Source organism: Natrix helvetica (genome assembly GCF_964273705.1).
Source record: "Natrix helvetica genome assembly, chromosome: 4".
Lineage (NCBI taxonomy): Eukaryota > Metazoa > Chordata > Lepidosauria > Squamata > Natricidae > Natrix > Natrix helvetica.
The window spans coordinates 71,738,719-71,854,976 of NC_138550.1; the positions used below are offsets into that span (position 1 = coordinate 71,738,719).

The 116,258-nt window shown below is 45.5% G+C and overlaps 1 protein-coding gene across 1 annotated transcript; it reads left to right on the forward strand.

Moving 5' to 3' along the window:
- Positions 1-27,210: 27,210 nt before the first annotated feature.
- On the forward strand, positions 27,211-105,395 carry PFDN1 (prefoldin subunit 1). The gene is made up of 4 exons (XM_081951373.1): positions 27,211-27,366; positions 29,356-29,522; positions 64,830-64,914; positions 105,148-105,395. The coding sequence occupies exons 1-4, from the start codon at positions 27,274-27,276 to the stop codon at positions 105,229-105,231; spliced, it is 429 nt and encodes a 142-aa protein (XP_081807499.1). The 5' UTR covers positions 27,211-27,273; the 3' UTR covers positions 105,232-105,395.
- The last annotated feature ends 10,863 nt before the right edge of the window (positions 105,396-116,258 follow it).

Consider the following 116,258-nt stretch of genomic DNA (forward strand, 5'->3'; position numbering starts at 1 on the left):
CACTACTCCCACGTAAGGAACTAAAAGTAAATTCGCCAGCCAGATCACCTAGGGTACTCCCATTAAGAATTATCTTGTTGTGTTGGGCTGCTAGAAGGGCTAACTGGATGCCAGCAAAATTTGTTAATTCGTCCTTAGAATGTCTGGCTGAAGTCAGATGGCCTATGGCCTGGAGGGTTTCTTGGGGGTAGAGTGCCTCTATCGCTGGAGGGACTTGAGCTCCCAGTATTCAGGGGAGGGTAAGGGTTCGACCTTCTTCAGATCATCAGCTTTGAGCCCCAGTAACTTAAATAGGTGACCCCTCACCAGCTGTATTGAACTCCAGTAAGGTAATTTGCCATTAATGGGGTTAATGATGAGGGCCACCTGTTTTGGCTGTAAGACCAGGCGGCTAATCGCGTCATAGGATGCAGAATTCAGACTGTTAATAGAATTTTGTTGACCAAGATTTTGTTGGCCAGTGCTTTTATTAAAGCTTTCCCTGGGATTTGGTAGGGAACACCTTGTCGCCGCCACCGACTGCTGAGCGATCCTCCCAGAACACCCACTGGTAATCCAGGAGACTAAGTAGTTTAAAGTACTTACTATTCTATCAAGCTGGAGCTGAATGCTCGCTGTAGTTTCTGCAACCAGAAAACATTGCTGAGCCAGAAGCTCTACAAGCGTAGGCTCATGCAAGGGATGGTTAGGGGCTGCAGTTTCAGGTAAGTCTTCATTCTCAGCTCGGGGGGTGGCACCTTCAGAAGCTCCCCAACCAGAAGGCTGAGTCAAAACAAAGTCCTCAATCTACAATGTTTTGCCTATCAATGACTTCTTCAGCTTCAACTACAATAGCACACAGGCAAACAATCAATACAAACTCAAGGTAAACAGCTTCAAACTCGATTGCAGAAAATATGACCGGCAACAGAGTGGCCAATGCCTGGAATGCTCTACCCAACTTCATTGTTACAGTCTCAAACCCTCAATTTCAATCTCAATCTCAAACTGTCTACCGTGGCCCTCACCCCATTCTTGTAAAGGGGGCATGCATAAGTGCACCAGCGTACCTACTGTCCCTGTCTTACTGTCCCCATTTATCTGTATTTACCTCCATGTTTATGGTCATACCTATACTTGTTATCTTGTACATGTTTGACAAACAAACAAACAAATAAATATGCTGACTCGCCCAACTGTCCAACAACCAGGTGTTTCTAGTGTTTTCAGAAACTGTTCAGCTGTTGCTGCCAGGGAAAAAGATGATGATGAAGAACCACTCCTCATGTGCTGAGTAGCCCTATACCCTTGTCTCGCTGCTCCTCTGTTTCTCCTCTCAGGGCATTGTCTCTGGAGATACTCTGTAGAACCACCCTTGAAGCATCGTTTCACTGTGTAAACAGTCTCAGCTGCTCTGCTTGCATCTTGAGATGTTGCAGATATTGGCCTGTGCTGAGCATTATCTCCTTCTTCTCCTAGTCCTTTTCAAGCTGTTTTTGTTCTTCCTCCAACAATCAGCCAGTCAAATACACCATGGTTAAGTCCCTCTCTTGCATAGACTCTAGGCTAGTCACAAGAACGTCCCATGAAGTGCCTAAGGAACTGAGCTATACCTTGTGTGCCTCAGTAAATGTCATTCCTCTTTCCTCTAACTCCAGGAATGTTTTTCTCATAGCCTGAAAATGTATGGACATGCTCTCCCCCGGCTTCAGTTGTGCTTTATACAATCTCCTTGTCCGCAACACTTTACTGCACACAGTCTCTCTAACATACACACTATGCAACACCTCCCAGCACTCTTTCACAGAGTGGAGACCCCTCACGTGTGTCAGTGACTGTTGTCTAAAGCCAGAATTATGCTGGCTAATCCTTTTCATTTCTTCACCAGTCCCCGTCATTAGGATTACTAGTGGATTAGTAACTATCATCCACAACTCCTTCCTTTGCAGGTATATCTCTATCTTTACACTCCATGAGAGGTAGTTCTCATTCAGCCAGACACCACAAAACCTCCTCTCATTATACTGATGGAAGCCATGGTGCTTGTTTCCATTACAAGCACTAACAACTAACAAACCATGATGCACAAACCCTCTGACTTTAGTGCAAGCTATCAATGGATTTATCTTCTCTCTGATTTCTCTAGTCACTTTGGCCTTCACTCTGGACTGGGCCCATAACCTGTCAGAGTGCACGCAGTGTGACTATGTGAGACAACCGAGGAGCAAATACAGTAAAAAGTGCTGTATTTAAATAGTGGTTTTATCTACAAAAATATATACATACATGTACTTTAGTTAGACTTCAAACCAACAGCAATCAGCAATTACAGCATGGAAGCACACATGAAGAGAGAGATATGCCCCAACATGGTCTCTTCTTATTACAGGCTCTTAAAGTGATATCAGCCCAAAAATCTTGCTGATTCATTCCTAGCATTACATCATTGTAATTGCTGGTCAGCTCTTAAATCACTACCCTGACATAATGCTATATGGCTCAGAACAGGAATCTATCAAGTTGGAGTGGTTTTAATACATCCACATAATCCTCATGGTGTTGTTGAGTCTGGCATCTAACTTACTAGTATGGCAACTGTAAAGCCATACAAGGGCATAGTATTCTGCTGCGAAGTAGACCAATCCTAGGGCTGATGTCCTGAAGGTAGCAGCTGAAACTCCCGAATTGGTTCCACATAATTTCTGGAGTATGTTGTTCTACTTCGCTTCTGGGTAGACCGATTCAGAAGTGTACATAAATTGAAGATCTGAGTTGAAGTTATTCCCTCCCAACATCTGAGGAACGGATGATGAAGCTAGAGGAGAAAAGCTATCCCCCCCCCACCGTCCTCTGGGCCAGGAACAGCCAACAGCCACCTGCCCAACCATGTGTTCCCTCACAAACATGGGCAGTGATCCCTGAGGCGGTCCTTAGCATGGCAGCTCCTTCCCTTCCCCGGTCACCTCATGGAGGCTCAGTCCTTCCTGCCCCGTCAACGCGACTCCAGCAACCAGGTCTGGGGTGGGGCATGCAGTGCATCTCGGCATAGTGGTGGGATCGGCAATGTGGGTAGAGCACCACCCCCAGCTTGGCATGGACATGACTCATCCCCTTAATTGCGGTGCCATGGATTGGCTGATCCAGTAAGAGCTGGGAGCTGCCTCTTGTTCAATCTCTCTGGGGGTGTTTCTGGTGCCAGGCAACCTCACAGCCAAGGGCCCCTATCTTCTGTGGCTCGCCTTGTTGCTCTGGAGCAAGCGGAAACTATGTTTTGGGCTCTGCCAGGCCTGGAGCTCGGATCTTGCTCAGACTGCTGCTACTGTACTGTTGGCAGAAATGTCCTTCTGGGTTCAGCTCCAAGTGGGGAAGAAGACACTGGAGAGAAGGAGGCTGCTTGGAAAGATGGTTTAATGGTGGACAGGATCACATGGCTTGAGTCCTGAACAGAAAAGGTGATCACGTGCTTCAATGTTGGGTGGAGAGAGGACGAGATGATGAAAGTTCCTGGCTTTATGCTCTCTGTTCAGTCCCACCTCTCTGTTTCCTGTTCCTGTGTAAGAAATGTATTCTGATTGGTTGTCAGACTCCCATGGGGCAAAGTCTGAGTTTCCAGATGCCATGTGGTGAGTTTCTCTGGAAGGCTAATCCTTCCTTTATTTATGTAAAGTACACTAGCTCAGGCTTTAATGGCTCATTGTCAAAGGGGGAGGGGATGCTGCAGGGAACTACTCTGTTCCCTTTTCACATCCATGGAAATATAATATTCCGGAACTGGAATGCTCTAGATGGTTCCGCCCCAGGCGCTTGATGGAACCTGATAGGTTCCAGATGGAGCTTGGGCCATTCCCTGTAGCCCTGACCCGCACCCGGACGGAGGACCTAGTGGCCGCATGGAACAGTGCGGCCGCCGGTGCCTTGGACCGGGTTGCGCCTTTGCCGCCTCTCTTGCGGCATCGAATCACCCAGGCCCCTTGGTTTACCGAGGAGCTGGGGGTGATGAAGTGTCGCAAGAGACGCCTAGAGAGCAGATGGAGATCATCACGCTCCGAGTCTGACCGAGCACAGGTAAGAGCCTATTTACGGACTTACCTTGTGGCATTAAGAGTGGCCAAACAGCAATATTGTGCCACTCTTATTGCGTCCGCAGATAACCGCCCTGCCGCCCTGTTTAGGGTGACCCGCTCCCTCCTTTCCCAGAGGCCGCGGGAAGCACCCTTGCAGGGTAGAGCAGAGGAGTTTGGGGAATATCTGCAGGACAAAATCGCTCAGATTCGCAGCGAATGGGTCTCCGCTAGCGGTCTAGAAGAGACGTCGGAGGCGGGTCTTGAGGTGCCATTCTGGGAGGAGTTTGACTCTGTTACTTCCGACGATATGGATGGGTTACGTGGACGACTGCGAGCCACCACATGTTTACTGGACCTGTGTCCCTCCTGGCTTATACTGGCATCCTGGGAGGTCACACGAGGTTGGCTCCAGGAATTAGTGAACGCTTCACTGAGGGAGGGGTCCTTGCCGGCCGTCTTGAAAGAGGCGGTGGTGAGGCCCCTACTCAAGAAGCCTTCCCTGGACACAGCTCCCGTCTCCAACCTTCCCTTTCTGGCGAACACATACATGAAGCCACTGGGCGAGATCATCCATGGGTTCGGGGTAGATTACCATCTGTACGCTGACGATACGCAGCTGTACATCTCTACCCCGGACCACCCCAACGATGCCGTCGAAGTGATGTCCCGATGTTTGGAAGCAGTTCGGATCTGGATGGGAAGTAACAGACTCAAACTCAACCCGTCCAAGACGGAGTGGCTGTGGCTACCGGCACCCCGGTTCAACCAGTTACGTCCATCACTGGCCATTGGGGGCGAACAGCTGGCCCCCGTGGAGCGGGTACGCAATTTGGGTGTCCTCCTGGATGCCCGGCTGTCAATGGATGACCATGTGACAGCCGTGGCAAGGGGGGCATTCCACCAGGTTCGCCTGGTGCGCCAATTGCGTCCCCTATTGGACCGGAACGCCCTATGTACAGTCACTCATGCGCTTGTGACGTCTCGACTGGACTACTGTAATGCTCTCTACATGGGGCTCCCCTTGAGATGCACCCGAAGGCTGCAGCTGGTTCAGAATGCGGCCGCACGGACAATTGTGGGAGCTACTAGATACTCCCACATAACACCTTTGCTGCGCGGGCTGCACTGGCTACCTGTGGCTTTTCGGGTGCGTTTCAAGGTGTTGGTCATCATCTTCAAAGCGCTCCATGGCACAGGACCTAGTTATCTGCGGGATCGTATCCTGCCCCATTCATCCCTTCGGCCGATTCGCTCTCACAGAGAGGGACTCCTCCGGGTGCCGTCCACTAGGCAATGCCAGCGGGCGACGCCCAGGAGTAGGGCCTTCTCTGTGATGGGCCCGACCCTTTGGAATGACCTCCCCCCAGATATCAGGACTACCACCGACCTCCGCTCCTTCCGTAAGAAACTAAAGACCCACCTGTTCAATTTAGCCGGCCTGGCCTAATTCCTAATTCCCAATTTTAGTTCCTCAAGCCTGCATTTTTAAAATTTTTTAGGGGTATACTTTTAGTTGTTTTTAATTTAATTTTTAATTTTTACTTTTTGTACAGTTGTATGAGGTTTAATTCGTTTTTAAGGGTATAGGATATTCGTCTTTTGTATTCGTTTTAATGACACACCTGTACACCGCCCCGAGTCCCTTCGGGGAGAGGGGGCGGTCTATAAATACTGAAAAATAAATATTCTGCCTTTTCAATATTTCCTAGAATATTCCATTTTTCTAGGAAAGGGCTGGGTGCTAACTTCCAACAAACCCTACTTTTAAAAAAATATGCAAGTGGGACACACACATTCTTGGCAAAAGATTAAACTAGGTCAGATTAGGGAGATTTATTTTTTTCTGATGCAAAAGAATTGAAAGAGGCAGCAGAAGGATTCATTCAGGGGCTCCCAAAAGGAGCACTTTCAACAATGAAGGTCTAGCAGCCAGGGCAAAAGTTCTGGAAATTAATTTACAGTATCCAATTTTCCATGCCAATTATTTTCAGATGTTTGATATCACTTTCTATGAGCTTTCAGACAGGTTACAAGCAACTACAATTCCCAAAAATCCTTCACAGCCATGTTTTTGCCTTTTAAATAACTACAGGCTGCTCCATTTCCCAGGGATGGTTGTTGAATCTGCCCTAGCTCTTATTTTAGTGAGACCAAATTGAGTTTAGCCAGTGTGCAATCCAGGCTATTTAGTATTTTAAAATTACACACAATGAGCCCTGGGACTCCTACTCATGAGACCATCAGTGAACATATCCTGCTTTACTGGGTAACTGGGCAGCCTCATTTGTGAGTCAGTCTGGGCTTGGGTTTTCAAGATCCTTTCTGCTAGCTCTTCAAGTGGGGGAATTGCCTGAGGGGAATTGACCCTTCACCATGGGATTAACAGGGAGATATGACTGCTTGGACTTTAGTGCCACAGAGTAGAAATCAATCTAGGAGAAGCTGTGTGGAGGTAGGTGAAGGAAATAAAATTCAATCTGAATCGGAATGGGGTCTGTGTGTGTGTGTGTGTGTGTGTGTGTGTGTGTGTGCGCGTGCGCGCGCTCGCAGCATATTATATTTCCCTGGATGTGAAAAGGGAGAAACATGTTTTAAAGACAAAGTAGCCCTCTGCAGCTTCCTCCCCATCCCCCTTTGTCAATGGGCCATTAAGATGCCCAAGCCAGTCTATTCTACATAACAAAGAGTTCTCCCCTTCAGCTCCAGGGTGATGGGATTAAGGCATGATAGTATTAGCCCATTACCCAACTCACCACATGGCATCTGAGAACTCAGCCAAACTTGGGACTCAAAACACAGTCTAGAGAGTTACCCCTGCATGGCCCCATGGGAGTCTGACAACCAATCAGAATACATTTTCTTACACAGGAACAAGAAACAGAGAGGTGGGGGCCGAACAGAGAGTATAAAGCCAGGAACTTTCAGCATCTCGTCCTCTTTTTCTTCACCCAACATTGAAGCATGTGATCACCTTTTCTGTTCAGCACTCAAGCCATGTGGTCCTGTCCACCATTAAACCATCTTTCCAAGCAGCCTCCTTGTCTCCAGTGTCTTCTTCCCCACTTGGAGCTGAACCCAGAAGGACATTTCTGCCAACAGTACAGTAGCAGCAGTCTGAGCAAGATCCGAGCTCAACTCAGAAGGACATTTTTTCCAACAATTTGGCACTCAAAAATGGGACTCCAAGCTAATCTAACCAATGGATATGGCCCAGGTAAGCCTCCCATGCCGGCACAGACTCCATTGAGTCTGTGGGTGGATTGTTCCTGGACCTTAGCCATTTGGAACTAGGTTTTAAAGGGGTTTTAAGTTTGAGCTCAAAGACTGCTTGGAAAGAAGGTGAGTACCTCTAAATTTTAATTCTCTAGAATTTAATTTTAAAGCATGGCAAAGCATGGTAAATATGTGTATGTCTGCATATATGTGAGTGATGATGGGATCCTTCTCCCAATCACAGCTGGATCTTGGTTCCTCTGTGTGTTTTACCGAAAGAGCCTGGAAAGTATTGGGGTCAGGCCAGAGCACAGGACCTTCTGTTAGGGAAAGGAGAGTGTGTGTGAAAATGGGATGAAAAGTTGAATGAGAGAAAGTAACCAGCTGGGAAGAAAATTTGTTGGTTTTTTTGCTTTTGTCCTGTGAAAGCAAAAAAGCAAAGGCCCATTGTGTGGAAAGAGTGTAGAAGGTGCTCATACTCACTGCCAACAAAAACCCCTCCTGTGCAAAGGCAGCAGGTCCTCCCAGACCCCGGACAGCGTTGAGGAGATGCTCATACTCACTGCCAACAGAACTACCTCCTGAGGAACTGTGTGAAGGCAGCAGGTCCTCCCAAATCTCTCTTTTGACTCGAAAACTGATGGCCAAGATTCCCTGCAAACGAGGGGCGGATACTCTAAAAGGGAACAGAGTCCTTGCAGACCCTTTTTGTCTGAAAACTGCTAGCGGCAGGCCCAGCTGAGCCAAAGTGAGCCCCACATCTGAGCGGGATCATGGTGAGCAGTAGCTCGAGGGTAGCATCTGAAACCTCCCTTGGGAAACTGTTAGAATAGGAAAAAGCTAAAAGAAGTGTGTGGAAAATAGGCTTTGCTGAGGGATGACACAGGAAAACTGATTTGGCTAAATAAAGGTACTTCAAAGAAAGGGAAAATATTGGAGTTTCTGTTTTTGTCTTTTTGTCTCTTTCTCTGTCTTCTATGCAACCACATGGTTTGTTTGTTAAGATTTGTGCCTTCCCTAATTTAGCTGAGATTTGTGCTGGGAATGACTAGGGTGTGTAAACCTGAGAGTTCTTTTTCCCCCTCTTATTTTCTCCTTGTCTTTGTGTATATATGTGTCTAAGTCTTTGTGCACCCTCAAGGAAATTGCAACTATAAAATGTCTCTAATCCAAAAAGACAAGAATTTTAAATTGTCCAAAGAAAGAAAAGAGTAAACTGACAGAAATTGCCTTCGTTTGATTTGTTGAGCCCAGAAAATTGAGTGAAGGGAATAGGGAGGAGCCTTTGCTCTGTATGTTTGGCCAACATCTCAGCCTCTCTCTTCTTCTTCACCCAACATTGAAGCATGTGATCACCTTTTCTCAAGCCATGTGGTCCTGTCCATCATTAAACCCAGAAGGACATTTCTTCCAACACCTCTTCACTCAGTTTTCTGGGCCCAACAAATTGAACAGTTTCTGCCAGTTTACTCCTTTCTTTCATTGGACAATTTAAAATTCTTGTCTTTTTGGATTTGAGACCTTTTATAGTTGCAATTTCCTTGAGGGTGCACAAAAACCTAGACACACATATACATGACAAGGAGAAAATAAGGGGGAGAGTGAACTCTCAGGTTTATACACCTAGTCATTCCCAGCACAAATCTCAGTTAAATTAGGGAAGGCACAAATTTTAACAAACAAACCACGTGGTTGCATAGAAGACAGAGAAAGAGACAGACAAGAAAAAAAAAAACGCAACATTTTCCCTTTTCTTTTAAGTAACTTTATTTAGCCAAATCGGTTCCTGTGTCATCCCTCAGCAAAGCCCACTTTCTACACACTTCTTAGCTTTTTTCCTATTCTAACAGTTCCCCAAGGGGGGTTTCCGAGGCCACCTTCGAACTGTTGCTCCCCATGATCCCGCTCAGATGTGGAGCTCATTTTGGCTCAGCCTGGCCTGTTGCTTCCAGTTCCCTTTTAGAGTATGTGCCCCTCGTTCACAGGGAATCTCGGTTGTCAGTTTTCCAGTAAAAAAAAAAAGAGAGACTCGGGAGGACCTGCTGCCTTCGTACAGTTTCCCAGAAGGGGGTTCTGTTGGTAGTGAATATGAGCACCTCCTACACAATGGGCCTTTGCTTTTTTGCTTTCACAGGACAAAAGCAAAAACAACCACAACTTTTTTTTTATTCCTAGCTGGTTACTTTCTCTCATTCACTTTTCCATCCCATTTTCACACTCTCCTTTCCCTAACAGAAGGTCCTGTGCTTTGGCCTGACCCTAATACTTTCCAGGCTCTCTTGGTAAAACACACAGAGGAACCAAGATCCAGCTGTGATTGGGAGAAGGATCCACACATGCAGGCATACACACATTTCCCACGCTTTGCCATGCTTTAAAATTAAATTCTAGAGAATTAAAATTTAGAGGTACTCACCAGTAGATATAGTTCATACCTTTTTAAAATGAAAATTATCAGTACTTTTGATCAGTGACGTCATCAAAGTAAACAAACCCACGTGCTGATTACGTCACCAGATCATGCCCCTAAGCGGAAGTGACGTGCACAGCCCCCACCCTCCAGATGTGACGTGCATAGCCCTCCTCCCTGGCTGGGATGTGCATAATTGACCCCCCCGGGGTACAGGGTTCACAAGGTCATAGCCCTAGCCGGATATGTTGTATTGGCCTAAGCCCATCATGATGAGTAGCCCTAACAGATAAGGCATTGTGCAATATCCTAGCCCTATTTTTTCAGATAAGACGTGTTGAAACTTACCCCATCAAGAAAGATGGCAAGATTCTGTGTACATGATTAGTTTAACCCTAGATTAATTTTATGGACATTCAAGGGGGAGGGGGGTTGTGAAATGAAAAAAATGTTTTTTATTTGTAATCATTCTCCTAAGGGTTGCATTTAAACCCACATTTTTCCCTAGAAGGTATTTATTTCTAGGCAATGTTGGTTTTAATTTTTGTGGAGACAGGGGTCTGCATTTAACCCACCTTTTTTTCTAAAAGGTATTTATTTCTAGGTGGATTTAAAAACATTTCCTTGAAGCCTGGGGTAAAAAAACACAGCCCTTTTAAACCCTGCAGCTGGTTTTTACCTTTGTAAAATCTAAATACACATATTTTGCCAATTGCACACTCAAATACTCATGTAACCGTTTTGAAGCCTGCCTACAGGAAAAGACAAGGAATATTAACAGGAATTAAAATGTTCACAAGAGGAAACCCGCCAGGTTGCATGCAGTGGATAAGTCTTGTTCAGGCATGCCTGGGAAATGCCTTGGCATGTCACACCCACCCGCCAACCTGACCCCTTGTGATTCTGGGCATGCGCAAGAGACATGTGTGGGACATGCCCGGGCATGCCTTACTTACCCACCCACCCAGCCCACTCCCCTGTGATTCTGGGCATGCACAAGAGCCATGCCAGGGACATGCCTGGGCATGCCATACCTCCCATGATTCCGGGCATGTGCAAGGCTCACTTGTCATTACAAGAGCTGGGAAGTTTGCCTTAATTTCAGCAGTCTCTTGAAGATGGCAACCTCAGATGGAGATTTGTTTGATATAAATTTGACCCCCAAACCTCCCAAGCGTGGGCGTAGAATAAGAAAAAGACCTGCCTTCATTGAAGAGAATGAACTTATAAAGCCTTGTTATTGCAGGTTCTGCAAAATATCAAATGGTAAATCAATATAAAAATTAAGAAAACAGTATTTTGCTTAGTTGAAACATCCCAATCTAATTCTACCTTATTTCCTGTTTTAGAAACATTGGAGCCTCAAAATGTCAGCATGCCACAAGTTCTGAAAGCATGTGTTATTAAAATAATACATCATTGTTTAATGGGCTGTTTAAAATCAGAAGATAATGTGGATGGAAACAGTGAAACAGAACTTATTAACAGCTTATGTATTCGGCTTTCTATGCCGCATGTTCTCTGGGTCATCATCAGTATTACTGACAAAGTGAATAAATTATATTTCACCCGGGATACACTTGGTGATCTCAAGACATTCATACAGTGTATCGAGAAGAGTCATAAACTGCTGTCATTAATGTCAAAGATTGAAGCTGAATTGCCATTGGCTCTGAAGAGGATCATATGTCAGAATGTAACATAAATTAATTACAAGAAACTGTTAAAGCTATGAAATTTATAATAAAATGTGCTTTACAAAACACATGAAAGGTGTATTATGTTTTTTTCTTTTGCGGACCCTACTGTCTCACCAACTCTGACATGATTAATTTGCAACATTATCTTCTATTCAAATGCATCTTCCGGATAGGCAGGGAGGACAGTTTTGCAAAAGGTGTGAAGAACTCCCCTTTTCTGATGTGATTAATTTGTGATGTCACCAGGGTGTATAAAAGTAGGACCGATACTTGTCTAGTCATGTTTACTGGTTTCAGGCATAACCATACCTCTGGAGCAATTTGAGCTGCTAAGAAGACCCCTATTCAGAATGGAAGCTACTATTGTAAGTAAGTTTATGCCTAATTTTGAAACACTTAGATGCAAAATGGTTTTTATAGAGTTCTTGTCTGCCTGCTTGCTTGTTTGTTTGATTGAATATTTTCTTTCACTAGAATGAATTGACAGATTCAGAATGTTTGATGGGAGCTACAATTGTAAGTAGTTTTATGGCTATTTTTTTTTGAAATACTGACCCCTCTTAGATGTAAAATGTGTTTATAACATTCTTGCTTTCTTGCTTGTTTGTTTGACTGTTTGTTTGTTTGTTTTTCACTAGAATGAATTGACAGACTCAGAATGTTTGAGGGCATATGAAGGTATTTATCTTTCATACTTTCATATATTTTGATGCTTATAAACATACTGCAACAATTCTGACTATTGGGGGTGTTTTCTTTTCCTCCAGAATGGGAGGACAATCAGCCATTCATGGATCTCATTATTCCCGCAGAACCTCAGGGGTCCCCGCATAACATGACCCCTCAGCCTTCCACAAGCTACACAACACGAATGATGTTAGGAGGTATAATATCTAGCATTTTACCCAACTACAACTCTATTAGTATTATTTTTTTGAAACTAAAGGTGTGTGTGTGTGTGTGTGTGTGTGTGCATTACTTTATTAGGAATGTTGGTGATAACTTTTTGTTTGTTTGCTTGTTTGTTTAACCAGAGCCGTCCTGCAAAAAAGGAAAAATGCATGGCGCCGGACTTCCTGCATCCCCAACAGACAGTGTTAGTTATGATTCTATGATTGTCTCTCAACCAGAAGAAGATACATGCCATTCTATGTCCCAGCTACAATCCTCTAGCTCTGCAAACTCTCAGAATATGAACAATGTTTATCTGGATATGGTGCAGGCATGGGAAAATCCTATCCGAAATTTCAGAGCTGTGGAATACTATCAGCGATACAGATTTGTTAATCTTGACCAAATCCGGTCCTTTGTAGTTGCTATAGATGCTATTCATAATGTGTTACAGATTCTTTTGAATAATGTAGCTATGAACATAGGCCCAAATGATTTTGTTCAACTCTGGTTGGATGCAGAGGGGTTAAACCATCCTCTCTTTTCTCTTAGGAGGTGTGTGAATGACTTAAATGCTGATGATTTTCTGACCAGTGTTGAAAATCTGCTTCAAAGTAAGGCTGAGATATTGTGGGGGGTGGTAATTTGCAATTAGGTGTTACCATCGTGAAGAACAAGGAGGGAGGAGGGCTTAGGAAGTTAAACACTTTGCTACTCACCAGAGTACTGGAGAAAAAAAGACAGCACCTAGTAGATTTCAATGTGGAAGGCAAATTTCTTTGTTTTGCTAGCTGTTTGCTCTGTCTGATAGGTGCTGATGTTAGAAATCAAGAAATTATTACCAGGGCCAGAGAACTTCACAGCAGACTGGGTATTTCCACAGAAAACAGGATTGACTTTTCCCAGATACACATCTTTGAAAAACATTTACGGGTCACTATAAAGATCTTGTTTTATATGCAGGACGGGTGGTGGTTTTTTGTTACAGGTTGTCCACAGCAAGAAAAAATAGTATTTATATTATTACACAACAAGCATTACTATGGCATAAAAAATATCAAGGGCTTTCTGTGTGAACGCTATTTCTGTAAATTCTGCCACACACCCTACCACCACAAATTTAGTCATGGCTGTCAATATATTTGCAGAGCTTGCCTAAAGCAAGAATGTCAGCAGGTTGAGGTGGAGAAGATGCGCTGCTGTAGGTGCAAAGTGCATTGGTCTAAGGAATGTGTTGAAAGGCACACACAACTCGCTAAGGAGGGAAAAGTAGACTGTAAGAATAAGGAATATTGTGAAACATGTGGGGTTTATGTCTTTACCTCCCACAAAAAGTGCAAGGAAGTCAAGTGTGGGCAGTGCTCTGAGAAGGTTGGAAGCTTGGAAGCTTGGAAGGTCATTTATGCTTTCTAAAATCGTTGGACCGACCACTAATTGGCGAAAGATACATCATTTATGACTTTGAATGCTGCCAAGAAACAGGCACACATATACCTAATTATACATGCGCCAGGGATATGTTGAAGGATGAGGATGATAAAGATGTTGTGAGGTGGGATTGTTATGGTATTAGATGCCTAGAACAGTTTGTAAAGAAATTTATAAATCATAAGTTTAAAGGATGTACTTTTATCGCACACAACTCCAAAGGTTATGACGGGTACCTAGTACTGAGGCAGCTGATCCGTGAAAAGGTTAGGGTTCAATTTATAAATCAGGGGGGGAAACTTCTGTGTATTACCCTTCCAGATTATAAGATTCGGTTTATCGAAAGCCTCTCATTTTTACCACTTAAATTATCCAAATTACCCAAAGCTATGGGGTTTCAAGGCTGCAAAGGATATTTCCCCCACTTGTTCAATACAATGGCCAATCAAGACTACGTGGGACCACTCCCTGAAACCAAGTATTACAGCCCAGAAACCATGATGCCCGGGGAGAGAGAAGAATTCCTGAAATGGCACACTGCTAATAGAGGTACTGTGTTTAAACTAAAGCAGGCTCTGGCTTACTATTGCAGACAGGATGTAGATATATTAAGAGAGGCCTGTATTCGATTTAGGGATCAGGTGATGAAAATGACTGAGCGTGAGTACCACTGTGGGGTCGGGGAGGATATTGTTGAGGAGATTCAATGCATTGACCCTTTCCAATATATCACATTGGCATCTGTCTGCATGGCGCAGTACCGGTTCATGTATTTGAAAAGCAATACCATTGCTTTAGATCCTTTGGACAATTATCACAATACACAGAAAAGTTATTCAGCTCCAGCTATTCAATGGTTGTTGCATATAGAACACACTGAGAAGCTCAATATTCAACATGCTCTGAAGGGCAGTGAAAAGAAAGTGGGCAAATATTTTTTGGATGGTTTTGCTGTCATAAATGGAACCCCCACGGCTTTTGAATTTCATGGCTGTTTTTTTCATGGGTGCCCTGTCTGCTACTCTGAAAAAGACTTCAACAAATTACTTGATTCAACATATGGCAGCCTGCACAGCCGTACTAGGATTAAAGAAGAGTACCTCAGGGCACAGGGTTATGCTGTGCGCTGCATCTGGGAACATGAATGGCGGGCCATGGTGGAGGATGACACCTCTTTGAAGCAGTTTCTAGTCGAGAATAAGCTCCCAACTCCTTTGAATCCTCGAGATGCTTTTTTTGGTGGTAGAACAAATGCTACATGTCTGTACTACAAACCAAAACCTGGTGAACAAATCTTATACTACGATTTCACCAGTTTGTACCCTTTTGTGAATAAGACCAAGGAGTATGCAGTTGGGCACCCTCAAATCATCTATCAAAACTTTGGGGACATAAAGCAATATTTTGGGTTAGTCAAAGTCAAAGTGTACCTGCCAAGGAATCTCTATTTCCCAGTCCTACCTCACAAATCAGGGGGCAAATTAATGTTTAGTTTGTGCACAACCTGCACAGAAAAGCTGCAAACCTCCCCCTGTAAACACAGTGATGAGGAAAGAGCTCTGACGGGGACATGGTGTACTGTTGAATTGAATGTAGCCTTAGAAAAAGGTTACAGAATTGTTGAAATCTATGAGGTCTGGCATTTTGAAAGAACTTCAAATGAGCTATTTTCAGGATATATGAACATGCATCTTAGACAGAAACAGGAGGCCAGTGGTTACCCTAAATGGTGCAAAACAGAACAGGATAAAGAGCAATATATTCAGGATTACGAAAAGATGGAAGGTGTCTGTTTATGACATAACCACATTGAAGTAAATCCTGCTAAAAGACAGATTGCCAAACTCTTTTTAAATTCGCTGTGGGGCAAGTTTGGCCAGAGCACCAATCACCTGACAACATCAGTGGTGACAAACCCTGAGGATTTATTCAAATATCTTTTTGTACCCTATTATGATGTTTCCTCATGTGAGTTTGTGGATACAGAGACAGCTGTCGTGACGTGGAAAACAGCCAAGAACCACCCCACCAAATCCTCATGCACTAATGTATTTATTGCCAGCTTTACGACCGCCTATGCACGGCTGGAATTATACAGACTACTAGAGGGGCTGGGTGATAGGTGTCTGTACCATGACACCGATTCAGTCATCTTTGTAAGTAGAGAGGGGGCGTGGACACCCCCTTTGGGTGATTATTTAGGACAACTGACAAGCGAAATTCCACCAAACACTACGATAACAGAGTTTGTTGCGGCCGGGCCCAAAACGTATGCTTATGCTTTGTCCAACGGTGAAGCGGTGGTAAAGGTGAAGGGAATCACACTAAATTGTGGTAATAGCAGTAAAGTTAACTTTGACAGTTTGAAAGATTTGGTAGACGATTATTGTCTGTCTGATGCAGAGAGAAAAAAAGAGATCAGGGTAGAACAGTTGGGGATTGTCAGGGTTAAGAAACAGTGGACCCTAGAAACGAGGGTCCTCCGAAAAACTCTAAAAGTAGTGTATAATAAAAAGTTATTAAAGAGCGAGGATTACTGTACACTGCCTTACGGTTGTTAAGGATTATGGAAAGCATTGCACAATTTGTACACCCTTTTTCCTGTATTATAAGTGGCCCGTCCAATCCTGGCAAATCTTTTTTTATCAAACAAATGTTAGAACATGGCGATATGGTATTGTCTCAAAGTCCTCAAAATATTGTATGATTTTATAGCTGTTGGCAACCTCTGTACAAAGATCTGCTTAATAAATTCCCTTATATTAAGTTTATGGAAGGTCTACCATCTTCTTTTGAAGATGATGTCTTGTTTCTGCCAAATCAGATAACTCTAGCTGTGATAGATGATCTCATGGCATCTGCCGGTGACAGTGACCAAATAGAGAAGACTTTTACACAGTACGTTCATCACAGAAACCTGAGCATTATTCTCATACTACAAAACCTGTTTTTTCAAGGTAAGAAAATAAGGACAATCGCTCTGAATTCCAAATATTTGGTATTATTCAGAAGCCCCCGTGATCAGATACAAAGTGTTACACTGGCCAGGCAGATGTACCCCACTAACACAAAGTATTTTTTAGAAGTATTCCAAGATGCCACTCACAAACCACATGGGTACCTATTAGTAGATTTGTCAGCCACCACTCCAGAATCCTATAGGCTAAGAACAGGTCTCTTCCCCCCTGATTGGCCTACTGTTTACACAATGAAAAAGAAGAGTAAAAAGTTGTAGCCCCGGTTACCTTAGCACTAGTTCATTTAAGATGTCAGAGAGGTTACGTAGAAATTGGGGGCTTTTAAAAATCTTAGTAAAGGCCGGACCAAGACAGAGAAAAGCCATCTTATGCAATGCTAATAATGACCTTGTGGGGTCAATAGCAAAAATAGCACTGAATACCCTAAAAGAAAATCTTCCTCTGAAACCTTCACAATTCCAGTCTCTAAAGAGTAAGAAGGGTGTCATTAAAAAGTTGAGTGATAGAAAGGTTTCACTCAAAAAGAAGAAGCAGATCATACTTCAGTCGGGTGGTTTTATAGGGCCCTTACTTGGGACGGCTATTCCTCTGTTGACTAGCCTGTTAGCAGGATAAACCATGGACCATGCCGAGAAAATGTATCTGGTGTCGCGTCATCAGATGGAGCAGCTACAGGGCAGGACGCCTACTATGGGGACTACAGCCACTAACAGGTTGGATGATGAGATGCGCAACATCCTTCAGAGGCATGATTTGAGTGAGGATGACAAGATTAAGCTTTACAATTCTGTACTGCAGAGGTATCTAAGACTGACCAGGCAAAATGAGTCTGAAAAGGACAAACTGAATGTCATTTATCCACCGGGAGAACCTCAGCCACTTCCAACATTACCAGAACAGCCGCCACATCCAACTCCACAGGGCACAGCTATGGATGGGTGCCCAACGCATCACCCCCAAAGTTGAGAATCAGTTCAATTATGGCCCTATACGAATAGCAATGATGGCTCTGTGTAATGAGCCGATCTCCCAAGGTAACATCCAGCTGGTTAAACAGTGATGCTATGGGGAAGTTGCCCAGGGCCACCCTTGCCCCATCATCAATATCCGACCCGTCAGCTTTTACAATCTTGCAACTCACATACAGAAGGGTGTTGTTTAAATCTGTGTAATGCTCACCATGCCCTGTGATGAAAAATTCCAGGGGGCCGTTGGGCGGTAGCGCTGATAAAGGAGGGATCTCGATATAGGTACTATTTTCAATACTGGTCTGTATAGGCGCCAGTTGAAAAAGATCCAGTTCAGATTTAACACATTCCTCTGAAGCAGAATGAATAAATGCCATAATGTATTAGAATATGTCTTCCTTGTCACAGGGTTTCCTCTTCTGTGCACGTTTCCTCTTGGTATGATGGGGCTTTTTCACAAGTCTTCTCTTTTTAAACGGAATAGGCAGGCCCAATGTGTTATTCTTCCTGGCTATGACCAGCCCTGATCCATCCTGCCCGCTCTCAACAACACAGGATACAAGATGGCCCGCAACATCTCTGGCGATGTTTTTGGCAGCAGATTTCACATGCGGCTTTATGATTTCTAATCCCCGCCTCAAAAAAGGCATTGGTTTTCGAAAAAGTCCACGGAACAGCCCTCCTAAACCGGTCCCGTACATAATGGGGGCTCCTCGGAAGCCTGGAAGGCCTCCCCCAGCTTGTGCCCTGTAGTAAGCTATGTAGTCTTGAGGTCTCCCGTGCTCCTTGTTTACAACCATCCTTCACTTTTCCGAGGCCTAAAATGAAGCTTGACAATCACCTTCCCGTGATAAAAATGCACTTTTGTCCTGGTCGGTTTTGATTTCTATAGTAACGGTATCAATGTGATGTTTGCTGACTGGCACATAATGTGGACGGTCATAGGTCATAGTTATGAAATCATTGTCTTGCCCCCGCACAGGCACACAGCCTAGTAATGGCACATAGAAGTCACCTACTATCTGGAGCTCTACAATGTCTGTGTAAACATATAAGGTGCTGAATCCTGGGAACATACCTAACAGATGTCCAAGTTCTCCGCTAACTAGAATGGTATGCGGTTCATCTCCTTTAAGATTCATTTTTCGACCCACTGAATCATAATGTAGGGTTGTCTTAGGTCTATCCTTGGCATTTGATATAAGCTTGTTCATATTTTCTAACAGTTGTCGGATGCCAAGAAAAATGCCATTTCTTTCTCTCGTTAGCAATTTCAAAATATCCAGGAGAGGTTAATGTGTGCCAACTATGCGGATACTGTATCTCTGCTAGACCTACTTCCCATGACCCTGGAAGATCCAACGATCTCGCTAATTGAATAGTAAAATTAGAATTTTTGTTTTGGGGGAAAATTTCTGCTGATGCATTGCTGGGGAGGGTGATGTAAAAATCTGACATTTCAAAGATGTTGTACTTCAGTAGCCTTAACCCAACTGTTGAACTTCTCTGGCCCGCCATTCCATTTGAAACTCTCTGCGTCTCCCCCGCCCTCTTTTTTGGATAATTTTCTCTATTCTGTATATACGCTGTTGGTCAGCAGGAACCTTTTGGAGCTCCTCAAAGTAAAAAGCTCCCTCTACAGGGTCACCTGTGTAATCATTTAATCTATACACCACTCTTTCCCCCCTTGTCCCCAGTTCTTTGACGATGAATATCTCATTCGTATAGGTTTGCTGATAGCCCTTTTCAAACTTCCCCTTCAGTCTAGATACCCTGACATGATCCCCCACCTTAAGACATTTTTCCTTTCTTTTACTTTTTAAACTTACCCCATAAAGTCTCAGCCACACATCCCTTTAGTTAGATAAATTTACGGTTCTGGAGCAGTCCCAATGCTACGATCGTAAGTGCTATTGTACCCCTGAAGAGTGTCTGCCAAAATGTCCACATACTGATGGGTATTCCTAGCTGTGAAATATCTCCAGAGTTTGTTTTTTAGGGTTCTATTAAACCTCTCTATAACTGCTGCTTTAGTTTCACTATGGGTGACAAAATGATGAATGCCATAACGTGTTAAAAGTTTCTTCAGTGGCGTATTCAAGAACTCTTTACCAGCATCTGTCTGTATTTTTCGGGGTGCACGTCCTGTTTCAAAGATATTCTGGAAGGCGGATGTAACTTCCCTCCCTGATTTATCAGATAAAGGGGAGGCCCAGGCATATTTAGATAACACATCGATAACTGCTAAGATGTATTTTTTTCCCTGGTTCTCTTTAGAAATTTTGGAGACATCTATGAGGTCGGCCTGCCATTGATGATCTAAGCCAGACACTACTGTTTTATTTCTAGGAAAGTTAATTCTTGCAGGCTTATGAAGCGTATAAGCATCTTGCCCTGACAGCCACGTCTTGACTTGCTCCATGGTCAGGTTTTTATCATGTTCTCTAATATCCTGAAAAAGGGTATTTACTCCTCCATAACTCCCTACATATCCTGGAGTATAATAAATATGGCTTAGAATTTTTTCATGCATCATTATATTAAAAGAACACTGACAAATGGGTCATGCGTTGACATTAATACAATCTTTTATTGGTTATACAGAGTTCAAAGGGTCATGCCCCCTCCATCAGAAAAATAGCCCTCATCACTACTATCAGAAGCAGAATATAGAGGTCCATAACACGCTATTTTACAATTCGTTGTGTCTGTATTCCACAAATCATGTCCGCAGCCGCAAGCAAACCAGTCTTTACACAAATTGCAGCTCTTTAGCTCACTGGGTAGATAGTGTGGTCTCTGGGATAGCTCAGAATCCCAGTTATAGTCTAGATCATAAAAATCTGCAGAAGCTTTATGGCCGTGGTAATTACCACTGGAATATAAAATCGGGGTGTCTTGAAGAGTTTGTTGTCTAGGAATTATTATTTTGGAGTCTGCAAAATATAAATCGCATCTTGTTAGTGAGTTATCCACTCCAGTGTCATTTACAATATAAAAAAAAAACATATTTACTTACCATTGCTAGGAGATACTGAAGCATCATTCGCTGTTTCACATACTGTCCGGTAAGTACTCTGCACATCATCGTTAAAATTACAACACACCATGCTGTAGCTGTGCAAAACAGGTCTGAATAAAAAAAATTCTTTATCATAACCCTTGCAACAGGGTTAGTTGCATTCTGGCGGTTGGGGTCTTGTGTTAGAGCATGCGATGCTGGCTTTTGCTGCTGTTTTAAAAACATCTTTGGAATCTGAGGTTGCCATCTTCAAGAGACTGCTGAAATTAAGGCAAACTACCCAGCTCTTGTAATGACAAGTGAGCCTTGCGCATGCCCGGAATCATGGGAGGTATGACATGACCAGGCATGTCCCTGGAATGGCTCTTGCGCATGCCCAGAATCACAGGGTAGTGGGCTGGGTGGGTGGGTGGGTAAGGCATGCCCGGGCATGTCCCACACATGTCTCTTGCGCATGCCCAGAATCACAGGGGGTCAGGTTGGCGGGTGGTTGTGACATGCCAGGGCATTTTCCAGGCATGCCTGAACAAGACTTATCCCCTGCATGCAACCTGGTGAATTTCCTCTTGTGAACATTTCAATTCCTGTTAATATTCCTTGTCTTTTCCTGTAGGCGGGCTTCAAAACGATTACATGAGTATTTGAGTGTGCAATTGGCAAAATATGTGTCTTTAGATTTTACAAAGGTAAAAACCAGCTGCAGGGTTTAAAGGGGCTGTGTTTTTTCCCCCAGGCTTCAAGGAAATGTTTTTAAATCCACCTAGAAATAAATACCTTTTAGAAAAAAAGGTGGATTAAATGCCCTGTCTCCACAAAAATTAAAACCAACATTGCCTAGAAATAAATACCTTCTAGGAAAAAAAATGTGGGTTTAAATGCAGCCCTTAGGAGAATGATTACAAATAAAAAAACATTTTTTTATTTCACAATCCCCCCCTCCCCTTTGAATGACCATAGAATTAATCTAGGGTTAAACTAATCATGTACACAGAATCTTGCCATCTTTCTTGATGGGGCAAGTTTCAACACGTCTTATCTGAAAAAATAGGGCTAGGATATTGCACAATGCCTTATCTGTTAGGGCTACTCATCATGATGGGCTTAAGCCAATACAACATATCCGGCTAGAGCTATGACCTTGTGAACCCTGTACCACGGGGGGGTCAATTATGCACATCCCAGCCGGGGAGGAGGGCTATGCACGTCACATCCGGAGGGTGGGGCTGTGCACGTCACTTCCGCTTAGGGGCATGATCTAGTGATGTAATCAGCACGTGGGTTTGTTTACTTTGATGACGTCACTCATCAAAAGTACTGATAATTTTCATTTAAAAAAAGGTATGAACTATATCTACTCTCACCTTCTTTCCAAGCAGCCTTTGAGCTTCAAACTCAAAACCCCTTTAAAACCTAGTACCAAATGGCTAAGGTCCAGGAAAAATCCACCCAGACTCAATGCAGTCTGTACCAGCATGGGAGGCTTACCTGGCCCATATCCATTGGTTAGATTAGCTTGGAGTCCCATCTGGGGTGCCAATTGTTGGAAGAAATGTTCTTCTGGGTTCAGCTCCAAGTGGGGAAAAAGATACTGGAGACATGGAGGCTGCTTGGAAAGATGGTTTAATGGTGACAGGTTTAATGGTTTAATGGTGACATCCCCTGTCACGGTCAGACCACTCACTTCTCCGACTTGACTTCCCTGGTGCTATCCCCCGCCGCGGGGAGGCGGAACCGGAATATCCTAGATGGTTCCGCCCCAGGCGCCTGATGGAACCGGATAGGTTCCAGACGGAGCTTGGGCCACCTCCTGTAGACCTGACCCGCCCCCGGATAGAGGACCTAGTAGCCGCCTGGAATAATGCGGCAGCCAGGGCCTTAGACCGGGTGGCGCCTTTGCGGCCTCTCCTGCGGCAACGAACCACCCTGGCCCCTTGGTTTACTGAGGAGCTAAGGGTGATGAAATGCCACAAGAGACGCCTAGAGAGCCGATGGACATCCTCCCGTTCCGAACTTGACCGAACACAGGTACGAACCTATTTAAGGACATACCTTGTGGCAATAAGAGCAGCCAAACGTTGACATTGTGCCGCCCTTATTGCGTCCGCAGATAACCGCCCTGCCGCCCTGTTTCGGGTGACCCGCTCCCTTCTATCGCAGAGGCCGCGGGAAGCCCCTCTACAGGGCAGGGCAGAGGAATTTGGGAAATATCTGCAGGATAAAATCGCTCAAATCCAGAGGGAACCCCCTCAGCGGGCTAGGAGGGACGCCCGAGGCGAGTCTTGAGAGACCATCCTGGGAAGAGTTTGACTCTGTTGCCATCGAAGATTTGGACAGGTTGCATGGGCGACTACGAGCTACCACATGTTCATTGGACCCGTGTCCCTCCTGGCTTGTACTGGCATCCTGGGAGGTTACACGAGACTGGCTCTTGGGACTAGTGAACGCTTCATTGGGTGAGGGGTCCTTACCGGCCGCCTTGAAAGAGGCGGTTGTGAGACCCTTACTCAAGAAGCCTTCCCTGGACCCAACGGAGCTAGCCAATTATCGTCCTGTCTCCAACCTTCCCTTTTTAGCGAAGGTTGTAGAGAGTGTGGTGGCCCAACAGTTCCCACGTCACCTGGAGGAAAATGATTATCTAGACCCGTGCCAGTCCGGCTTCCGACCCGGGCACAGCACAGAGACGGCCTTGGTTGCGTTGGTAGATGATCTCTGGAGGGCCAGGGATAGGGGTTGTTCCTCTATCCTGGTCCTATTAGATCTCTCAGCGGCTTTTGGTACCATCGACCATGGTATTCTACTGCACCGGCTGGAGGGGCTGGGAATAAGGGCCACCGTTTTATGGTGGTTCTGCTCCTACCTCTCCGACCGGACGCAACGTGTGTTGGCAGGGGAGCAGAGGTCGACCCTAAGGCCTCTCACTTGTGGAGTGCCGCAGGGGTCGGTCCTCTCGCCTCTCCTGTTCAACACATATATGAAGCCGCTGGGTGAGATCATTCGTGGTTTTGGGGTGGGATATCATCTGTACGCTGATGATACGCAGCTGTACATCTCCACCCCGAACCACCCCAATGAGGTCGTTGAAATGATGTCCCGGTGTTTGGAAGCCGTACGGGTCTGGATGGGTGACAACAGACTCAGGCTCAACCCCTCCAAGACGGAGTGGCTGTGGCTTCCGGCCCCCCGGTTCAACCAGATGATCCCATCTCTGGCCATTGGGGGCGAGCAACTGGCCCCCATGGAACGGGCGCGCAATTTGGGAGTCCTCCTGGATGCTCGGCTGTCCATGGATGACCATGTGGCAGCCGTGGCAAGGGGGGCGTTCCACCAGGTTCACCTGGTGCGCCAAATGTGCCCCCTATTGGACCGGGATGCCCTTCGCACAGTCACTCACGCGCTGGTGACGTCCCGCCTAGACTACTGCAATGCTCTCTACATGGGGCTCCCCTTGAGATGCACCCGAAGACTACAGTTGGTCCAGAATGCGGCCGCGCGGGTGATTATGGGGAGTACTAGATACTCCCATATAACACCTCTCCTGCGCGAGCTGCACTGGCTCCCTGTGGTCTATCGGGTGCATTTCAAGGTGTTGATTACCATCTTCAAAGCGCTCCATGGCACAGGACCTAGCTACCTGCGGGATCGCATCCTGCCCCATACATCCCTACGACCAATTCGCTCTCACAGAGAGGGACTTCTCTGGGTGCCGTCCACTAAGCAGTGCCAGAGGGCGGCGCCCAGGAGCAGGGCCTTCTCTGTGATGGGCCCAGCCCTCTGGAATGACCTCCCCCCCGACATTAGGATTACTACCGACCTCCGCGCCTTCCGTTCAAAACTCAAGACCCACCTTTTTCAACTAGCCGGCCTGGCTCAATGATAGTTCCATCTTTATCCTCCTGGCAATCTTTTAAATTTGTAATTTTATATTGGGGTATTTTAATTTTAATTTTATTAAGACTATTACTATGTATTGTACTATGCGATTTTGACACCTCCTCTGTGAAATGTTTTAATTGTATAATATGTGTTTTTATTTATTGTACGCCGCCCCGAGTCCCTTCGTGGAGAGGGAGCGGCTAACAAATATAATAAATTCAAATTCAATTCAATTCACATGGCTTGAGTCCTGAACAGAAAAGGTGATCACATGCTTCAATGTTGGGTGAAGAAGAAGAGAGAGGACAAGATGCTGAAAGTTCCTGGCTTTATACTCTCTGTTCAACCACACCTCTCTGTTTTCTGTTCCTGCATAAGAAATGTATTCTGATTGGTTGTCAGACTTCCATGGGGCCAAGTTTGAGTTTGCAGATGCCATGTGGTGAGTTTTTCTGGAAGGCTAATCCTTCCTTTATTATGTAAAGTACACTAGCTCAGGCTTTAATGGCTCATTGTCAAAGGTGGGGGGGGGGCAGGAAGCTGCAGGGAGCTACTCTGTCTTTAGAACATGTTTCTCCTTTTTCACATCCATGGAAATATAATATTCTGCCTTTTCAATGTTTCCTAGGATATTTCATTTTTCTAGGAGAGGGCTAGGTGCTAACTTCCTATAGTACAATGAGGCAGGAGGCCATGCAGAGTATCGGGATCGCCTGTTACCCCTCATGCCTCGGCCAACTGCTGAGTCTGCTGTCAACCCTGAAGCTGACTTGACCGAAGCCATCTTGGAAGCTTCAGTGGACACACGTGCATGCGCAGGTGTTGGGGTGAGTGCGAGGGACCATATGTGCATGCGTGGGGGGTGGGGCGCATGCAGGGGCAGGGTCCGTGCGTGCATTGCATTTTGGGGGTTTGCTTTGGGCACGCAGTCCAGAAAAAGTTAGCCATCATTATGCTATGTCAACTATCAGCAATTGGCAATTTTGGCAAGATGTATTTTGGAGAACGTAGAAGCTAGCTAGCCTTAAATTTAGTGGGATGGAATGGAGTGAAAATTAAAAGTAAGCATCTTTTTAAAACAGAAAGATAGGTATATTATTTAATATCTGTATGTATACATGTGCACCTAGCAAGTAGTTCTGCTATAAGTGCCAGTTCTTCCAAAACAAATTGGAAGAATTAGGCCCTGCATTTGGGGAAGGTGTTTGTTTGAGAGGAAGGAAACATTCTTTTGAACAATTAAAAGAGGAGTGATTTGAAAAGCAAGGGGACAAGAACAGGAAACTAATCCTTCTTTTTCTCAAGCCATCACACTGAGTCAAATTTGAAAGTAAAGATGCTACAGCAGTTATCTCGAAGGAAGACAAGAAAATCAAGGAGCACTACGACTTCTACATGGAATCTTATAATCCTTTACCTTAAATCTGTTCATTTGTTCTTCTCACAGCAATTGCATCCAGAGTGGCTTCTTCTATGATTCATGTTCCTTGAATGACTGCTACTGTTTTGCTCCAAAATTCCATAATGCTAAGTGACAGTTACATAAAAGTGACCAGTCTTTTCTGTTGTTTGGCTCAGGTAATTAACATTCTGAAAAAGCAACTTCCAATCAAAGCAAGTAAAACAGAACACCTAGAACCCCTTTTACCCAGAACAACAGAATTTGGAATAGTATACAAAACAAAGAAACCCTATTTTGATTTGAATCCTTGAAATCATGCTTTGGTTAAAGCATGGACAATATAAGCAATCTGTTTCATGTACCATTTTACAAATCCCTGAATTTATTACAATATTCAGTTTGTTTTTTTAATAAAAGTCTTGCCAAAACAGATACAAATGGTGTGATATAGCTCAAGAACATGACAAAATATATTAGCAAAACTGCATTGAAAAATATGTTAAATATGTTTATATCAGCATTACCAGAAGGCTGATATAAAGGCTGTTTCCCCTGACATAGTTAGGGAAAATTAGGACAAAAGCATATTTAAATTTAAGGAAAAATTACTGTAATGAAAATGGTTGTCTTTGATACTTTGCAGATCAAACAAGCTCTGAATAAACATCCAGCTATATATGACATACAAACAATGCACATTACTGTAATCCAAAATGTGATTTATGTGGCTTAGTATGTTGTTTGAGTTCAATTACTGTAATTTATTAAATAAACAATGGTTAAGTATGCTATTGTAAACCATGTGATTTTTTGAAGTATTGGCTTAGTAAAGTGACCCAAACCATTGTGACTTAACAATGGTTTATAGCTTGATGTGTCTTATTTAATAAAACTTGCCTGAATAGTTTTAACACAATGCATAAACCAAGACCCAGCATACCACAACCCAAATTAGCATAAATATGAGGTGAACCAGTCTGAACTTCCAAGACTGCATTCATTTACTGCCCATATAACTTGTTAGCTGCAAAACGCAAGGAAAGCTGAGTGGAACGGGTGCGATTGCAGCACACGCTTCGCTGTATTATATACCAATATTGGGGGGCGACTGTCTAGCTGAATATACAATCTGTTTTTTTTAGATGGGAATCAATGAAGGAGCTGTTGTTTTGACAGAAAAGAAAAAATGTATTTTTATTGACATTAAAACTGTCAGCTGAATGATATAAGGTGAATTTGCGGGTAAACAGAAGACACAAAACCCAAACGCGCTACTCTCTAAACTAGCCCTCAGCTATCGATCCCTACTACGCATGTCTCGATTGAACAGGAACAAAGGACCGTTATGCCGTCCGTTAAAGCTGTTGCCTTATGCGCATGCGTAACTGGTTTTGTTCTGGTTAAAATGGCGGCGCCCGTGGATCTTGAGTTGAAAAAGGTAAAGAAAATGAAAATAGGGCTGGGAGTTGCCTTAAAGTAAGGGGGATTTGGAAGTTAGGGTGGTTGTCCATTATCAGAAGAGTTTATTTGGGTTTTGGTGGTTGGTGTCGCCTCTAGAGAGGGTCTTCTAGGGATTTTAGGCACTTGTGCATTAAGAATATCAGACTTGTTAATATTTAACAGATTATTCTTGGTTGATCCTTCGAGTCGAGTGCGATGCCTGGTGATTTCATCACCAAATTATGCTTGGTGGGTTCATGTGGTCTCATCTTCCCAAGTTGGCGAGTGGTCTCTACGAACTTTTCATATCTGTTTCCCTTCCTCCAGCAATATATCTCTGGAAACATTTTATCTATTTACGGAATTATGGCAACAATTTGTTTCTTATATGATTCATTTTCTATTTAAGCTAGTGTCATTGCCTGTTGTTTGAGAATGTTTAAGAAAAATGTTTTGGAAGGAAATTATTTAAATCTTTTGACTTTAAATTTCATTTTGTATCAAATTCTGAAAATAAAAGGAGGAAAGCATTTTTAATTCCATTTCAAAACTAGTCAGGTGCCAGTCAAATTTAAACGAGGATACTTTTTGTTTTGCATCTACACCAAATTTATAGCTGTAGACGTTTTGAGGAGGTGTTGAGATATGTTTTAAAATTCATATATAAATCAAACCAAACTAACTTGTCCCAAAATGTAATTCTAACAGTTTCAATATCAAATCAGGATACATTTATGATACTGGTCACCTAATGACTCTTTCAACCTGGATCAAACTCTCAAATTATTGTAATAAATTATAATACTTATCACCTTTCTGCAGGAAAAATATAATGTGATTATACTTCTGATTTCATCTGTCATTTAGGCTGCATGAAAGGCAAACACATTAGTTAACTGTATTTGACTGACAAAACTTTCCATATCTTTAAATTTTAATATATCACCCAATTTGAATCTTCAGGATCTGCTTTTTTATAAGAAATAAATTAAACCATCAAAGCAAGTAAAAATCTGCACAGATTGATAAAGCTCATTGAGTCTATACATAACAGAGTCTATATGTCCGTTATAAAGGAGTTTGTAGAATGTAGAGCAAATGTACAGCAGAATGAGTATTACTCACTACTAATATGCATAATTGTTTTTACAATTTTATAATGCATGGTAAATATTCTTACTAGTGAACTATATCCTAAAAGCTGTAATGCAGGTGCTAGTGGGAAATTCCCATTTTTTCACAACATTATCTGAATTATTTAATCTGATTTAAAAAGTGCTATGCCAGTTTACTATTTCATGATTGGAATATATTTGTGTTTCACTGCTAAGTATTATTAAAAATACATGCATATTCGTTTTCACCCAGTGTTGTTTCTGGTTTTATTTAATTTTTTATTTTTGGTGCATATTTTGCATGTTTCTTTAATTCATCTGTTGTTTAAATATACAGTACATGCTCTTGGTGAGAGATTGCAGTAGTTGGGAGAGGAGGTCTTACAGGTGGTCCTCGACTTACAACAGTTCATTTAGTGACCGTTCAAAGTTACAAAGGCACTGGAAAAAAGTGACTTATGACCATTTTTCATACTTAGAACTATTGCAGTCTGGTGGCACCTGGTCACGTGATCATAATTCAGATGCTTGGCAAGTGACTCATATTTATAACAGTTGCAATGTCCCGGGATCATGTGATCACCTTTTGCGATTTTCTGACAAGCAAAGTAAATGAGGAAGCCAGATTCACTTTACTAATTTAATTTAACAACTGCAGTGAGTCACTTAACAACTGTGGCAAGCATGGTCATTAAAAAGGGGCAAAATTTATTTAACAAAGTGAGTTTTTCATTTAGCAACAGAAATTTTGGGCTCAATTGTGGTTGTAGGTCAAGGACAACCTGTATAAAGAGCCTAAGAGATTTTTGTGAAGAGTGAAAACTGTCACAGATTTTTTTTTAAATTAGCTACATTTGTATTCTCCATGTCAGGCATTTTCTGAACTTCAAGCTAAGGTCATTGAAACCCAGCAAAAGGTGAAACTGGCAGATATACAAATAGATCAGCTGAACAGAACAAAAAAGCATGCACATCTTACAGACACAGAGATCATGACTTTGGCTGAAGAAACGAGGATGTATGAAGGTATAGGACGAATGTAAGTAATGGTTCTTGTTTGTCATTTATCTTATTTACATTCAATTTTCTTGTTTTCTCATTTTTTTCTGCAGCATTTATACCAAATTTGTATGATACAGCCATCCATATTAGAGTTGAGTTTAGCATATCTTCTGTACCAAAACTAGGGTTTAAACAAAGATTACCCATAGTTTGTAGAATCATTTATTCTTGTTTTATTTAGTATAATCATGTTTTTGTGTATCATAGCATGTTTGTCACATGGTTAAACAGTTCTTGGTCTGAACTGAAAATGAGGTGGAATATTAGATTATCTTGAGTGCTTCAAAAATGATAAGGGGTTTGTTTTCTTGTCTACCAGGTGTGATTACTTTGATCTTGATCAGTTACCATGCTCTTGTACATAAAAAAAAGGAACAGCTGACCATTTGAAAAGATATCTTGAGTCTTTTAGAGGGGCAAAGGCTGCTAAAAAATAGGGACTCTTAGATGGTTCCAGACAGCGATCAACAGTACCTTCTGCAATGCATTTTATGGATAAGAGTTTTTCCCATGGTTAATGTTAAACGTGTTTAATGTAGGCAGCATCTTTCTGATTTCTATAAGGAGACATATCTATTAACTGTTAAGACAAAGTTTGTTTGCTTTAACTCATTTATTAAATTTCTTTTATTTCATTTCATTTATTAAATTTATAGACCGCTCCCTCTCCCCAACTGTTTCTAATCTGGAAATTACTGTTTTGCTTTTGTACACCTTCACATTACTTTTCATCCACTGTGATAGTACTACCGTATCTGTCAGCAATGCCCCTTGAATTCTACATAGGACAAATTTTATACAAAAGAATGGATGCAAATATGACATACCTTGCAAATATGGCATACCAGCCCTCACCCATATCACCAAGTTGGCCTTCATGAATGCCAAGGAGCAGTAGAATTATTTTGTTCTAGGGACAACATAGACCCGTGATGCCACAGGTGGCACATGGAGCCATTTGTGAGGGCACGCAAGGCATTGCCCTGTCAGCTCCAGTGCTCCAGCTGATTTTTGGCCATTTTTTGCCCTCCGGAGGGTCTAGAGAAGCCTTCTGAAGCCTGCGGAGGGAGAAAAACGGCTCAACGGGCAACCCGGAAGTCTGTTCCTGAACTTCCGGTTTGCGTGTTGGGCCGTTTTTCACCCTCCCCCCCACCAGGCTCCTACAAAGCCTCTGGAGCCTGGGGAGGGTGAAAGTCAGACTTACTGGGCCAATCGGAAGTCAGAAAACAGGCCATTTCTGGCCTCCGGGGGGACGAAGTAGGCCATTTTTGCCCTCCCCAGACTCCAAGAAAGCCGTTTGTGCATGTGCATGTGCGGGGCAGCAGGGGGGGGTGTCACGTGTGCATGCCCAGGGGGTACGGCATGGGGGGCATTAAATTATGGGGGTGGGGAAGCGAGTGCGCACAATAGCGCGTGTGTATGTGCTTTTGGCACCGGAGGTGAAAACAAGGATCTAAGTTTTCACAATTTTATGATTTCCTGTAATTGTCAAATCAGTGATAAACCCATTTAGCAAAGCAAGTACTCTAAATATTTTCATATTCATTTCCAATCATCTAGTTTCTGAAGTAACCAAATAAGTAATCTCTTCTCAAGAGCACAAGAAGTTACTTGTGAGCATACAAGATGTGCAAACTACAAAAGCAATAATGCTTGTAGTCCCTGTAGCCATCAGATAATTCAAACTGAATGCCTTACATTTGCTGCTATGTGGTGTGCAATTCTGTGCACATAACGACACTTCTACCCTGTAAGTAATTTAATCAAACTTTTTGAATTTTTGACACATTCTCTGATCCCAGGATCATCCAGAAAGGTACTCTTTGGGAGGAGGAGGATTAACCAGTGGAATAGCTTGCCTTCAGTCGTTGTGGATGCTTCATCAGTGGAGATTTTTAAGAAGAGACTGGTTAATCACTTGTCTGAAATGGTATAGGACAGTGATGGCGAACCTTTTTTGGCTCGCGTGCCACAAGTGGGGGGAGCGCAGGGGGGGGTCGAGTGTGGGCGTGCCGCACCCATAATGCAACGTGTGACCCCCCCAGTGCGCATGCGCGCACAACGTGCGACCCCCCCCATTTTTACATGCTTTTTTCGCCCTCCCCAGGCTCCAGGGGCTTTATAGGAGCCTGGGGAGGGCGAAAGGAGCCTCCCCCGACCCCCCGGAGGCCCTCCGGAGGCTTCAGGGACCGTCCGGAGGCTTCTCTGAAGCCTTCGGAGCGCTTAAAACCACCCTCCGAGCAAACCGGAAGTGACTTCCGGGTTGCTCGGAGGGTGGTTTTAAGCGCTCCGAAGGCATCAGGGAAGCCTCGGACGGTCCCTGAAGCCTTCGGAATGCTTAAAACCATCCTCTGAGCAAACCGGAAGTGACTTCCGGATTGCTCGGAGGGTCGTTTTAAGCGCTCCGAAGGCGTCAGGGAAGCCTCGGACGGTCCCTGAAGCCTTTGGAACACTTAAAACGACCCTCCGAGCAACCCGGAAGTCACTTCCGGTTTGCTCGGAGGGTGGTTTTAAGCGTTCCGAAGGCTTCAGGGACGGTCCCTGAAGCCTCCGGGGGGGGGGGAGACTCTTTTCGCCCTCCCCAGGCTCCTATAAAGCCTCTGGAGCCTAGGGAAGGTGAAAAATAGCTTTTAAAAAGGTGAATTCAGCTGGCCAGCGCAGCGCCTCGCGTGCCCTGACAAATGGCTCCGCATGCCACTTGTGGCACGCGTGCCATAGGTTCGCCATCACTGGTATAGGATCTCCTGTTTGAGCAGAAAACTGGACTAGAAGTCCTCCAAGGTCCCTTCCAGCTCTATTCTAATTCTGAAATTGGCTGTTTCTTTTGAGGCTTGGCTGAGATTTTGCTACCTTACACATGTACTGTATGGTGTTTACTAAATATAGATAAATTAAAACTCAACCAAGATAACTTGTGAACTTAATCAGTGGTGGGATGCTGCCCGTTTAACAACTGGTTCGGTGAGCGTGCACTTTGCACACGTGTGTTTTGCTTGTGCATGCAGCTCTGAAAATGGAGCATTTGGAAGTTCAGCTGCTTACCTTCCAAGTCAGCAATGGTAAGTAAAACAGCTGGGGGGGGGAATCAACTGTGCCGCGCAATTGAGATGAGCTAGAAAGCAGGTTTGGTTTGGGTTTTCTGTCAGTAAACATTTTAAGTATATATTTTTGCTCTGTAGTTACTTAGGAATTACAGAATCATAGAAATGGACTGGACTCAAACTTTGTTCTGTGCAGGAATTTATAAATAACTCATTTCTAATACAACCCTGTATGGTAAATTGGGCTGAGAGGGAGTGGCTGCTCCAAAGTCATCCAGCCAGCTTTCAGGCTTAAAGTAGGACTAGAACTCACAATCTTCTGATTTCTAGCCTCAGACCTTAACCACCAGACCAAACTAGTTCTATTAAAGCATCTCTCATTTGGCCTCTTCTCCCCAAGCAAGGGAAACCTGCATTTCTCCAGGTGATGGTGCAGGACGTTCCAGAAGTGGGTTCAATCCTTATTTGCTCAAGAGACTGAGTCATAGTTGAAGCCACGCCTCCAACTCCTTCTTGCTTGGCTCCATTCTGATTCAGTCTTGCCTGAATAGAGATGTAAATTTTACTACCTTGTGTGTTGGTTCCCTTTTTTACAACTTTAAAATTTTCCTTTTTATTTATTTTTGGTATTGGTTTTTGTCTTGCCCTTTGGGGCTTTGGATAGCTCCCTGTGGAGATTCCTGTGCTCAAATTGTTCCTGGGCATAGTCCAAAAGCAGTGGGCCAAATCAGGTACCTTTCCTACATCAGGTGGGAACGATAGGTGTTTCTATAATATGGAGCCTGATTTCTCTCAAGCTCTGCAGGTTCCAATGGTGGATGCTCCTGTGGCAGCCTTGGCCTCCCCAGCTTCCCTGGTCATGAACGATGTGGAGAACAAATTGAAGGCAGAAAATAAGAGGACTGAACTGGCATTACGTAAGACATTTATGGCTGCCACATGGGCGATTACAGCTGCTTCCTCAGCGTCCTTCTTCAATCATGCAACGTTGATATGGCTGGAACAAATACAGGAGCGGGTACCATCACACGATGTGAGGTTGCTGCAGGACATCAGCAAAGTCATCGCTGCAACACAATTTTTGGCAGACACCACCTTGAACGTCACTAAGTTTGCCTCCAGGGCTCTTTCTTCCTTTGTTTCAGCTAGGAGGATGGTATGGCTCCGAAATTGGCAGGGAGACGCTAAGGCGAAGTGGAAGCTGGCGGCAGCCCCATACATGGGGAAGAAGCTGTTTGGCGAGGTCTTGGACCTGATTCTTATTGAGGATAAGAACAAATATAAGATTTTGCCTCCCACTGCTAAGAAGCAGGAACACCGTTTTACACCTTATACATGTATGCCTACCTGCAGGGGTTCAGATAATGATTATCAGTAGCAGCCCAGGGGTGTTCAACCGCGCCAGGACAGGGGGCAGAATATATCTTCCTACAGGGACAGGTCCCGGTTTCAGCCTCAGAATAAGCGGCCCTTTCAGGGAGTGAGCAGACGCCCTTTCCGCAGAAACAAATAAATTGGTGGTGGCTCCCATAGGCAGTGGGTTGGCATTGTTTGCTGACCATTGGGGGGATATTACTTCTGACCTCTTGGTCCTGAATATGGTTAGATTTGGCCTGCAATTGGAATTCCTTTCCACACCTCCGAATTTCTTCCGAACTTTCAAATCCTCCAAGTGTAAAACAAAGAGAGACCTTGTGCGTCAGGTGATTGTGCACCTGGTGGAGATCCAAGCTGTTGAGATGGTTACACAGGAAGAAAGGGGCAGGAGGTTCTACTCCAACTTCTTTGTGGTTCCGAAGTATTTGGGGGTGGGGTGGGGTGGAGAGCGATTCTAGACTTTAAAAGATTGAATTGCTATCTGGCATATAAAAGGTTCAAGATGGTTTCTCTTTGTTCTATCCTGGAAGGTCTCAGGGATGATGATTTCTTGGCCTCCTTTGATTTAACGGAAGCCTATTTGCATATTCTGATATTTCACCAACATAGAAGGTTCCTTAGATTTTCCTATGCTGATATCCACTACCAGTATAGGGTTCTGCCCTTTGGACTCATGTCGGCGCCCAGGACCTTTGCAAAGGTGCTGGTGGCCCTGGCAGCTCACCTCAGGCCCATCCCAATCAGAATACAATGCTATCTGGATGACATCCTTCTCCAGGCAGAGTCACCAGATTGGTCCCTACAGAGGTATGGGTTCTCTGTTAATTTTCAAAAAAGTCACCTGAGCCCCACCACCAGATTGCTACATCTGGGGGCGGTCATAGATACTGCTGCGAGGATGGTTTTCCTGTCCCAGGATCACAGGACCAGCCTGGTGAAACTGGTTCACCAGGTGCAGAAGGAGAAGCGCATGCCCATTGTCATCTTGTCTCAGTTGTTAGGTAAGATGATCTCATGTATAGATCTTGTTCCCTGGGTGAGGCTTCATGCTAGGACCCTTCAATGGTTCTTGCTCCCATACGAGAGAAGCAAGCGTAGTGCTTCTCATTTTCCTGTTAGGGTTTCCCCTCAAATGCGGCTCTCTGAAGTGGTGGACCTCCCCAGCCTTGTCTAAGGAGTGCGTGTTCAAGGAACCGCAGAGGCTCACGCTAACCACTGATGCAAGCCTTTATGGCTGGGGGGCTTTGCTGGGGATCCAGCTGGCCGAGGGCTGCTGGTCACCCTTGGCTCTTACACATAACATTAACTGACTGGAATTGTGGGCAGCTCATCTGGTCCATCGCCACTTTCAGGCCCTTGTAGCACACAGTCATGTCCTGCTGCTGACAGACAACGTGGCCGCGAAGGCACATGTGAACAGACAGGGAGGGATGCATTCTAAGGCCCTCTGGGAGAAGTCTCAGAGATTGGGCCATTGGGCGGAGAGGTACCTGTTCATCAACGTGGAACACATCTCTGGAGAAGCGAACCACCAGGCGGACTGGCTCAGCAGGGCCAAGGTGGACCAGGTGGAATGACAACTGGATCCAGAGCTGTTCGAGGAGATTTGCCGGAGGTTCGGACGCCAGAGGTGGACCTCTTCTCCCAGCTCCCCAGGTTTTTCACACAGTTCCCAACTCGGGGAGCGGAGGGGAGCAGTGCCCTGCACAGCAGGTGGCCCCGGGGGCTACTTTATGTGTTCCCCCCCTCTTCCTCTATTACCAAGTGTTCTGGGAAAGATAGTGTCAGAGGGGGCAGTGGTCATCAAGGTTGCTCCATACTGGCCCCGCAGACCTTGGTTCGCGGACCTAATAGGTCTGTCCACTGCCAAACCCTGAAGGATCCTGCTGGAGAGGATCTCCTTCGCCAGGGGGGCCTGGTCCATCCGGAGCCTCAGTCGCTCCGGTTGACTGCCTGGTGTTTGAAAGGGAGGTGAACTTCTCAAGGGTGATCCAGACCATCGTCGCTTCTAGGTGCCCTTCCACGGCCAGGAATTACAACGCCACATGGTCTATGTTTTGCAAATGGTGCCGCATGGCACACGTGAACCCCAAAGGCCTGTCTCTGCCGCACATCCTGGAGTTTCTCCAGGATGGCCTGGAGAAGGGTCTGTCTCATAATGTGCTCCGTAGACAGGCAAAGGCTCTGTCAGGGCAGCCTCCATCAGTAACCAAGAAAGAAACCACTCAAGTCCATTTTTCAGAATTAAGAGTACTTGTACTGGTTATGAGTAGATAGCAGCTAGCAAAGCAAGATCTGAGGCAAAAGCACATGTAATCATAGATATCAATATGTGACCCAACTCCCTCCCCCTAGTAACCCCATCCCCCAGTCCAATCCGCACACCCCACAGGTGTCATGTGGGCTGCAGCTTCAAAACCCCTCATCAGGCAATTGTGAAAATGAGGTGATGATCCGACTTTTTTGAAAACTTTGAAAACTTTTGGTTTGTTGCCTTCTGATCCCGGTGTTGGCAAGGCAAGATGGCACACTTCCGTTGTCTTCATGTACTCTGAAATTTGACTCCACCCACAGAAACTGCTGGCATTTTGTCTTTGTCTCCGTGACACTCAGAGATATCTCTTGATATACTATACTCTGGACTTGGAACAATGGATTTTATTGCCTGGATTTGAACTATAGAAAAGGTCTCTATTTGCCTGGACTGCCTGCCTCGTGATCTCTCTTGGCTATCCACTTTTACAGTCGCCTTCTCACTGTATTGACACAGACATTTCTGAGCTCTTTTTACCAAAATGCCACCAAAAAGACCACCACCTGGGAAACCAGGCTTTGCTGGCTCTGCCCCAACATCGTCAATGTCCAGCCCCAGTGGCCAACAGACACTAATATCTTTGTTGCAGCCCAAGCCCCCAGAGGAGGACCTGACCCAACAGATGTTCCAAAAGATTTTAAAGGGGCAAGAGGACTTGAAGATTGAGGATTTGAAGGCTGCAGCTGCAATGTGGTGAGGTGGAAATTCCCCCCCCCTTCCCTTTTTTGACTGAAGAAAAAAAAAAGACTGCCAGCTTTTTAAAAAAGAACGTTCAATCCATTCCTGGGAAGTGTGACTGGAGGGAGGGGGATCTTCCCCCCCCCCTTGGATAAGTGGCTTTAAACTGCTCTCTGCCCCTGGAGGAGGAGGAGGGGGGAGAGCACTGGAATGAAATCACACTCATAGCAAGCAGCAGATTTATTTTACTGCAATTGTGAAAATGAGATGATTATCTGTCTTTTTGAAAACTTTAAAAACTTTTGGTCTGTTGCCTTCTGATCCCGGTGCTGGCAAGGCAAGAAGGCACACTTCCGTTGTCTTCATGTCCTCTGAAATTTGACTCCAACCACAGAAATTGTCGGCATTTTGTCTTTGTCTCCGGGACACTCAGAGATATGTCTTGATACATTATATTCTGGACTTGGAACAATGGATTTTGTTGCCTGGATTTAGACCTTAGAAAAGGTCTTTCTTGGTCTGGACTGCCAGCCTCGTGATCTCTCTTGGCTATCCACTTTTACAATTGCTTTACACAGACATTTCTGAGCTCTTCTTACTATAATGGCACCAAAAAGACCACCACCTGGGAAACCAGGCTTTGTTGGCTCTGCCCCAACATCCTCAACGTCCAGCCCCAGTGGCCAACAGACACTAATATCTTTGTTGCAGCCCAAGCCCCCTGAGGAGGACCTGACCCAACAGATGTTCCAAAAGATTTTAAAGGGGCAAGAGGACTTGAAGAATCAACTAAAAGAAATGAACGAACAGCTCAGAGAAAACCAGAACCGAACGGCTCAAAATACGCAAAGACTGGAAGCTTTGGAGGAGGGGACGGCTGAGATGAGGGAGGTAAGGGGGGTCCAGAGGGGAAACCAAGAACTTGAGAACCAGCAGATAAAAATGGAGTTTGAAAGGATGTCTTTTTTCCTTAGATTTCAAAATGTAATTGAGGCCGATGATGAAGATTTGAGGGAAATTATGACAATGCTACTGGCTGAATATATCAAAAAAGACAGACAACAGCTGGGATGGGAGATTGACCTGGTCTATAGAGTAAATTCAGCATACGCCAGAACACATAATGTTCCAAGGGAGGTCCACATTAAATTTCTTAGAAAGACTACAAGAGATGAGATTCTGAGTACACAAAGGGGGCAAGTGTTAAAATATAAGGATAGAGAAATAGCCATCTTGAAACAAATCTCCAAAAAAGTTAGAGATAAAAGAAAAAAGTATTCGCTCTTAGCGAAGAAATTATACCAGAAAGGGGTGTGGTTCAGATGGCTCATGCCAGAAGGTATGCTCATATTCTGGGAGGACTCTAGAGTTAGAATTAACACAACTAAGGAGGCCGAGGCCTTCATGGAAAAAAACAAAGCCCCTCCTGGAAAAAGCTGATGATACCACACGGGACATACAGGACACGGGAGGTGCTGAAGCCTTGCTGGTGGGGGGAGAAGAGGCAGCACCGCGAAAACTTAGATCACAAAAGTGAATTAGAAAAACAATACAATTGCTAACACAGAGAACTTTTTCTGTTTGATATAAAATAGATTGAAATTATTTGAAGATAAAAGGTTAAAATATGCTGACAAAATATTGCTAAGTAGTAACAACTTAATGTATTAATAAGTGAAAGTTATGAGAATTGGGGGGGAGTGCCATTTCCTGCATAATGTAGCTGTCAAAATTTGTAACCTTATCCACCATCCCTTTCCCTGAAATTTTTTGTAAAAGCAATAAAAACTTTGTTTGGAAAAAATAATAATGCAATTGCTAATACAGAGAATTTTTTCTGTATGATATAAAATAGATTGAAATTACTTGAAGATAAAAGGTTAAAATATGCTGTTAAAATATTGCTAAGTAGTAACTACCCAATGTATTAATAAGTGAAAGTTATGAGAATTGGGGGGAGTGCCATTTCCTGCATAATGTAGCTGTCAAAATTTGTAACCTTATCCACTATCCCCTTTCCTGAAATTTTTGTAAAACCAATAAAAATATTTGTTTGAAAAAAAAACCTCATCAGGTTGCTATGCGGACGGTTAGCCTTGGCAGCAATTCCACTATCTGCAGCATGCGCAGTAGATGGTGAGAAAACCACTCCCTTCTTAATTCACTCCTGTGCTTAAGCTTCCCCTCCCAAATACCATGTTATCTCCCCCCCTCCTTGTTTCAATGGCAGCCGAAAGCAAACAGCAAAGCAGAGGCTGACATCCGGCCCTCCGTCAGGAAAGGACATCACCTGTGGAAAAAAAAGCGTAGAGAGAAAAAACAGGAAGAAGACAGATTAGACATATATATGGCAACATGAGTCAGGGTTTATCGGGATGGGTAGAGTAGAATTTCCACAAAAGTCTAGGAGCTCTAACATGGGACTTATCAACCCATTTAGCTTGGGATGGGGGAAAATGTTTCCAGGAGACATTGAACCTGATTCCTATGTCTCCTGGAGTCCAAAATCTCTTTGATCTCAAAATGCTGGTCTCCTTCAATGAGAAGAGGGGCAGGAGGCGGCGGTACGGGTGCCCGAACAGAGGAGGTGTGCACTGGTTTCAAATGGTTAACATGAAACACGGGGTAAATATGGTTGAGATACTTTGGCAATTCCAACCGTACAGAAAAAGGATTAATGATCTTCACAATAGGAAATGGACCAACATACTTGGGCCCTAATTTCTTCCACTTTTGGGTAGTTTGAGAAATTTGGTAGACAGAAAAACTTGATCTCCAATCTTGTACTCCCTTTCTTTCACCCTCTTTTTGTCAGCTTGTTTCTTGTGTGCTCGATGAGCAGCTTCCAATGTCTTTCGGGCTATGGGCCAAACCTTTTGGAGCTGGTCACTCCACTCGGAGAGGGACAAGACTTGTAGTTTTTCAGGGGGCAATTCTGGGATTGGCACAATGTCTTGCCCAAAGATAAGTCTAAAAGGGGTGAAACCGGTGCTGCTGTGTACAGAGTTGTTGTATGCTACTTCAGCATGTGGTAACAGTTCAGTGCAATTATCCTGCTGATAATTGATAAAACACTGGAGGTACTGCTCCAAAACAGAGTTAGTCCTTTCACAAGCTCCATTAGTCTGAGGATGGTGAGCGGAGCTTAACCCCTGGGTGGAGCCAATCAACTTTAAAAACTCCTTCCAGAAGAGGGAGGTGAACTGAACCCTCTATCCGATATTATGCGCTCCGGCACCCCATGCAAACAGTATATATGTGCAATAAACAATTTAGCTAAAGACTTAGCTGAAGGGATCTTGGAACAAGGCACAAAATGAAACTGTTTAGAGAACAAGTCCGTGACCATCCAGGCCACGGTATTTTCTTGACTCTCCGGTAATTCGACAATGAAATCCATTGATATTTCCTTCCACGGGGATTCAGGATGGGCTACACTTTGAAGCAGGCCTTGGGGCTTTCCTGGTGGCCGTTTAGCAGCAGCACATACAGAGCAACTGGCCACATATGATTCAATGTCTTTTTTGAAAGACGGCCACCAAAATTGTCTTTTGATGAGATGCAGAGTTTTCACAAACCCAAAATGCCCTGCCATGCGCTCCATGGCACGGGACCTAGTTACCTGCGGGATCGCATCTCACCTCATACATCCCTGCGACCAATCTGCTCTCACAGGGAGGGACTCCTCCAGGTGCCGTCCACTAAGCAGTGTCAACGGGCGGCGCCCAGGAGTAGAGCCTTCTCTGTGATGGGCCCAACCCTCTGGAATGACCTCCCCCACGATATTAGAACTACCACCGACCTCCGCTCCTTCCGACAGAAGCTTAAGACCCACTTGTTCCAATTAGCTGGCTTAACTGATTTATAGTCCCATTTTAACCTCCTGGCAAACATCTTATTGGGTAGTTTTTAAGGGTATTTTAATGTATTTTAATGTTTATTTGTATTTTAATTTAAATATTGTACAGTCCACATCCTACCTCCTCCTTTTACCTATTTGTATATTTAAGTATACCCATATTTTGTATTTATACTGTTTTAATATGACTGTACACCGCCCCGAGTCCTGTTTAGGAAAGGGTGCGGTTTATAAATTAAAGTTTATTATTTATTATTATTATTATGCGGGAATCATGAGCTCGTCGTAACACCAAAGACTTCATGCTCGCAGGAACATACAATTTAGCGCCTATCCAAGCTAGTCCATCTTTCATGGTACATTCATTTGAATGTTCCTTAAACCAGTAGTCGGACTCAAGGCTTTCCTTGAGTTTGCAAATGAGGTCTGTTGTGACCTCCAAATTAGAGTTGCTTTGGCTTCTGGTAACCATTGCAGCAGCAAGACCTTTCGCTGGGATGACGGGAAGTACCACGCTTAGCTTGGAACTGTTGTATTGTGGGAGTCTGGATAATGCATCCGCCATAAAGTTCTTCCCTCCAGGGATGTACTTTAGGGTGAAATTGAATCAGTTGAAATGTTGCGCCCAAAGCATTTGTTTAGGCGATAGATTTCAATGGGTCTTTAACGCTTCCAAATTTTTGTGATCAGTCCACACCTCAAAAGGGTGTTTAGCTCCTTCAGGAAAACTTTGCCAGGTCACCAAAGCCCACCTGACTGCAAAATCTTCCTTTTCCCATATAGCCCATCACCTCTCCGTCTCTGTCAGTTTTCAGGAGGTGTAAGCGCAAGGCTGCAGGTGCCCGTCAGTGTTTGTTTGAAGTAATACTGCTCCCACCGCCATATCACTAGCATCACCTTGAACAATAAATGGTGCATCCATGTCCGGGTGTTTCAAAACGGGTTCAGCTGCAATGAGTCGCTTTAGTTTTTTGAATTTATTAGTTGCATGAAAACCGCTGGTGCGCCCTGTAGGCCAAAAGGGAGTACTCGGAATTGAAAACAACCAAGTGCGCAGTTGAAAGCAGTTTTCCATTCATCTCCCTTTTTAATCCTGTCTCTGAAATAAGCCTCCCTTAAGTCCAATTTTGTGAAAATCCTCCCTTTACCCAAATGGGCCAACATATCCTTCATCAGAGGGGGGGGGGTAACCATTGAGTACAGACACAGCATTTTAGTTCTTATAGTTCACACAGAGGTGAAGGGAGCCATCTTTTTTTTCTCTAAACAGCACTGGAGCAGCCACTCGGGGCGTGGCAGGTTCAATAAACCCCCTTCGTAAATTTTTATCAATAAATTTTTGTAATTCATCCATTTCACGAGGGGTCATTGAGTAGATTTGGGGTTTGGGAAGTTTCCACCCTGGGAGAATATCAATACTGCAATCTGTTGCGCGATGAGAGGGTAACTTATCAGAGGATTTCTCACTGAAAACATCCTTTAGGTCCCAATATTCTTTTGGGATTTTCTCCCCCTCAATTCTTTCTTGTCCTGTTGCTGCTAGGTTAGGTTTAGCGTTAATGGGCTTTGGAGCCCCCCCCGCTCCCTCAGGAGGTGTAGCGGATCGGATGCGCAACCACCCTTTCCGCCAATTGATGTGTGGGTTCCACTTCCGTAACCAAGGTAACCCTAGTATGAGAGGCCGATCCATTCCTGGGGCGACAATAAAACTTACAGTTTCTTGGTGAGTACCCATCCACATGTCTATTGGCTCAGTTACAAAATGGGCAGGGTTCCCCCCAGCTATTGAGCCGTCCAGCTGGCAAAAAGCAATGGGGACTTTTAAAGTTTTCAATTTCAGCCCCAGTTTTTCCACCACCTCAGGACTAACGATGCAACGTGTGCATCCTGAATCTAAGAGGGCCAGCATTTTTTCTTGCGCTCCAGTAGAGGGCACTTTCAGTTCTACTGGGATAGTCATGGGGTCCAATCGGGAACTTACCAGACATTCATCATCAGATTCGGTTTCACTTTCTTCCGATGAGGAGGATGGTTCCCCCTCCCTTGGGGTGGGATGGAACTGCGCAATCGGCTCCACCCCTTTCATGGTGGTTTCCCTTCTTTTCCTGGGCTGTTTGTCTGGTTTTCTCTCTCCCCCAGTAGTAGGTTTTGGTCCCATCTTGGTGTGGCCGTTTGCTGCGATGTGCCCCTCCTTCCCACAACAGAAACAGGTGATGACTCGGGCCTTGCTAGTAGACCAACTTTTCCCTTCTTTTGGAGCTCTTTGGAGGGCTTTGGGGGGGGGAGTAGCCTTCTCTTTCTCCATAGTGAGGGGGAGGAGTCTCCAGGATGGGTTGACCTTGTCCTCTCTTGATTGGACTGAGTCAGATAAGCTCTTTTAGCCACGCCTTGGTCACCAGGCTCCACCCAGTCACCGACTCAGTCTATCTATGGACGGCTGTGTTCATCATGAGATCCTGAAGAAATTTTAAATTGCTGCAAAAGCGATCGGAATTGCCTCCACGCTGCCTGATCAATCACCAGAGGCTGAGGAAACCCCCTGTGGGGGTAGAAAGCCCGTGCAGCAACTGCTAAGGCGGCACGCAGCCTAGGTCACAGAGTGAGACCCAGGGCGCTAAGTGAGGACTCACCAAAGACAGGCAAGCGAGCTCCGCAGAGGCCCCTGCAGCATGGGCAATGCCCAAGGAGGCTCTAAGGGCGCCGGAGTGCTCCCCTCAGGGGTTGAGCGACGAACCGCTGCGTTTTAAAACGCCCCGGAGTGCCTGCGCTGGCAGCAATCACCAGAGAACAAGGTGAGAGCAGGAGAAGCTCAAAAAGAGCTGCAGGAGGCATCGCAGAGGCATTAGCTGGGGCGGGGGAGGCAAGCAAAGGCCAAAAGGAGGATTATCTCCATCAAGGAGGCTAAAGAGGCAGGCGGTGGATCAACCCCCCCCCCACAAGCCTACCTCCAAGTAGGAAAGGCATCTGCCACAAGGCCAGCAGCAGGAAGAAACAACCCCCCCCCCCCAACCTGAGGAAAGATTACCAGGTTTCTCTTCATCTGGCAGGGCTGCAGAAGAGGACCCGTCCCTCCAGGTGAGAATTCCCTTCGCCTTTGCCCTCCTGTGTTCTGGCTCCTAGCTATCATGACTATGCAAGCCCTGCCCAATCCTCTTCTGAGAGCCTGCCTAGCCAGAGAAGCCCAGACAGGCCAACAAAACTCAGGCTCAGATAATTGCAAGGCTTCTCCTAAGAAGGTCTTCCCTTTAAGGAAAAACCTTCCCCTTTAAGGAAGAGAAAAGAAAGGGAGGGGGGGCAGAAGGCTCTCAGCAATCGCTGTTAACAGCAGGAGGCCACAGGTGAGAGCCAGCTATTAGCAGCACAAGCCATTTGTTTTTTGTTTCAAAGTCCTGAGGGCAGGGCTATTGTATTTGCCCGCAGAGCCATTTGAAAAGAAGAGGGAGGAGAGGCCCCACGTGGCCCAAGATGGCGGCCCCCTGCAGCTTGGAGGACACTGGCAGGAATCAAGTTCTCGCTTCTAAAGCAGGCAGCCCCACTCGAGGGGCTGAAGAGTCTCCAAACTGGCATTATGTAATTTGTAAGCAAAGATGCAAAATCTCTATTCAATACAATACAATAGCAGAGTTGGAAGGGACGTTGGAGGTCTTCTAGCCCAACCCCCTGCCTAAGCAGAAAACCCTATACCATTTCAAACAAATGGCTATCCAATATCTTCTTAAAGACTTCCAGTGTTGGAGCATTCACAACTTCTGGAGGCAAGCTGTTCCACTGATTAATTGTTCTAACTGTCAGGAAGTTTCTCCTCAGTTCTAAGTTGCTTCTCTCCTTGATTAGTTTCTGCTTCTTATTCTACCCTCAGGTGCCTTGGAGAATAGTTTGACTCCCTCTTCTTTGGGGCAGCCCCTGAGATATTGGAACACTGCTATCATGTCTCCCCTAGTCCTTCTTTTCATCAAACTAGACATACCCAGTTCCTGCAACCATTCTTCATATGTTTTAGTCTCCAGTCCCCTAATCATCCTTGTGGCCCTTTTCTGCACTCTTTCTAGAGTCTCCACATCTTTTCTACATCGTGGTGACCAAAACAGGATGCCATTTTCCAAGTGTGGCCTTACCAAGGCATTATAAAGTGGTATTAACACTTCACGTGATCCTGATTCTATCCCTCTGTTTATGCAGCCTAGAATTGTGTTGGTTTTTTGGCAGCTGCTGCACACTGATGGCTCTTATTTAAATGGTTGTCTACTAGGATTCCAAGATCCCTTTCATAGTTACTACTGTTGAGCAAGGTACCACCTATACTGTACCTGTGCATTTCATTTTTGTGGCCTAAAGGTAGAACCTGACTCATTTCACCAGTGAATTTCATTTTATTAGATAGTGCCCAATGTTCAAGTGGGTCAAGATCCTTCTGTATCTTTAGCCTATCTTCTGGAATGTTGGCTATCCCTTCCAGCTGGGTGTCAGCTGCAATTTGATGAGTTCCCCCACCAATCAGCAAACAGAGAGCTAACAGTCATTCTGGCTGCATATTATGGCCGCTTGAGGTAACAGCATCCAATCACATTTACAGCAGTACTTAAAGAAACAGTACTACTATCATGGCTTATATATTGCTAACCAACTGTTAGCTTACATACCTAACACCCTCATCCAAATTATTGATGAAGATGTTGAAGAGTACTGGGCCCAAAACAGAGCCTTGGGGTACTCCACTGCATACTTCCCTCCATGACGTTGCAGTTCTATTGAGGACTACACGTTGAGTGCGGCTGGTCAGCCAGTTACGAATCCATCTAGTGTGATGCTGTCTAACCCACATTCTTATACTTTAGCTAGTAGTAGGTTATGGTCTACCTTATCAGAGGCCTTACTGAAGTCCAAGTACTATATCGACGGCATTCCCTTGGTCCACTAAATTTGTCACATTACCAAAGGATGCAATAAGATTAGGCTGGCATGATCTGGTTTTGACAAACCCATGTTGGCTTTTGGCTATTACTTTGTTTGCTTCTAAGTGTTCACTACTTCGTTACTTGATTATCCTTTCCAGCATCTTCCTGTTAGTGAGGTCAGGCTGATAGGTCTGTAGTTCTCTGGATCTGTTTTTCTCCCTTTCTGAAGATGGGAACCACATCAGCAATCGTCTGGTAGTTCCCTGGTTTGCCAGGATCTCTGAAAGATATAGTTCAGTTGTTCGGAGATCTCGTCTGCCAGTTCCTTCAGAACTCTGGGGTGTAATCCATCCGGTCCTGGTGATTGGAACTCTTCTAGGGTAAACAAGTGCTCACTTACCATTTTCTTCCCTATTTCAACTTGTGTTCCTAATCTGATTTTTGTAGTGCTGTTTTGATAGGTTGGACTGTTTTATCCCTTTGTATAAAGACAGATGCCAATCATGAGTTAAATAGTCTGCTTTCTCCCTATTGCTGGTCACCTTCTTTCCACCTTCTCTCGGCAATGGACCAATTGTTCCCCTAACCTTTTTCTGGTTTTTAACATGTTGGAAGAAGCCTTTCTTTATTAATTTTTTTTTACCTTTGGGGCAAGCCTTTCTTCATTGTGAGCCTTAGCTTTCCTCACGTTAACTTTACACACAGTCTTGCGGCTGACGAGCGAACTGCGTCTACATCTACAAAGTTTTGCTATGCACTCTAGAGACCGACAAGTGAATTGAACTCAAAGAATTCATAATATTTAAAAATAAATAAATAAATAAATAAATAAATAAATAAATAAATCAAGTTAATCCTAGTCATAGAATCATAGCACCCTTCTAGCCATGGCAGAAGGGTCAGACAGGCCGGTCCCCATGCTGGAACCCACCACAAACTCAGAATGGAGGTCCGACTATGAGAAATCGCAGTAGCACCTCAGATAGCCTATGATCTTAGCATTCGCTGAGGGCAGAATATACAGCAGTGGTGGAGAACAGCAGAGCCGACTGGCTCAGCCGGACCGAGGTGGACAATTCAGAGTGGAAGCTGCATCCAGCAATCGTCGAGGAGCTGGCAGAGCGATTAGGATGCCCGGAGGTCGACCTATTCGCCACCCCTCTCAACGTCCAGCTCCCGAGGTTTTACTCTAGGTACCGGACATGGGGGGTGGAGAGGGTAGACGCTCTCCGATGCCCTTGGCCCCGGGGACTCCTCTATGCCTATCCACCCTTACCGCTGATCCCCAGGGTCATACAAGGAATCTTGTGGGAGGGGGCGGAGTGGTGCTGATTGCCCCACACTGGCCCCGAAGGCCTTGGTTTGCTGATCTCCAATTCCTCTTGGTGGACAGGCCCTGGAGAACCTCCCAGGAGAGGATCTCCCTCAGTCAGGGGTCACTGGAACACCCGACCCTCAGTGGCTCCAGCTTGGAGCTTGAGCAGAGCACCCTGAGGGAAGATCTTCCTCCCACAGGGTTATACAGGGTTATACAGACTATCCAGGCAGCTAGCAGACCCTCCACGGAGTGCATTTACGGCCCTTTCAACATGGTGCATCTCTAGGGGCCTTGATCCGGTCCAGGCCTCTGTTGCACAAGTTCTGGACTTCCTGCAGGTGGGGCTGGCAGAGGGTTGGCTCCCAACACATTTAGGAGACAGGTCTCGGCCATTTCATCGGTACTCCTGGGTGGTAGATCTCAGACACTGACTCACCATCTGATGGTCAGGCGGTTCCTCAAGGGGGCCTCCAATCTTAAACCGCACACGGTGCACAGGTACCCTTCCTGGGACTTACACAGGGTGTTGGACGCTCTGACAGGCCCTCCGTTTGAACCATTATGTACTGTCTCTCTCAAGTTCCGGACACTTAAGATGGCCTTTTTGTGGCCATCACCTCCGCCAGGAGGATATCCGAACTGCAGGCTCTGTCTACCAGGGAAGATCTCTGCATGTTCTCCATAGCGCTGCTTGGAGAGTCCAAGGATGGGTTAACACAGCCTGTTTGCCCATGGACTGAGTAGATTTTTCCCCTCTGGCCACGCCTCCTTTGCCTCTTCTGGCTCAGTTTTAAAAACTCAGTCTGCCCGGTAGGACGAGTTTGGGGAACACTCAGCTTTGAGCAAATAGGCTGGGTTCTCCAATAGTAATTTTAGAGTATTTTATGTGTTGATATTTAGTTGTTATTAGGATTTTTCCCCAGGTTTTATTATTTTGACTTTTTATTTTCCTTTTTTCTATTTTTTACCAAGAAGAGGATTTCCAAAAGTAAGGCTGAGGCAGCGATCGGTTCCACAGCTGCTTAGTCGCAGCTGGGGGAACAAGCGAGGCCGCTCGTCCGGCGTCTGCTGGCGAGCGCAGGGAAGGACGGCAATCCCCGTGTTTCCCTGGTCGTTTTGGAGGAGAGGCTTTTAAAAAAGCCCTTGCTTCTCCAAACGGCGTCTTTTGCCGATCGGGAGAGCGGCGGCCATTTTGAAAAGCGCTGCTTTGGCGCGCTTTTCGGCTGCAGCCAATAGGAAGTGCCTGGCCCTTAAGTGAGGCTTTTGGCGCGCAGAAGAACCGGCGGCCATTTTTTTGGAGACTTTTTACTGTCCGGAAGCAGCAGCAAGCAGCAGAGCCTCTCCGCCTCAAGCAGACAGCCGCAGAGGATTGCGAGGGCTTGCCTGGGTCTCCAGCAAGCCTGAAGTTCCCCAGCCAACTAAGGGGAAGCGGCAAGGAGTGTCCTGGTGCCTGTTCCAGCCTCCCAACTGAATCTGCAGACGCTTCTGGAGCCGTCGGGCCAGCGTCCACTGCCCTTCCCACAGCAGCGACCTCTTCGACTCAAGATCAACCAGGGATGGCTGATGAAGGTTTGGAGCGAAGGGAGGAGCTGGCAGGGCCATCTGCAAAGCGCAGTAGGCCAGATCCCTCAGGCCAGGGGAGAAAGGGAAACAAGGGCGCTGGGGGGAAAGCTTCCCACTCTTCAGCTGGGAGCAAGGCCCCCAAAATTCAAGGGGACAAGGGGCAGGACTCCCTAAAGGACATGTCTGCTAGGCCCCAGGTTCCCTCTGCACCCTTACCAAGTGAGGCTGGGCCAGTTCCTTCCCCACCCATCCAGAGGGAGATAGAGCAGGGGGAGGAGATGGGGGATAGATCCCCATCCTTCTGTGATAGGGATTCCATGTCAGGATCCCCTGCAGCCTCTCTGGGTTACCCAGGTTCTCCTAGCTCTTCAGTCAGGGAGGATATCCCCTCCTTTCAATGCTGTTTTCATGCAGAGGATCAGAGAGATCCTCCTAGGGGTGCCAGGGGACAGGCCTATGCCCAATCCAGGCCTGTAGAGGACAAGGGCCCAGCTATGTCAGCAGAGATGAGGGATCTCATCACGCAGGCTATTTCCCAGGGTGTGGTAGAAGCCATGAGACTACAGGAAGGCAGGGGTGGCAAGGCCTCTAGGCCTACTCGCCCCCTGGGGGAAAAGAGGACCAGAGTACTCGATTCCCCGGGCACTTCTATCACCACAGAGGTGTCTACGTGGGAGGAGGAGACTGCTGAGGACTGCTCTCTCGGAGGATGAGGATATGCCTCCAGACAAGCCCTCCTTCACTGGTCTCTTTAAGCCATCCTTATTCAAGTCCATCTTACACAAGGCCAGAGCCTCTACTGAGCTTGGTGCCAAACCTAAGGACAAGGAAGTCCCCTCTACTTCCCAGGACCTCATGGCAGGGCTGTTCAGCGAAACAACCCCTGACCCAGAACTGATACCAGTCCCTGACATGTTCATGGAGGTTATCCAGCGCCAATGGGCACAGCCAGGTACCCTGGCCAACCCCAGTGGCGCAGACAAATCATTGTATCCCTTAGAACCTAGGCTGGAGGATGTATTGAAGCCTCCAGAAGTGGATGCCCCTGTGGTCTCTCTGACCTCTAATTCTAATCTCCCGGCCGAGTTATTAGAAGGGTTAAAGGCAGAGGATAAGAGGGCAGAAAAGGCTTGTCTCAAAACGCACCAGGCGGCTGCCTGGGCGATCAAAACCTCCACTTCGGCCTCGTTCTTTACGAGGGCATCCCTATTATGGCTGCGCCAACTTAGATCTCAGCCCCCATCTGAAGCATCTCGTTGGCGACATGATCTTAACAAGATCATTACGGCTGTGGAATATGCCTCTGATGCATCCCTGCATGCAGCGAAATTCGCCTCCAGGGCACTAGCGTCCAACATCACTTCTCGCCGCCTGCTTTGGCTTCGGCACTGGCAGGCGGACATGAAGGCTAAGTGGAAGCTGGCTTCAGCTCCATTCAAGGGAGAGAACCTCTTTGGGGATTCCCTAGAGAAATTCCTAATTGAGACAAAGGATAAGAGGAAGGTCCTTCCTTCCACCTTCAGGAAGCATGACAGGAAAGGTCAGGGCTCGTTCAGGAAACAGGCCTTTCGGGCACAGGAAGGTGCCCAGGCCTCCTCCTCTTCATATTCCTCCCAAAGACAGTTTAACCAGTCCTCTGACAGGTCCCAGGAACGAAACAACTTTTCTTCCAGGGGCAGACAATCCAATCAGGGGTCCTTTCGGAAGCCCTTTTGTGGGGGATCCCACAACCGTCAGTTTAGACGTGGGAAGTGACCGTCTGGGGTCTCCTCCCATCGGGGGCCGCCTGCAATCCTATGCAGACCGTTGGGAGGAAACAACCTCGGACAAGTGGGTCTTAAATACCATCAGGAGGGGTCTAACCTTGGAGTTTCTATCCTCTCCTCCGCGGACCTTTGTTCGCTGCCCACTATCCAAGAACCCTGTAAAGAGGGCTCTCATGCAGGCAGAGATAGATCATCTTCTGCAGATCAACGCAATAGAGGCAGTTCCTCCAGAACAGGAAGGGAGGGGGTTCTATTCCATTCTCTTCCTGGTCCCCAAAAATTCAGGGGGGTGGAGGGCCATTTTAGATCTGAAGCGCCTGAACAGACATCTGGCCTACAAGCGCTTCAAAATGCAGTCTCTCCAGTAGATCCTAAGCTGCACGCGACAAGGGGATCTGCTCACCTCCATCGATCTCAAGGAGGCGTACCTGCATGTGCCCATCCATCCTGCACACAGGAAGTTCCTGCGCTTGTGTTACAACGGAAAGCACTTCCAATACAGGGCGCTTCCGTTCGGACTTTCTTCTGCACCCAGAACGTTCACGAAGCTTCTTGCAGCTGTGGCGGCCCACCTGCGCAAGCTTCCAGTCCGCCTGGAGTGCTATCTGGACGACATCATCATCCACTCAAGGACTCAGCAGCAAGCGGTGAGAGATGTAAACGTCACAGTTCACACCTTACAGGACCACGGTTTTTCCGTAAACATGGAAAAAAGCAACCTGACTCCTGCCACACGCATACAACACCTGGGCGCCATAATAGACTCAGTATCTTGCCAGGTGTCCCTGTCTCCGGAAAGAATCCGCAACCTCAGGAGCAGAATCCGGTCGTGTCGCAGGAACAGGGTCCTGGCAGGTAGTGCAGCTATCCCAACTGTTAGGGATCATGATTTCTTGCCTCAACATAGTTCCCTGGGCACGTCTTCATGCAAGGGAACTGCAATGGTTCTTACTTCCAATGCAAAGAGCAAAGACCAGCAACTCCACCAGGAAAGTTCGCATCCCACCAAGAGTGACTCGGTCTCTGAGTTGGTGGCAGTCTCGAGCAGTGGAGAAGGGCTGCCTATTCAGAGAACCCGACAGGATCGTGGTAACGACCGACGCCAGTTTCTACGGTTGGGCGCATTGCCAAGGTCAGCTGGCGCAAGGCAGGTGGTCCAGCGCGGAGGCAGCCCGGAGCATCAATTGGCTAGAACTCAGGGCAGCCCGGCTTGCGCTGAAGAGATTTGCAGAACAGCTGAAGGGGCTCCACGTTCTGCTACTGACCGACAATGTGGCCACAAAGGCTCACGTGAACCGACAAGGAGGGACCCACTCCAAAGGACTCATGTCAGAGGCGGAGGCCATAGGACGATGGGCAGAGATCCACTTAGCGTCGCTGAGGGCGGATCACATCTCCGGAACCAGCAATGTGAGTGCGGATTGGTTGAGCCGTCAGACCATCGACAACTCGGAGTGGCAACTTCATCCGGACCTGTTCGCACAGGTGGTAAGGAGGTTTGGTCTCCCACAGGTCGACCTGTTTGCCTCGGCGGCAAACACACAGCTCCAGCGGTTCTTCTCCCGCTACAAGTCAGCACAAGCGGAGGGGACGGATGCCCTGAGGTCCAACTGGCCTCCAGGGCTTCTTTACGCGTTTCCACCCCTCCCTCTGATCCCGCAGGTGATCTACAAGCTGCTGAAGGAGGGGGCGGAGCTCATTCTGGTGGCTCCACATTGGCCCAGGAGATCCTGGTTCGCGGACCTAGTCGATCTGTCTGTGGAACAACCGTGGAGAATTCCTCCAGACCAGGTATCCTTGCGTCAAGGGGCCATCAACCATCCAGAGCCCCAATGGTTGCAGTTAGCCGTCTGGCACTTGAGGGGCAGCTCCTAAAGGACCAGAGCCTCTCAGGCAACGTCATTAAAACCATCCAAGCTTCCAGACGTCCGGCCACTACTCGCATTTATGACGCGACTTGGGCTGCCTTTTCTTCCTGGTGCAGCAAACGGGACATTGACAGTGTGGAAGCGTCCATCCCTCAGTTATTGGACTTCCTACAAGAGGGCTTGGACAAAGGACTGGCACCAGCCACTCTCAGGCGCCAGGTGGCTGCATTATCCACCATCTTAGCCAGACACCAACCTCAATCCCTGAGTCACCATCCTCAGGTCAAGAGCTTCTTGAAGGGGGCCTACAACATCCGACCCCAGGTGGTGCACAGGTACCCGACCTGGAACCTACCCTTTGTCCTGCAGGCATTGACAGCGTCTCCCTTCGAACCTTTGAGGAAGGTATCTCTTCGACATCTGACTCTTAAGACTGCCTTCCTCATAGCCATTACTTCAGCCAGAAGAGTATCTGAGATTGCGGCCTTCTCGGCCAAGGAAGAGCTGTGCATCATCCACCCAGACAGGGTCATCCTACGGTTAGACCCCGCCTTCATGCCGAAGGTGAATTCTCATTTTCACAGGTCTCAGGAGGTTATCCTCCCGAACTTCTGTCCCAGCCCTCAACACTCCAAGAAGCGCAGGTGGCACAAATTGGACGTACGAAGGGCAGTCCGCATTTACCTGAAACGAATTAAGGACATCAGGCACTCCGAGGCCTTCTTTGTGTCTTTTCAACCAGGCTCGCTGGGTCGCAAGGTGTCATCTTCAACCATAGGGCGGTGGCTGCGAGCTTGCATTAAGATGACATATGACCTTCAGGGCAAGCCGGTTCCACCTCATGTAACGGCACATTCCACCAGAAGTGCGGCCACGACCGTGGCCTGGGCGACTCAAGCATCTATTTTGGACATTTGCAGAGCAGCCACGTGGGCGTCTCCCACGGCTTTCATTAGAAACTACAAGATCGATTCCTTTGCCTCTGCCGAAGCCTCCTTTGGCCGTAGAGTATTACAGAAGGTTATTGAGGCTCCGGACAATGTCTCTTCTTCCCGCCCTGGGACACAATAGCTTGGGCATGTCCCATCCTTGGACTCTCCAAGCAGCGCTATGGAGAATGACCGTTGTCTTACCTGAACAGTCGTTCTCATGGCGCTGCGGAGAGTACAAGACCCACCCAGGGTGATTGTTTAGCTCCGAGATTGTATCTTTGCACAGGTGTGAGCTGAGAACGTCTTCGTCGGACAAGACCTCGTTTTTAAAACTGAGCCAGAAGAGGCAAAGGAGGCGTGGCCAGAGGGGAAAAATCTACTCAGTCCATGGGCAAACAGGCTGTGTTAACCCATCCTTGTACTCTCCGCAGCGCCATGAGAACGACCGTTCAGGTAAGACAACAGTCATTCCACCAGGACAGGGTAGTACCAGGTTGGACCCCTCCTTCATTCCCAAGGTGTGCTCTTGTTTCCATTGCTCGCAGGAGCTGATATTGCACATTTCTGCCTGGACCCTTCTCACCCATTAGAGAGGAATGGCACACCTTGGACGTGAGGAGGGCGCTGAGGATTTACCTCAGAAGAACCAGGCCGAACAGGAAGTCGGAAGTCCCTTTGCTTCCTTCCAGCGGGGGTCCCTGGGGAACAAGATGACCTCCACCACAATAGGCAGGTGGTTAAGAACTTGTATGGCTTCTGCCTATCAGGCACGGGGTCGGCAGACACCAAGTTCTATCACAGTGCGTTCTACACAGAGCGCAGCTGCTTTGGCGGTCTTGGCCACGCAGGCCTCACTATCTGAGATCTGTAGGGCAGCCACGGGGTCCTCCCCATCACCATTCGTGAGGCATTACAAGTTGGACTCCTTTGTTTCTGCAGAAGCCTCATTCGGACGTAGGGTATTGCAGGCTGTTCACAAGGTGGGGGAGGTCTCACCAGGCATAAGTTTGGGCATGTACTCAAATGTGTAACCCTCCCTAGGGACGTGTAGGCTTTGGTACGTCCCATCCTGGAGACTCCTCCCCTCACTATGGCGAAAGGGCGTTGGTACTTACCTGATGCACCTCTTCTCATAGTGGGGGAGGAGAATCCAGCCCCTCCCTGATATGGGTACGTTGCGAAATTGTTATGTCATTTGTTGAACTGTTCTGTTGAAGTAATAGATAAAGGTTTGAAACGAAAAGTTTAGAGTGGATGACACAGCGAGTCAGATAGAGTTCTTCGCCAATAACTGGGTGGAGCCTGGTGTCCAAGGCGTGGCTAAAAGAGCTTATCTGACTCAGTCCAATCAAGAGAGGACAAGATCAACCCATCCTGGATACTCCTCCCCCACTATGAGAAGAGGCGTATCAGGTAAGTACCAACGCCCTTTTTCACTGTCATCACGGTACTTGTCTCGGGCCAAGTCAATTTCCACATCCGCTGCCAATTCATACCAGTGCTGCAATGTGCGGGAAGCCCCCCTGTTTACACAGTTCTGGTATATATTTTTGTTTAAACCGTCTATGAAGCCATCCAACAGGGCTTGTTCGGACCAACCCCTCATATAAACAGAGAATTCACGAAATTTATGTACATATTCAGCAACTGGCCTGTTTCCCTGGGTGAGGGTTTTGAACTTAGTTCTGGCTTTTCGCTCCGTGAGCGGGTCATCAAAGCATTTCCTCAGGGCAGCCATAAACCTATTGTAATCTCTCAGTAGGGGGGAATTAGCGTTCTGCAGAGTAACCATCCAAGCAGCTGCTTTATCTTCTAATGCCATGGTAACAATTCTTACCTTGGCTTCTTCTGCAGGTAAATCCTCGCCAAACTGATTCATGTAATTCCATACTTGAACTAAAAAAAATTCAAGATCTTTTGCCTCCCCACCGAATCTCATTCCAAGTCGAGGAACTTTGACCATCCGGCGTCTGCGGGGGCCCCCGCCCCCTCTTGGGATGGCTCTGGCGGCCACTGCTACTGGGGTTGGGGCTCGTTCATCCTGATCATCACCACTATCCGCGCGCCCGTCTCTCTTGGGCAGAACAGACCCTCTGCAGTTCTCTCATCTGTTTCTGGGAGAAGATCTTCTCTTTCAGTACCACTCTCACATAAATGTCGCCTCTCCCAAGCCTCTTCGAAGAGTTTCATGGCCTGAGACATCATAAGGTTCTCCTCCTCGACCTCCTGCCACACAGTGGCTGGACACCTCTGTCTCCTTGTGGTGACCCCAAATGGAGTTTCCTCGGGATCATACTTCTGCCCCACTCCCAATGTCCATCTGGGGTGAACGGATTGTTCTTCCAAGTGTAATCCAGCCATTCGCTCCGTTTCCAGAGGGCAAGAGGATGCAGTTGCTCCCATGTCTTCCTCCCGGTCGCTGCCTGGGTGGGACATTCTTTTGAAGTTTGGGATTTTATTGCACTCCCCTCGGAAGATGTTAACTCCGGGTTGAATGCGAAACTGAGATCTTGCTTAATGTCAGGGCAGCCTCCATCAGTAACCAAGAAAGAAACCACTCAAGTCCATTTTTCAGAATTAAGAGTACTTGTACTGGTTATGAGTAGATAGCAGCTACCAAAGCAAGATCTGAAGCAAAAGCGTGCGTAATCATAGATATCAATATGTGACCCAACTCCCACCCCCTAGTAACCCCATCCCCCAGTCCAATCCGCACACCCCACAGGTGTCATGTGGGCTGCAGCTTCAAAACCCCTCATCAGGTTGGTATGCCGGACGGTTGGCCTTGGCGGCAATTTCACTATCTGCAGCATGCACAGTAGATGGTGAGAAAACCACTCCCTTCTTCATTCACTCCTGTGCTTAAGCTTCCCCTCCCAAATACCATGTTATCTCCCCCCCTCCCCATTTCAATGGCAGCCGAAAGCAAGCAGCAAAGCAGAGGCTGACAGTGCTGGGTCTGGACGGTAGGGAGAGCCTGGGACGCCACCCGGTTGTTAAAAGGTTTATCAAGGGTGGCTAACCTTAGGCCCCCGGTGGTTCACAGGTTCCCATCTTGGGACTTGTCCACGGTCCTCTTGGCTCTCGTTAAAGATCCCTTTGAGCTGTTGAGGATTGTTTCCTTGCAGTTTCTCACATTGAATGTGGTCTTCTTGGTCGCCATCATGTCTGCAAGGAGGATATCAGAGCTGGGGGCTCTGTCAATGAGGGCGGACCTCTGTGCCTTCCATCCCAACACAGTTGTGCTGAGACTTGATCCCACTTTCATTCCCAAGGTTAACTCATACTTTCATAGGGCTCAGGAGATAGTTCTCCCGAATTTTTGTCCCAATCCCACTCATGATAGGGAGAAATCCTGGCATAGGTTGGATGTGTGGAGGGCTCTCCATATCTACATCAAGCGGATGGCATCCACTAGGAAGATGGAGCCATTGTTTGTCTCATTCTAGCCATCTGCTGTGGGCTCTAGGGTGTCACCTTCCAACATTGGGCATTGGCTGCGAGTTTGCATTGCTCAGGCATATGAGGCGCGGGGTATATCTGCACCCCAGGGGATCCCTGCACATTCGACTAGTAGCGCTGCTACCACGGCTACATGGAACACTCAGGCCCCAATCAGGAATATTTGCAGAGTGCCTATGTGGGCTTCTCCATCATCCTTCGTAAAGCACTATCAGTTGGATGCTTTCATGTCTGCCGAGGCATTTTTTGGACAAAGGGTGCTTCAAAAAGTGCATACGGACTACGGACCAGTGAGTTCCCCACCCTAGGGACTGTTGCTATGATATGTCCCACTTCTGGAATGGCTTGAGTCATCAGCTGGAGAAGGAACGTTGGTCCTACCTGAACATTCTTCTCATCGTGATGCAGGAGGGTCCAGATCCCTAATATTCAAGTTGAATTTGCTTTTTTGTAATTCAAAACTACTGCTTTGTGTTTTGCTCTCTGGAGTAAATCTTCCTCATGTGATATTTCCTATTAGAAGAATATTATCATACAGTCCCTGTCATATTTTCTTAAAACTGTAATCTGGTTTTTTTTCTCATAAGATTTGGTTTCTAGTATTCTATCAATCTGTTTATTTGCATCTGTTACAATTTGTCTGAATCCCTTTTAACAGGTGGTGCTAAAACTAGATAGTACTTAATATAGAATCTGACTAGAGCAGAACAGAATGGAAATATTTGTGTCCCTTAATTTTATTGATGCGAGCCAGTCCTGTATTTCACTTTTTTGGCAACAATAATTTATATTTCTCTTTTGTTGAGCTATGTTTCATTTTTTTTAATCAAGCAAAATATCCCCCATTCTGTGATTGCTCTTCCCACCTAAAATTGCATGTCTATTAAATTTAATGTTATTTTCAGACAGAATCATCTTTCTGTCTGCTAGATTAATTATTTCTTAAAATTTATTATATCCTGGCTTTCAGAATAGCAATCTTTCTAAAGCAGCTTGCAAGTAATATAAACCTTTGTAAATAAACCTGCAATAAATATTATGCAAAGCCAAATAAATATTTCTAAAATCTTTCCTGTGAATAGCTGGTTCTAGTAGCCTGTTGCTTTGTTAAAGATAAGGAAAGAATCTATTTGAGCAGGCTTAATAGATGTTTGTTGCATATCACCCCTTTCTCTTCATGGATAGTTTCTGCCAGCACTCCTACCTCTTGTTACTCTGTTTATAAGAAAGTCTTTTTAAAAAAATTATGTGTTTGGTTAAGTTTCCTAAAAAGTCAAGAATTGCTGCATGGTAATTTATTTATCTATTTCCCCCCTTTATTTTTTTTTTTATCAATAACAGCTAACATATTTAATACTCCTTTATTCTCCTATTTTCCTCACACAGCAGCAACTCTGTGAGGTGAGTTGGGCTAATAATGACTGGCCCAAAGTTACCAAGCTGATTTTCATGGCTAAAGTAGGATTATAACTCATAGACTTCCTGTCAGCCTCTGTTTCGCTATTTGCTTTCGGCTGCCATTAAAACGGGGAGGGGGGGGACTGGTATTTGGGAGGGGAAGTTTAAGTACAGGAGAGATTGTAAAAAGGTAGTTTTGGTCTCACCGTCTACTGCGCATGCTGGAGATTAGTGCTTGGTGTCGGTCAAGGCCAACCGTACTGCATACCAACCTGATGATGCTCCTTGAAGATGGAACTCACATGACACCTAAGGGATTTGCAGATTGGACACTGGGATGAGGGTTACCAGGAGGAGCGGGTCTGGTCACATATTGATATGTATGATTTCACGCGCTTTTGCCTCAGATCTTGCTTTGCTTAGCTGCTATCTTTTCATAACCAATAAAAGTACTCTTAATTCTGCAAAATGGAGTTAAGTGGTTTGTTTCTTGGTTGCTGAGGGAGGCCGGCTTGACACTTCCAGTTTCTAGCCTGGTGCCTTAACCACTATGCCAAACTGGTTCTTCAAAGTTTTCACTATATGCCAACTGCCACGAGTTTGATTCTGGCTGGCTCAAGGTTGACTCATCCTTCCATCCTTCCAAGGTTGGTAAAATTAGGACCCATATTATGGGGGGGAGGCGCAATATGCTGACTCTGTAAACCGCATAGAGGGATGTAAAGCACTGTGAAGTGGTATATACAGTAAGTCTAATTGCTATTACTATTTCCACTATATATAGTTATTGTTCCATGTTTGTTAAATTACCCTTGCTCCATCATCTAAAGTAGAAAATTGACAGAAAACTAAGTCTGAAAGTTAGACACTAGCTTTACAATGTTTCTCTCCCCAAAGATGTCAGGATATTTCACACCTCAGCACATGTATTGAATGTGTCTTTGAAAGATATCCACTATGCAGAATAGCTTGCCCCATCCTGAATGAAGTTAGTCCTTGATGGCCAATGAGCTTTAGTAGTGGCTTTGTAACTTCACTAGCAGAATACTTCATATAAAAGCTTATCTGACCAGAGAGCTCATATAGAATGCATTAGATATTCACATAAGCACCTGAAAGTCACTAGTGGGCAGAATTTTTTGACTTCAGGACATTTGGGAAGACCAAACAAGTAGTAGTCTGTCGAATCTTGTGGAAGAATGTTACAAAGAGCAGGGACTGCTACTGAGGTGTGTTGGCTTGGCCTTGTTAGATGGCAACATTTAAGAGAAAAGGCCTGGAGTATGCCCACTCTATCAGACTTAGTAAAATAGGTAGATACTTTTAGGGAAAGTTATTATGGCCAATAACCTGGTCCTAGCCCATGTAAGATTTTAAAGATGTTCACTAACACATCATTTTTTACTTGTAAAAATGCCCATGGCATTTTTGAAATCCAATGCACATGGCAAATCATAGGGAGTCAAAACTGTGCCATTGTATTTTGGACCAATTATAATTTCAGAATAGTTTTCAAAAGCAGCTTTCTTATAGAGCATAATGCAGTAATCCAACCAGGAAGTGACTAGGGCCTGAGTGACTATGAGCAAAGACCTCCCAGATCAGTTATGACCAATTGGTACGCAAGATGAGTCTATTCAAAGGCTCCTTGACACATGCAAATTTTGTACTTCTGTCTGGGGCAAGACTCAAAGATGTACCTCACCAGATTCATAACAGAGATGGGAGCAATTCTAAACATGCTTGTCATGATCACTTCCTTATTTTAGAAAACTCATATACTGTATTGCTGCATTCTTCATTTATAATAATAACATACAAATTAAAAATATTAAAAATCAAAAAATACAAACAGAAACTCCCACCTAATTGCAAACAGAAACTCCCACTTTTTCAGACCATTCTTTTTACAGTCTTTACACATTCTGTGGGCCATAGACACTTTCATTATTTGGATGAATTCAAATGAATTCTGTTTATTATCCACATATTCCAAGAGTGTATCTGAAACACCACCAATATTCAGATACGGTATTATATATTTTACACATTCATCATAGTACTCAAATTAAAATGCTGATGTCAGTTCACAAATAGTCCAAGTAGCAAACTCGACATTAGTGTATATGCTTATATCGGGCCACATATGTCTTTCAAAAGAAATGAACTAACTGAATTAAAATGTACTGGCAAAAAGCCAAAATGCTGAACTGTCCTCTGAGTAACAGATATTGCTTAGACTAATTTATCATCATCTACTTTGTATTTCTGGTTTTTCTTTTATGAAGCTGCAAATAGGTTTTGTTGAAAATACCCCTATTAAACCTAAATATCGGAAGATAGCGCACAAAATTATATTAATGCTAGATAGTGATTGGTGAATTGGTGATGAAATATTAGGGTAATTTTAATGTGCATAATTTTTCTGAATCTATTTCTGAAACTTGTATCAGATTCAGTTAGGAACCTCATGTTACATTGAAAATGCTTTGTTTCTATGTAAGTATGTATCTAATTGCTCTGTATATTCTTGCTCTGTAACATCTTTTCATGATGTTCAGAGTCTAATCATACTAAACCTTTCTGAAGATTGCTAATCCTATGTGCTTTATTATATTAACATCAAAAACATTTGTGTGGTAATAATTTCTCTATTTTAAAATTGATAGACCAAAGCATATCTTTATGCCTTAATATAATATATACTCCATTTCAAATTTGTGCTATAGGAATTTGGTACTTAAGCAATAGCTTTGCTATTTGCAAAGCTAAAGTTGTATTAAATGTTACCTAAAATTTAACTTGATATAAAAAAATCAACCTCTCTGTCTCTCTTTCCTTCACTACCTTCCCTAAACATAGATTTGGAATGGAACTAAACATCCGATTACAAAAACAGCAGAGCAACAACATAGCTAGTAAATGGATTGTTAACTATGACATACAAAGGAGCAATATCAATAATCCATGTTTAAATTCAAAAAGTTAATAAGATAGTCATTGTTTAGTGATCAGAATTGGGACTGCAAAGAAGCTGCTAAATGAAACTGCAACTTATGATTTTACTAGTTTTCCTTTGCTTTATAGACCTACAAAGATCATAGATGCAAGGAATGGTCTTAAAGTTACATTTTCATTACTGTTATAACTGAGAATGGTCATTAAATGAGGACTACCTGTAAATGGAAGCTGGCATATTTTTCCTTAACAGTAATTATGAATTTTCAGCTACAGCTGGGTATTTTGAAGTTAACTGATACCAATGTGAAAGAGAAACTCAAAATCACAGCACTGAAAACGACTAATCACTAATACAAACCCCTTCTTGCATTAATCTAAGTTAAACTACCCATAACAATTGTCCAGTCTATGAATATAGTGGTACTTTGGTACTTAACTGCTTTGAAACTCAACCTATTTGACCTATTTGACACAAAAATGTTGTCCTGGTACCTATTGTTTGTTTGGCCGCAATGCACAAGCTAGAACCGTGATGGCAAACCTATGGCACGCGTGCATAGCTGGCACGTGTAGCCATATTTGAGGACACACAAAGTGTTGCCCTATGACAGTTCCAGCGTGTATGTGCATGCTGGCCAAGTGATTTTTGGCCTTCCAGAGGGCCAGGGTAGCTGTTTTCACCCTCCCCAGGCTTCAGGAAACCCTGTGGATGGTGAAAAATGGGCCCAACAGGCCTACCGGAAGTCCAAAGGCTTCGGTGAGGCCTGTGCACATGATGGGGGAGAAGCAGTGTGTGTTGTGCACGCATGCACCAGGGGGAAGGACATTGCATTATGGGTGTGGGCATGTATGCATGCGCTATCGCGCACGCACCCTTTTGGCACCTGAGCAGAAAAAAGTTCGCCATCACTAAGCTAGAACCTCTTGGTGTCAGCTGTGTTGTGACTTACTACATTATTTCTTATAGGAACATTTTTTTTGGTACTCATCCCAACCTCCTAGTATCAGTTAACAACGAATATCAAGGTACCACTGTATGTTGAGTGTCAGGAAGTATACTGGGTAATTCTGGGTAATTCAGGCAATTCAGATTGTTTTAACTTTACATTAATGTTAGTAATTTATTAAGTTTAATGTACAGGCAGTCTTCTACTTAACAACAGTGCATTTAGTGACCATTCAAAGTTACAATGGCACTGGAAAAGGTGACATCAATGTTTTTCATACAGATCAATGCATCATTTGGTCATGTGATCAAAATTCAGATGCTTGGCAACTAGCACATACAGATGATTGCAATGTCTTGGGTTATGTGATTATCTTTTGCGACCTTCTGACAAACAAAGATAATGGAGAAGCCAGATTTACTTCACAATCTATGTTACTAACTCAACAACTGCACTGATTTGCTTAACTGTTGTAAAAGGCCATAGGTCATAAAATGGGAGAAACTCACTTAACAAATGTCTCACTCAGCAACATAATTTTTTGGCTCAATTGTCATAAGTCAAGGATTACCTGTACATGTTTATACAAGTTTAATACATTATTATTAATATTAAATTGAAATTGAGTACTCCATTACCTGCTATGTAGAATGATAAAGAAATGTATTTTTTGTGCTGTGTTCTTACAGGAATTTGAATATTGTCTCATCTCCTTTCTTCTTGTTTCATTTTTAAAATAGAGATTTATGAAGTTTCTATCATTAATCAATAGTACATTTTAATAATAAAATGTCTTTAAAAACCTGCCTGAGTCTTCATTAGCAGTGCCATTTTGTTTCAATCATTATTTTAAAGCTATTCTACCATTTTTTATAAAAGATTGCAATATGAGCAGTGGTATAAATCTACCAGTCAGTTAACCGTCTAGCTATGCAAAAATACTTATTTGGAAGCCAGATGGTTATTTCTGTTTCCTAAAGTCATGTAAATATATAAGAGTTGTAAACAGCTCTCATTTCTCAAGCAGGCAGATTCACATATTAGATATAGTAAGACAGTGTTATTGGGGTAAGTAGTGCTGGTCTCTTTTTTGCTCTGTAAAACTATATGTCATCATTACATCTTTTTGCTAAGAATAAATTATAGATTTCACTTGAAGAAGGCAAAGGATTGGATAAGTAAATAGCTAAAGCAGATCACAAGAGGATTAACATTTATCAGAGAAAGTAAGTCTTCAGGAAGTAGAGAATCAAAGAACCATGAAAATATTTCACTTCTCATCCAAGAAACTTCACTTGATTAACAAGATCAATCAGTAATCACCTTGAACATAATGCAGTCATTATGAAAAGTTAGCATAGATTTTGTCATGAAGTCTTGACAGATCAATCTCACCTCATTTTTTAAATTTTCCTGCTAGATTGCGGGAATGCTGGAGATATAAAATACCATGATTTCAATGCAGCATTGACAATTAACCCATAACCTTTTGATTTAAAAAGTGGTCTAAAGTGAGCTGGATGATATGACAAACAAATTAATACCGTGTTTCCCCCAAAATACAACCGACCCCCGAAAGTAAGTTCTAGCTGATTTTTACACATGCACTCAATATAAAACCTATCCCCAAATAAGCCCTAATTAAGACCCCATATCATTTTTATGCATATTTTCCACCTCCAAGCTGTATAAATTTGAATGCTTATTGGATATAAGTACAAGGTGTTTAGTGCTCAGAGACATGGCCAAGGTAAGGAAGAGTGAAACCCAACCACTGAACAAGATACGTAAGTTGAAATGGCAAGACTGGGCCAAGAAATATCTGAAGACAGATTTGTCAAAGGTTTTATGGATTGATGAGATGAGCATGCCGGAAACCGTAAGAGCAGCTGGCTGGCACGCATGCGCACACCAGGAAGATGATATTCTGGTTTCCTGTGCATGCATGTGCACCGGCCAACTGGTTTCCACGCACGCATGCCCACCAGAAGCCGGAAGAGCAGGTGGCCTGTGTGCATGCACGCGTCGGAAACTGGAAGACAAAATTTTATTAAATTGAATGATTTAAAATATGTTTTTAAACAAGAACATCATATTCTTCCAGTTGAAAAAGATGTTTTTGGAAGATGGGTAGCCACATGCATATCAGTTTAATGTATGCTAGAGGTGTTGTGAATTAAGTCTTCAAAATTTGTAGTGGAACAAAAAAATGATCCAGAAATATAATTTTAATTATGATGGTTAAATTTTCAGATAATCACCTTGCATTTATTAGTTGTAGCCCTATTAAGAATCTTTTATGTGTTGTTTATATATGCTTTTCAGTATCTTTTTACTTTAGTGGTGAATTAAATTTCAGGATGAAATGTTGATCAAGTTTTAAATTCTTACAGTACTATTAATAGCTCTTTAATTTTTTTAAAAAATCTTTGAGTAAGTCTTAAATCCTGGATGCTGCCTGGACAAGTCCATGAAATTGTTTTTTATTGTTCTCTTCAGAGAGCTGAGAGAGAGGATGAATAGCCTATCACCCAGCTAGCTTTGTGCCTAAGGCAGGATTAGAATTCACTATCAGCTGGTTTCCAGCCTGGTGCTTTTAACCATTACAACATAGTGGTTTTCAAGTCTGGGTATTGATAGTCTCATGAAAACAAACTTTTTCCAGTTTGTTGCTATAATATATTTAACTACTTGACAAAAACTGTCTTGAATAGCCAGAAACGTTATACAATGAAACTCAATAGCTTTACTATGCATTAAAATCACTTCTGTCATTTTATATATTTTGCTGCAAGAGCCAATATACCAATATACTCTTAACTTTTTTTGGTCATTTACAGGACTATATCGTAAATGTTGAATAAAATGGATTGTTTTGTTTTCTTCTCCCTTCATACTTTTGTAGGTTTATCCTTCATCCCAAAGAAGTAATTCACAATCAGCTCTTAGAAAAACAAAAAATAGCAGAAGAAAAAATTAAGGAACTGGAGGTATGTTTGAAATATCTAAAATGATTGTATGTATGTATATTGTTTTTTTTTTATTGGATTTATATGCGGCCCTTCTCCCAAAGGACTCAGGGCGGCGTACAGCATTAAAAAACACATATTACAAAAGTTAAAAGGAAATTAGAAACAATCCAAAAAACAAACCCAACTAATATAACACTAACATTTTAAAAATTAAATAAAATTAAGAGGCCAGGCCGGCTTGCTGGAAAAGCCAACTTTTTAGGGCGCGTCGGAAGGACCGGAGGTCGGGGATTATGCGAAGCTCCGGGGGCAGCTCATTCCAGAGGGAAGGCGCTCCCACAGTGAAGGCTGTCCTGCTGGGAGTCGCTAGCTGACACAGTTTGGCCGACGGCACCCTGAGGAGGCCAACTCTATGGGATCGCAGTGGACAGTGGGAGGCTACTGGTGGCAGTATATGGTCTCGCAGGTACTCTGGGCCTAAGTCATGGAGCGCTTTAAAGGTCATAATTATTACCTTGAATCGCACCCGGAAAACAACTGGCAACCAGTGCAGGCCGCCTAAAGGGGGTGTAACATGGGAGCACCTAGGTACCCCCATGATAACCCATGCGGCCGCATTCTGGACCAGCTGAAGCCTCCAGATGCTCTTCAAGGGCAGCCCCATGTAGAGAGCGTTGCAGTAGTCCAGGCGAGAAAGGACGAGGGCATGAGTGACTGTGCATAGAGCATCCCGATCCAGGAAGGGGCGCAACTGACGTACTAGGCGAACCTGGTAAAAGGCCCCCCTGGTCACGGCCGACAGGTGATCTTCGAAACTAAGCCGCGTGTCCAGGAGGACTCCCAGATTGCGGGCCCTCTCTGAGGGGGCTAAAATTTCTCCCCCTATCATCAAAGATGGAACAAGATGCACAAATTGGGATGACGGAAACCACAGCCACACAGTCTTGGAGGGATTGAGCTTGAACCTGTTCCTCCCCATCCAGATCCACACAGCCTCCAGGCATCGGGACATCACATCGAGGGCATCGTTTGGGTGGTTTGGGGTAGAGATGAAAAGTTGGGTATCATCAGCATATTGATGATACCGTACCCCAAAACCACGAATGATCTCGCCCAGCGGTTTCATATATATGTTGAACAGGAGGGGTGAGAGAACCAACCCCTGGGGCACCCCACAAGTGACGCGCCTCAGGGTCGATCCCTGCCCTCCAGTCAACACGAACTGCGACCGATCTGACAGGTAGGAGGAGAACCACCGTAAAACGGTGCCCCCCACTCCCAACCCCCCGAGTCGTCGCAGTAGGATACCATGGTCGATGGTATCGAAAGCCAGCGAGAGGTCTAATAGGACCAGGACAGAGGAGCAGCCCCTGTCCCTGGCCCGCCAGAGATCAACGTGATGTATATGTATAAATGTATGTATTTTGAATTCTTTATATCAGTGATGGCGAGCCTTTTCATCACCGAGTGCCCAAACTGGAACATGCATGCATGTTTTTGGCTGGAGTGCCATAGATCCGAAGACCCGCTGTCTGGTGCATGCTTGTTTTTTGGCCGTTTTTTGGGCCATTTTCAGAACATTTTTCAGGCCTGGAAAATGGTCCAAAAATCAGCCTGAAAACAACCCTAAAAAAGCTCCCAAACAGCCTGGAGAATTGCCATTATTGTGGCTTTTTTCAGGTCGTGAAGACCAACTGGCCGGCAGGCATGAGGAGTAGCTGGCGATGGCACACGTGCCCACAGAGAAGGTTCTGCGTGCCACCTCTGGCATGTTTGCCATCACAGTTCTATATGGTTTATGTGTATGAAGTGCCTTTGCAGAATGGAAGTTTCAGTATGGGACAGCTAGTAGTAATTCTTGTTTTACAATTATGCCTAGAAACTACCTGTGAAGCCTGAGAAAACACAGAATATAAAAGCATAATTTGTCTGCGGTTAAAAAGAGACAGGTTTGCTTGTCAGAAGATTGCAAAAGCTGAACACTGCAACTGTCATAAATATGAATTGTTACTAAATATCTGAATTTTCATCACATGACCATGGGGATGCGGCAATGGTTATAAATTTGAAAAACAAGTCATAAGTCACTTTTTTCAGTGCTGTTGTAACTTTGAACAATCAATAAATGAACTGTGGTAAGTTGAGGACTACCTGTATACAGTACAGTTAGTCCTCAACTTACATCAGTTCATTTAATGACCATTCATGTACTGTGATGTAAAATAAATATCCATCTTTTTCATAACTAAAAGTAAATAGTTTGATTGAATTAGTATAGGACAGTGATGGCGAACCTTTTTTGGCGCGGGTGTGAAAAGCATGTGTACTATCGCATGTGTGCCTACACCCATAATTTAATGTCCCCCCCGCACTGTGCGCCTGCACATGCACGCATGACACCCCCCCCGCTGCCCGCGCATGTGCGTACGGCTTTCTTGGAACCCAGGGAGGACAAAAACTGCCTCTGCCGCCCCTCTGGAGGCCCTCCAGAGCCCGGAAATGGCCCTTTTTCTGACTTCCAGTGGGCCCTGTAGGTCCGTTTTTTGCCCTCCCCAGGCTCCAGAGACTTTCTAGGAAAGGACTTCTGAGTTGCTCATTGGGCCATTTTTCTTCCTCTGGAGGCTTCAGGAGGCTTCCCTGAAGCCTCCAGAGGGCGAAAAACAGCCCAACATGCAAACCGGAGGTCCATTCCCAAACTTTCAGTTTGCACATTGGGCGGTTTTTTGCCCTCTGAGGCTTCAGGGAAGCTCCGGAGGGTGAAAAGTGGCAGAAAATCAAGGCTGAAAATCAGCTGGCCAGGACACATATGCACGCTGGAGCTGACAGGGCAACGCCTCGTGTGCCCTCAGAAATGGCTCCGCGTGCCACCGGTTCGCCATCATGAGTATAGGAACTTTCCCTCCCTCCACTGTGGTGTTTTAGTGCAAATGTTACATTGCTAATTCTGGAAACATAAGAAGAAACCTTATCAGGATCAGAAAACCGAGACTTGTCATAACCGTGACAGTTCTATTATTATAGAGTAGCGTAACAGAATCTTGAAAGTCTTCCTTAGTTTGTCTGTTGCCCTCTCTTATTGAAGAGAGTTAAGGCAGAGCAATTTTGAGATTCTTCTTCATCTTCATCTTCATCTTGCCACTTTTGACTAAGTTCATGGGTTTTTTTTAATAGCTGCTACTGGTACATACCAAATGCCGGTCAGTTGTAGAATAGCTCTTCTAAATTCTTTGAGATACCTTATCTTATTAATTCATCTCTCATTTCATCAACAAGTCCTTGGTCTCTCAAATCCAAATAATACTATGCATCTTTGGTAAATAATTAAAACTTAATATGGATTAAGAACAGTTTGATTACCTTGCTTCAGCTTGCAAATTTCTTAATTTGCTGTTGCTTTTCTGCCAAATAATCAAAAGCAGCTCTGAGACTTGGCCTGAAATTTGGATCATTATTCAGTAATGGATCATTTCCTTCTGTGAGGTGCACAGTAAATTTCTCTGCCTTTTCTTTTAGCAGACTCAGAACACAAGTGCAGGTGAAACTCTAAAAATTAGAACATCGTGCAAAAGTTCATTTATTTCAGTAATGCAACTTAAAAGATGAAACTAATATATAAGATAGACTCATTACATGCAAAGCAAGATAGTTCAAGCCGTGATTTGTCATAATTGTGATGATTATGGCTTGCAGCTCATGAAAACCCCAAATCCACAATCTCAGAAAATTAGAATATTGTGAAAAGGTGCAATATTCTAGGCTCAGTGTCCTACTCTACTCAGCTAATTAAGCCATAACACCTGCAAAGGGTTCCTGAGCCTTTAAATGGTCTCTCAGTCTGGTTCAGTGGGAATCACAATCATTGGAAAGACTGCTGACCTGACAGTTGTGCAGAAAACCATCATTGACACCCTCCATAAGGAGGGAAAGCCTCAAAAGGTAATTGCAAAAGAAGTTGGATGTTCCCAAAGTGCTGTATCAAAGCACATTAATAGAAAGTTATGTGGAAGGGAAAAGTGTGGAAGGAAAAGGTGCACAAGCAGCAGGGATGCTGGCAACCTGGAGAGGATTGTCAGGAAAAGGCAATTCAAAAGTGTTGGGGACTTTCATAAGGAGTGGACTGAGGCTGGAGTCAGTGCATCAAGAGCCACCACACACAGACGGATCCTGGACATGGACTTCAAATGTCGTATTCCTCTTGTCAAGCCGCTCCTGAACAACAAACAACGTCAGAAGCGTCTTACCTAGGCTAAAGAAAAACAGACCTGGTCTGTTGCTCAGTGGTGCAAAGTCCTCTTTTCTGATGAGAGCAACTTTTGCATCTCATTTGGAAACCAAGGATCCATAGTATGGAGGAAGAATGGAGAGGCACACACTGCAAGATGCTTGAAGTCCAGTGTGAAGTTTCCACAGTCTGTGTTGATTTGGGGAGCCATGTCATCTGCTGGTGTTGGTCTACTGTGCTTCATTAAGTCCAGGGTCAACGCAGCCGTCTACCAGGAGATTTTGGAGCATGCTTCTTTCCACAGATGAGCTTTATGGGGATGCTGACTTCATTTTCCAGCAGGACTTGGCACCTGCCCACATTGCCAAAAGCACCAAAATGACCGTGGGATTACTGTGCTTGATTGGCCAGCAAATTCGCCTGACCTGAACCCCTTAGAGAATCTATGGGGCATTGCCAAGAGAAAGATGAGAGACATGAGACTGAACAATGCAGAAGAGCTGAAGGCCACTATTGAAGCATCCTGGTCTTCCAGAACACCTCAGCAGTGCCACAGGCTGATAGCTTCCATGCCACGCCGCATTGAGGCAGTAATTGCTGCAAAAGGGGCTCAAACCAAGTACTGAGTACATATGCATGCTTATACTTTTCAGAGGTCCAATATTGTTCTATGTACAATCTTTGTTTTATTGATTGCATGTAATATTCTAATTTTCTGAGATTGTGGATTTGGTTTTCATGAGTTGTAAGCCATAATTATCACAATTATGACAAATCACGGCTTGAACTATCTTGCTTTGCATGTCTCATATATTAGTTTCACCTTTTAAGTTGCATTACTGAAATAAATGAACTTTTGCACAATATTCTAATTTTTAAGAGTTTCACCTGTAATTTTGATGTAATCTATAGGAAATTTTGCAAGTCAAACTGACATGTACAGTTTACAGTGAGTTGTGAAAGTCAGAAATTGTTCCTGGGCATCTCTAAACCTCTTTGGTAAGCCACTGTGAGATTACAAAAATATTGACTTGGCTTCTGTTTGCTAAATAGTTCTTTACTGAAACAAGCCCTGTCCCAAATGCTATTAGTTGTACCATTGCATTATGCAAATTTATTATTTGTAAATCCACTTCTTAGTGTTGTAGTTTTGATCACTAGAAAAACAGCCAATGATCTTTGAATTTTTAACATGCAAATCATAAGCATCATGACTAAAATTCTAAAGGGAAAGAGGTTTGTTTTGAGCAGCCTGAAAAGTAGTAGTTATTAGAAGAAAAATATATTAAAATCTTTCATTTTGATAAACATAATTGACAAGTAAGCAAAATATAGTTTCATCTAATTTTATTTTGTATTTGAAAAACAAAGTGGAATGCTCTAAGGATATGGAAGGAAGTGATTAGGGGTGTGTGTTTTTATTGTTAGTGGTAGATAATTCTCTGTTCTGTACTATTCTGAGCTAATTTGGTTGCTGGGTGTTGTCAGACTAGGTAGCTAAAAATAACAAACAGCAGGAGGTTGCTATGAGATGGCTGTAACTTGCTGTATTGATTTTGCAATGTGAAGGAGGTTCAACCTTTGACATTTTTGATAAATGGTTTTCCTGTTTTTTGAATCCTTTCATTTTTGAAAGTCTCATTATTATTTATGCTTCTTATGTACAGAAGTGATAAAGCTAAGAGTTGCTTTACTCTTTAACCAGAATTCTTGCACTATGAAACAATAGGAAAGATCTCATTCTTTTTACGCTGCTTTGAAACTGTTTTTGCCATGATATTTCCAGCCTATGAATATAATTAATAGTATTTAATCATTTTATTCTAGATTTAAATTTGCTTTACCGTAAGATAGGCAACCCATTTTACTAAATGATCTGAAGTAATAAAAGGTGTCACATATCCACATAATATCTTTATTATTAGTTTTTTTTCTGCTATGGCTATAATTTCAAGTAAAAGAAGAGCATTATTGAGAACTGGTGGGTGAAGATAATTATTATACGCAGCAATGTGAAATCACAGCTGCCAGATTTTTTATCTGCTGTTGGCCTTCATATACACCGTTCTTTCCAAGAATCTAGGATGTCATAATGTAAGTATATTTGCAGAGCCAAGCAGTGTAGACTTGAAATTGACAAATGGAAATTTTGTCAGCGTGTAGATATACTAAGTGCTGTCCACCCAGTATGGCACCCAGTGGGACTACCATAGCTGGTTTCTGTCATAATCTTTCAACTTTGATTTTCAGATCTTGATATTTTGTGATTTTTCTGCAATTCTTTCTGTTCTATTATACTGTCACTTGGTATCACTGCTATTGTTACCCACATTTTCTTCTTTTGAGACATGATAGCAGTCTTCCAATATTTGAGGGGCTGTCACAGATGAGAGAGGATCAACTTATTCTCCAAAGGACCTGAGGGCAGGACAAAAAGTAACAGATGGAAACTTATCAAGGAGACATGCAATCTAGAACTAAGGAAACATTTCCTGACAGTGAGAACAATTAGTTAGTGGAACGGTTTGCCTCCAGAAATTGTGGGTGTTTCAACACTGGAGATTTTTAAGAAGTGATTGGGCAGCCATTTATCCCAAATGGTATACTTGAGCAGGGGGTTGGTCCCAACTCTGTTATTCTGGTCTGTTAAATCTTGCATGTTATGAGCCAAGCCTACAAGTCTTATTAATTTGTATTTTGAAATCCCACAATATTTTAACCCCATGTTCCATTACTTTTTCAATTCTATGTTCCCACCAATTTTTCATTACTGCCTATGATAATTATTGTTGTTCCACTGAATCATTTGGCATAACTGTGTTGTGTTGTTATTTATCATCAGTTTGTGCAATCTTATTGTATGAGCTGATTATATGTTCTACCATTACTTCTGCTTGTTTAAATAATCTGCAATGTAAATAAAAATGGATGATTTTTCAATTCTGGCCTTGATTGCATTTTTCAAATAGCTTCAGGTTCTTTTTTAATGTTCCTGTTGTAAACTATTGCCAAGTTTTATCTTTATCTGCTTTCCTCTCAATCTTTTGTAGAAATTGACCATGTTATGCTTTTCCTTGCCAGCATTCTCTTTTTGGTTTTTTTTTAGATTACTTCAATATTTCATGGCTTGTTTCCTGTACATTCATAAGTTCCAATTTTTAACTTGCATCAGTCATTAAATATTCTACTTACCGCATTGGCCACTTCCAGCAGTGAACACCTCCAATGGGGCTCTGAGCCAACCGGCAAAACCACTTCTGGTTGTAGTGTGTTCTGCAGGGTCAGGGTTCTCCTTTGACCCAGCTGGCCATAATTACTTGGGGGTTGGGGCTCATAGCATATTAGTCTCATTGAGCTGAGACAGCTCCTCAGATACCTTGACCCGTGCCATATAGGGTTTTAAAGGTAATAGCCTACACTTTGAATTGGACCTAGAAGCAAACTGGTGTAACCATTGCAACTCATGCAAAAGCAGTGTTATATATACCACCCTATGCACCCAGAACTGCATGCCCCACTGTATTCTGCATCATCTGTAGTTTTTGAATACTCTTCAAGGGTAACTCCATGTAGAGTGCTTTGCAGTAATCCAACTGAGAGATGACCAGGGTCTGTGCACAGGCTCTTGTGATATGTGAAATTATGCAGATGTCCACTTTGCCACAACTGCCACATGCTGTTTGAACAGAAGTCGTGAATCTAGGAGAACACCCAAATTGTGCACCAGGTCTGGGGTTGTGCAGCCCTGTCGTGGACTACAGATAATAAACATCCAAATCCAGGGGCCCATTGAACCCACAGCCATTCTGTCTTACCAGAGTTCAGCTAAGCCTGTTGTCCTCCATCCAGATCCTCCAGCCTTCAGGCACTGTGAAAGGGCAGACACAGCATCACTTGGATCACCAGGGATGGAGATCTGAAGCTGAATATCATCTGCATACTGAAGGAATCTTATGCTATGGTGTTAGATTATCTTACCTAGTAGTTTCATATAGATGCTAAAGGAGCAGGAGAATACCAAGTCCTGCAGCACCTCACAGAGGAGTAGCTGTGAGTTGAACTTCTCGTTCTCCTGTGCGCTGCTTGGAGAGTCCAAGCATGGGTTAAATTAGTCTGGTTGCCCAAGGACTGAGTTCAAATTTCCTTAATCACGCCTCCTGTTCCTTCTTAAGGCCAGTTTTTCAACTCAGTCTAGCCCGTTAAGGACGGTGAGTTTCAGCTTTCTTTGGATAATTAGGCTTGGACTCTCCAAATTGTGCACAGGTTATTATTTTAGCTTATTATTTTATTTTTTTGTGTACTTTGTTTTTTTATTTGAATCTGTGGAGGTAGGAGTGGGCTGTTGGGGGTGATTGCCTTCTGCGCCACTCAGGTCGGAGGCAAGGCTGTGTCGCTCTGACAGGTGATCGAGATGCCTAGGGAGCCTTAACAGCCACAGGCGAAAGGACTGATCCAGGTGGACATTCGATTTTCGGTACACACCGCCTCCGCTTCACACGCTTTTTTCTGGCTTTAAGCCGCACAGCCCGTCTCCAAGATGACTGCCATCGGGTGGTGAGTGGATGCTGTCCGAGTCGCCGCAGGGTCACTTCTACCCACCTTTTGTCTACGAAGCGGCTTCGGAGTTTTGGCCACCACATGGTCATTCTCCGCGTCCAATTTCCTCCTCTTTGATCTGAGGCACAGCCTACCCTTTAACTGCAGTGGCTGCGTGTCCTTTCGGCTTTCTATCATCTCAGTCAGGGTTTCTACAGCTGGTTGTTGCAGTCCCTTCTCAATCACATTGCAGAGGCTTGAGATTCAAGTGACAGGCCACTACAGCTCCCTAGTTTTCAGCCTGAGTCACTTGTACGGAATGGCCGATGACCAGGCACCCACCACATTGGAGCAGCCTGGCCCTTCTGGAGGCAGCCACGGTAGATTAGGCGCTGCTGGGCCAAAACTAGGGGCAAGGTCAAAGTGGCAGGGAAAGGCAAGGCCGCAGGGGAAAAAAGACATTCTAAGGCCCCAGACAGGGACGCTGAACGCCACCAGCATGCCCTAGAGAGGCAGTTTGAGAGGGCCCAGCGACAAAGCAGGGTGTCTGAACAACAGGCCGGGTTGTTGGTGGAGGGGATCCCTCCCCCGCTCACCACTTGGATCCCATGCAGATCGTGGAGGAGGAGGGAGAACCTCCTCCCTGGACAACTCTGTTGTTAGCCCGGGTTCCCCAGTCAAGTCTATGCCATCAGAGCCTGACAGTCCACCGGATTTTCCCTCTGGTCTTTCAGGGCTGGAGCCTTCCACCTCCACCCTTTAGGCTAGACATCATCCCAGGGAGGACCGAGGCCCCTTCTTATAGTCGGAGATGCAGGAGATTTTTGCCTGAGCTATTTCTCAGGGCATAGCTGAGGGCCTTCAACATAAGGACAATTGCCCAGAATGCAGGCCCAGGAAGGAGGGGGTTGGAGTTGGCAGTCACAGAGTGAGACATCCATCTCTGGAATTCTCAGCAATTAGTGAGGTTTCTTCAGGGGAAGAACAGGATCATGATGAACAAGAGCTGTCTGAGGATGAGGACCTCCCCCCAGACACCCCAGCCTTTTCAGGCCTCTTTAGTCCTACTACCTTCAAATTCATCTTACATAAGGCTAAGTCCATTACCCAGCTGGGTACTTCTCCCAGGCAGGACAAGGATCCTCCGAGGTGCCCAACCCCAGAGACAGCATGTTTAGGGCACAGCCCCGGCTCAGGAGCTTGTTCCTGTGTCTGAGCTTTTCATGGACATGGTGCAATACCAGTGGATCCAGCCTGGTTCCCTGGCTGCACCTAGTGGGGGAGACAAGAGACTCTACTCAGTAGAATCTAATTTAGAGAACAGCTTAAGACTACCCCCTGTGGACCCCCCGGTCGCTTCTTTGACCTCGAATTCGGTTCTCCCTACTGACCTCATGGAAGACCTCAAAACAGAAGATAGGAAGGCGAAGAAGGCTTGCCACAAGACTCACCAAGCGGCAGCCTGGGCCATCAAGGCTTCTACTTCCGCTTCCTTTTTTAATAGGGCTTCCATTCTCTGGTTACGCAAATTGCAGTCTACGTTACCAATGGAGGACACACATCTGTGCCAAGACGTGAATAAGATCATTGCAGCGGCCCAGTAAATGGGGCAGAATTTGCTTCTAGGGTTCTGGCGTCTAATGTGACGTCTCAATGCCTCCTCTGGCTTCGCCATTGGCAAGTCAATATGAAATAAAAATGGAAGCTAGCTGCAGCTCCCTTCAAGGGAGACAAACTATTTGGGGAGGCATTAGATTCGGTGCTGGTCAAATCTAAGGATAAGAGGAAGGTTCTCCCCACCAGCAGTAAAAAACATGAGAGGAAGAATCCTCCTTACTTTAGGAGGCAGCCCTTTCGAGCGGCTGACACATCATTTAACACCTCCACCTTTCAAAGACCATTCTATCAACCCACTGGCCGGTCCCAGGACAGACAGTCCTTTCGGGATAGAGGCAGGCAGCAGTACCCCTATCACAGACCTAATTGAAGAGGGGCATTTCATAGGCCCTCCCGTAAAAACAAGTGGCCACCAGAGGCTGCCTCCCATTGGAGGGCGACTTCAGCATTTCGCCTCCCAATGAGAACTCACCATGACGGACTCCTGGGTCCTACAGACTGTGAGGCAGGATCTTGCCCTGGAATTCATCTCCCTTCTCCAGAGAAACTTTATTCACTGCCCCACTCCCTCCTGTCCAACCAAGAGAGAGCTCATGCATAAGGAGATTCAACATCTGGAAATCAATGCCATAGAACTGATGCCAGTAAAACAAGAACGGAGGGGATTTTACTCCATTTTCTTCCTGGTACCAAAGAGCTTGGGAGGTGACGGTGGAGAGCGATCTTGGATTTAAAGAACCTCAACTACACCTGGCTTACAGAAGGTTCAAAATGCAATCCCTGCGAACCATCCTCGCAGGGATAAGGCAGGGAGACCTTCTCACATGTGTAGACCTAAGGGAGGCATATCTACATATACCAATTTGGCCTCGTTATCGAAGGTTCCTGAGGTTTTTTTATGCGGGCCGACACTATCAATACAGGGCCATGCCCTTCGGCCTATCGTCGGCCCCCGGGACCTTCACCAAAATTATCTCCATTATCGCAGCCTCCCTCAGAAAGAGGCCGGTGAGACTCCAGTGTTACCTGGAGGACATACTCATTCAGTCGTAGTCCAGGAAACAGGCAATCTGCGACCTCCAGACCACCATGCGGGTCCACAGGTTCTCCATGAACCTGGAGAAAAGCCACTTGATTCCAACCACCAGGCTTCTACATCTAGCCACGGAGATCGACACTTTAGCCTGCAGAGACTTCCTGTCTCAGGAAAGGTTAGACAGCGTAGGAGCCTTAATTCGCAGAGTTCAGGGAGTAAGGCAGGTTCCTGTGCTACTACTATCCCAGTTATTAGGCAAAATGATTTCCTGAATATCAGTGGTCCCAGGAGCAAGGGAGCTCCAATGGCTCTTGCTGCCTCTTCAGAGAGCCAACAGCAGCAACTCCCCGGCATTGATTTGAGTTCCCCTAAAGGTGAGGCACTCCCTCCGGTGGTGGCAATCGCTTTCCATGAAGAAGGGTCAAGGAGCCGGATCGATTAGTCGTAACAACAGATGCCAGCCTTTTCAGCTGGGGCACTCACCTCAGCAATCTAGTAACTCAGGGCAGTGGTCTCAGGAGGAGTCAGCTTGCAACATCAACTGGCTAGAGCTGAGAGCAGCGAGACTTGCCCTTTCAGCAGGGACATTCAGCACCAACACGTCCTGTTGATGATGGACAATGTGTCCACCAAAGCCCATATCAACCACTAAGGGGGCACAAGATCCCAATCCCTCATGGCGGAGGCAGAATCCCTGGGCAGGTGGGCGGAGCGTCACATCAAATCGATTTGAGCACACCACATCTCGGGTAGAAAACACTCAAGCAGACTGGCTGAGCAGGACCACCATAGACAACTCAGAGTGGTACCTGCACCCGGTTCTCTTTCATCAGCTGTTGCAGAGATTCGGTGTTCTGATAATCAACCTTTGCCAGCCAGGAAAACACGCAGCTTCCCCGCTTTCCCCCCCAGTTTCACTCCCCTCTGGCAGAGGGGACGGACATCCTGCATTGCAGATGGCCTCCAGGGTTTTTTGTACGCCTTCTCACCCCTGCCTCTACTACCACAAGTAGTCTGCAAAATCATTGCCAATCCTGGTACGCCGACCTTGTCAGTCTCTCAGTGGTGAATCCCTGATGCATCCCTCAGGGTCAGATTTCCCTCAGCCATTGTCCACCCAGAACCCCAGTGGCTCCAGTTGGCCATCTGGCACTTGAGGGGGACCTCCTGAGGAGGAACAACTTTTCAAACAAAGTGATACAGACCATCCAAGCGTCCAGTAGACCCTCAACAACCAGAATTTACTATTCAACTTGGACTACCTTTGCCACATGGTGTTCCACCCACGATCTTGATTCGGTCACAGCTCCTGTTCCACGCATCTTGGACTTCTACATGAGGGCCTGGATAAGGGGCTTGCTCCAAACACCCTTCACCCTCAGTCAGGCCAATTGTCCCAACCTCTCAGCAAACTTCCAAGGGTGCGTAGCTTCCTCAAAGGAGCCTCCAATCTACGACCCCCGGTGGTCCATTGATACCCAACTTGGCAGCTCTCTCTGTAGTATTACAGGCACTGACATCAGCTCCCTTTGAACCACTTGGCTCAGTCAGCCTGAGACACTTTACTCTTAAGACCATCTTCCTCATAGCCATTACATTGGCGAGGAGAATATCGGAGTTGGTGGCTCTGTCGGTTCGGGAGGATTTATGCATTATCCATCCAGATCCCAAAGGGCTATTTGTGAATGTATCTGGGCAAAGAGGCATTTCATTTTGGCCTTCAATGGTCAGTATTAATTTCTAAGCATGAGCTTGGCATTCTTCTGTCCTAACAGTCAATGTTCCCACTGACGAACCCAACCAAAGCAAGCACGGTTGAAACGATCCAATCTCTGAATGCAAAATTTTATTGTGTACATCATTTTGGCACTGATGAGGGAAAACCAGATCTAGCTAATTCCTGTGCAAACCCATATAATTAAAGTATAGAATTCTCCCTCCCCCTATTAGTGCAGGTCACATTGTTCAATTGTGTCATTGTATTGTTGTGAGAAAAAAGTATTTCAGTTTTGGCAAACACCTGCTAAAGTGTCCTTAGCTCTCACGGATCGTCTTCTTGATGTCTGGAGCTTACATTCCATCCATTCCCTGGTTTGTTGGCAAGCTGAGAAGTGATAATAGTTGCAACAGCATAAGCGCGCTTTGAACTTGACAACAACAGTAATATCACCTTGCTGAAAAAGTAAGAGTTCACTTTTTTGTGCTGAATTTTTTCAGTTGCAGTTAAAACTATTGGCTATATCAGTGATGGCGAACCTTTTAGACGCCGAGTGCCCAAACTTTCATGTGCGCATATGCCCAAACTGAAATGTTTGCATGCATGCGTGGGTATGCATGGATGTACTCATGTGTGGGCATGCAAACATGCGCAGCAGAGACCCAAAGATCAGCTGGCCTGCAGGAGGCGGGGCATCCCAACACCAGTAGTGCGGCAAGAGGTAAAATCTTTTTCTTTCATAAGCTTCTGTTTTGTTGTTTGCAGGAAAACAGAAGCTCACGAAAAAAAACGCCATGGAGATCTGACGTGGGGTGGAAGCGTGCATGCCAGCAGAGAGGGCTCTGTGTGCCACCTCTGGCACGCATGCCATAGATTTGCCATCACGGCGCTATATAGTGTATATATACCGTGTTTCCCCGAAAGTAAGACACGCCCCGCTAATAAGGCCAATTGGGCTTTTCAGAGCATGCACCATAATAACCACTTCCCCGAAAATAAGCCCGCCCCAACTATTTAAGCGCATGCGCAACTGGTCCCCATCATTACCACTGTACCACCTATCAATACAGTTTGCAGGGCAAAAAGAGGGCCTGCGGCAAAAAGAGCTGCAGGCCAAGCAAAGTGCTTCACGCCCCATTCCCTCCCGTGCAAAGAGCCCGCCGCAAAAAGAACGGCAGACCAGCAATGCGATCACCCCCTCCTGCCTGTTCCCTCTCATGCAAAGAAAACCACCACCCACCCCACCCCAATGGTAAAGGCAGCCTGCCTGGTCCTTTCCCTGCCGCCCCTTTAGCGAAGGGTGGCAGGTGGGGGGGGAGAGAAGAGAGGCGCACATCCTAGCACTACCAGTCTGATAGCTCCGCTGTGTTCCTCGCCCTTCCGTCCATTGAAGCCCCTTGTAAAAAAACCTCGTGAGTTGAACTCATGAGGATTTTTTTACAAGGGGATTCACTGGACAAAAGGGTGAGGAACATGACGGACCTGGAAAGGTAAGAGGCGTGCCTCGTGGCCCAACACCACCCACCTCGCCCCAATGGTAAAGGCAGCCTGCCTGGTTCCCTTCCTCGCTGCCCCTTTAGCGAGGGGTGGCAAGCGAGCCGTGCCTCTTACCTGTTCAGCCCCGCTGCGTTCCTCACCCATTTGTCCAGTGAAGCCCCTTGTAAAAAAAACCTTGCAAGTTGAACTCACGAGGTTTTTTTTACAAGGACGAAAGGGCAAGGAACGCAGCGGAGCTGTCAGTCTCCGGGAGCACTAGGACACGCATCTCGCTTCTCCCCCCACTGCTACCCCTCACTAAAGGGACGTCGGGGAAGGGAAGCAGCCAGGCCCGCCATTATCATTGGGGTTTGGTGGGAGGTGTTCTTTTTGTGTGAGAGGGAATGGGGTGCAAGGTGCGTTGCTGGCCTGCCACCTCCCACCCCACCCCCAATGTAACAGCTGAATGGCTTTTTCCCTTCCTCAACGTCCCTTTAACGAGGGGGGGGAGAAGCGAGACGTGCGTCCTAGCGTGGGTTGGGACTGTTCTCCTCCTGTCCTTCGCCTGCCTATTTCGCCCCCAGGGTTTCTTCCCCAGTCATCCACCTCTTATCACTTCGCCTCTGCTGTGAGGCACCTGGCTGTTCATCCTTCTCTTCCATCCCCAGCCCTTCCTCATGGGCCTTTGGGAGAGATACTGTAAATTAAATTAAAATCTATGCATTATTACACTTTTCTCCTTTTTAACTGGGATTGTAGCATTTGAACTCTATCTGGTTATGAAATACCTGATGGTAAAAATTTGCTTTCCAACTGAAATTATGTTCTCAGAACCCGTGGTATATAATTGCTTATTCTAACTATTTCCTTTTTCTCATCAACTACTGCACAAAACAGAAAAATCTTAGCAGATTATAAATTTAGCCCCACCCACTCTTCTTGAACTGACTGAATAAGGCAGTTAGAACAGCTAAAGCTGACAAACCTCTGAATCATAATTGATAATCATGCCTCAAGTTTCAGGTGTGTGAATCATAAATTCCTGCTTGATTCACATCTTGCTTTTTAATCTGGTTTACTCTGCTTGTAGTGATAAGAGGAAGAACGTATTTTAAGTCCACAACAAGCAGAAAATATGTGGAAGAAGCTCAGATTCTCACCTGTCTAATTTACATGAATATAAAAAAAGGCGGAGGTACAGCATAATCGGATTTACAACTTTCTGTTACTATAATCCAGGCCTGTCAAACTGGTGGCCCACGCATGCCATGACCATCCCAGCTCTGCAAAGGCAAAAAACATTGCAATCTGTCACAATATGGCCCGTGATGCGAATAGGTTTGACACCCCTGCTATAATCCAATCTGAAATAAAAGTACATTTTCCTTCCTGAGCAGTTGATTCCTGATCTGTCTACCTGGTGGGCTAACGAAATATAAGATGAGTGTACCAAAAAGATTAAGAGGGAGGGAGATGGGCAGTTGAGAAATATGAAATATAAATACATGTTTTTTATTGATTCATGTTGAATCTTAATGCTTTGCCTTTCAGATGCATGATATATTTTAGAATTTAAATGTTCTATTCTTCAAGTTTTCATTTATTTTTTCCAATCCCTTTCATGAGTAATTTAAATGGGAGACACAGCCAGGACTCTACTAGGGTGATGTCTGTGTGTGTGTGTACACACACACATATACTTTGTCTCTGGGTGTATGTATTCAGAATACTGAAGACTGATCTTATACCAATTATTTATTAAATTTAAATCTTATCTTGGGGGGAATGATGTTCCAAAGGGAGAATGCCATTCCAGAAAAGACCCACCAGATGAAATTCCTTGGAAGGTAGAACCTGCAACATGCCCCTCTTTGCAGAACTGATATGATGGGCAAATGTAACTGGGAAGAGCACCCCTGGTGCAGTGTAGGTCCTTTAAAAGGCATAGCCAGCACTTTGAATTGGACCCAGAACCAGAATATCAATCATTGCAGTTTATGGAGCAGAGATGTAATGTGCAGTTCTAGGAATACAAGTAACAGTCCATGCAGCTGCATTATGCACTAGCTGAATTTCCAGAGGTGAACTGCATTAGTAGTCTGTTCAGGTGAAGTTGCTTGTGCACACAGCTCCATTTGTGGCAGCAGTGATCACACGTGAAGCTCCACTTGCACAAGCTCCACTTGAGCAGAGGGTGTTTGTGGTCACGCACGTTTGCCCATTTCTCCTGCGGCCTGGTGGGCTGTGCCCGGGGGATGGGAACCCCTGTTTTAAAGGACACTGGGTCTCTCTGATCCACTTTCTAAAGAATATTTAAATGTGTAAAGTAAGAGGAAGGAACCAGTTATAAAGATTTAAAAATAAATGCAAAATGTTTCCTGGGATTTTGAAATAAGATAGCTGAAAAAGTATTAAAGGGATAGCTAAATTTGGAATATTGCTTCACCAAGTATTTTTTGAATTAAATAAACAGATAACACATATCTCTGTGCTTGCTTTGGCAACACATACACTAAAAAATACATATCTCTGTGGGAAATAAGAATGTTTAAATTTGTTAAAAATGATTGGCTGATTACATAAAAATGAGATAAGTGGAAAAGAAGGGAAACATGAAGTTCTGAGAAGACCAGGTGATAGCAGAACTCTGGAAGGACTAAGCCACTAAGGCCATGATGGCGAACCTATGACATGCGTGCCAGAGGTGGCACACAGAGCACACTCTGCTAGCATGCACACAGTCACCCGAGGTCAGATCTCCATGGCGTTTCTTTCATGAGCTTCTGTTTCCTTGGAAACGACGAAACAAGCTCACGAAAAAAAAAGATCTTATTTCTTGCAGCACTGCCAGCGTTGGGATGCCCCACCTCCTGCCAGCCAGCTGGTCTTCGGTTCTCTGCTACGCATTCATGCATGCTCACACATGCCCCTGCACGAGTTTGGACACTCGGTGTCTAAAAGGTTTGCCATCACTGCATTAAGCTGTTTGTGAAGATTCCAAAATATGCCCTAATTATTTACAAGCCTCGAGACAAAATTCAAAAGAAATCCAGTCATTTATTAGGAGCAACATTTTGGCATTTTCTGCTGCGGAGCCAAATCAGATTTCCGGTTAATGATGTCTGAACTTTACTGCTGTATCTCCTCTCCCCTCAGTCTGTGTCATAAATCATATCTACCAATGAGGTGCTGCAGCAGGCTGTAACTTTCATGCCTCACACACCTGCTGTAGAAATCTGAGATCCAACTCTGGCCGAAGGTATGCATGGAATACTCCCTCGAATACTAACCTGATAATAGTCATGGCAACGCTTTACAAGTTGACATCCGGCTCCCCTCACTTCCCAAAAGTGATCTGTGTAAAACAAAGCAATTTGAGTACAGATGTACAACTTAGGGATGCATTCCTCTCCCAGGCTTTTAGTGTTTCTAACACACCTCTTGGCAGGTTAGGTCCAACTGTAGAGGTTATCCTGGGTGAGGTTTTGTTCCTGGGCTCCCTGTCTTCAAGAGGTCTGTCATGGGTTTGGCAATCTTCACAAAGGAGGGGATGAATTGCCTATAGAAGTTTGCGAACCCTAGGAAGCTTTGTAACTTCCTGGTGCAAGGGGGTTGTCAGCCTAGGACGGCTTGTACTTTGGCTGGGTCCATCTATATTCCCTCATTTGCCACTCGGTAGCCCAGGTAGTCTTGCCATGCATGGTGGAAGTCACATTTTGATAGCCTGACGTACAGGTTTGCTGCCAGAAGTTTTTCTAGTATCTGTCGGACCAGGGGTATGTGGTCGTCCATGGTCTCTGTGTAGATGAGGATGTCACCAGATAGACGAGAACCCCCTTGTAGAGGTGCTCATGCAGCACCTTGTTTATTAACTGCATGAACACTGCTGGGGCTCCCTGCAGTCCGAAAGGCATCACTTTGAATTGAAAGCTCCCTAGGGGGCAGTTGAATGCTGCTTTCCACTCATCTCCTTCCCTGATCCATACTCAGTAATATGCTTCTCTGAGGTCTAGTTTGGTGAAGACTCTCCCCTTGGCCAGGTGAGATAGCACTTCCTTCATGACGTACACAACCTATATACTATAGGTTGTGTACGTACACTGCATTGATCCCTCTAAAGTCTACACACAGTCTCATAGTTCCGTCTTTTTTTTTCTTTGAAGAGAACTGGTGCCGCAACCCGTGGCTTGGCTGGCTCGATGAATCCTCGTGCTAGGTTTTTGCCTATGTATTTGCGCATTTCTTGCATTTCCTGGGGCATCATGGTGTACAGATTGGGTTTGGGTAGTTTTGCCCCGGGAATGATTTTGGTGGTGCAATCTGCCTCACCGTGGGTGGGTGGGGACAGAATGTTGCACTCGGTCTCACTGAATACTTCTGCGGGGTCCTGATATTCCCCTGGGATCTGTTCAGTCTCTGGGGTTTCATTGGATATTGCTGCGAGATGTTCTGGTGGGCTCTTTTGGGGGATTCCCTGCTTGGGTGGTGTTTCTGCTTGCTGGTGTGGAAGGGGTTAGGGCCCCTTTCCTATACTAAGTCTGCGGGTACCCCCTTGCCACCAGATGGTCGGTCCCCACTTATCTAGCTAGGAGAGTCCCAATATGTCTGTCATTTTGGAGGCAATTATGAATCAAATTACTTCCCAGTGATCCACTAGCTCTAGTCTCACTGGTTCAGTCAGGTGGATGCCATTGGCTCCCCCTATTAGGGACCCATTGATCTGTTCAAACTGGATTTGGTGGCCCAGTCTTTTTGCTCTGATCTCCAGTTTCAGGACTGTGATCAGGTTGACCAAGCATCTAGTGCAGCCTGAGTCTATTAGGGCTTGAAAATTCCCCTGGCTTCCTGTTTTTAGGGCTGTGAGGCGTATTGGAAAAAGGAAAGGGCGAATTGGTCTCACCATTGGGTCATTTTCTCCCTCATCGTCACTGTCATAAGTTTCTGGTCACTGGTCGATGTTGCTTGGGGTTCCCCCCCCCCTTCGTCTTGAGTGGGGAGGGACCTCTGCAGCCCGGAGGACCTTCCGGGATGCATGGGTGGCCCATTTGTGGCTCCATTCCAGTTGTGCCTTGGGTGGTGGCTCTGGCCCTGACAATGGGGTTGGGGTCATGCACATGGATGCCATGTGGCCCACCCCCTACATCTGTAGCATTTCAGTCGATTTCGAGGGGGGCTGGTTTCGGGGCCCACTGTGTTACTGTAGGTCGCCATCGGTCGGGTGATTTCAGGTCGAGTTGATCTCTCTCTTTCGTGTCGGGTGGCTTTCTCATGTCCTTAGCACGCAATCCGCCATCAAATTTTATTTCTACTCAGAACCACTCAGAGAGTTGGTTTGGGATGTTGCGGTAGGCAGTTACTTGGGCAATCCGCTGGTCCAGACTTGTTCTGAAAAAATACACTAATAGATGCTCTGGTAAAGGGGGTAGCCTTCCAATGACTCTCCTAAATTTGCGGATGTGCTATTTGATGAGGCAGCCCCTCTGCTTTATGTTGCTGAGCTCATCTTCCGCATACAGGTCCTCCTTCACCTCCTCAAATCTGGCCTCTAGCAGTTGTAGGAAGTCATCTACGCCTTTCAGTTGAGGGGGCTCTCCTCTTGTGGAGGGCTGCTAGCCATTCCCTTGGTTCTCCCTCTAGTCCTTCTGCCATGGCTCTGGGGGCTGGGTAGAGCTGCCCATAGCATTCTAGCTGGATATCAGCTGTTGTCTGCCCTGGGCAGCCTGCCTGCTGCGTGGGAGAGGCATTGGCTGCGGTTTCAGGTTCCTCCTTCTATTGGGTGGAGGAGGTGGGTGGCGTTCCAGTCTGCATCTCCTCCTTTCAACAGGATTGGATTCCCCTCTCCTCTCTTTTGGGTGGCTTGATGGCCTCTCATCACGAAGGGTGGTCTGGTCAAAATCCTCCCTCAGTTGCTCTTTTGCACTTCCCCAGGATTCCATCTGGGGCTTTGGGAGCCAGCTTGTTCCCAGTACCACATCCAGTCCACCCTTGCCAGCTCGCTCAGGACCCTTCCCTTTTCCTGGGCATTGGGGTAAGGGAACTCAACTTCAGTTGCTTTGGGGGCTAATTTCCACCAGTACTCATCCCTTCTTGCTTCTGCCACTTGGAAAGGCATCTAAGTTTTGATGTCTGGGGCTTTGATGTCTGGAGCTGGCTACACTCCTCCAGCTGCAATTGGGCTCTCTTTGGATAGTCCGTCCTCTGCCATGGTTGCCTGATTTTCCCTCCAAGCACCCCAAATATTGGGGGAGTGCTTGGAGAGCCCGGGATTCAGGAAACCCAGTAATCTTGATAGATTTTAAAAGTCAGATTTGGCTCTCTGTGAAGATTCCAAAAGATGCCCTAATTAATTTCTGAACCTCCAGACAAAGTTCAAAAGAAATCCTGTCATTTATTAGGAGCAACATTTTGGCATTTTCTGCTGCAGAGCCAAATCTGATTTCCGGTTAATGGTGCTTTACCCCTGTATCTCCCCTCCCCTCAGTCTGTATCATAAATCACATCCAGCAATGAAGTGCTGCAGGAGACTGCAACTTTCGCGCCTCACATGCCTGCTGTAGAAATCTGAGATCCGACCCTGGTCGAAGGTATGCATGGAATTCTCACTCCCCTCAGTGTCAACTTGATAATAGGCATGGAAACGTTTTACAAGTTGACAGTGTTATGGACATTGGAGGGAGGGGGGGAAGCATCTCTTTTTTTACTCCCCTGTCTCCCCTCAAGACCCACCTTTTTCAACTAGCAGGCCTGGCTCAACCATAGTTCCATTTTACTCCTCCTGGCAATTTTTAAACTTGTAATCTCCATTGGAGTATTTAATTTTAACTTATTTTAATATTTCTATGTTATTATAATGATTGTATTGTGTTTTTATACCTCCTCCGTACAATGTGTAATTTTTATAATATGTGTTTTTATTTATTGTACGCCGCCCCGAGTCCCATTTGTGGCTAACAAATTTAATAAATAAATAAAATGGATTACAAGTTTGAAATAAAGACATAAAGGAAATGAAAGCTATTGGAAGGAGAAAATAGGCTTGTTGGACCACCCCAGAAGAACATATTTGAATTCTATTCTATATATTCATATTCTACTACAAACAAATTCATAGAAGAGCATATATTCAATTGGCTAGCAAGATTATTATACGTGTATAAAATTTACATATATTGAAGTACCCATAGCAGAAGGTAAAATAACATGTACTTTTGCATAATACCGAGCCTTTTGTTGGGCTTTAAACTAAAAACGGAAAGAGCTAAAATGACAATTTTTTTAGTCTAAACACTTGAAAAAGTGTTGATTAAGAAAAATAAAGCAATTATGAAGAAAGATAACTGTTAACAGCTGTAATGAAGTTCAGAGGTCAATTGTTTTCTTTAACTATTGTTCTTTGCACATTTTATTTTTGTCTTCTTTTATATACGTTTTTTTTAAAGTAAAAATTCTCAAAAAAGAATAGCTAAGCAAGTCAGTGTGCCATTCAAAATAGATTGGATCATTGGGGCATGTGAAGTAAATTACCATTTATTATAGAGGTTATTCCATTTGCCTTGGCTCTTAAAATAAGGTTTCCATACTAATGGAAAAATATTGTATGTTGTGCCTGAAAACTTTTAGCTGTTTTACTTATTGCATATTCAATATATTGAGCAGAAGATCCTCTGTTGGAACACTTTATGAATTAACATCTGCATTCCAAACAGATGTTCTAGTTTTATTTAGCGTATACCGTTGTTGTTTTTATGTCTCATGTTGACAACATTTTATGTTTTATAGTCCGCATAATGTGGCTCTGAGAGCTAATTTATGTCTGGATTAAAAAAAAAGACAATTGGTTCAAACATTAAGAAGGTAAAGCCCAGCTACTCTGTTTGTATGAGCTTAATTTCAGTTCTGAAGCTTTGATTTAAAAATAGAAAAAATATTTACTCTTGCAGAAACTATGATATAAGGCAAAACTGCATTGTCATACATGAATTTGAGGTCAAATCATGTAGCCATTATTTGGAGAAGAAACTCCATTTTGAGGTCACAGTAACTATGGTTTCATTAATAGACTGGACACATCTGTTGATCATCTGACATTGAGAGATTTTTGTTTACTTCCGTTTAAAATACTTAAAATAAAACCTTGATAGTGACAATAAAATAACAAGAAATTGTATAAATTGCTTCTTCAGTGAGTCTGCTTAATGGGGCCAGAGCAGGTAGATGACGGCATGATTAGTGTGGATACATGAAGTAACCTGTCTTCAGTGTGATTTGTTGAGGCAATTCAAGTCTATCATTATTTTAACAATCTTATAGAAGAAAAGATTTCACTCAGGAAATATATATTACACCTATCTAGCCATACATACTACCACCACCACCACTACTACTATCACATCTATTTTTTAAAGATTGGGAGAAAATGGGGGAAGGATCATGCCAAACCAATCTTATATCATTCTTCAACATAGTGACTAAATTCGTAGACCAGTGAAATACTGTGGACATAAAATATTTAGACTTCAGCAAGCATTCGACAAAGTAGACCACAACTTACTTCTTGGTAAACTAGAAAAAGTGGGATAGATAGCATCACCACCAGATGGATTCGTAACTGGCTGACAAACCATACTCAACGAGTAGTCCTTAACAGGTCTACGTCTACATGGAGGAAAGTAAGTAGTGGGGTACCACAAGGTTCTGTCTTAGGGCCAGTACTCTTCAATATCTTCATAAATGACTTAGATGAGGGAATAGAAGGAGAACTTACAAAATTTGCAGATGATACTAAACTGGCAGGAATAGCTAACTGTCAGGGTTCCAAGTAACACCCAATGAAAGAAGACTCCGAGGCTTGAGTTTCCTCAAAGTTCCATTTTATTAGAGATATTGGCACATCTGGGAAAACCCGAATCTGAATGCTTCCAGGTTTTCCCACCCAGTTGAAAGTTCAAAACCCTGCCCCAACACCCACAAGTCTGTCACATGACCCAATCCATCATTGCCACGAAGGAAGATTCCTCTCATCCACAAGGCGACCTTGACTTTCTGAGAAGGAATGTTATGGCTACATATCACCCACACTTTGTGGAATCCCCCCTCCCATTTTTCCACAGTAGAAAATGTGGCAGGCCTGAAATCCAAAAGGTAAAAGATGGCTTCCAGGCCTGACGGGCGGCCTCCCCTCAGAAGAGAAGTGTGTCCTATAACAAGAGTAATGTAGGGGGTTAACAGTGTAGAACTAACCACCTCTCCCCCACCCCCAGGGGACTCTTTGGCTTGTCTGGATCCTTATCATGAAATTGCTTAACCAACATATCAGCTTTTACATTCCAGCTTTTTACCCACGTAGCCTCAGACAATGGGTATCCCTTCCAATGTACTAAATATTGCAATCGACCTCTATATAATCTAGAGTCTAATATCTTTTTCACTTCATTATGTGTGTCTCCCTGTAATACTATAGGAGGAGGGGTGATTGAGTCTAAGTCTCAGCCTAGACCCAAGCACAGGCTTCAGCAAGCTACAATGGAAAACCAGTGTGCGGCAGAAGCCAAAAAAGCCAACGCAATTTAAGTTGCATTAATAGAGGGATACAATCAAGATCAAGTGAAGTACTAATACCACTATAAAGCCTTAGTAAGACCACACCTAGAATAATGCATCCAGTTTTGGTTACCACATTATAAAAAAATTGTTGAGACTAGAAAAAATGTACAGAAGAGCAATCAGGATGATTAGGGGACTGGAGACTAAAACGTATGAAGAATGGTTACAGGAACCGAACATGGCTAGTCTAGTGAAGAGAAGGACCAGGGGAGACATGATAGCAAAATTTGAGGGGCTGCCACAGAGAGGAAGGGGTCGAGCTATTTCCAAGGAACCTGAAGGCCAGACCCAGAATAATAGATGGAAACTGATCAAGGAGAGATTCAACCTAGAAATAAGGAGAATTTTTTTGACAGTGAGAGCAATCAACCAATGGAACAGCTTGCCTTCCTAAGTTGTGGGAGCTACATCACTGGAAGCTTTCAAGAAGAGACTGGACTGCCATTTGTCAGAAATGGTGTAGGGTCTCCTGCTTGGATGGGGGTTTGGACTAGATGATCTACAAGGTCCCTTCCAACTCTAATCTAAATTAGGAGTATGATAATGTAATAATGTTAAATTGATTGAAATAATAATGTAGTTAAATAAAGGAAACCAGTGGCAAAAAACACATCTGAATATTAGTGTTACTCTTTTAGAAACAACTGAATAGTAGACCTGGTGTACAAATTATCTCAGGACAAGTCTGCACAGTTCAGTAAAATGGGGACCTAGGCTAATTGCCATTCAGTTGGCAGATTTACAGTGTTTTTAGTAAAAACTTTGATTCCAACTGCCTTGTCTTTAAATTTTCCTGGAAGACAGAAAATCCACTTAAGATCCATCCCTGGATTTAACTGCCTTGACTGAGATACATTAGTGAAGCCACTGGATAAATAAATAATTTGGTCATATACAGCCTATCTATATTGCTTATTTATATGCCTTGTAACACAGACAACTTGGACAGAGTTTGGAGTATGAGAAAATGTGATTGGATTCTTCCCTGGTTTATTTTCATCTGATGTTTGTTAAATGTTCAGATCTTGGCCTGTCATATAGCCGGTCTTTCTCTGAAGAAGAACATGAAGCAGTTGGAGCATATGTATCAGTAGCTTTAAAGGGAGAGAAATACATAATAAAGAAAACTTAATATTACTGAGCATATTTGCTTTTTTATTTCTTATTTATTAACATGTATAAATTTGAGTTTGCAATAGCATACTTTGTGTGCTCACTATTAACCTTTTAAGATAGTGCCATTTGAATTCAATTGAAACAACTTATGTAACAGGTATTTATAGTTTTAATTTTCAAAGTGTAGATATTGGATTTATTGTTATAAATCTTTTTATTAAGTTTTGATTTGAAAATAGATTATGCATTTTTTCCAGTAGAGTAGAGGGAGGGGTCACGCGAGGGTTTAACACTGCCTGATTGATCTATTAGACTGAGAGAAAGCTTCTTAACCTTCTGCTTCTCCTATTGGTTCTCAGTTTCCTCTCAGTCTTTTGGTCCAAGCACTGTGTTTTTGGTTCTCTAGACAGGAAAATTTGGCTTTTTTCAACAAATTCTTCTAGACAAGGTAAAATTTGAACTTAATTCATTAAATTGGCTATTTTAAATTGCAAATTGTAGGCTGCGCCCAAAAGGGAGGCTTTGTGCCTGTCCTTTGCGGACTGGGAGAGCCCTGTGGGGCAATTCCTCTCCCTCTCCGCGGGCCTGGTGTTCCGGACATATTCCCGAGTCTGCGGGTGTGCCGGGACGACCCCTGCAGCCACAGGAGCCCATAATTGCTGCCCGCAACGTCTCCTTTAAATCGAGCCGATTACAAACCGCAGCGCCGTTGGGAAGCGCCAGAACCGCGCAGTTTCGCACGCTCACCCCGAATGCGTGCTCCTCGCACCAGCCTCCATTCTGGAGCCGCATGCGCTCTGCAAATGGCTGCAATTTCGGAGCCAAGGCGGGGGCGGACCGCGGAGACCTGAACTTGCAAAATGCGGCCGCCCGAAGATTAAAGATCGGGCGAGCGGCTCCGGCGGCCATTTTGGGAGCCGCCACGTGGAGACGACTCGGAGACGGCTAGGCCATCACACGTGGCCTCAGACAGCATCTTGGTGGAAAACAAAGATAAAAAGTAAGTTATGCCTTCCACCATGAAGAAGCAGGAATCCCGTCCCCATCCGTACCGTAGGTCCTCTTATAGGGCCCCTGATTGCGATCAACAACAGCAACGTATTGAACCGTATAAGCAGGACAGACACTACTCACAACCTCCTTATCAGGACCGTAATAGGTTCCAGTCCCAGTCCAAACGGCCCTTTCGGGGGGGGAGGACGCCACTTCCGCAGGGGAAAGTGACTCGAATCCGAGCCCTCCCATCGGCAGCCGTCTCACACTATTTGTGGATCAGTGGGACGGGATAATCATGGACGCCTGGGTCAGGGCCACTGTCAGGTTCGTCCTGAGACTAGAATTCCTCTCCACTCCCCCGAGGTTCTTCAGAACTTTTCCCCCATCCAAAAACCCGGTGTGCCGCCGCCTCATGTATCTCGCCGTAAAACACCTTCTCGAGATCCAGGCGGTGGAGGAGGTTCCGGCCGCGGAGCGCGGGGGGTGGTCATTACTCGAACCTGTTCGTAGTGCCAAAAAGCTCAGGGGGCTGGAGGGCAATCCTGGACCTCAAGCGCCTAAACCGGTTCCTCGTTTACTGGCGCTTCAAAATGTCCTCCCTGAAGTCCATCCTTCAGAGCATTCGGCGGGGGGATTTCCTGGCCTCAGTGGACCTTACGGAAGCGTACTTTCACATCCCTATTCTCCAATCCCACCGCAAGTTCCTTCGGTTCTCTCACGGGGAGGATCATTGCCAGTACCGGGCCCTTCCCTTTGGTCTGGCCTCGGCTCCTCGCACCTTTACCAAGGTCCTGGCGGCATTGGGGCTCACCTGCGCTCGGTGCCGGTGAGACTCCAATGCTACCTGGATGACGTCCTAGTTCAGGCAGGCTCCCGGGCCAAGGCAGTCTCGGACCTGCGCCTCACCATCTGTTGTCTCCAGTCCCTGGGGTTCTCAGTCAACTTTCCCAAGAGTCACCTGTCCCCTTCCACGCAGATCCTTCACCTAGGGATAGTCATAAACTCAGAGACAGGGATAGTGAAACTTTCCCCAGACCGTCTGACCAGTCTTCGTCAACTTGTCACCAAGGTCAGGGCAAGGTGGTCAGTTTCCATCCTGACCTTATCACAGCTCCTGGGCAAGATGGTGTCTTGTATAGGAATAGTTCCCTGGGCCCGCCTCCATCTGCGGCCGCTCCAGTGGGCGCTGATACCGTACCAGAAGAAGAGAATGAGCAACTCCTTGCGGCCCATACGCCTTCCAGCGGATGTTCAAGTGTCCTTCGGGTGTTGGCTGTCCCCGGCGGTACAACAGGGAGGCTCCTTTTGGGAACCGGACAGAGTGACGGTGACAACGGATGCGAGCCTCTTCGGCTGGGGGGCTGTAATGACCTCCAACATGGCGCAGGGACGGTGGTCGATCTCGGACCTCAGCCACAATATAAATTGGCTGGAACTCAAGGTGGCGAGGCTGGCTTTACGTCACTTCATGCAATTCTTACGGGGCCAGCACATCCTCCTCCTGATGGACAATGTGGCCACAAAAGCACATGTGAATCGTCAGGGGGGGAACTCATTCCCGGGCCCTCTGGCGGGAAGCACAGACTCTCCGCTTGTGGGCGGAGAAACACTTGGCTTCCTTGGTAGCGGATCACATATCGGGGGTGTTCAACCACCAGGCAGACTGGCTGAGCCGGGCGACTCTGGACAATGGCGACTGGCAACTGGCGCCCAAACTGTTCCAGAAGATCTGTCGGAAATTCGGCACCCCACTGGTGGACTTGTTTGCCACACCCAGCAATTCGCATCTACCTCGCTTCTTCTCCCGATTCCAGACAACCGCAGCGGAGGGCACGGATGCCCTCAGGAGCAGATGGCCTCCGGGCCTGCTTTATGCCTTTCCTCCCCTCCCCCTCATCCCAGGGACCATCAGAAAGGTAGTGGCAGAAGGGGCCCTCGTCATCATGATCGCCCCGCATTCGCCCAGGAGACCTTGGTTCGCGGACCCAGTACAACTATCAGTGGCAGAACTATGGTGGATTCCCCAGGGGGAGGTTTCCTTGCGCCAGGGGGTTCTAATGCATCCGGAGCCACAGTGGCTCCACTTGACCGCCTGGCTATTGAAAGGAAGCTTCTGAGAAAGGCTAGGCTATCCTCAGGGGTAATTGCGACCATTGAGGCCCTCAACCACCAGGATCTACAATGCTACCTGGATGGTTTTTGCCAAGTGGAGCTCTTCGCTAGGTCTGAATCCCTCTAGGGCCACTGTCCCTAATGTGTTAGAGTTCCTTCAGAAGGGGTTGGAGGATGGCCTGTCTCATAATATACTTCGACGACAGGTGGCGGCTCTGGCCACGTGTTAGGAGGGGAGGGATCCCACACCTTATCCCATTCACCACTTATAAAGCGCTTCCTTAAAGGGGCAGTGAATCTCAGGCCCCCTCCTGTACATAGATTCCCGACTTGGGATCTCCCCTTCTCAGGGCTCTCACGGGGGCTCCATTCGAACCACTTCGTATGGTACACCTACGTCTACTTACCTTTAAGGTAGTTTTTTTGATAGCCATCACTTCAGCCAGACGTATATCGGAGTTGGGCGCTCTCTCTTCCCGGGGACAATTTGTGTATCATTCGCCAGGATAGGGTGATTCTCCGTCTCGACCCCGCCTTTCTACCAAAGGTGAATACCATTTTCCACAGAGCCCAAGAGATTATTTTGCCAGAGCCCGTCCCACGAGCGGGAAAGACTCTGGCACAGGTTGGATGTCCGGCGCGCCCTCCGTATATACCTCAAACGGACGGAAGGGATGTGTAAGATGGAGGCACTCTTTGTGTCCTTCCAACCGAGGTCCCTGGGGACCAAGGTTTCCTCCGCCACCATTGGCAGGTGGCTACAACAGGCGACAGTGGCGGCTTATGATGCCGCGGGTCTGGTTCCTCCTGCGGGCATTACTGCTCACTCCACTCGTAGCGCTGCAGCTACGGCGGCTTGGGTGACCAGTGCTCCATTTGAGGAGATCTGTAGGGCAGCCACTTGGGCCTCGCCGACCCCTTTCATTCGTCATTATAGGCTGGATACTTATGCCTCCTTTGGCCAGAAGGTCCTACAACGGGTGGCGAGCGATCCTCCCCCTGGGGCCCAGTCTTCCCTCCCTGGGACGTAGCTTAGATATGTCCCTCGCGTGACCCCTTCCTCTACTGAAAAAAGAACATTGGTCTTACCTGAACGTGTCTTTTCAGGAGAGTAGAGGGAGGGGTCACGATCCCGCCCTAGTTAGTTAGGCAGGGACTGGGCGGGGGAGGACCGGATGGCCCCAGGGCTTGTCCTTTGTTTGTGAATTTCAGGTGCAGACTTTCAGCTTCAAGGAAACGGGAACCAATAGGAGAAGCAGAAGGTTAAGAAGCTTTCTCTCAGTCTAATGGACCAATCAGGCAGTGTTAAACCCTCGCATGACCCCTCCCTCTACTCTCCTGAAAAGACACATTCAGGTAAGACCAACATTCTTTCTAAATATGTTAATTAAATTTCACAGTCTTTGTTTTTAAAAAGTCTAAAAAATGATTGCTTAGTTACTCTGGGACCAATGGGGCATTTAAAATATCATAATGCTTACATCAACTATAGCAGCTCAGTTGAGGCCACAGTAACCTCATTGCTCCTGTCTGATATCTCATTTTGGATACAAGTCGTTTTCTCCTTCTTGAGGCCAAGGAGAGACAATTCAAATAAACTAGTATGCTGTCATAAGTCACAAGATCATTTTCCTGAAGCATGTCAGAGGAATGTAAAAAATGAGAAATGTTAACTTTAGAAATTTAGAAATTCTAAGCCAGGTCTTTTTATTTGTTTATTTATTTTGAGGTAAAAGTCACAAGACATTACATCAGAGGGCTTTATTTAAGGCAAGTGCATCATATCCAAGCATCTGGTTCCAATACTTCATGTATAAATGAATCTGTTTGTGATTATGTAACAGGCTAATCCAGTAAGAGCATCCTTAGAGATGCTGTCATCTAGCTATATAGGAAGCTTCTTGTCAGACCTGGCCCAGCTTGGTCCCTTAGGAAAAAAAGTTTCGACTCTTTGCAGCGAAAAGATTGCTTTTACTAAAAGCCAAGTGGTTATAGTGAGCAAAACCAGAATTAACAGTTTGCGCCCAAAGATTCCCTAGTTAACTTTCTCTTCTGTAGTCCACCTCCCCTGTTATCTCGCATTGTCCAGTCATATTTGAAGAAGATATTTTGGTAATTGTCCCTGTGAAGATTGGCCAGATGCAGAGGTGTTACATTCCATTCCCATTTCCGCAGCCTTGGGATGTCTCAGATGGCACGAAGATTGCTTTCAGTTTCCCCCATCCTCTCTTGTCATCTCCTGCTGATTCCCCCTATGGCTTATGACAGAGTGGTATCTAACGAAACAAAGGTGTGAGTGAAGCATGACAGCTCTGACACTTGGGAAGTTTGTACTTCCAGACTTACAAGATTGTATCAGCTCTCCTAGAGGTTCCCCTACCAAACAGAACTGTTGCTCAATCTGGGGTTCCTAGATTCAGAATTCTTGTTCAAAGAGCAGATGGCAGTTGTGGCTTGGAAACCTTTGCACTGCTTCATCTAGTGCTCCAGTTGTGCCCATTTCTGGATCTGGAGGCTCTGCTCAGCCACTCAAGTCCTAGTCATCTGCATATTGGACTCCCTGTAATGAGCTCTACATGCAGTTGCCATTGGAGAGTATCCGTAATCTTCAATTGGTACTAAACATTGCAGAATGGGCAATTTCCAGAAGAGCACGTATCACATTTCTGATGTATGAGCTGCATTGGCTGCCAGCCTGCTTCCAGGTCCAATTTAAGGTGCTGTTTTTAACATTTAAAGCCCTTAGTGGCATAGGACTGGGTTCTTCTGAGGGACTCCATCTCCCCAATTACATCAGCCCCTCTCATTAGATCTGGCAAAAAAGGCATGTTGCAGATACCAAGTCAGGTTAGCTCCATATCTGTTAATGTTCCAGCAGTTCCTCAAGACCTGATTATGTCACATGGCCCGGGGATCCCAAGGAATCAGAGACATTCTTAGATGACTCTTCTGTAGTTGATATATTTGTATAGATATTTTTTTTAATATTTGCAGTTTTAATAATGTTTTAATATGTTTATAATGATTTTATATATTGTTTTATTCCATTGTTGTATGCTGCCCAGAGTTGCTTTTTGTGAGATGGGTGGCCATATAAATTTGAATAATGTAAATCAATACAGAGGCTGTATAATGGCAAAGTTCCCAGTGACAAGGCTTATTTTATACTTAAACAGGAATCCAAGGTCCACCAGTCTAGTTTAATATTTGACATAAAAACACATATATAGGTAGTCCTTACATTAAAACTGCAACTGGGATTGCTATCGCTAAGCAATGTGATAAAATGTGATGTCATGTCACCACATCAGGTAGTAGTGGCAATCCAGGCAGTCCTGATTGTCTAACCCCAGATGTGTGGGTCTTTAAGAAAGAAGCAGAGGGACTCCAAGGCAGAAGTGTAAGATTGATGCAAAGGGTTGGGGAGGGCCAACATAGGCCATGTATGAGAGGGAGGAGGTCCTCAGTGGTACAAGCTTAGAAAGGCTAGGGAATTTGGGTGCATGTGATTGTAGGGGGACTATGATGTGCGAATGCAGGGAGGCCAAGGACAAGAGGTTTAGGGAGGGTTGTCTCCCTGTAAGTGAGGGACCATGGGCAGGGCATGGGGAACTTGTGAGTGTGCAAGTGCAGGTAGGCTGTGGAAAGAGTGCAGGGTGTGGGTGTGTTCACGAGACCATGGAAAGAGGGTATGGGGTACGTATGTGTATGAGCACAGGGAGGCTGTGGAAAGAGAATGCGGGGTGCATTGTTTTGCAATCACAGGCAAGCTGAGGGAAGAGAGCATGTAAGTGCAAGCTAGTTGCCAAGCACCTGAATGTGACATTGCAGGGATTGCAACACTTGTAACATCCCTTCATTCAGTGATATGAATAATTGAACAGTTGCTGAATGAATGATTATAATTCAAGGACTATGTGTAAGACTCTTATTAAAAAAGAAATCAGTTTTCAGAAATCTGACATTCTGAAGTCTGACTCATCAAGGCTTCCTGGGTGTGTGGAATTCCTGCAGAGTGACTTACCTGAATTCTTTCCTGTCTAAATGCAATTATTTATAGATTTTACTGTTTATTGAAATTTGATGGTCTTATAGAAACTGAAAGTAGCATGATATCTGGTTGAAATTGTGGACCACAAAACTAGTTATGTATGCCATATCTGCCCTGGACTCTTCTTTTAGCCAGCTTTGTTGTAGACTTTGCATTAGCACTAAATTATGAGGATTTTAAAATAAATAAATTAACAAATAAGTAAACCAAAATTAGGAAAACAGTATTTTTGGCTATGTGCTATATACAATGTGTTGAATATCCCACAGGAAATTGGGGAAATTGATATGTGGAAAAGGAGGAGGAAGACGAAGTGGTGATGATAACACAAAATATATTGTCAATCCTTTTTTTTAAAAAAAAAGTTTTAATAAATTTTACAAATAGCTATTTTACAATGTAGCTATAAAGGCCCACATAAACAGACAAGGCGGGCACGCACTCCAAGAACCTCATGCGGGAGGCAGAGTCCCTGGGCAGATGGGCGGAGCGGCATCTGGCGTCCATAAGAGCGGACCACATATCGGGGACAAGCAACCAGGAGGCGGATTGGCTGAGTCGACAGACGATCGACCACTCTGAATGGCAGCTGCATCTGGACATCTGTCAGATCGTAGAGAAGTTCGGCAAACCGCAAGTAGACCTCTTTGCCACCCACTCCAACACACATCTGCCCCGCTTTTTCTCTCGCTACCACTCGCTGCTAGCGGAAGGGATGGATGCGCTGAGGAGCCCTTGGCCCTCAGGACTTCTGTACGCATTCCCCCCCCCTTCCGCTCATTCCACATGTAGTGACCAAGCTACTAACAGAAAGGGTCAAACTGATCCTTGTAGCACCTCACTGGCCCAGGAGGTCCTGGTACGCAGACCTTGTCAATCTCTCCATCCGAAAGCCGTGTAGGATTCCTCAGGAGCAAATCTCTCTCAGCCAAGGGCACATCAGTCATCTGGATCCCCAGTGGCTACAACTAGCCGTCTGGCACTTGAAGGGGAACTCCTGAGGAAACAGAAACTTTCGGACAAGGTCATCAAAACTATTCAGGCGTCCAGACGACCTTCTACTACTCGGATATATGAAGCCACGTGGAACACCTTTTCGAACTAGTGCCACATAAAGGGTGTACAGGACACTTTGGCTTCAGTGCCACACTTACTTGATTTTCTCCAGGAGGGTTTGGACAGGGGGCTTGCGCCCAACACGCTCCGAAGGCAGGTGGCAGCCCTGTCCACCATTCTCACCTGTAACTCCTCTCGATCCCTAAGTCAACATCCACAAGTCAAGAGCTTCCTGAGGGGCGCGGTGAACATCTGCCCTCAGGTGGTTCATCGTTACCCCTCCTGGAGTTTGCCGTTAGTTTTGAAGGCTCTAACGGGCTCCCTTCAAACTTATATGGAAGGCAAGCCTCCATCACTTCACTATTAAGACTGCCTTCCTTGGAGACGACTTCCGGCGGCCGAAGGCGACAGACGCATGCGTCCGCCTTCTCGCTGGTTCGGTGGGCTCCCCTGAATCCTAGGGGGAGCACAGGGTGCCTTGGAGGGGCGCCCTGCCATAGGGGCGGCTTGCTGGGACCCCCTGGAACGGCGGCGGGGTTTCCAGCCTTCCCCCAGAAGCCGGAGAACGTAGGGAGCGCGCGGAATGCCACCGCGCACTTCGCCAAGCGCAGCCTGGAAGGAAATGATTAATTTGAATGCAACAGCTGAAGTGCAAGGGAGAGAGAGAAAGTTTTAAAAAGTTTAAAATACTTTCACTTCCCTTAATTAATGGGGAAAAAAATCTCTTTTTTTCTCTTTTGACTACAACTGCAAGAGAAAGGATGGCTGAACTGATTCTTCTATAAACTATGCATGGAAATCTTGATTTTGTTGTTTCCTGACCACCGGTACTGGCTGAGCCAATATGGCCCACTTCCTCTTTCTTCTTTGTCTTTGTGCATGAAACTCCTCCCTTGAAAAACTTTGTTGCCTTGAACTAATTTCCACCCCAGAGACCTCCAGGAGCCTCTTCAAATAAGTTTTTTCCCTGGATTTGGAATATCTTGATCCACCTATCTGCTCTGGTCTTGTATTAAACGATTTATTCTCCTTTGGATCTGCCTGTTGGGTGGTCTCTACCAGCTGTGCTTTCCCACGGACACCATTTCTCTGTATAGAACAATAACTATCTCCAAGCCTCATGATGGGTCCTAAGAAATTACCGCCTGGAAAGGCCTCATCGGCCCCGACATCTTCTACGTCCAGCCCCATTGCTCACCAGTCACAACTGGGATCTTTTTTACAACCTAAAGCCCCTGAAGAGAGTTCAAAGGATTTGCCTACTCAGCAGATGCTTCGAGCCCTCTTAAAGGAACAGGACGAAATGAAAAAACAACTGCAGGACTTAAATGTTCAGCTCAGAGAGACACAACAACAAACCACACAGAATGAGCAGAGGATAGGTGTACTGGAGGGGGGTGCGGTTGGGATGAGAGACGACCTGGAGACAATCCAAAGGGGGAATGCAGAATTTGAGAATCATGTGATAAAAACGGAATTTGAAAGGATGTCTTTTTTCCTTAGGTTTCAAAACTTGCCAGAAGTTGAAAATGAAGATCTTAAGGAGATTATCACCACAATGTTAGCAGAATATATTAACAGAGATAAACAACAGCTTTGGTGGGATATTGACCTGATTTATAGGATTAATTCAGCCTATGCAAGAACACATAGTGTTCCAAGGGAAGTTCATGTTAAATTTCTTAGAAAAACCACAAGAGATGAGGTTCTAGGGGCTCAAAGGGGAGGACCATTAAAATATAAGGGTAAAGAAATAACCATTCTTAAGCAGATCCCAAAGAAAGTAAGAGATAATAGAAGGAAGTATTCCTTCTTAGCAAAAAAATTATACAATAACGGGGTTTGGTTCAGGTGGTTGTTACCAGAAGGTATGTTGATTTTTTGGGAGAGCAGTAGAATTAGAATTAACACAGTTGTGGAAGCAGAGGCTTTCACGAAAAAACACAGTGCTCTCTTAGCTGACATGGGGGATGTTACACAAGAAACAAAGGAGGGAGGGGCTGAGGCTCTGCCAGTGGCCGGGGGGGAGGATGCGACAACAAGAAGACTCAGATCACAAAAGTGAATTGAAACACTATTGCAAATGTTACAAGGTATCTTCAAGGAAGTGATAAAAAGTAAAATGATTGAAACATACTGACGATTTTGTGTTAAACTAAAACTGCTAATATCTATGTAAATGTTCATAGCTTTCTATTTTTCTTTTTTGTAAAAGTTGCGAGACCCGGGGGGGGGCTTCTCCCCCCCCCCGCACGATGTAGCTGTCAAAATGTTCCATAACCTCTTAACCCCTTTTTCCTTGTAAAACTTTTAAAATCAATAAAAAATTTAACAATAAAAAAAAATAAAGACTGCATTCCGCATAGCCATCACCTCGGCGTGCAGGATATCTGAGTTGGCTGCGCTGTCTGTGAGGGATGACCTATGCATTGTACATACTGACAGGGTCATATTGAGTCTTGATCCCACATTTATTCCTAAAATAAACACTCACTTCCACAGATCCCAGGAAGTGATCCTAACTTCTGCCCTAATCCGGTTCGTGAGCGTTGCCCATGGCATTTATCAAGAACTATAAAATTGGCACCCTTGCCTCGGCAGAAGCCTCCTTCGGAAGACGGATATTGCAAAAGTTGTGGAGGCTACGGACTCTCTGGACTCTGCCCGCCCTGGGACACAATAGCTTGGGTATGTCCCATGCTTGGACTCTCCAAGCAGCGCACAGGAGAAAGACCGTTGGCTTACCTGAACGGTCGTTCTTTGGGCACTGTGGGAGAGTCCAACCCCACCCAGGGTCTGAAGTTAGACCAGGACTATGATCTTGGAAGGTCTAACCTACAGCCGTCCTGTATGAACTTCTTCGTTTTTAAAACTGAACTGCACGAGGCAAAGGGGTGTGTGGTCAAGAAAAACTCACTCAGTGACTGTATTAACCCATGCTTGGACTCTCCCGCAGCGCCCAGAGTATGACCGTTCAGGTAAGCCAACAGTCTTTCTGTTCTTTCAAACCCCCTATTCTTAAAGCAAATTCCATTGTTCTATATTGTATCATTGTAACTTCTTCCTCTGATTTATCCATTTTACTTTGTGCCTCCTCAACTTTATTCTCCAACTTGATGTTAGACTGATTAATTTCTTCCACCTTCTCATCCAGAGATGTTACATAACCAAGTAAACCCTTAAATGCATCAACAATGTCCTCCCTAATCTGTTTATTACGGGTTTGGATTAAATCCTTAATTCCAGACATTTCTTCAGAGACGTCGCTAAAAGCATTTGAAATCCTTTCCTGCAAGACAACGGCTTGATCTTTTAATGCCTTTTGGAGATCTTCAAGTGTCAGAGTTTTTGTTTCTACTGGGGGTAATAAAGATTGTAATCTAGGTTTCTGGGCTGGGGAATTTCCAGCGCTCTTAGAAGCATTTGGATTTGCTTGCTTTGAAGCCATTTCAAAATATTCAAACAAACTTTTCAGCGGCCAGTTTATTAAAGTCCAAAAAGTCCACCTATTCCCCCACGTTTGTTAGCCAATACTGTTTTCTTTGATCTTAAACTCTTGAGTCTTTTAACATCGTTAACAGGCAGTTAACAAATGCCCTTTTAAGTTTCACTTTTGACATACCCTTTATTATTCAATCGCCATCTTTAAGTCCTTTTGTCTTCACAGAGGGAAGTATATTACTCCGGAATTAAGGTTTGTACTTACAATTATCTTCGCTCCTGTTTTGCTCTGCCTGCGTATCTTTCAAAAAAAAATCTAAACATTGACAGCAAGGATGGTTGTGACGTTTTGTTTCTGCAAAAGCAGAAGCGTCCCGGATGAGGAGCTATGTCGGGCTTCTGGGGAGCTCTGACCCTTCGAACCCCAGGTTCACTCCTGGGGGTCCTGGGGAGCTGTGCCCTCGCCCGTCTGCTCACCCCCCCTCTTTTCCCGAGGGGGGAGTTTTCAAACCGCTAGACAGCTGATTTACGCTGTTCTAGCAGTTTATTACTCAATATGGGGCTGGCGTTCCCTAGAGAGCGTCTTCCAACGCCGACGGTACCATCGGAAGTTATATCGTCAATCTTTTAATTTCCTAAACAACATTTAGTGCAATCTTGATAAAAAATAAATGCATGTACTTCTTGAATACACTGTGGCCATATTCAGTTTCTAGCTGAGATTATGTTCTCCTAATAAGCTTATTTCATCAAGAATATCTGTGATCCTCTGACAAGAATAATATACAGTATCAGCATAATATTTTGTAGTATCTTTGAATAACAAATTTGAATGTCTTTGTTCTTGTGAATTATAATAGTCATATTGAATAATTAATTCAAAATCACCATAAAATTTATTTTTCATTGAAGATTTCTAATGTCTTTTCATGCTTAGTTATGTGCATAGATGGAATTATTGAAACAAAAATTGGAAAATGTTACCTGCCTGATGATGATATGTCTAATATAGTCTAATACAGGTAGTCCTTGACTTATGACCAGAATTGAGCCCAAAATTTCTGTTGCTAAGTGAGATATTTGTTAAGTGAGTTTTGCCTGATTTTATGACTTTTCTTGCCACAGCTGTTAAATGAATCATTGCAGTTGATAAGTTAGTAACCTGATTGTCAAGTGAATCTGGCTTCCCCATTGACTTTGCTTGTCAGAAGGTCGCAAGAAGTGACCACATGATCCTGGGAAACAACAAAGTCCATAAATATGAACCAGTTGTCAAGCATCTGAATTTTGATCACATGATCACGGGGATGCTGCAATGGTCATAATTATGAAAAATGGTCATAACTCACATTTTTCAGTGAAAGTTGTAACTTTTTCTATAGAAAAAGGAGCAGAATGTTAATGTTTCATACTAGGAATTAACTAGGCTCCAAAACAATTTGTACGAGTCACCTACTACTCAGGATATGCTGAAGTCTTCATATCTTTCATTTCTTAAGATGAGAGTACGAGATTTTTTTCTGTTTTTTAATTATTTCTATTTTTATATTTCTTTATAAATGTAATAAAGTTATAAAATATAACATTTCTTGAATATTTTGGGTCATTGTAAAATACTGTATACATTTTTCTTTATAGATTGATGATGTATATATTTTAGATACTTCTGTGTCTGAAGAATAGTTTAGTCATTAATGTGACTTCTCAAATGCATGGAGCAACATTTTATTAAATATGATTTTGACAATTCTCATTTACTAGTGTGGAAAGTCAGAGCAGAGTTTGATTTGCAGTGCTTAGAAAGATTTTGCTAAATGGATCTTAAAATGTTTTCTCTGTTTTATGGGATGGTCTGTTTTCTTGCTAATTCCAATACCTGTTGGCACATCTCTCCCTATCTTATAGTCTCTTATTACTATTGTCGCTACTGCATTGTTATTCTTATTATTATTATATATTTTATTCATTAAGCATGAAACTCAGTCAACTGAACATTTAAAAATGTGTCACAAATACCATTGACTGGTGCTGATGGTTGATACAGTCAACCATCAATCATTTTCTTAAAATATACCATGTTTCCACAAAAATAAGGCAGGATCTTATTTTCTTTTGATCCCTTTGAAAATAAGACTTGGTCTTATTTTGGGGGGAGGGTGGCTTATTATTTTGGGGGTGTAGGAGGCAGCGAACATGGTCACCTCATGGCTGCTGTGTTGCGCTACTGCAACAGCGCAACACAGCCACTCGTCAGCTGTTCGCCCATGAGGCTGTGCCCGCATCCTCCTGTCCCTGCACCAGGCTCTTAGGGAGCCTGTCTGTAGCCCACCTCTCCAGCCGGGCAGAGCACCACTCACCAACCAAGTGGTATCCCAAAGTGCCAAGCAGTGCGAGCGCCTGTCCCCCCCGCTTGCGCACCTCCCAGTTCTCACCGCATCGATGTGGGCAAAGCATCAGCTCATTGAGGAGCTCACAGCCGATTGCTGCCGGCGCCCACCACCAGCATCCATGCGGAAGCCACAGCCTGGGCCAGCTCTCCTTTCAGGGCCAGGGCTGCCACCACTGCCGCCACCATCCCAGCACTGAGGATGGTTTCCTCTGTGGCTTCCAAACCCCAGCTGGCAGCGGAGAAGAGGTTTGGTCAGGCCAGCTGCCTACTGCCGAGTCTTCCGACAGCCGGGGCAGAACCATAGAGTGGGAAGTGCACTCCCAGAGCCACCATTGCCAGAAAACCCTCTGCCCTGGCGCCCGGAAGACTTGGCAGAAGGCGGCTGACCTAACTGGTCTCTTCTCCTTTTCCAGCTGGGGTTTGGAAGCCACAGAGGAAGCCATCCTCAGTGCTGGGATGGTGGCAGTGGTGGCGGCAGCCCTGACCCTGCAGGGAGAGCTGGCCAGGGCTTCCTCATGGGTGCTGATGCTGAGCGTTGGTGGCATCGGCTGTGAGCTCCTCAAGGACTTGGTGCTTGGCCCACATCGACGTGATGAGGACTGGGAGGTGCACGAGTGGGGAGGGGACAGATTCTTGTGTGGCTTGCCACCTTCAGGATACCGCTTGGTGAGTCGGCCGGCCGGAGCAGGGGTTGTCCACTGGACTTATTTTCGGGGGAGGACTTATATTTAGGCCCACCCCAAAAATCAGGCATGGCCTTATTTTGGGGGAAACAAGGTATGATGATCTGAGTAGCACAGTTTTTGCAGGTCTGCTGGAGTTATTGCAGGAAGCTACAATTTCTTGATGTGATGATGATGATGATGATGATTTTGTCTTTCAGCAAAGGAAATCATATTTGGAACGGAGTGTAAAAGAAGCTGAAGATAATATCCGGGAGATGCTAACAGCTAGAAGAGCACAATAAGTTCCACAATAAGTTTGGACTGAATAGTTGAAACAGAGGTTTTGAACCCCTATTGTTAAACATTCAAAGATGTGTAAGACATTAAGAATTTGGTTTATGTAACTAGCTGCATCATGTCAACCCAACCTTGTAGTTTGATGCACTAATAAAATAATTAATTGATATACCTTGACTGCTGAATCTTCCCTGAGTTTGTTTCTTGAAACAGACTAGAATAGAATGATAAAGGATCCAATCTTTTACACTTTATTCTGTTGAAAACAGAATGCAGAGAGTGGAGCTCTAGATTGGTGTTTTGCTTTTATGCACAAGCCAGTGGATTTGGATTGTTCTGTTGGGAAAACGAGACTTCAGCACACACTAGAGACAGGTAAAGCAGTAAGGTTCTTGCTTTCATTTTGCTGCTTTCAGGGTCTAGAAGGCTTGTAAAATTGTAAAAAAACCTAGGAAGACGGAAAGAAGTAGAAAAATTCTCTGAACAGATACTATTTTCTAAGACAGCTAAGTTTTGAGATGGCAATGATTGGCGCATGAATGGTTTTTACAATACAAGCAATTTGGAATGATTAGAAAGGTTCCAAGCTGGCATAGAACAGGTAAGAGAAGCTTTTAAGTAAGGGAATATTCACGTTTAATTCTCCCTATAGCATTCTGCCAGATAGCTATAGCTATTATATTGATAGCAGTCTTAAAAATAAATGTAATAGTACAGTACAGTATCATAAGGTTGCTGCCATCTTGTGGATGAGGGCTGTATCGCTCATGTCTATGTCTAGATTCATAGATCATGCTAAGTCAGAGATAGGCAATCTGCAATGTTCCAGTTGTTCCTGAATTATATCATTCCTGGCATCCTTGATCATAATATAATCCCATTGTCCTGGGAGTTCCATGCTTTGGCAATAGCTAGAGTCCCACAGCTTATTATGATGTCTGAGCCTGGTCATCTCATATTTTCTCTAAGATCAGAGTGGTGTTTTGGGGTTTTCTCAATTTCCGTTTTTAATGCAGGAATTGTAAAATATTATTATTATTAGGATAATAAAATCTCTCAGCAGTAGATTTGTGCTTCATATACCTTATGCCTCCTAGCAAAAATACATAGTAACCTAAGTATAAAACTAATTTCAAAGTAAAGTGAAAAAAAATGATTTACACAATGGAGGCACTATTTTAAATTGGACACTATTAAAATTGTCAGTTTTCCTGTTGGATTTGGGATTCTTGACTGGCTATCTTTCAGTTATTTTTCTGCAGAATTTGGAATATCTTCTGCTATAAAGCATACATTTTTGCTATAAAGGATGCTGTCAATATATAGCGCTGCCACCTGCTGTGAGATCATTTTATTTTTTATATTGTGAGTTGTTTGGTTATTCTGGCTATACTGCCTAAATCTGTACTGCATATATGCACGAACATTGAGCGAATTTAGGCAAACTAAGCAAAGGTTTAGAGGACTAGAAGGAAACAAAAACAGTTAAATCTTTATACTGCTTTCCTTTCCACTAGTGTATATGAAGAAAGGGAAGTATAAAGTTTTTAATTTGGGGAAGCCAATTTGCTACATCTGCATATGGAAAAACGTGATTGTCAATTTTCTTTTTATTATGCTAAACATATATATAAAAAACTGGAGTATATATGATTCACAACCATGCTGGTGTCCACTGTAGCTTCCAGTAGTTTTCAATGGCAGCCTTATGTAAAATCTGTTAAAATGTTCTCAATGGGAGGTCACTAAATATAAGAGATTGTGAGCAGACTCTTCCTGAATGGTTGCTAAGATGAAGCTGTACAGTGGCTCTCTTAGCTACATCTGCTACTTACAGAGGAGTTTAGGCTCCTAAGAGGACCTCCAGTTTGAACACCATCTGTAGTGTGTCTGGGGATACGTTCCTATTCAGAGCCAAACATGGCAAGTCCCCAGAATGAAGAACCACAGTCCCATGGCTGCTGCCAGATGGGAGAGGGAATAAAGGAAGGCACGGGGCAGGGAAGGTACAGTGTGGGTCAGGGAGGCGGTGAGAGGCCAAACGCAGGTTAAGGGTGCGTGTGGGGCACGGCAACATTCAGGGAGGACATGTGATGGTGTGCCAGAGTGAGAGGCCCTGCATGGTTTGGGAAGGGTGAGATGAACCATATGATTGAAAGGATGTGAAAGTTGTGTCAGTCAGGGAGGATGCGTGGGATGCATGAAAAATAGTATGTGGTCAGGAAGGCTGCGGAGGAGTGAGGTGCGGGTTGGGCAGTGTGTGCACGGATGAGAGAGGCATGGCAAGGTTCAGGGTTAGGGTGAGTGAAAGTGCACTAGAACTGTAGTTGTGTCTGTGCAAAAGGAGTGAGGTGCAGTGAGAGTTGGGGAGAATGTGCAAGGGTCCGCTAGTGGTAAGTATCTTTGAAAGGATGATCCAACAAGTCACGGGTTATCTAGTCATCTATATCATCTCTCTCATCTCTTGTCTATATATAATCTATATCATCTGTGTTTTCCCCTCAAAACCAGTAACATCATTTCAAGTCCATGATCAGAAATTGACTGAACTATTTTAATCTCATCTTAAAAACCTCCAGTGTTGGAGCACCGACAACTTCTGGAGGCTAGCCATTCTACTGATTAATTATTTTCACTGACAGGAAGTTTCTTCTTAATTCTAGTATTGACCTCCTTTTGTTAAACTTCCATCCATTACTTATTATCTTGCCTTTAACGCTTTGGAGAATAGGTTGACTCCTACCTCTCTGTAGTACAATAAAAGAACCCCTGCAGATTTTACTGTGCTAGTTGTTGTCGATTATAGAGAGTGGTGCTCATCTCTATTTTAAGGCCATTGAGTCAGCACTATCCAAAAACATTTCCATAGATGGTGCCAACATGATATCATGCTATTAACTCCCCACTTTAGTGGTACCTATTTACCGTATTTTTCAGAGTATAAGACGCACCTTTTTCCCTCAGAAAAGAGGCTGAAAATCTGGGTGCGTCTTATATCCTGAATACAGGGTTTTTTGCCTCCCAATACCCTGCCCCTTTCCCCAAAATGGCTGTGCATAGCCTCTAGGAAGCTTTCAGAATGCTCCTGGGGGCTGGGGAGGGCAGAAATGAGTGAAAAACGGGCCACGTTTTGCTCAATTCTAACCCCCCCCCCCCGGATACTCTATAAGCCTCCTAAAGGTTACGCATGCAATTTTTTTGACAAAAAATGGGCCCGTTTTCTGCTCATCCCCCCCCCCCAGGAGCACTCTACAAGCCTCTTAAAGGCTATTCATGCCCTTTTCTTGAAAAAAAAACAGGCTGTTTTTGAGAGGTTTGCAGAGTGCAAAAACTTTTTATTTGCCTCTTCAAAACCTTGATGCATCTTATACTCTGGTGCGTCTTATACTTCGAAAAATATGGTATGTAGTCACATTTGCATGATTTCGAACTGCTAGGTTGGCAGGAGCTGGGATGAGGATGGAAACTTACCCCGTCACATGGCACTCAGGTCTCAAACCTGGGTTGCTGGCTTTCCAGCTGATAAGTCCAGCATCTTAATTACTGAGTCTTCCTCTTTTTTATGACAGCCCCTCAAGTAATGGAACACCACTATCATGTCACCCCTAGTCTCTTAGCTAGATTAAATATTCCAGTTCCTGCAACCATTCATTGTACTGTAGGGATGTCAAACTCACATTGTCACGGCTGCGTCTCACGTCATGTATTGGGACTTTTTCCCCCTTCATTAAACCGGGCATGGCACTTGACACATCCGATCCACGGGCCAGGAGTTTGACAACCCTGTTGTATAGTTTAGGCTCCAATCCTCTAAATATCCTTCTTGCTTTTCTTTGCACTCTTTCTGAGTCTCAACATCTTTTTTTTTGTATTGTGGTGACCAAAACTGGATGCATTATTCCAAGGGTGGTCTTACCACTGCAGTATAAAGTGGTCCTAACACTTTATGTGATCTTGATACTATCCCTCTCTTGATGTAGCCTAGGACTGAATTGGCTTTTTATGCAGCTGCAGCACACTGATGGTTCATACTTAATGAGTTCCCCTTCTATCTCATGTAAATCATTTGGGAAAATGTTCAACAATATTGGGCTAAAGCCAGAAGCCTGGGGCATCCCACCGAGGACTACACATTAACTGCAGCCAGTCAGTCAATTACAAATCCATCCGATGGTGATGCTAATTCACATTTTTCTATCTTAAAAGAAGGTTGTGGTCTACTTTGTCAAATGCCTTACTGAATGAAGTCCAAGTATACTACTTCCACAGCATTTCACTTTGTCTTGCTTTACTCACTTTGTTGAAGAATGCAGTAAGGTTTATATGACATAATCTGTTTTTGACCAGTCCATGTTGGCTTCTTGTAATAGCTTTGCTTGTTTCTAGGTATCTGTTACTTGATTATCTTACTGAGGTTCTTCCAAGGCTGATTGGTCTAATTTCCTGGTTCCACTCCCCCCTTTTTTTGGAACACTCCCCCCTTTTTTTGGAACATTGAAACCAGCTGTTTTCCAGTTCTCTGGTAATTTTTCAGTAGAATTGAGGGAGGGGTTATGCGTGGGCTTTGTCACAGCCTGATTGGTCCATAGACTGAGGGAAATTTCTTTAATATTCCTCCTTTCCCATTGGCTCCCAGTTTCCTCTCAGTCTTTTGGTCCAAGCACTGCTTTGGCTCTTAGGTAGGAAAAAGCTTTTACAAATTCTAAAATTACTCTTTGCTTGGATTAATTGGAAAGTCTAAATTCTCAATTATATCATTTGCGGCCCCAGAGGCAGTCCTTTCTGCTTCACGCAGTTTAGGAGAGCCCTTCGGGGCACAAATCTCCTTTCCTGTAGGCCAAGAGCCCCGTGCTGATTCCCGGGCCAGCGGGGGTGACGGGCCTCAATCGCAGCTCTCGGGAGCATGCCGGAGCAAGGAGCAACCCTCTGTACTTCACTGCTGCCTCTGCCGTGCTGTCCCAAATTAACTGCGGACCGTGGCAATCAAAGAGCGAGTCGCAGCGTTTTAAAGGACCCGCTATGGCAGCCCGATTTTCTGAGCAGCTCAGTTGGGGGTTCCACGATAAAAGGGCTCCGACTGTGAAATCAAGGGCTCTGGCAGCCATTCAAATGCTCCGACGGCCATCAAAAGTCTCCAGTGGCCATTTTAAAAGCTCCAGCGGCCATTTTGAAGGCACCACGAGGTTGGCCTTTCTAGAGCACACAGATTTCCCTAAGTCCCGGCATCGAGGCACAAATCGAGACCTGTAGGGGATACCTGGCTGCAATCCCACAGCTCCCTTAGGCCCAGGCACCGGTGGAACCTACAGTGGCCTTGATCCTCCAGACACGTGAGTGCTGCAATGGCAACAAGACCCGAGCCTCCTCAGGCCCAACCAGAGGCCTCTAACGAAGGCATGGCTGACCAGATAGATAGACCCAAGACCAGGGCCGTGGCCTCCAAGCCTATGGCGGCCCAGCGCCCTTCCAGAGCTGCAACAAGAGATGAGTTCAGGAGGCAAAAGGCCCTGGAAAAGACCATAGCTAGGGCAGAAAAGCAAGCCCAAGCCAACAGGTCCAGATCCCCCATTCCTTCTTACATCCATTCAGACTCTCCCCCTAGAGGCTTCAGCCCTTCTCCTTCAGCCTCCTCCCTAGATCACACAGGTATGCCAGACAGGGAGTTTCTCCCTCTCCTTCTATCTCCCTGAGAGCTGGGGGGGGGGAGAGACGGACCCCTTGGAAGGATCTTCAGGGGCATATCACTCCTCTACAGGATTAGCTCCACAGGATCCTCCCTTACCTGGTCCATCACAGGAGGACCTGGAGGATTTGTATCTCCTGCCCAAAAGCATTTGGAGACTCATCTCAGCCATCTCACGAGGCATTTCCAGTATGGCCCAGAAAGACAGGGCTCCTCTCCATGGCAGATCCCTAGGGACTCATAGACACCAGCATCTCAGCCCCCCTTCCCCCTCCATGATCATTCTGGGGGAGGACAACCATTTTGACATGGGGTTTTCGGAGGACGAGGATTCAGTCCTGCCTCTCCGGGTCTCTTTCCACCAGCCATGTTTAAAACTCTTTTGCACAAGGCTAGGAAAACCACTAAGATTGGGACAGGGGACCCCACAGTTCCTCCACCTAGGGACCCTAATATGGCTATGTTTTCTAACACCGCAAAGAAGAGATCCCGGCTCCTCCTCTGTTCTTAGAGGTAGTAAAAAAACAGTGGGCCCATCCTTCCACCTTTTCCAATCCGGGCAGCAGCGATCGCCGCTTCTACAATGTAGAGCAGGCCTTTGCTCAGGCCCTACAATTGCCAGCTATCGATACCCCTGTGACAGCTCTGGTAGCCTCCTCCCCCGTAGTGTCTGGGGATTCTGCTGATAAGATGAAGCCGGAAGACAAGCGAGCGGAACTTACTTTGTGTAAGAACTTTTAACGCTTCCGCCTGGGCGATTAAATTGGCGGTGGCGGCTTCTTACTTTAACCGCACAATCGTGATGTGGCTCAGGCAACTCCAGGATTGTATCCCGATCCAAGATGAGCGGCTGCATCAAGACATAACAAAAATAATAGCTGCTTCTCAACTTTTGGCCAACGCAACTCTGGACACAGTTAAATTTGCCTTCAGCGCCCTGGCCACGTCGGTAACCTCCCGACGCCTACTGTGGCTTCGCACTTGGCAGATGGATAACAAGACTAAGTGGAATTTGGCAGCGACCCCTTATACAGGGGCCAATCTTTTTGGGGAGGCCCTAGAAGAAGGAGGTCCGACTGTGGATGGATTGAATTCCATCCAATTCTAAAAAGTCAGAACCTCGGCCTCATCCTTATCGCAGGCCCTCTTATAGGGCTCCCAAGCAAGATTACCAACAGAGGTACAACTCCTATAGGTCAGACAGACAGTTCCCACGCTCCTCTCACCAGGACCGTAGCAGGTACCCAGGTCAGTCTAGGCGGCCCTTTCATGGGGGGGGGGGGAGGGCGGCCGTCCCTTCCGCAGGGGGAAATGACTCCAACCCGGATCTTCCCATAGGTGGCCACCTGACACATCCCGGGACCTGGAATGCCGCCACCTGATGGATCAGGCCATAAAACATCTCGATATTCAAGCAGTGGAAGCAGTTCCACCAGCGGATCAATACTACTACAACCTGTTTGTGGTACCAAAGAGCTCCGGGGGCTGGAGGGCAATCCTGGACCTCAAGCGACTGAACGGTCCATGACCAACAAGGCCCCCCTCATTAACGAGCTGATCTCGGAGGGGGAGCTGGACCTTGCAGGGATAACGGAGACCTGGTTGGGTCACGAGGGGGGTTTACCCCTCGTGGAAATGTGCCCACCGGGTTTCCGTGCATTCCATCAGCCTCGGGCCCTGGGTAAGGGTGGTGGGGTGGCGGTAGTTATACGGGATTGTCTGGAGCCGAGGGAGTTCACTGTTCCTCAGATACCCGGGTGTGAGTCGCTGGGTATGAAATGGGGCCCAGGGAGGCAGTGGGGTCTGCTGATTGTATACTTGGCTCCTCGCTATACGTCAGCGGCCCTGCTCGACCTCCTCGAGCTGGTCTCGGAGACGGCGGTTGAGATACCCAAACTTCTGGTTATGGGGGATTTCAACCTGCCGTCGACGGGAGCAGCGTCCGAGGTGGCTCGGGAGTTCATGGCTTCCATGACAGCCATGGGCCTGACCCAACTAATTCAGGGCCCCACACACGAAGGCGGCCACACACTGGACCTTATCTTTGTATCTGAGCAGTGGACGAGTGATCTGGGAATAGGGGATTTAGAGATTACGCCCCTGTCATGGTCAGATCACTCATGTCTCCGGCTGGACTTCCCTGGCGCTACCCTCCACCACGAGGAGGCGGAGCCAGTTTGTTCAAGCTGGTACCGCCCCAAGCACTTGATGGAACCGGACAGGTTCCAGACGGAGCTTGGGCCTTTACCTGTAGCCCTGACCCGCGCTCGGTCGGAGGACCTAGTCGATGCCTGGAATAGGGCGACGGCGGGGGCCTTGGACCGGGTTGCGCCTCTGCGACCTCTCCTACGGCAACGACCCACCCGGGCTCCCTGGTATACCGAGGAGCTTGGGGTGATGAAGCGCCATAGGAGACGTCTAGAGAGCAGGTGGAGGTCCTCACGCTCCGAATCTGACCGAACACAGGTAAGAGCCTATTTACGGACCTACCTTGTGGCATTGAGAGCGGCCAAACGTAGACATTGTACCGCTCTCATTGCGTCTGCAGATAACCGCCCTGCCGCCCTGTTTAGGGTGACCCGCTCTCTCCTGTCGCAGGAGACGCGGGAGGCACCCTTGCAGGGAAGAGCAGAGGAGTTTGGGGAATATCTGCAAGACAAAGTCGCTCAGATCCGGAGCGGATGGGCCCCCCTCAGTGGACCGGACGAGCCGACATCAGTGAGTCTTGTGAGCCCACTCTGGGAGGAGTTTGACTCTGTTGCCCCCGAGGATTTAGACGGGTTGCGTGGACGGCTGCGACCCACCACATGTTCAATGGACCCGTGCCCCTCCTGGTTGGTACTGGCATCCTGGGAGGTGACGCGAGGCTGGCTTCTGGGCCTGGTGAACGCCTCATTGAGCGAGGGTTCCTTACTGACTGCCTTGAAAGAGGCGGTGGTGAGGCCCCTGCTCAAGAGGCCTTCACTTGACCCAACGGAGCTAGCTAATTATCGTCCAGTCTCCTACCTCCCCTTTTTAGCGAAGGTTGTTGAGAATGTGGTGGCGCAGCAATTTCCACGTCACCTCGACGAATCCGTATATCTAGACCCACGCCAGTCCGGCTTCCGACCCGGGCACAGCACCGAGACAGCCTTGGTCGCGTTGGTGGATGATCTCTGGAGGGCCAGAGATAGAGGTTGCTCCTCTATCCTGGTCCTATTAGACCTCTCAGCGGCTTTTGATACCATCGACCATGGTATCCTACTGCGCCGGCTGGAGGGGATGGGAGTCGGAGGCACCGTTTTACGGTGGTTCGGCTCCTACCTCTCCGGCCGGATGCAATATGTGTTGACTGGGGGGCAGAGGTCAACCCCGAGGCCACTCTCTTGTGGGGTGCCGCAGGGGTCGGTCCTCTCGCCCCTTCTGTTCAACGCATACGTGAAGCCGCTGGGTGAGATCATCCGTGGTTTTGGGGTTGAGTACCATCTGTACGCTGATGATACTCAGTTGTACATCTCAACCCCAAGCCACCCCAACGAGGCTGTCGAAGTGATGTCCCGGTGTTTGGAAGCCGTCGGGGTCTGGATGGGGGACAACAGACTCAAACTCAACCCCTCCAAGACTGAGTGGCTGTGGCTACCGGCGCCTCGGTTCAGCCAGTTGATTCCATCACTGGCCATAGGGGGCGAACAATTGCCCCCTGTGGAACGGGCGCGCAATTTGGGCGTCCTCCTAGACGCCCGGCTGTCAATGGATGATCATGTGGCAGCCGTGGCAAGGGGGGCGTTCCACCAGGTTCGCCTGGTGCGCCAATTGCGCCCCCTTCTGGACCGTGATGCCCTACGCACAGTCACTCATGCACTGGTGACGTCTCGCCTGGACTACTGTAACGCTCTCTACATGGGGCTTCCCTTGGGACGCGCCCGAAGACTGCAGCTAGTCCAGAACGCAGCCGCGCGGGTAGTCATGGGGAGTACTAGGTACTCCCACGTAACACCTCTCCTGTGCGAGCTGCACTGGCTACCTGTGGTCTTTCGGGTGCGTTTCAAGGTTCTGATCACCATCTTTAAAGCGCTCCATGGCATAGGGCCTAGTTACCTGCGGGATCGCATCCTCCCACATACATCCCTGCGGCCAATCCGCTCTCACAGGGAGGGCCTTCTCCTGGTGCCGTCCACGAGGCAATGCCAATGGGCGACACCAGGGAGTAGGGCCTTCTCTGTGATGGGCCCAACCCTCTGGAATGACCTCCCCCCCGATATTAGAACCACTACTGACCTCCGCTCCTTCCGACAGAAACTGAAGACACACCTGTTCCGACTGGCTGGTTTGGCATAATTTTAATGTCTACCTCCTGGCATACACATTCTTACTGGTTTTTAGAGGGATATTGTTTTAAATTTAACTTGATATTTTAAACTTTTGTATTGATTTATTTATTAGCTGTACAGTTTGGCATATTTTACCCTCCTCTTATACATGTATTTATATAGTTATTTCTACGTTTTAATCTGTTGTATTTTAATACGGACTGTACACCGCCCCGAGTCCCTTTCGGGAGAGGGGGCGGTATATAAACGCTAATAATAAAATAAAATAAATAAACCAATTTCTGGTTTACAGGCGCTTCAAAATGTCCTCACTCAGGTCCATCCTCCAGGGCATCCATTGGGGGGACTATCTGGCCTCAGTGGACTTAACAGAGGCCTACCTGCACATTCCGATCCTGCCAGCCCATTGCAGGTACCTCAGATTCTCCCACGGGGACCTCCATTATCAATACTGGGCCCTTCCCTTCAGACTCCACCCCTCGCATCTTCACAAAGGTCCTCGCAGCATTGGCGGCTCACCTACGTACCACTCCGGTGAGACTCCAATGCTACCTGGACAAGGTGTTAGTTAAAGCAGGATCCCTCCCTCAGGCAATCACCGACCTTCGACTCACCATCCAGTGCCTCCAGTCTCGGGGGTTCTCTGTCAACTTTCCCAAAAGTCACCTTTCTCCCTCCACACGAATATTACAACTAGGGACAGTAATAGATTCTGTGACAGGGATAGTCCAGCTCTCCCCAGACCGCCTGGCCAGTCTCCGCCAGCTGGCAACCAGGGTACGCAGAAGTCAGTCAGTTTCCATCCTGACCTTGTCTCAGCTACTTGGCAAGATGGTCTCATGCATAGGGGTAGTTCCCTGGGCCCGGCTACACTTAACGTCCCCTTCAGTGGACTCTGATCCCGTTCCAGAGGAAGAAGCTGAGCAACTCTCTCCGGCCTATCCGTCTCCCAGCAGAGGTCCGCCTGTCCCTCCAATGGTGGCTGTCCCTGGCCCCGCAACGGGGTTGCACCTTCTGGGAGCCAGACAGAATGACAGTG

Excerpts from the sequence above, each read along its gene's own strand:
- PFDN1 (XM_081951373.1), top strand. The coding sequence starts at position 27,274 with ATGCCGTCCGTTAAAGCTGTTGCCTTATGCGCATGCGTAACTGGTTTT. Across the intron at positions 29,523-64,829 it reads TATGAAGGTATAGGACGAAT|GTTTATCCTTCATCCCAAAG; the intron begins GTAAGTAATGGT and ends ATACTTTTGTAG. Across the intron at positions 64,915-105,147 it reads AAAAAATTAAGGAACTGGAG|CAAAGGAAATCATATTTGGA; the intron begins GTATGTTTGAAA and ends TTTGTCTTTCAG.